The 139190-nt window shown below is 30.8% G+C and overlaps 12 protein-coding genes across 16 annotated transcripts; 8 read left to right on the forward strand and 4 right to left on the reverse strand.

Annotated features, from left to right (window-relative positions):
- Positions 1–7189: 7189 nt before the first annotated feature.
- Positions 7190–11033, reverse strand: LOC106756706 (F-box/kelch-repeat protein OR23). 2 transcript variants are annotated; one of them, XM_014639242.2, is made up of 2 exons: positions 9952–11033; positions 7190–7478 (listed from the first exon to the last, which is right to left on the reverse strand). In XM_014639242.2, the coding sequence occupies exons 1-2, from the start codon at positions 10839–10841 to the stop codon at positions 7409–7411; spliced, it is 960 nt and encodes a 319-aa protein (XP_014494728.1). In that variant the 5' UTR covers positions 10842–11033; the 3' UTR covers positions 7190–7408. The 2 variants fall into 2 exon arrangements, with proteins under 2 accessions (XP_014494728.1, XP_014494727.1); XM_014639241.2 differs by having other exon boundaries at positions 7191–7615.
- A 7033-nt stretch (positions 11034–18066) lies between these two features.
- Positions 18067–19148, forward strand: LOC106756872 (transcriptional regulator SUPERMAN-like). The gene is made up of 2 exons (XM_014639473.2): positions 18067–18328; positions 18403–19148. The coding sequence occupies exon 2, from the start codon at positions 18438–18440 to the stop codon at positions 19068–19070; it is 633 nt and encodes a 210-aa protein (XP_014494959.1). The 5' UTR covers positions 18067–18328; positions 18403–18437; the 3' UTR covers positions 19071–19148.
- Positions 19149–25635: 6487 nt separating this feature from the next.
- Positions 25636–26142, forward strand: LOC106756873 (transcriptional regulator SUPERMAN). Its single transcript, XM_014639474.1, has one exon. The coding sequence runs from the start codon at positions 25636–25638 to the stop codon at positions 26140–26142; it is 507 nt and encodes a 168-aa protein (XP_014494960.1).
- Positions 26143–34947: 8805 nt separating this feature from the next.
- LOC106757610 (deoxyhypusine hydroxylase) lies at positions 34948–39419 on the forward strand. 2 transcript variants are annotated; one of them, XM_014640316.2, is made up of 9 exons: positions 34948–35070; positions 35178–35287; positions 35463–35807; positions 36012–36145; positions 36251–36486; positions 36573–36711; positions 36972–37098; positions 38855–38973; positions 39046–39419. In XM_014640316.2, exons 3-9 carry the CDS (start codon positions 35648–35650, stop codon positions 39076–39078), a joined length of 948 nt encoding a protein of 315 aa, XP_014495802.1. In that variant the 5' UTR covers positions 34948–35070; positions 35178–35287; positions 35463–35647; the 3' UTR covers positions 39079–39419. The 2 variants fall into 2 exon arrangements, with proteins under 2 accessions (XP_014495802.1, XP_014495803.1); XM_014640317.2 differs by having other exon boundaries at positions 34994–35050.
- A 1840-nt stretch (positions 39420–41259) lies between these two features.
- LOC106757612 (poly [ADP-ribose] polymerase 1) lies at positions 41260–50884 on the forward strand. Its single transcript, XM_014640318.2, has 20 exons — positions 41260–41428; positions 41714–41763; positions 41858–42071; positions 43385–43571; positions 43668–44010; positions 44351–44546; positions 44623–44790; positions 44935–44995; positions 45098–45158; positions 45249–45500; positions 46620–46857; positions 46958–47070; positions 47142–47218; positions 47351–47511; positions 47875–48066; positions 48182–48290; positions 48687–48769; positions 48877–49014; positions 49244–49426; positions 50262–50884. Exons 1-20 carry the CDS (start codon positions 41279–41281, stop codon positions 50307–50309), a joined length of 3024 nt encoding a protein of 1007 aa, XP_014495804.1. The 5' UTR covers positions 41260–41278; the 3' UTR covers positions 50310–50884.
- Positions 50885–54148: 3264 nt separating this feature from the next.
- LOC106757503 (LOB domain-containing protein 16) lies at positions 54149–55980 on the forward strand. Its single transcript, XM_014640175.2, has 2 exons — positions 54149–54640; positions 55361–55980. Exons 1-2 carry the CDS (start codon positions 54335–54337, stop codon positions 55673–55675), a joined length of 621 nt encoding a protein of 206 aa, XP_014495661.1. The 5' UTR covers positions 54149–54334; the 3' UTR covers positions 55676–55980.
- Positions 55981–65852: 9872 nt separating this feature from the next.
- On the reverse strand, positions 65853–66960 carry LOC106757478 (LOB domain-containing protein 29). Its single transcript, XM_014640151.2, has 2 exons — positions 66624–66960; positions 65853–66510 (listed from the first exon to the last, which is right to left on the reverse strand). The coding sequence occupies exons 1-2, from the start codon at positions 66894–66896 to the stop codon at positions 66133–66135; spliced, it is 651 nt and encodes a 216-aa protein (XP_014495637.1). The 5' UTR covers positions 66897–66960; the 3' UTR covers positions 65853–66132.
- Positions 66961–82601: 15641 nt separating this feature from the next.
- Positions 82602–85848, forward strand: LOC106757168. The gene is made up of 5 exons (XM_014639780.2): positions 82602–82791; positions 84298–84412; positions 85033–85122; positions 85209–85307; positions 85409–85848. Exons 1-5 carry the CDS (start codon positions 82724–82726, stop codon positions 85508–85510), a joined length of 474 nt encoding a protein of 157 aa, XP_014495266.1. The 5' UTR covers positions 82602–82723; the 3' UTR covers positions 85511–85848.
- Positions 85849–89365: 3517 nt separating this feature from the next.
- LOC106757707 (transcription factor EMB1444) lies at positions 89366–96996 on the reverse strand. Of its 2 annotated transcripts, none has more exons than XM_022779107.1 (12): positions 95442–96996; positions 94705–94763; positions 94398–94568; positions 94230–94314; positions 94075–94116; positions 93626–93685; positions 92247–92357; positions 90866–92047; positions 90658–90765; positions 90378–90518; positions 90051–90176; positions 89366–89612 (listed from the first exon to the last, which is right to left on the reverse strand). In XM_022779107.1, the coding sequence occupies exons 3-12, from the start codon at positions 94427–94429 to the stop codon at positions 89523–89525; spliced, it is 1977 nt and encodes a 658-aa protein (XP_022634828.1). In that variant the 5' UTR covers positions 94430–94568; positions 94705–94763; positions 95442–96996; the 3' UTR covers positions 89366–89522. The 2 variants fall into 2 exon arrangements, with proteins under 2 accessions (XP_022634828.1, XP_014495950.1); XM_014640464.2 differs by lacking the exon at positions 94705–94763 and having other exon boundaries at positions 95442–95908; positions 96094–96995.
- Positions 96997–118144: 21148 nt separating this feature from the next.
- Positions 118145–125286, forward strand: LOC106757759 (autophagy-related protein 9). 2 transcript variants are annotated; one of them, XM_014640543.2, is made up of 10 exons: positions 118145–118343; positions 119998–120651; positions 120736–121056; positions 121251–121473; positions 122252–122431; positions 122515–122721; positions 122853–122930; positions 123005–123075; positions 123241–123351; positions 124182–125286. In XM_014640543.2, exons 2-10 carry the CDS (start codon positions 120077–120079, stop codon positions 124990–124992), a joined length of 2577 nt encoding a protein of 858 aa, XP_014496029.1. In that variant the 5' UTR covers positions 118145–118343; positions 119998–120076; the 3' UTR covers positions 124993–125286. The 2 variants fall into 2 exon arrangements, with proteins under 2 accessions (XP_014496029.1, XP_022634829.1); XM_022779108.1 differs by lacking the exon at positions 118145–118343 and having other exon boundaries at positions 120139–120262; positions 120396–120651.
- Positions 125287–130131: 4845 nt separating this feature from the next.
- Positions 130132–131221, reverse strand: LOC106756874 (RING-H2 finger protein ATL16-like). Its single transcript, XM_014639475.2, has one exon. It carries the CDS (start codon positions 131038–131040, stop codon positions 130132–130134), a length of 909 nt encoding a protein of 302 aa, XP_014494961.1. The 5' UTR covers positions 131041–131221.
- Positions 131222–133984: 2763 nt separating this feature from the next.
- Positions 133985–135280, forward strand: LOC106756875 (ethylene-responsive transcription factor ERF095-like). Its single transcript, XM_022778958.1, has one exon. It carries the CDS (start codon positions 134377–134379, stop codon positions 134740–134742), a length of 366 nt encoding a protein of 121 aa, XP_022634679.1. The 5' UTR covers positions 133985–134376; the 3' UTR covers positions 134743–135280.
- The last annotated feature ends 3910 nt before the right edge of the window (positions 135281–139190 follow it).

Below are 139190 nucleotides of genomic sequence, written 5' to 3' on the forward strand. Positions count from 1 at the left end.
TATTTTTGTCTACTATAATCCGATACACATTGTTAAAACTTACCAACTGAAAAACAGGCGTACACGTGTTAACAAACCCCATATATATATATATATATATATATATATATATATATATATATATATATATATATATATATATATAATATACTGTAAATATTATTATTTTTAATTATTTATTCAGTTATTATTGTTGAATAAAGTTTAATTACCTTTTAGTTCTTATATTTATTTATTTTTTATTATTATTAAAAAAAATTAATTCTAATAACTAAGGACTATACAAAAATATTAAAAATAGTATACATATTAAAATGAATGTAAATTGTGTGAATAGAGACAAATATAAACGATTTTAAGTATAAAGGTAATGTTTGTACAACTATAAATTATTGAATAAACAACTATTAATAATATTTGTACAACTATAAAAGCAATGACTAAACTACTATTAATAATATTTATAATATTATATTTTTAAAAAAAATAAATTGTCAATATAATTTAATACTTCTAATAGAAATTTAGTTCATGTTGTTAGTACTTCCCATCTGTTTTGAAAATAAATTAATTTAAGATCACTCGTATAAAATTAATGCTCATTTATTTTTATAAATTTGATCCTATATTTATTTTATTGTTACTTTTTTATTAAAAATTAAAACTGTTTTAATAAATTATATCTATTTAAAAAAATTTGCAATACATATGTAAAATATAAATAAAAACAGATACTCTCGAATTTAAAAAAAAAACATTTAATAATCATTTTAATAATATTAGTGAAAAGACGTATTTACGCTTTTAGTCGATTAAATTATTTAATTTTATAATTTTTAAAATTTTATTATTTTTATGAATAATTAATTAAAAACAAAAATTAATACAATTTAAAATATAGATGTATATATAATTTTGTAAAAAAACTAATATTAAAAAATTATATTGGCGTTATTTTTAAAAAAGAAAAGTTACTTAATTATTTTTAAATAAATAAGCATTGTTTAATTATTTATATTATTAAATAAATAAATTAATTTTATTTACTAAAAGTTTTTCAATTAAAAATGATACTAAATGAAATTACTAAAAAATATGTCTTTATTTATATAATGATTTGTAAGACCTTATTTTCATAATCTCATGTTCACTTTTTCTTTTCTTATTCTTTTTTCTTAAGTTTTCTCTTTACCAAACTCATTAAAAAAAAGTGTCACTAAATTTAAAGTTTTCAACTGAATATAAAGTTTTCAACGAATTTTTTATTAACGCATTTTAAAATTTTAATTATTAACAAATTTTATCGACATATTTATTATAAGAGAAAAAAATTGCCAATAAATCTATTAATATTATATATTTTAATTACCCACAAATTTTTTATTAAAATTTTTCATTAAATGAAATATGTATTATTAATAAAATAATTTGTCAAAAATATCCTTATTTGGTTCACTTTCTTCTTTCTTTCTTTACTTTTTTCTTTCTTTATCTTTTTCTTTTTATTTTTTTTTTTTGTTCTCCATCATCTTTACAATTTATGTTCTTGATCAGATTAAGTTAATGGAATCTTTATTAAAAGAATATGAATCACTTCAACATGATACTCTAGTTAAGCTTTTAATAATAAAATATTAGAGTCTATCTTCAAAAGATGATCCAGTTGAGACCCTCACCACACAGTAGACGAACTCACGATATCTACAACCAAACAAAAAAGAAACTATGACTATATAATAAGAAGACTCAATAAGAAGAAAAAGAAATATGAAGACTCAATTACATAAATCAGAAAGAAATAATATTGCTTCGTTTTTTTTTTCTTTCATTCTCCTTCCTCATTCTTGTTTCCTTTTCTTCCATTTTACGTCTTTTTTTTTTCTAGCTTGAACTTCAACCCTAATGTTAATAATATGGTATCAAAATCATGAGTTTGAATTTATCCTAATAAGATTTTATTGTTTGTTGGACCTATTATATATCATCCATAATAAGAAATTTTTTTATTTGTTGTTTATTGTTCTACTCGCTATTGAATCCTCTATTATTTTAGTTTTATGTTTGAGGTGTATATATAACGACATAAGGGATGTGCTGGAAATCCCAAATACAAAAAAATCAATATTATATAAATGAGTACAAATCTTATCTTATAAACCTTTTTTTAAAATTGAGTTTAGATTTAAAGTTTATTTCTAAACCATATAACCTTACATTATATTTATTTTGTAAACCAAGAATACATATGTATATATATATTTGTTATTTTTTAACTTAGTGTGACCAATTTCAATTGTTAAAAGACTATTTGTTGAGTCATTGCCATGTTAGATTTTTATATTGCTACTACTTTAAATTAAAAATGAAAAATATGATTAAAATGTTAATATATTGAATTGTTAAATAATTTTTTTTTCTTATCATCTCCACATTTAAATGGTATGATCATGAAGGTTGTGTGAAAGGCAGGCCAGCAAGGTAGGCCACATTACTTGAATCAAACTCTAAATGATTTTACATATTTTTTGAAAATTAATTTGAATATAAATTATTAAGTGATTTCTTGAACAAATACATATGCATGTATATACGACTGATTTTGATATTTTGACATTAAAAAATATTTTACATTTCATTTGAAACTATCATTTAATTTATTTATTTATTTTACAAATACAAAAATTTAAAATTTCTCTTTTTTTTGTAGATAAAAAATTATTTTTTAAATGACTATTTCACCTTTAGGTTATAAAAAAGTGGGTTCCAAAAAATAATTTTTCGTACATGACCAGGCTGTGTCCAACCATGGCTGCTGATGGAAAAATGGGTGTAACTTCAATCAGAAACGTTGTATTAATAATTATGCAAAACTGAAACACAACATTAAACACTCCCAAGCTCTAGCTTGTAAAAGATCATTCACGAAGAAGTGATGAAGTCATCATGGTGGAAGGTTAAGATATGTTTTAAGGAGAAACTAAGAAATAAATAGCAGTGAGTTAAATGTGCATTTTACTACTCCAACACGAAAGAGAAAATTCATATTTGAATTCAAAGATAAATTTGTGGCTAAATTGAAACAATATATAGAAAATGACAAGATTGGGAGCTGGATTAGTGAACGGGAGATCCAGTTGATGGTGGCGCAGGGCCTCTAAGCGACTGCAAAACAAGCCCTTCTTCTTCTCTCCACCACTGAGGACGTAACAGTAACGGCCTACTGCAACCTACTCCAGAATCGGGAGAAGCAACGAAAATGGTGATCATGATAAACAGAATTTGCAGAACTCTGAAAAGGCATCTTCTGTCACAAAAACAAGCCATTTTTCGCACCTCGAAGGAGTTCAGTTCTTGGGTAGAACTAAAATGGTAATAATGAGTTTGTGCACCAAAAGATATATAAATGAAGTGTTGCGGTGGAACTTCCATGCAAAACATTTTTCAAATAGATCGTATTCACGTTGTTGTTTGTTTATGACATGGTTTGAAACTTGCTTCTCATGTTGACCGTCAACGGTTTCAGCGACCGGAAACTTCCACCCTTTTGCTTTCCACGCGGAGCCTGTGTTTTTAGAACAATCAACTTGGTCTATACATAAAAATTGGTTAAATATTATATAAATTTTACTATATTACTTCTATTTTCACTTAATTATCTTTATTTTTAATTTTCTAAATTTCATTATACCTGAAACAGTTCTCTAAATTCCAAATTTAAAGGACATATCTTGTCTTGTCTTGCCATTTATGTGCTATTTCATATATATATATACACGAGGTTTGCTAATTTATGTAAGGAAGTTTTTCAGTTGGTACATTTTAGCAAAGTGTACCAATTTTTAAATTACAAAAATGTTCATGTTAAAAAAGAAAACCAACTTTAACTCGAAGGGTATTTTAATAATTTTAAAATTTAATTTAAAATAAAACAAATAAAAGGTAGTTATTAAAAATCCTGATTGGTGTAGGAGAGAAGTTATTAGCTTTTATTATATATTGTTTAAAAGGTAGTTGTTTTTTAAAATAAAAAATAAAATAAAAGTTAGTTGTTTTTTTAATCCTATAAACGTTCTATAAACCCGGATTCTATAAAGTCATGAAAATAAAAATTACAAAAGATATTGCCTATATGTGATCCACCCATTTTTAAAAAACAATGTAACTATAAAAATTATATCTATTTAAAAATATTATAATTAAAAATATTCCTTAAGTAGTGGAAAATAACTACCTTTCTTCTTATTTTTAATTTTAAAAAACAATAACTACCTTTTTTTATTTTTTATTTAAATTAAATTTTAAAATTATTAAAATATCCTTATATTTAAAGTATGTTTTTTTAAATAGGAATATTTTCGTAACCTAAAATTTGATACACTTTACTAAAATATATCAACTGAAAAATCATTTTATACAAATTAACAAACTCATATATATATATATATATATATATATATTTCTGAAGAGATAACGCGGAATCCAATGTAGACTTACATGATTTTTAATTCAAAGTTGTAAAATAATATTTTTATATTTTATATTGGATCATAATATTTTTATAACTTTTTTTAATAATATTTTAACAATAAAATAAATATTATTATTCTATTAATTTATTTAAATTTATATTTAAAAAATATTTAAAACGAATGAATCACAATTTATCAATTACCTTATAAAGTGAAAAAATAAATGTTATCCAAATTTTTATCATAAGTTATCATGTTTGGTGTGTGTTTTCACTGTTAGGCGTCAATTTTCCTTGGTGGCACGAGGGTCACAATGAAAGAATACGGTCAAAGAGTTCATACTAGAACTGTAGCATATTTGTACACAATAAATAAACTTGCATATTACTTATAAATGTTTCACATGATTGTATTTTTGTTCGATAACTCAATAAATTTTCACATACATTTTATTTTTATTATTTTATTTTTTAATCTCTCAGCTGTCGTAAATAATGTTAAAATAAAGATATTTTTCTTTTTCTTTTCCTTTTTTGCGTTGCTCAAAACAGGAACATGACCAGTTGAATTTCTATGCAGCAGTTGAACTTATACATCTTCTTCGTTTCTCTCAGATTAAAATTCTTTTGCTCATAATTGAATGTAAGGAGAAAAGGAAAAAAAAAAGATGTAGAAGACAAAAGTGAGAAAATAAAAATATTCAAAGAAATTTGATCATGTGAAATTTCGAACTAATTAACTTATTGCAACTAAAAAAATTATGTGAGTATAAGGATCTAATGAGATGGTTTGATGTGTGTCCACTAAATTCAGAGGAACATTTGAAGTATATTTCATTACAAAATATAATATTAGTTGCATATTAATATATTTAGAAAATAATTAATAAAATAAATGTTAAAAACAATTTAGTTTGAAAAGATAAATTTTTCAAAATATAAATTTAGTTATATTTTGTTAAGTTGAAATAAAAACTTACTACAAAATTCTAATAGACAAGAAAATATATTTCAAAAATTAAAAAAATATATTAAAACAAATAATCAAAACTTAAATTAACTAACTTTATTTATTGTTTTAATTATTTTTAGTAATATAAAATATATATCAAGAAAATGTTCATTTTATTAATTATTTTAAATTTTATTTTAATTATTCATTTTATTATATCATAGTGCAATATAATTTTAAATATTTAATTACGATTTGTGTTTACGTGATAAACAAATATATAATGTATAAGTGAGTATGATTCATTTTCTTCATTAATCTTTGCATCATATAAAATGTATAACAAAGAAAGTGTAATGAAATACTTTTGTCTGATTTTCTACTAAACTTACAAATCAAAATACAGTGAGTAGACAGATGGTCTAATAAAAAAATTTATTTAAATTTTAAATATGATATTCACTTCCAATAATTCAACAGGTTTTTTAATTGTTGCTGAAATGTTCTGTTTCCCTGTAGCAACAAAAGAGGTATTTTCAGAGCAATCTACCATTAAAGTCAATAATAGAGTAACAGGATTAAGAAAAGGTCGTAATCAAATTTTCTGCATAGATAAAAGATTTTATCTTTTAATTCTATTGAGATATTCCATATTTATTTTGTTTTCATAATTACAAATTAAATGTTCTCTCCACAAAATTATTTTCCCTTACACAGATTTTGTATTATAACTCATAATTAATCTTCTTAAATGTGAAGATGCTAAATAAGTATCATGAATGAACTTTTCTTGAGAAGTGGGAAGAACTTATTACAAGTTATTTCTATGTGAACAAATTTAATTATGCTTTGATATTATTCTTTTTGGTTTAGACTATTTATTTTCAAATTTAATCTTAGGAAAAAGAGTTTAACCAACGCGATTTATGTTCCCATATCTTTCATTTATGTTCGAAGTAGACTTTAGAGATAAAGTAATTAAAATTTTGACTTTCTTTTTACAGATTAAATATTTGAGGTCTGAACTCAACTTTTTTAACAACATCAATAATTATAGCTGTCGTGATCAACATTTTTAATAATATTAATAAAAAGTAAAACCATCTTTTAAAATTTAAATCATTACTTCACATCGCTTTTAATAGTAATATGATAATTAGATGATAATAATGCAAACAATAATAAATTTTGATCAATAATTTGAGAAGTCAAAATAATATATTCAGATTAAATGTAGTTTTAAAGTTTAACTTATATACAAAGTTATTAAAATTCATTTTTCACATGTCTTTAAGATAACATGGGTGATTTTTTCTTCTTCCTGTATCCACATTGTACCATCCTTATATTGCACATTAACAAATATATGAAATAAGTATATCAACCATTATAGCTCTAAATTTAAAAAAAAAAACGTAAAAAACGATAGACATCAAGTTTTATGCAGTTATTTGTTAATTTTTATAATAATCATCTTAATAACCACATATAATTTCTTCTTTACGGAGAATATAATGACTTACATTAACACGATGTATGTATTAAACTCATTGAATGTTATTGTTAAAATAAATAGTACAATGAAATATGGTGAAATTGTTATTATGTTAATATTGTAGCTTCATTTATTGAATCATTTTAATGTAATTTTTCTGGGTTAACCCAAATTTGGGTGCTTGTAATAGCTTATCTAATGCTTGAATTAAGTTATTTTGTGTAACTTAGGTGAGTTATATGAGAATAGCAATTTAAATAAAACTTAGATGATATAAACTAAATATAAAATCAATAATAGCCTTGATGAAGATGTGATAAATACAGACATATACAAGTAAGGTGGATGAAATGATGTGATGAGTGATCCTTATACTATACTATACAAATAGGATGGATGCATGATAATTCATAGAGAAATTGAGCTGAATACAGCACTATTAATATCTATTGGATAATTGAAAGGTGATTTGGAAACTAGCGATCTCCACGTCTTATTTTTTGGGTGATAGATTTGAATGAACATTGTTCCTGCCCTCTTTTGCTGTCTGGACCTTCGAGTTTCTGAAAAATCAACAACACATAAGTGTGTCACTACATACAGCTCCCCCGCTAATACTACAAAACCAAATGACGAATTGTAAGGAGCTTTTCTTGGCACACGACACTCGTATACCCAACGATTGCAACACATGTCATATCTGCAAGGTGTATTCATCATCAGAAACGGTCAATAACACTTTTACATGTAAACAACCTCAGCCATCAACAATCTTTCATCACCCACAAATTTCTATTATCCTATATACCATTCCCATTTCTTCATAATTATCATTTCACAGGCATTCCCTGTCTAGTATATTTTACTCCTCCAACTCCTTCCCCAGCTTTTGAAGAATGCAGACCATACTATAATCACATCACCAACATTACATTATTCAAATCATAAACTTACAATGTTCAAATCATCAATGTACAAAATTTAGAATATTAACATACAATATTCAGATCATTAACATACACTTATATAAGAAAAATATCATAATTAATAATCATGCTAGTACACCCCTGTCATGACCATTCAAACACTTCAACTGTTAAAGGGACAAATGTATCTTTTAACAAATCACAATTATAAAATATTCATACAAAATCACTAGTTATGCATGAATTTATTTAAACCCAAATTTGCATCTGCCCAATCACAGTATTAAACACACACTATTAGTGAAAAAATTGTTTTACACAAACATCTAATAGGAAGGAATTTACCCTACCGCCACATCATCCTATTCTTTAATATCATGACTCAAAAAGGTGAATTCTTATTGGATGTCTATGTAAAAAGTTTTAAAGTAAATTATACTTATAAAATAACACAAATAAGGAATCAGCGCCATTAAACTAGACCCAATTATTGAATCAGTGGAGGAATTAGTCTCTAGTAAGTCACAAGTTGAACCAGACACAAGCAGAGACCCACATTCTGATTTAAAAGACAATAAGGCAACTATCTAAACATATTTTTTAGCATGTTCGAAATGCAAAAAACAGCCTGAATGTACAATTATAGATAACAAGTGCAACTAAAAAGTTATAGTACAGTGTACAATTGTACCCAAGTAGTTGGATTTGGGCTCTTCGTCAAATCAAATAAATCTGAAACTTGACTTTTCCTAAGGGTCATTAAATTATTTTGCTTGCAGATATCTTAAGATCATGCGATGTGTGAGCATTATAATAGGGCAAAAAAGGCCTCTAAGAGTATAACCTACCAGAGACAAGCCTTAAATCAAAAAAATGCCACTAGGTTCTAACTAGTAAAGACAAACCAAAATGGCAACAAGAAATGACATAAGGCCAAATCTACAACCAGGAAAACCAACACTCAGTTAAGTCCAAGCCACGCAAACGAGGAAACCCAACAAAGAATATGTGTACAACAAAACACACAAATCAGAATCAGGAGAAGCAAAAAACCAAAAAATTCAGCCTAGTAGAAGTCCCACATCCCAAAAAGTCTGAATCAAAGTTGTATCATCACTTGTCTCAATAACAGTACATTGCCTAGCAGTTGCCTAGCAGATGCCTAGCAGAAGTAACATGGCAACATAGTCTAGTCAAGCACAGAGATATGATATTTTGAAAGGAAAAAGTGATATCTGGTTTAAGTACACTGAACGGAATGGTTAAAGTCTAGGTGCGTAAGTTTTAGAGGGCTGAAAATGGTATATTTTGTTGTGACCAACCCAGAAAATGCTTTTCGTTGAAAATAGAGGATACCAAGAAATGAAGATTCGGTAAGCTATTACATTACAAGTAAAAACATGATTCATCTCCAATTCCAGAAAATTGTGTCCTCACCAGGGAACAGAATCACCGAATATGACACATCATGTAAACGTACGATTCTACAACCTGGAGGGTAATTTTGACGACCAGACACCAAACAAGGGCCTCATAACAATTTCTCAAAGGAAAATCAACAAGTACCGTATTATTGACAGATCAAGCTTAACAATAAAGAGAAAAGACTCCAATTCCAAGCACAAAGAACAAACTTGTCCGGAAAAAAGTAAAATCATTAGTCTTAAATAAAACTTGAAATATGAATAAGTAACTAGTTTAACTCACAAGCCAAGATGATTACGCCCCTCGTCAAACCTTTTTTGTCTTAGAAAAAAAGTTTATTCCAACGCCATCATAAAAGGTACAGCCTAAACAGTTAACATACTTGTTCCAATTCCACTGAGCAAAACCAAAATGCAAAATAGCAGAAAGAATGATCAGCCAATAGTATCTCAACCAGCCTTTCTTTACACCAGACCAACATCCAACAATAGTAACAAACAGAACAATCTATTCACAAACATTCCATCACTGATCCCGAAAGTTAAAAAAAAAAAAAAACATGCATAATCCCATTTCCCAACACCACATCACTACCAAGTCAGTTCACATTCAATGAAACACGAAACCAAAAACAACCAAAACCACGGAATTCAAATGTAATCCATGAGTACAAGCTGAAAAGTACCTCAAAATCTCGTTCCCATCAAGCATGAAAAGCGTGGGACATCCATCATCATCCACCACCACAATCTTCCCAATCCTCACTCTCTCCCCATCCCCCCACACATCCCCAACCTCCCGCCACGCTCCACCCTCAACAGCCATCACCACTGCATCCCTGTAATACTCATCCACCGGAAAAACCCCGGATATGGTCCGCGACGCGCCGTACCCTCCCACCACCCAGAACTCCCTCCCCTCCCCGCCAACAAATCCCACACACCCGGCCCGAAACCCGGGCAGCGGATCCATCGCCACCCACCGGTCCCTCCCCACCTCGTACCGCTCAACCGACCGAATCCTAGTCCCAGCAGCCCCAAACATCGTATGCCGCGACCCCCCGCCGGCGACAAGAATACGCCCCTGGACAACGGCGCAGGCGAAACTGCCCCGCGGGGTGAGCATGGGGGCGCGTGGCTCCCAGGAGAAGTCGTGGAAGTTGAAGCGGAAGGTGGCCGAGGAGGGCGAGGGACGATCGATTGGGAAGGAGCGCGTGTCGAAGAGGGAGCCCCCGAGGACGTAAAGGTGGGGCCCAAGAGGCACCGCGGCGAAGTTGCAGAGGCCGTACACGTGGGGGTTGCAGGGCATGGGAGGGAGAGGGCACCAGGCGAGCGCGTTTGGGTCGAAGAGGAACGGCGACGCGATCGATGGGTCCTGCGGGAAGATGCAGAGAAGATGGTTTCTCTTATTCAAAGAGTTTAGGAACGATCTCGAAGACAAAAGCAGTTTCCATGATTTGCAAGTGCTTTTCAGTCTGGCGTGGTGCGAGTATGGCACCTTGGAGAGGATCCACGCCGCGACGTCGTTTGGGAGACCCGGGATTACGGTGGCGCCACCATCACAGACGGAATTCATCGGGATTCGATCTTTGGGTGTGTGTCAACGCTCCGTTGCTGCGTTTGCATTGCCGTGCTAGTTTCTCTGTTTCTACTATTTCCTCACTTGCCTATGTTGAGGGGCAAAAAGATAATACACTTTTTTTTTCTTTCTTTCTTTTTGAGCAAGGACACAACACTCTCTCTCTCTCTCTCTGGGACTCCTAATCTAAGGATGACTTTCCCAAAATTTAATCCATAACTATTTATTATGTGTAAATATATTAATTATGTTTACAATAATAAATTACACGTGTATCAAATTTCTTATTAGACTTATAGTTATGGGTACATTAATACATTTTTTAATTAATTAATTTATTGTAATATTTTATTTCATATTTTATCTATGTATTTAATTAAATCATTGTGATTTTGTTCAGTAGTACGTGTTAGATTGTCTGAGAGAATCAAGGTAATAAAAAATCAGTTTTATTGTGTTTGTTTTTTAGTAGTAGTAGTGATTCGTTAATAAGTTTCTGTTTTCATAAGTTATTATGGATATTTCAAATTTATTTATGTTCCAAGTCCTATTGTTCACAATTGACAACTTTCTTATTATCTCTTCCAATGTGACAATTGTTAAATTATATTAATTTAATATTTGGTTGATATAATTTAAAGAATAATTATGACGTAAAAATTACAATGTAATAATTATTATAATATAAATATATTAAATTTATAAATTTAGGGTTATTAAAATTAATTTTTCTCTTCTAACTTTAAAACTTTAAAAGAGTATTTTAGTATTTTAATAAAATTTGTAAAATATTATAAATAAGGATAGATTTTACTTTTATTAATACGTTATGTTTAAGAAAAAAATATAAACAAAACAAGTTTCGTTCTATAAAATAGGAAAGAAATAATGATATGAAAGAAGAAGACTTCTTATTATAATTTCTATGTCATCAAGAAATTATCTAAAAAAAATTAAGATGAGAGAAAATAATTGATTGAGAAAACTTTACACAAGATAAGTTTTTTTCTTCATAATTATATATATATATATATATATATATATATATATATATATATATATATATGGGTTTGCTAACTTGCGTACGCCGGTTTTTCAGTTGGTAAATTTTAGTAATGTGTACCGAGTTTCAGTAGACAAAAATACCCTTATATATCATCAATTCTAAGTTTTAAGGTTAAGGGTATTTTAATAATTTTCATTCTCAAAATTAAAAAAATAAAAAAAGAAACCTCCAAGTCCTTACCCACCTCTCTCATTCCTCTCAACCTTTTCTCTTTCATCTCTTTCACTTCAACCTTTACTCTGTCATTCCTACTCTAGTCCCAATTGAAGAAAATCAGAAACATTTGCCTTATTTTAATAATTTTCATTCTCAAAACTAAAAAAAGAAACCTCAAACCCTTACTCACCTCCTTCATTCCTCTCAACCATTTCTCCTTCATCTCTCTCACTCAAACATTTGCTCTGTCATCTCTGCACTAGCCCCAACTAAAAAACACTCATTATAAAACGATTTAATTTTGTAAAGAGTTGAGTCATTGACATATTCACCTTCCGACAAAAAGTTCATTAAAAATATCTTTAATTTCATTATCTTCACTATATATATTAGAGCAGACGGGTACAACTTGCACCAAGACTTATGAGCATCTTTCATTTACATGCTGAGACTACTATGTAACATTGCTTTGTGGCCATTTAATTTTTTTTTGGTAGAAATTCGTTAACTTGTTTTCATTTACTAAAGAAAAAACAAATCAAAATACAATAATAAAATTTTCAACAATAAAATCAAACAATAAAAATTCTAAATCTTGAAATTTTATTTAAAATTATATAAAGAAAAAATTAGGTGCTTTAATTTTTTTATTTATGTAAGTATTTTTTTTTCTCTAACCATTTTATTTAATAATGAGTGTTTTTTTAGTTGGGGCTGGTGCAGAGGTGACAGAGAAAATGTTTGAGTGAGAGAGATGAAGGAAAAAGGATTGAGAGGGATGAAGGAAGTGAATAAGGGTTTGGGAATTCTTTTTTTAGTTTTGAGAATGAAAATTATTAAAATAAGGCAAGTGTTTTTGATTTTTTTTCAATTGGAACTAGAGTAGGGATGACAGAGAAAATGCTGGAGTGAAAGAGATGAAAGAGAAAGGTTGAGAGGAATGAGAGAAGTGGATAAGGGATTGGGGGTTTCTTTTTTTATTTTTTTAATTTTGAGAATGAATATTATTAAAATACCCTTAACCTTAAAACTTAGAATTCATGGTATTTTTGTCTACTGAAATCCGGTACACATTACTAAAATGTACCAACTGAAGAACAGGCGTACGCAAGTTAGCAAACCTCATATATATATATATATATATATATATATATATATATATATATATATATATATGAGAATTGTAAGAATCATGAAATTCAAGATATCTTCTATCTTTTCATTCAATTGAAATTATAAAAATTGCTTTTGTAAGTGATATCAGAACTACATTTGTGAATTTTTATGATTCTTCATTAATGATATTTTTTTTAATTATAGAAACTTTAATTTTGTAATTATAAAATTTAAGGATGTTTAGATTTCTAATGCTTACGATAAAGATTAATTTTTATTTTGTTACATTATGCTATTAATTTGCATTTGACATTGATTGAAACAGCAAAAACCCCTTTTTTGCATCATAGTCTTGAATTGGGATAAACAGTTTACTTATTGAATTATAATTTGAAAGACAATTTTACTGTTACAGTATGAAACGGCAATGGGAAAACATTGTCATTGTTATGGTAATTTAATTGCTTGAATTATTGTCTTTGAATTGCATATTTTATTTTTTTATTTCTTTTTTTAAGAATGTAATTGCAAACTAAAGGGGTTTGAAAAGTTAGAGACCCTGGCTCTGAAAAGTCACAAACCTTCTTTAAGTGAATTAAAATTATTTAAACTCTCTTAATGGTAAAATTTGCAAGCCAATGTTTTGGACTGAAAATTTTTGCATCGTGATTACAAACTGTTATATGAATTTAATAGCAATTAAAATGTACTTATTTATTTATTTGAAATAAAGGATGATAAATTATGAATAATTGATTTATGTTAATTAAAGTTCATTATTATAAGGTATTTATGGATTATTAAAAGGTGAATAATTTCTTATAATTAATGACATTAAAGTGAGATATTTCACATGTTCAATAAATATATTTATATATCACACATGTAGATTTAAGTATGATTCTAGATTGTATGATAAACATCATCCAAAAGATGAACTTAAATGAATGATTTATATGATCAAGTGTCATTCCAATGTGAACTTAAATACATAACTAGTGTAGTTATTTTGTTTGAATCCATTAATTTTACAAAGCATTAATGTATGAGCTTTTATATTGTTTCCAACTTCCATAAATTTATTAGGTTTGAGAAATAATGTGGTCAAGTTTAATGGGCTAAATTATGTTGATTGGTCAGAACAAATTTAGTTCTAACTGGGTGTGTTAGTGATGACGTCCTCCATGGACGATTGGAGGTTGATCCTTGCTCGTTGGAGTTGCATAAAGATGAGAAGAGTGGATGGTAGCGAAATAAACGAGTGCACATAAGGTGTTCGATGAAATGCACGGTGAATGATTGATGTGATTTGGTGCAGTTTGAAGCCCAGAAAGGAATATCTAGGGAAGGTGGCTAGAGGAGACTTAAAAGCTCTCTCTGGTCGTGACTATGAAGAAGATTGAAGGCCTGGAGTATTCTCAACAAGGGTTCAATACCAATATCATCAAAGTACCAATTACAAGTGATGGGTGCTGAATTTATAATCATCCCAACACCTGGATTTGATCTCCTAAGCTATCAGTTGTGATATGTGGATCATATTCAACGTGTCTAAAGTGTGACTCATGTGTTGGATTTACAGGAGCATAAGAAACACATGATTTGTCAAAGGGACATCTTCCGTGGGTGTTGGGCACATTAGAGCTTCCACTGGGTGTAGTCGAATTAGCTTTGGCATTCCTTGCTAACTCCCTCCATGGGCTGGAACATACTCTGCTGCCTTCATGGGCTTGGCTAATTTGTATCCATTAGCTAATAATTGAGAAATAGCCCCTTCTAGCTCCTTTTGAAGCTTTCTTGTCATTCTTCTAGTAATTAGGCCTTGATTAATTGATGGGCTTGAGCCCAAATCATCAATTAGACTTGGATATGGCTATTATTATGGATGAAATGCTCGTAGCCATTACAAAGATTAGTACAAGTGATAAGAAGTCTCTTTACGAGGCTTGACATGGGTCTAATAGGTTGTCTCTAAACTTGATGTGTATGTCCATGGCAAAGAATGTAAAGTTTTTTATGCCTAAAACGGAAAACGCAAAGAAATTCATGAAAATGATCAAGGAGTACTCACAATCAGACATAACTGACAAATTTATTGTGAGAACTCTTATGACTGAACAGATACCAAAAAGTTTGACTGGTCATAGCCCATTCATGATCATGTAAATGGAATGACTAATATAGCAGCAAGGTTGAATTCAATGGGAATGAAGATGAATGAGTCTTTTCTAGTATAGTTTATCATGAACTTTCTTCCTCCTGAATTTTGTTAGTTCTAGGTGAACTATAACACTCTAAAGGTAGTTAGGAAAATGAAAAATATATGAGTACTTCTTAATAATAATTATAGGGTTCGTTAAATTGTACTTTGGTAGCAGTTAAATAAGTGTGTTTTAAGACTAGAAATTAGTTAATTTTGCTTTGGTAATAATTATATCTATTTTATGTGATGAAGAACATGACTAAATACTTATAAATAGTTCATCTTTTACTCAAAAGTTTTTTTCAACAAATCCTAATACTAAAATGTGTTTATATAAAAAGACTTATTGTGGACATCAACAAATAATAATGTAATAAATTGACAAAATTTCAATTTATGAATATTTATTGTGTTAAAAGTGTTAATTTCCTACTTGGTCGTGTTTATAAGAGCAACACCAAATAACACATATTCGCTATGATCCATGCTTTTGAACTATAGTTGTTACTTCAATATTGCATTTGATGGTAGTGTTGGAAAATGTATTTACTGTAACTTCTACATATTTAACTTGCACAATCCACGATTTTTGGACCAAACATTGTACTTCTTTTAGTAATACCAAAGATTTAAAATATTGGACGCGAGCATATAAAATTAAGATTGTCCATATTTCATGTGTTTATGAATTATGTACTAGATACAAACCTCACAACAACATTACATCACTTGAATTTATATGTTAAATACTTAAATTAACATACAATATTTCAAAATATAGAATAGTCATCCAACATGATTTGTTCCTATTCTAGCATTTTTTATATTTGAATAACTGACAATAGGACATTAATTGGAAAACATGATCACCAATCAAGCTTCACAGATTTTTTTAAACAAAAAATTAAAAGAAAATAAATGTTTTTAGTCCATTTTCCAATTATTCAACTAATATAGTGTGCACCAGAAACATTTCTTTTTTCCAATAATATTGTGTGCACTTGTTTTTGTTTCTCACTCGTTTTATTAGTTATATATCTATTTCGTATATACTCTTGAAAGTTGTAACCTATAATTAAAGGATTACTATAATCTGTTTTTCACATTTTATTATTCAATACACTTTTCCATTACTGATTCGGGATAGCTGGGATTTTACAAGAAAAGAAAGGTTATCAATATTGATAGATAAGAGTTCTGAAACGTCAAGGTTATTTAATATGTATATCAATGATCTATATTGACTTAATGCTCAGTTAATATAATCTATGATACTGTTATTTAAAAGTTATATAAATAAAGATTGATTCAATATTAAACTGTATTATATAGGTTAAGGTGATTAGAAATGATTGATGATACTTAGAATGTCAATATAATTTAAATGTCTAATTTCATAATGTCTTTCATAACTTTATTTAAATTATATTATCTTAAACTTTGATTGACTTTTATAGTTGAACAAACTTGTTCTTTTAATTTTATAATATCTTATACTGTTTAATCTTCATAAACGAAGAAATTAAAAAATGTATAGAATTAAAATGATATATATGAATTAAAATAGGCAATTTTCAACAATAAAGAAAAAAATATTTGAAACTATATGTATACTTAATCCTAATATTTTATGTTATGGCTAGTAATCGAGGGAAGGATCTTTGCCCCATTGTTTGAAGTATGTATTGTTAAATCAACTTTCATGTGAGTGTGATTAGAAATATAGTGATTTGACACTTTAATTAAGTAATCAAATAAATGTAAGTTGAGAAAGTAAGGGTGTTCATATTAAATTAATATGATTACTATATATCCTGTTTTATACATTATTAATTTTGGGTTAACTATGGGTCAACTATAAACAAAACTATACACATATTAGTCATTATCTTTATATGTGATGATTACTATTTTTTTTACTATTCAACAATTTTATTTTCACAGTTTTGTAGGTAAAGTTAAGGGTAATATATTTTTTTTCTTCAATATTTTGAAAGATATTTCAAAAATAAAATCGTAAAGAAATTTCAAAGGTCTTAGCCCTATAGACCAAATCTCTCTCCAAAGCTTCTATGCGGTGACCTACGAATAAAATAAAAAAGACTCTTAATTAAATATTTAACCTAGAAATTAATGTTTGTAAAGCAAACGCACCCTCTTAATTTGCCATTATCATGTGTTTGTTAAAACCAATTTTAATTGATGATCTATTTGTGATACATATCTTTGACAAAATGTGGCTTTAGTATATCATAGAATAACTCCATTTCATTTTGTATTACTAATATGTGTTTGACACATACTTTATTGATACTTCCCATCTAACTATCTAATCTATAAAAACGTAATATATTTTTTATGACATTAATTTATATTTTTTTAAAAGTGTAATACATTTGATTTTGAATTTGTATTCATATAATAGTAATTATATGTTTATTATGTTTTTAAAAATTGTAATTTTTTAATATAGATGAATTTTATTATTTTTAAAATAATCGTATGTGGGCATAGCCATTGGTAGTAACCAGAAAAAGATTCTTGAATAGTCATTTCCCCCTTTTATTAGGAATTAAAAAATTTGTTAAGAGATGAAGGGGAAAGAATAAAGTAGTAAAGTAGGTAGATGGTGTAGGATCATTGAGTAGTATATGTTTTTTAGAAGTCAAATTCTGGTGAAAGGCACTAGATAGAGTGTAATATAGTATAAGCATTATTTGCGAGAGCTTTCCAGGTTAAGGCAAAAGGGAATACCAGTTTCACACAGCTTCTCCATTATACTTAGCAGAGAAATATCCAAATACAGTACCTGCAGACGGTGCCAGATGAAGTACGCCTGCTGAGAGAGATCGTCACTTTCTGCCTCAGAGTATATATGAACCTCAGCTTCAACATCAACATATTTATGGATCACTCTACTCACCACCTTTGAAGTCCTAACAAGTAAGAACTAGCTAGATCCATATAACAAAGTCCATTTTTTTAATACTATGTTTCATTTTTCTTTCTTTCTACAGGTGATATTTTTGACAGAACAATTACAAAGAATTCCATGGAAGGAAACTATCTGACCAGAAACACGGATAAAGGGGATAGGTTTGGCTTTGAGGAGCATTCATGGGGAAGTTCATGGCCTGCTAGAAATTATGCTTGTAGCTTTTGCAAGAGAGAGTTCAAGTCTGCTCAAGCCTTGGGTGGCCACATGAATGTTCACAGAAGGGATAGGGCAAGGTTGAGATCTTCCTTACCCTCATCATCATGGGTTTCTGAGTGTCCTAAACCTAACCCTAGCATTATGCCAAACCCCACTCATCTTTCACCCTCCTCTCCATCCTCCTCTCTATCTAACACTAACCTTTTCAATTGTGCTCATTGTTCTCCACTTTATAGCCCTTCTTTGACTGTGTCGTTTTCACTGACCCCGCCAGTTTCTCTCAATGGAGACAAGAAACCAACACTCGCATCTTCCCAGTTTCTTACTCTTTCGGTTCCTCAGGAAAGTGAGGAAATTAAGATTTGTAAGAACAAAGAGATTGGTTTGGGAGTTGAAAAAGTACAGGGTTGTGCAATAGGAGAGGAATGCAAGGTTTGTAAGAGTAGTGAGCATAGCATCAAGCTGGAGTTGGGAATAGGGTTTCTTAAACAACCAGAGAAGTTAGATTTGGAACTACGATTGGGACACTGATTGCTAGCTATGTAGCTCGATGCAATTTTTCAAATATTGGCAGATCTGCTAGTTTGTAACTTCGAATTTGTTTAACTTCCTGCACTAGTTATATTTTTAACCCATATAAGCTGCTTTTTTTCTTCTATTGTGCATCTCAAGGATATTATATTTCTTAATTGAGATCTTCTAATTTGGGTTGCAATGGTTTTATTTTGTTTGTTTTCTTTTGTGGGGGAGCGGAGAACAGGAGTGTTTCTTTCTAATTTGTACCCATTTGAGTGATCGATCCAAGGTTGGGAAAAAATCAGTTGATACAAGCCAAGTGATAAAAATTGAAGGCCACAAGTGCATATTAGAAAGAAGATCAAACATGGAGAGATTCTTAATTTTCACACTGTTGTATATGTCTCAAGTGGAAGACATTGCTCTTTTAAAAAAAAAAATCTTCACCTTGATCGTCTGATCTGACAGTCAATGAGTAGGGTTTGTTTAGTTTGACTGAATATAACTATTTAGTATGAATTCCTACGAACTATAATTATATTTCCTCAGTCTCTCAAGATAGATGACGAACACGTGATCATTCAGATAGATATTATTTAAATTATACATTCATTCTTTTAGATACACGCACCTATAGTCTCGATGTATCTTTAGGGTGGTTTCTGTCGAGTTCTTTCTTGGAAACACCTAATATAACCATGGTCAAACAGCATTCAATAACATCATGTTTTTATTATAGCGTTCGCAATAATATTGATATAAAATAAACAAAGAAAGTAACTGAACATCTTAGTTAGACATACATACATATATATGTAATGCAGTTCTTCAACCGCACCTTTTTTTCTTGGACACCGTAGCGAATGATTTGTTTAAAAGCAGTCAATAATCTTGTCTTAAAATATAATTTTTAATAGGGTATATTTTAGTGTATAGTTGTGTCTAGATATACGAACATATATATAACTAATTACTTTCCTATGCTCTGACCTTTACGAGTAAAAGGAGAAAAAGAGCTTATATAAAGAAAGATGTGGTATAAAAAAAAGATTAGTCTTTAATATGATAAGCAGGTATTTAATGGTGTGGGTGGTTTTGAAAGCGTTGTGAATGGTATGCGATGATTGAGAAGAGAAAAAAATAGAAAGTAGAAAGATGTATGAGATTACGTAAGCGTAATAATAGAGGAGTAGAATGAAAAGGGAGAAGCAGAAAATATGTCAGGAGACTGAGGAGGGACATTCAACCTGTTATGAAATTGATGTCCTTTTCAGATAAACTGTCAAACTGAAGGTGGGAGATAGAGCGCAGAGAGATGAATTTTGGAGCATAATGTTGTGTAGGTTTGGTAACTCAATTGGTGTAATTTATTCAAAGTGGTAGATTTGGTGTGTGTGTGTGTTTTCCAACATGAGATATGTTGCATGTTCCCTATGTGATGTGTGGCTTAGAAACCATGATGAGGTTTCCCTAAAAACAAACGCAGAGTTTTTGTCAGTAGCATCCGAAAAAGGGAATGGTATGCTTTCTCTTTCTCTGTATATATGTTGGGGTGTGAAAATGAGTAGGAAAGAGTGATTATGGTTGTTTGGGGAAGTTTGAAAAAAGAAAAGGAATGAAGGAGGGGTGGGTTTGAAGAAATGATCCAAGTGTACGTAGTGCAATGCAATGATGTCACATAAGTATGAATGAGGAATAATGAAAGTGGACATTTGGGTGTACAATTGGAGCTGCCAAAAGTGCAGTTCTAGTGAAAGATGAGGAATGGGTTAAAGTAAGCTAGTCGGCGCACGTCACTTTCTTCTTTCATTCATTCATTCACCTCATTTACTTTTCCTCTCCCTTTGCCATCAACCTCTTTCCAAACCTTTCTTTTCTCCGAGCTACAATAATTCTCAATGTCAAAGGTAATTCTAAGGATAATACGGTGACTATATAACATCACAGGAATGGCTACATCTGATGTCTCATACTAATCAGCACCTAAGCCTCTAAATAGACATAACATATTTGCTTAAGTGTGCTCTTTCATTTTGTTATAGTGAGCTCTTTCAAACTCCTTACTACTCAAAGCTTTCAAATGTTTCCATCAAGAACTACTTCTTCCATTTCAAGAATCATAGTCCATATTTTTCATAGTCTATCACAGTTATTATAATTTATCACAGCGAAATTTATTTTTTATTAGTTCCATCTATTATTAGAATATTATCAAATCATTGTTAGGATAGATTTTTAATAACAAACTTTTAATAATGACTCTGATATTTTTTAGAAGTGAATTTTAAACATAATTCAATCTACAAAATCAATTTTAAAAGTAAAATCTGCATTCACTTATATAATATGAATTGATTTTGTCTCTAATTGAAGTGAAACTTCCAATATAATTCTTAATAAAATATTTTAAAATTAATCAAAATACACATATTATGAAATTGAGTGCGACTCTCTCTTGTTGTTAACTCTCAATTTATAACCTTTGTCACAAATAATAAGGAAATAAATTGTATATGGTGATATCAGTTTAAAATATAACGAGAGGCTCTAAAATTAAATGAACAAGAACAAATGCTTTTGTTAATTAGGAGATTCTGCATACTAATTTAGCCTTCTAAGCTTTGTTAGTTGTCGCTAGAGAAAACAAAAACAAAAACTAAATACACACAGTAAACATCCATTATAAACATTATTATCTCATCTTCCTCTAATGTTATTCCCAACATCATTTTTTAAAAGAACTCATGTTTTACTAGTTACATATTTAAAACGTGTGCGTGAAATACTTGTCGATGAGTTTCAATCTGTTTAATTTCTTTTTTTCATTTTACTATTTAGTTAACTGAAAGAAATTAAATTGATTCAATCTAAAAGAATTTGAATTGATTAAAGTTAAAAATTATTAATAACTACTTAAAATAACAACTATTTTTTCTTTTAATGTTGGCCATTATATACCTTTTCTCCTCTCAATAAGAAAGTGTTTTTATTTGATATACATTTTTGACGAGTCTGTGTGAAAGCACGATAACAAGGTTACATTTTAAATTAATCTAAACCTATTAACTTTATGAAGAGTTTAATACATAACATCTTGGAGCAAACAAAATAGCATTATAATTTTATAAGCCGTACTAATTAAAGCATGGGTGATATGTAGATTATTAAAAGTATATTAAGTTGTGCGATTTACATTAATTAAATTGAGTGGATTCGACAGCATTCATGATTAATGAAACTTCATCACTTGTCATTGGTAAAGAAGAGACACGAAAACAAGTCTGTTAGATAGTATTTGTTTGCTTGAATGACATTAAAATGTAGATTATTAAGGTCAAAAGTACAGTACAAATACACGTATATATAATAAAGAACAAAATAGAGAAGTTTATCGTCGCAATTCTTAATTAATGAATTAATCATACATTACAAAACAAGTAACAGGGAGAAGCAAAGTAAACTGTATTGACAAACATCCAAGAAGAAAATGTTAATACGACGGGGCAATTTGGTAGAAAAACCCACCACACCAAAATTTGGTAGGAAAATACTAAAATATTTGATAAATTTCATGACAACGTTACCCAACAAAATACAGGACATTTCCACAAACATAGATATGAAGAAATTTAAAAAAAAAATGAAAGAGAACTTTTTTTTTATATGCAGTAATTTGGAGGTTTTTGGAGTTTATGACAGAGAGTGATTATTGTTGAAGACGAAGTTAGGACATCTTCATGACAGGAACCATACCTGGGGATTATAAGTTTATACTTGGGTCTGCAAAAAGTAGTATGTGATATGCGTTTAGATAAATGTTTGAACATAACCATTACGTTTAATAATGCGTGAACCTAATCATTTAGGTACAAAATTATCTTTGATTTCAAAATCCATAATTGTTATTTTATTTTGAACAAATATTTTATTGATTATGCGTAAATTACGCTTTTTTATTATTATTGTTGGAACACTATACATTATGTTTGTTAATTCAAAATAACAAAATTAAAAAAATAAGTCATCCTTATGTAGTTGACCTGCAAGCCAGCGAACCAGATGTTATAAAAGGTGAGTTAGAAAATTTTTTATGAAAACTTATACATTATCTAGATACATTTATGTAAATTAATAATATCTTATTTTTTTAATTGGATATGAGAAAGAAGATGTATATATCTATCTCAATCTTGTCCCAATACCCGTACCGATCTTCTTTTCTATCTCAATTCTCTTCTCTTTTAATTATTTGGTTTGTTCTTATCACTCACAAAATTCACTTAGACATATTTTATTCTTTGTGTAGTTATGTTTAAAAAATGTATTATCAATTTTAGTGATTTCAAATAGTTTTTAGGTCTTATATTTGATTATTTATAATTTTTTTATTTTTTTTATTTATTTAGTTTGTTCACATGAGAATGTTCTATTCTCGATTTCTTTCAAGTGTTCAATAACGTAAATGTTTCATTTGTTAGGTAATATAAAAAATATACCTTCTTTATTATCTTCAATATTTGATTTTTGTTTAATTTAAAATTTTTATTTTATTTTTATTAAACAATTTTATTATTTTTTAATGGTTTGATTAGTTTCATATCTGAAAATTTGTCTTTAGGTGCTTACTATCTCAATGTTACAAGAAATATTGATATTATCCATAATCAAAATTCATTAGTAATACTAAAATCTATTGATAAATCAAAATTTTTAATGACTTACTAACTGTCAAAAATTCATGAAAAAGATGTTTATCGATACATTTTATCAATATATCAAAAAGTTTATCAATAATTAGCGATGTTTAAAAATTTGTTTGTAATTTTTATTGATAATTATCAACAAAAAAAAGTTGATCATTAATTATCAATGAATTTTTTTCATGGATAAATGTCCTTCTTTCTATTTTTTTTCTTCTTCTTCTTTTCCTTTTTCTCCTTCTATTTCTTTTTTTTTGTCATACATTTTCAATTAATTTATAAACATATTTTATTTGGAGAGAAATTTGATGCCCTAATTATCCAAAAATTTATCAATAAGTTTTTATCGATCATCAATTTTTTTTAAAGACGAATTTACCTGTTGATTTTTTCACAAAAATATCAAACCTCAAAGTGAAAATGAGACAATTTTACTAATAAAAAATTTGATAAAAATAATAATTTAAGATTATTTACGAATTTTAACAACAAATTCATTTTTATTTATAAAATCTGTCAATAAATTATATTTTACTGACATACTTATTTTCATCAATAAATAATTTCTTGTTGTAATATTCTTTAATTATACAATTTGGTTTTGTAATTTGGTGTGTATAAAAAGAAAATTAATAAACAAACCATATTGGTGGATTTTATCTGGACAGCAAAAAGGCCAAGCAAACGTGTCTCTCTTAATTAAAGGAGCATTATCTAGGTGTGATTGACAGATTAGTGTCTTGTAATTGAAACGAGAGAAGAAAATCCGAAAGAATGAATTTGAGGTGAAGGCAAAAAGATGGTAGGGCAGTGTATATTGAGAGTGATATGACGAAGTGTCACTTCCAATTTTTGGTGCGGAGTTTGAACTGAAGGACAAGTACAAGCTACAAATAGCATACCACCATCACCATCTAATGTTCTCTTCTACTCCTTCCTCCACCACGAAGCTTCCACCATCTTTCCTTCCCAATACTATATATATTCAATGCATTCTTCCATCAAACATTTACATACCATATTTTCTGTTTCTAAATAATATATTCGAATGTCTGTCATCACATAGAGATCAAAGTAAGTCAACCTCTGTCATATATATATATATATATATATATATATATATATATATATATATATATATATATATATATATGTAGGGTTAGGGTTAAGGAAACTATCTCCTTTTTCATGGTTAATTGGTGTTTGAGGAAACATCAAGAAATAAATCAATATTTGATTTCGCTGTACAGACAGGTAAATTTATTTGACATCTTGAACTTTATCCATGCATGGACTTTGCATGCAATCCTTTTAGTTTATAAGGCTGTTTTTATTTTAAATATTTTGACATGGGATAAATTAATGTATAGGAAAAAAATGTAAAAATGTTATATGAATTATATACAAAGTTAATTTCATATCAGGCCTTCATTGATGAAGAAATTCATGAACATAATCCGGTAAAAGGTAGTATAAGATAATGTCTTTTTAATTTGAAAAGATAAAAGCTTTTAAGATATTAAACCTATAATTAAGAAGCAGAAAAACACAAACAGATTGACAAATTAATAAGTCAGCATCATAATAAAGAATACTAATGAAAGATAAAATATGTAAGAAAAATAGAAAGATTTAAAGGCCGGCTAGAATAGTTTGTCTTAGGAAAGATGAAAGACTTTTCCACAGATATGAGATAGCAGAGTGAGATGAGTATTAATTATAGGTAGGTAATGTCTATGTCCTCATTTTGTCTCTTCCTGAAGCCAGCTCCACCTTTCCTTTCTATAATAATACCCTCTCTTAGGACTCTTTCCATGTCTCACATATACAATTATTAACTTGTATATCAAATTAGTTAAGTCCATTTCTCCCTCTTCACCATGGACTTAAACTACCCAGAAGACTTCTACTCCAACATTGGAACTTCCAGATCCTACGAGTGCATCTTTTGCAAGAGAGGCTTCACCACAGCACAAGCCTTAGGTGGACACATGAACATACACAGAAAACAAAGGGCCAACAACAACACCAAATCCACTTTCTCTCCTCCTCCTACTCCTCCTACTCCTCCTTCAACTTCTAACAAAGTTGATGCAACCAACAACCATGCAGATCTCGTTCAAATTCCAACCCAATCTACTCCTTCTAATGCTAATACCTTCCCTCATCTTTCTTTTCCACCCACTTCACTCACTGTTACACCTTCCCATGCTGAGCTTTCCTGTGCAGAAAAAGACCAACTGGGTCACGTCTTTCTGCAGGATTGGAGTACCACCAATTTCAACTTCTACTCTAATCCATTGTGTTTTCATGAAATCAAGAATAAGTTTGAAGACACTGATGAGAATGGCCTGGATTTGGAGCTCAGGTTGGGTCATCATCCATAGCATGCATATACATATCATGCTATACATCCATCAAGCATGTATAGATATATAAAGATATATGTATCGGATGAGAGCACGTAGTAATCACTATGAGGAAGAGAGCAAGTAATTTATATATATATATGTATATGCTTTTCGGTCCCTATATTATGGACATTAAGAAGAGATGGCTTGAAGCAGCATGGAGTAAAAGCTTGGAGAATCTTCTTTGTGAGAAATTGAGGAGGTACCCAGAATTCTTATGAGGAAGGTACTGCAATAAATTTTCTCTTGAAATAATGTCTTGCACTTACAGGGTTCTACACCAGAAGTAGTACTCATGAAGTTCCTAATTATGTGAATGTTCCTTTTGTGATCATTTTGAATTTCTTTTAGCTTTGGTACACGACATTCCTTGCTGTTTACAATAAAAATGAATTAGGTGAGTTCTATTATGGTATTGTACTTTATTAAGAAACTCTGAACATATAATCCAAAAACTGTGTTCATAAAAAATACAAATCATTTTTCTTTGCATTGTTAGAAGACAGGTGATCGATAACGTAACTGCTCCGGCAGGATGAGTATTAGGTCACTAAATCCATACAGAAGAAAACATAATGGTTATGTTATGTTATTATAAATTCCTAGATACTAAAATTTCAAATATAAACATACATCATTGAAATTAAATTTCTTTCTTTTACTTCGTATTGAAGCAACAACAAAAATTATTACAAAATTATGATTCATTTTGATTCCTCTACCTGTAGTGTGAATTATAGCATGAAAAAAAGTGTCGGTGATTTGTAAATAAGAAAACAAAATTAAACTTTGCTGCAATTCTGTAATATTTTTTATGTTACTGTCTAATCGGAAGTAAAAATTCATTTCTGCAATTTATATTGACATTTAATGTATGCTTTTATTACTGAATATTATCCACATAAAATATATAGTTCTGACCCAAAAGTATATAAAAAATTGAGTCTAATTATTTGTTGAATAAAAAATCACAATAATATAACATACGGAACAATTTTTTACATCGAGAAAAATAATTTGATTTTTTTTCTCTCTTGGGGTTAGGAGAACTGCTTGTCTGGTCTATAAAATAAATGTTGGCATATGTTAAATAAATGTAATCATTCCAGTATATGTAACATAAAAATTCTTTGTTGATTTCATTAAACTTTTCTCATTCTTATCTAATTGTGTGTCTGAGTTCTTTCCATTGTTTTAGATTTGCATATTCTGTTTGACATAGCTTTATTTCTTTGTTTATCAACTACAGAATTGTATCAGCATGACTCTCGTCAAGTATTAATGATAATGAAGTAGAGTTTAATATATAGTAAAAAGACTTTCTCACCAACATATATATGTGGCTCGATCCATTTTCTTATCTCTGTATCTTTTGATTTGTAATATGTAGAGTGTTTGATGTTGTCTGTGTCAAAACTTTTTATTTTTCGTATTCTGATTATACATGTCGATTAGAGCACCCCACATTCTATTTATCCATTTTTTTAACTGATAAAAAAAATTATAGAGAGCATACATGAACCTCAGATAAAATAGAAAACATAAACATTTACGTGATTAGTATATTCTTTTAATCTAAAATAATATATATGAAAACATAAGTGTTTTTTTTCCTATGTTTGATAGTTCATCCAAAATAATTGTCTATCCTAAGTACTTTTACTACATGTGATCACACGTAATTAATCTGGTCACTTGGAGATAGATGTCTCTATTAGTGTTTTTTCAACTTTTCACAAACTCTCTTGAGACAATGAAAATTTTCGCTCTCATTTCAAAGGTGAAATGTACACTTTTCATGAGTTAAATTTCCTTTAATCGGAAAATAATCTTTATATTTATATTAGAGTACTTGGGGTCTAACCTATTTACACAATTACGGACAAAAAAATAGAGAAATATACAAAAAAATAATGTGAAACTGATAAAAGAAAAACTATGCAGTAGGAAAAAGTAAGTTATTAATTTGATATTCCTATTTAAGTGCATGTAAAGGAATGTAAATTGTACATAAATAATGTCAATCATACTTTACTCAGATGCCAATTTTGCACACATTTACATAATGATGTAACTTATTTATTTTCAACCAAGTGTGAATTATACGTCACTACACATAATGTGGACTTTATTCAACTGCAAACAAATAATAATAATAATAATAATAATGTCTTTATTTCTGTTTGTAAATAATATGTTTAAGAAATATATTTGTCATCATGAACGAATTATAACTCCAAGAAAAGGTAAATTTCAATTCTCTAGTAATGAGATGAAGATATATCTCTTTTCATATTTATTTATAATGAAATTTAAACTGCCTCTTGTATGACTTTTTTAGGTTAGACATATGAACCATCGAACTTCAAACATTCATGACCTTCAGATAGCCAATAAGAACTTATTAGCAGTAATCGAAGTTATATCCAAGACGTGTTATTTTCATATAGCCATTTTTTTTTCACTTTTAGATACGTTTATTCCAAAACTCAACAGTATATATACACTTTTGCTGTATGTAATGTATTCTTTGATATAAATTTCAATGTGAATATGCAGCTTACTGCACAATCTTTATTCTCTGAATTGCATGTGGTTAGAAAAAGTTTAAAAGAGATGCGTGATATCTGGGAAATGCATGCAACAATACTAATTGGAACAACATGCAAACAGTTGAAAATGATGTGTAAAGTAACCTGTCTGTACGTTCATTACTACATTCAGTGTTCCAGATTCCTGATCGATAGGATTAGTTTGTGTGTTCATTAATTAAAATCTAGAACAACACGAAAAATGCCAGACAACAAAACAGAAAAGAAAATTAGAAGAGAAAAAAAAAATAGAAAAAACATGTATGAGTTATGATGATTGAGGACGATGTTTGCATATATTCGAACATTTGAGCATGCCATGGACGGAGCTTCTGCATGACTTGGCCTTCAATGCACTATGCTACTTTTTCTCTTAATATCATGTTTTTGTCACTGAGATACGGGTTGTGCCCCGCAATTGATTTTGGTTTATCGTTTATCTTTTGACTTCTTTTCTTTTATGATTCCAAGGAAAAAACATTTCCTCCCATTTTGGTATAAGGTTTCTTAGAAGATGGTGACTGAAAAAATCCCTAGAATCGGCAAGAAAATATCTGTATGACCAAGTCCAAACTCAACGGAACCTACACACATGAACAAGAGCTGTCACTTCCACTTTCTACTTTGCTGCTCAAATCTGTGTATGTCTCTGCCGTCCATGCAAAAAAACATGAAAAACATATCAAATTGAAGTCAATTTAATTAAATATTTTTAAAAATAAAATTATAATAAAGTTTTAGGTTCCAAACAGACAATATAAAAATATACATTATTTTGAAATTGTAATGAAATATAAATTTATATATTTGAAAATTGTATAGGTTAAAATGAAGACTACAGTGTTGTGAAGTGTTGGAATATCATCTGCTTCTAAAACATGTACACCTGGCGCTACGTGACACTTTGAAAAGGCAAAGACAACGGACAAAGTGAAGTGTCAGTGTACAAAAAGGAGTGATAAAACAAAGATAGGGTCACTGCTCACTCACCAGTGGAGTCACGACAAACCAATGAAAATTTATAGCATTTCTTTATAATTACTTTTTTAACAGTATTTGTTAGGAAAATTTTCTATATTCTTGTAATTGTTTTGTTTTTTCAAGTTACCAAAATGGGTGAATATTTAAAAAATTATTCGTATGAGTAACATTTATTTATAAGCATAATTATTGTTAATACAATCCCGTGTTGCGGGAATGTTTACTTTACTTCAAGAACGGCGTAGAATTAACTGAATTTAGATTTGATTAGTTAACATGTGTTTGGATCAATGCGCGAATTGTCGAATACATCAATATTGTACAGAAAAGTTTGAAACAATTATAAATAAAACATTAATAAAATACAAAAAAAATGCGATGATTCATCTTCTTATTTCAAACAAAGTCAAAAGCTATATTTAAGTATGGGTTTTTATTTTAATCCTACCATGATGTATTCATTTTTCTTTTAAATTATATCTTTCATGAGTCTACTACTTGTTGGAGTAAAAGGGAGAGTCACACACACACTAACAGAAAAAAGAGGCAATGATACATAAAACATTGTACTCAGTAATGAGTATAGAATATATGCATTATAATGAATCAAACAGAGGTATTTAAGGTACATGAAGTAAAAGACAGTAGTTTTGTTAACTAACTAACTGTACATGATTTTTAATTAATTACTTCCCAACACTCCTTCTTGATTAAAAATATTTCCCCATCTCTTAAACCAAGCTTCAGATTAGTTTTTGCACGAGTCTTGATTGAATTACACTCCTCCATGTTGAATTTATTCAGAACTTCAGATATATACTTCCTTTAGTGCATAATGATCCCCTTTTCAGTGCACAAAAGTTCCAATCCCAAATTCCCAATCCAGTCATCTCAAACTCCATCTTCAAATTTTGTTTAATGTCCCCAGCAGTATTGCTTCTAATAATGAGCAGGTCATCTACATAGAGACATATGATAAGATTCTCATCTGCTTTCACATTTTTTACATACCATGTTCAACGGGGCATTTTAGAAAACTAATACTACTGATAAATGCATATCTTCTCTTATTCCAAGCTCTAAGATTTTGTTATAATCTTTAAGTATGAATCTAAATCGAATAGAAATAGAAATAAAAAAAAGTAGAACATTATATAAAAGATGAAGATTTTTTAATCTATTGTCTCTAAGTTTTAGATAAAGAATAATATCAATTTCTTATGTAATTAAATTTAGGTCTCGTTGATGTTGTATTTCCTTTATAAATCTAACCGTTTGGAGACATATAAAGCCTTTCTTATCTTTAAGACTTTATGTTTACTCTCTTTCTGCAAGCATCCAAGAGGTCATGCAACATATATTTCTTCATCTAACCATCCATTAAGAAATGCAGATTTCACATCAAGTTGCTACATTTTCCAACACTTCAAACTGGCCAAAGCTATTATTAGCTTTATTATTTTTTAATTTGACCATAGGTGCAAAATAGTCTAGGCATTCCTTTTGCATAAAGCCTTTTGCTACTAAAAGTGCCTTGTGCTTGGCCACTGTACCGTCTAGTTTGAGATTTGTCTTGAAAATCCATATAAGACTAATAGGCACCCTGTGTTGTGGCAAATCAACCATTTCCAAAGTCTGGTTCTTTTCAATACTTCTAATTTCTTCTTCCATTGATGTCTTTCATACTTTGTTTGAAATAGTTTCTTCAAACTTGATGGGTTCTATGTTAGCCATAAATGTCAGATGTTGAACCAGATTTCCCTCATCGATGATAACACCATCAGAGTATGTTTCCTAATCTGAGAGTTGTAGAGCGGCAACTCTATTTCTCACTGATCTGTCTTGTGTTACCTATGATACAACACCCTTTCTATTTTGTGATGAATTATCTCCTTCCCAATGAATCTGAAAACCTAGGACTGTTGAGTCTTGAACTTCCTTCCAAGAACTGGATTCATCAAAATACACATCCTTGTTGGAACTCGCCTGTGATATGGGTTGCACAACTTATAAGAGCTTGTGCAATTATAGCCAAGAAAAATCATAGGCTCACTCCTACCATCCAATTTCTTCCTTTATTGGTCTGAACATGTTTATAACATACAAAACCAAAAAACTTTACATGTTTAATAGAGGGTTTTGTCCCTTTCCACACCTCTTCTAGATCTTTGAAATCAAGCCTATTGGTAGGACACTTATTGAGCAGTTAGGCAACAGTCATAGCAGCTGCTCCCTAAAACTTGTGTGGCAAACTTTTTTGTTTCAGCATACTTCTTATCAGGTTTACACTGATTCAATTTCTCCTTTCTACAATGCCATTATGTTGAAGAGTGTAGGGAGCAATCACTTAATGCACAATATCGTTCTCCTTGTAAAATCCTTCACAATCATTTGACTTATACTCTCCCTCATAGTTAGTTCTCAACACTTTCGTATACATTTCTGGTTGTTTTTCTACAAGTGTCTTAAATTCTTTGAAAACAACAAACACGTCACTCTTGGCTTTGGTCAAATATAGCCACACCTTTCTATCGAAATCATCCACAAATAGAACAAAATATTTATTTCCTCTAAGTAAATTGCACTAAAATAAATTACCAAGGATAAAATAAGAATTGATAAAGAAAATCTACAAAAGTGGTGATTCAAATTGTAACAATCATCACTGGATTTGTCATTGTAATAATAGCAAATTCATATTCTAAGATCTGATAGTGGCAAGGAATACACAACAAAAAACTTTAATAATTTTTGTGAGAAAGCTGTCATTGAGCATCAATTAACCTTACCCTATACTCCACAACAAAATGGAGTGAGTGAAAGAAGAAATAAATACATCTTAGAGATGACAAGACACATGTGGCATGAAAAAATTCTACCCAAAATGTTATGGGCAGAAGCAACTCGTACAATTATTTTCTTGCAAAACAAACTCTTTGCAAAAAGCAGACAAGGATCAAACACCATATGAGGCTTGGCATGGTTATAAACCATCTTTACATGTTCTCAAAATATTTGGATGTTTGTGGTTCACTCATGTTCCATAGAGTCAGTGTGACAAGCTCACTAAAAGAATATCATCAAGCATTTTTATAGGTTATAGAACTGTCAGCAAAGCATATAAAATCTTTCAGCCACAAATAGAAAACATTATTGTTAGCAGAGATGTCCACTTCCTAAAAGATGAAAAGTGGAACTGGGATAAAAGAAAAAAAGGAGTATCGAACTGTGGCAAACCTACAATTTAGGTCTCATTTCAAGAATAGAAAAGGAAGGAGAGGATTGACAAAATGAATTGGTAGATGATTCTCTTGTGAGAGGTATAAGATTAATCCCTGATATTTATGAGAGGTGCAATATTTTTGTTTGTGAATCTATAGATTTTGGAGCATCAAAAAATAATCAAAATTGGTTGACTGCAATGAAGGAGGAAATGTCTATGATTGAAAAAAATAGAACATGAGAGTTGGTTGATCGAACCCACAATAGAAAAGTGATTGGAGAACCAAGTTAAAGTCTAATGGTTCTATCAACAAATACAAGGCAATACTTATTGTGAAAGGTTATGCTCAAATCTTTGGTGCAGATTACTCAGCAACCTTCGCACCATTTGCTTGTTTGGACACCATAAGGATTTTGCTTGTTGTAGCTGCCTAAATGAATTGAAAAGTGTATCAACTTGATGTAAAATTAGCATTTTTAAATGGTGTTTTACATGAAGAAATTTACGTTGAACAACCTGAAGGTTTTGTGAAGAAAGAAGAAAAGGACAAGGTGTATCTTCTTAAAAAGGCTCTTTATGGGTTGAAATAAGCTCCACGAGCTTGGTATATCATAATAGATGACCATTTGTTGAGCATTGGTTTAAAAAAAACTTGTATGAAGCCACACTTTATGTTAAACACCAAACCAACAATGCTTTGATGGTTTCACTTTATGTTGATGATCTTTTGGTGACAGGAAATAATGTAGAGATGATTAAGGAATTCAAACAAGAAATGGTGAAGGTTTTTGAGATTACAAATCTTAGGTTAATGACTTTCTTTCTTGGAATGGAATTTAAGCAAGCTAAGTATGAAGTCTTTATCTGTTAAAGAAATATGCCAAAGAGATTTTGAAAATGTTTAGGTTTGAAGGATGCAAAGAAGCAAGAACTCCTATGAAACAAAAGGGAAAGCTAAGTAAGGAAGATGAAGTTGAAAAAGTAGAGGAGGGATACTTTAGGATTTTGATTGGTTGCTTTGAGTATCTTACTGCAACATGTCCTACTATTTCAAATGCAATAAGTATTTTATCCATATTTATGCATTGTGCAAACCAATTACATCTCAAAGTTGCCAAGAAAATAATTCGATATGTCAAAGACACAAGTGATTTTGGTGTTAAGTTCACACGGAACAAAGAATTTAAACCGACTGGTTTCTCTAATAGTAACAAGAGAGGTTCTATCAATGATATGAAAAATACTTCTGGCTATTGTTTTACTCTTAGATCAAGTGTTTTCTCTTGGAACTCAAAGAAACAAGAAATTGTGGCTCAATCCATCACTATAGAAGTGGAAGTTATTGCAACAACAATTATTGTCAAAAATTAAAAATACAAATATTTAAAAGGAAATTTATAATTGGTTCATTAACCCATTTTTTTAACGAAATACATGGTGTTTTTTAATTCTTTTTACACCAACTTACGCCAATTCTTTTTTATGAAGCAATGATAAGCTAACACTTCAAGAACCAAAAAATAGTTACCACGAGAACATAAGATATAGGGAAGCAGAAAAACGAGAAAACAAGAATAAAAGAGTGAGAGACGGTTAAATTCACTCTATAATGAAAGAAAATTATTAAATTTAAAATTAAAAATAAGTAAAAAATGTTGGTTAATAATAGAAAAAAATAGTAAATACAAAGCTAATTTTTTATTAAAAAATTACTAAATAACATGGATCAAACCGATATCACAATTTAATTAAATTTTAAAAATAAAAGTAGGCAAGTAGAGTCTGTTATCAAATACTAAAGTGAATACCAAAATTTATTTGATTTAAAAAATAGACATTTAGACGCTTAAATTTATAATAAAGAAAATGATTAAAATAAATAATAATAAATATTACTATCGGTTTGGCTGGCCCAATTAAAATATTTTTTTTAATATAAAACTGATTGCGTGTAGTATATTAAATAAAAGTAAAGTAAAATACATTTATTTGTTGTTTAAAGGGTAAAGTAAAAGAATTACGTTTTCCCTCCTGGAGAGAAGAAATCCCGCTTCCAGAGAGCTGCTCTGATTCGTCCACGTCCTGTGAGGTTAGAATATCACAAGTTTGGTAAGCCATCTCCTAAAACCCTCGGTGATTTCGTAGATTAGTTCAAAATCGGAAGTGTTTGAGAAACCCTTATGAACACTGCCCTAAGCTGCGTTGCTGCGTTGAAGGTCTTCGAAATCGGTGTCGAGTTCCTTGTTCTGAAGAGTTGGAGAAGGATTCGTGTGGTGGTCGAGTTGAAGGTTCGTTGGTGGAGGTGAAACCCTTTGCGAACAGTGTGGTAAGAACAAATAGATAGACGACGAGTGTAAATCTCTTATGCATGGCTGCACTTGATGTTCATCTTTTTTGTTTTTATTTTCCTAATTCTCACCCTATGGTTCTATGTTTATAGGCAGGTGTTAAGACTCTAAATTTTAAACTAAAGGAAATGGTTTAAATGTATTTATTCGCAGAGACGAAAGATTCCCAACAAAAAAGATATATAAACTAAAGCAGATTATTCTATAGTATTGGTTTTGAAGAGCCGAAACAGCTAAAAGAAGCAAAGCTACTGAAAACTAGGGGCGGCTCTTTTGTAAGCACAGTCGTATCTGATTCGCTGGTGTGCTTCGGAAGGTAGAGAAGCTGTCTCACGAGAATGGATTCGTCAAACGACGTCGCTTTGGTTTCCTCTGAGATGGAGAAGTTCCTGTGCGAGTTGTTGCTGGATTCATCCCAGCCAATTTCTGAGCGCTTCAGGGCATTATTCTCTCTCCGCAACCTCAAAGGCCCCGCCCCTCGCGATGCCCTTATTCTCGGTTTGTCCCTCCCACATTCACAGCCCTAAGGAGATTCTTCCTCTTTTTCTTAACAAAAAAATTCTATTGTTCAATTCGTTTTAGGTCACATGATTTTATTTCTGCTGCTTTGTTTGCTGCATTAGTATGTCCAAGTGTAATAAACTTCACACACTTTTTTTTTTTTTTTGTCATTTAATTTTATCGTTCTCTTTACCATGGCAGCCACAAGGGATACATCGAATTTGTTGGCGCACGAAGCTGCATTTGCGTTGGGTCAAATGCAGGAATTAGAAGCCATTCCTGCTTTGGCTTCAGTTCTGAATGATCTTTCTTTGCATCCCATTGTTCGCCATGAGGTACCCTTTTATGTTTTTTTATTTTTTTTTCTTCTTTTGCTGGCCTGCTCTTGCTTCTTGTTTTTATCACTTTTGAGAGGATTGACGTTTGTTATAATTGCTCAGGCAGCTGAGGCATTGGGTGCTATAGGTTCAGAAGGTAATGTTCCTCTCCTGAAGAATAGTTTGGATTCGGATCCGGCCGAGGAAGTTCGAGAAACATGTGAGTTGGCTCTTCAACGAATTCAGCATTTGAAAGATGCTGGCAATACCGATGAATTGGCTACAACTGAAATATCACCTTTCAAGTCTGTGGATCCAGCCGTGCCAGCGACCTCTTGTACTTCTGTTCAACAACTTAGGTTTGTTGGGTTCATTCATACTGTTATTAGAAAGAAACTTATTTTTACGAAGTAGCAGGTTGCTAACTTGTATGGACCAATACCAGGGAAATACTTCTTGATGAAGATAAAGGGATGCATGAACGCTATGCAGCTCTTTTTGCACTTCGCAATGATGGTGGAAATGAAGCTGTTGCTGCTATTATTGATTCCTTGAGCTCAAAAAGTGCTCTACTGCGCCATGAGGTTTGATAAACTCAGACTTCTTATTGTAAGATTTATCTATTTTACCTGTTTTGTATGAATAGCTTAGAATGTGGAACTATTCTTTGGAATGGAATAAACATTAAATTGTCATGGTGAAAGTAGCCAGTTGTCCTTGAGTATAATAATGTTATTTAAACTTTTTATTCAATAATATTAGGTGGATATTGTATGTATGTGATTTTTATTTTCCTACGCCTGTTTGAATCACCCATATTTTTTGTACTTTCTGTAATCGTTAGGTTGCATATGTTTTGGGTCAATTGCAAGACAAAGTTGCTTCTGCTGCTCTATCCAATATACTTAAAGATGTGAAGGAGCACCCAATGGTTAGACATGAGGCTGCTGAAGCTCTTGGTTCAATCGCAGGTATTTCCGCAAAAAATTTAATGGCAAGATCCCTTTTACTCTGAAAGTAATGCAGTTAAAGGAATGTTGTGCTTTGTGATGCGATCCATGTGTAAAAGAAGAACTGCAATAATATCATAGATTAAATAGAATTTATAACATAATATTAAAATCTATTTAGAAGAACTTCTCCCCTAACACTAGTAGAAAAAGAAAATGAGAAAGAAAAATTGAAGAAAATGTCTCTATAAGTTAAAATTAGCTTATGCATAAATTAATTTATATAGCCTATCTCATAATTTCTCCCAAAGATGATTTTTGACTTGTAACTAAGTCCATCAATCATATGTCATCACATGAAAAACTACATATAAAAAGAAAAACAAATACAAAAACATTGGACGACCAAACCAAACCCACACTAGGAAGCATACAAATGCAAACTCCCTCCAAAAGGATTGAATAAAATGGTAATTAGAGAGTTGATGCCTATTTTGAAAAAAATCTAGCTAATGTCAAGAGGTAAAACATTAAATCATTTAAAATAAAGTTGATTGTCAATCCCGAAGGTAGTTTGCCTGTCCAGTTGTCTTCACGAAAAATGTCAAGTATCATAAACTTCATATCCTCAACTTTTAATGCATTTCCTCCATCTACCTCTAAGAGCCCAAGGAGTATATTGAGGAGAACAAAAAACTTTCATTTTAACTTGTGGAAAAGTTACTTTTATTTTTCCTTATTATTATCTTCTATAAATATTGTGAAAGAATTTATCCAAACAAATCCATAAAATGAAAAACTAGATGCTAATTGTCAAATCTCAACTAGTTTTCCTTTATTGGTAATTAGCTGTCCAAGCCAACTTGGGTTGTGGCATCTAGTTTTTCTAGTCACTATTTGTAGGTTTGATTGGTTGTGACTGATCCGGCTCAAAAGTAGCTCATTAACACCTGATTCACATAATAAATAAAGAAAATGGTGTAAAGATGTTGGTAGTTAACATATCGCTACGAGTCTGGGAAATTGTTTTCTCATTATTAACTAAAATATTATGCAAAATGCTTGTTGGAGGAGTTATTTTTGAAGGAGTGTAATAATTTTAGTACATAAGTAACATCACTCTTTCTGTTTGAGAGGTAAAAATATTTCTCACCATAACCCTTCTATCATTTCTCACCATATCCCATCTATCTGTCCTTCAGATTGAGGTGTCAAATATTTTCGGACCATAATCCTACTATTTGTCTTTCAGATTGAGAATTAAATTCTTTTCACGCGCAACCATCCTGATCATCTTTGAAGATTAGTATATGATAGGCTATTTTTCTTTTGTCAATTGTGATTTTAATTTCTGAGTTTGTGGTGGCAACCTGCTGAAAGTATGAATATACAATTTATCATCAGCATAAACTATAAAACATAACAAGGTAAACAAGTGAAAGATTATTTAATAATTTTAAATAAAATACAAATGCGAAGAAACCTCTTGTAATATCAGCTATGCCTCCTCTGTCTCTCACTCCCATGATTCAGTTCAGGTAGTATATTATCTACAAATCTTATGTCTATAACATATGAGAAGTTTAAGTTCATTTACAAAGTTCTTTTGAGAACTTTTTCTCTGTCTCAGTCTTTAATATTTGGCTGTGATTGTTGAGTCACGTAACAGATTGTGGGCACTTAACCATTTAGTGCCACATTGTTCTTGTGCGAACTTCAGAAATATATTTATTTACATTGTGAATTGTTTAAATATTTGTTTTGTTGTGTGCCTTAGATGATCGAAGTGTAGCACTTCTTGAAGAATTTACGGCAGATCCAGAGCCTCTTGTCTCACAAAGTTGCGAAGTTGCTCTAAGCATGCTAGAATTTGAACGATCAGGGAAATCATTCGAGGTATGCACTATTGAGTATATGCATATTTTGCTTCAATATTTGTTGACACAACCTTTTTTCTATTGGTTGCAGTTCCTGTTCATGCCAACTCCAACTGTGCATTAAATGTTTTCTCGCGGTAATGCGAAGACATATATAGAAGTAGCGGATGGATGGGAATAGACTAAGAGACGCTGACAAAAACAGTTACATACAAAGAAATTGTAGAATTTCTTACTTACAATTGTTGAGATTAGAAACCTTAGTTTTACATAAACACGAGTTTAACTATGTTTCTGTTAATTTATGATTTTTTTTTTATTGAAGTGGAAGCTTTAACGGTTGTTCTATATATCTTTTTACTATGGCTCTACGATCTCAGGATAATTCCTGTCGACATTATTTACTGTCTAATAGTTATATGGCAACTACATTTGGAAAATAATGTTATCAAGCAAATTATTAAATTATCATTAGTGCACCCTTCATCTTATCAAGCAAATTATTAAATTATCATTAGTGCACCCTTCATCTTATCAAGCAACCCTTTTCAATACCTTTAATGCCCTTTTCTCTTGCACCAAGTTTCTCTCTTTGGCTCAGCAATTTAACGCTCATATCATCATCAACGGGCTCTACAGGGAGGTTTTTTATGGTTCCAACATCACCAATGCTTATGTCCAATCGGGTTCTCTTCCACTTGCCACAGAAGCCTTTGGTCAGATCACTGCAAAGAATCTTCACTCTTGGAACACCATCATCGCCGGTTACTCAAAAGGCTGTTTCTATGATTATGTTTTGAAGCTTTTTCGAGACTTGCGAAGTGACGGCAATGCAGTTGATAGCTTCAACTTGGTGTTTGCCATTAAAGCGAGTCAGAGGTTGATGTTTTTTCATAATGGGAGATTGCTTCATTGTTTGCCATCAAATCTGGGTTGGAAGGAGACCTGTCTATTGTGCCAGCTCTTTTGGACATGTACGCTGAGTTGGGTTCTCTAAATGATGCTCACAAGTTGTTTGACGACATTCTTACATAAGCTCCGTAATGTGGGGTTTTATAATAAAGGTGTATTTAAAATCTTCGCAAGAACCCCGTGTTTTTTAACTACTCTCTAATATGACTAACTATTTTGATTTCCGATGGGATGATTTCACAATGGACGGCTTAGTTCGAGCCTGTGCATGTCTGCTTGCTGACATCTGTCATAGATATGTATATGAAATGTGGCTTTACTCGTTATGCATTTAGGTTGTTTGAAAAAGCTCATGATCACATGGATGTGGTTCTATGCAGTGCTTTAATCAATGGGTGTGCCAAAAAAGGGAATTTTTTTTAAGCTTTGTCCGCGTTCAATTGAGGTCAGGAATAAGTTATGTGTATTTTTCCAATGATACACTAGCATTCATTCACAAGCCCCAGATATCAGTCATACTCGGAATTATCAGTAGAGAAATGAGAGAAAAAGTCTTTTTATGATTAGTCATTGCAGATAAATACACCAAATTTCATATTCTTTTACATGTGCATTGTAAAACAGGAGAGACTTTGGGATTCTTCTGACTTTGTCGGGACTCAACATCCTGAAATTGTGTAATGCAACAGAAGTTTCTGTTTAATCTACCTCTCTTAGTATGACTAGATAATTGTTCTTAATAGTATGCCAATGGGAAGTACCAAGGGCTAATACTGTAATAAGTTCTTATGGAAGCTTCTGCACCTGATGGTTTTGAGAGTGCAGGTGACTTTCCTTTTATTTTTATGCATGCTTCTTGTCGACAAAACAAGATGAGTAGCCCATCAGCGATAGTTTTTTTCTTCTTATATATAGAGTTCAAAATATAGAATCACCTTGAAAGAGATTATGGATTTTTTTTTTTCATAATAAATATTTTTTTAATTATATACACGATATATTTTTATTATAAATTTGATGTTATCCTTTATGTTGACCTGAATCTAACTTTGTTCATTACTACATTTGAGACAAACACCACGTGGGATCCCAAAAGGAGAAAAAAGACACTCATCATCAACAACATTTTTCTCTTAGAAAGGAAAGGTATCAATGTTACTTTGTAGGTTTCCTTTTAATTATCACTGTAGACAATATATTATCGAGTATCTCATAAATTAAGAATTATATTTAGAAATAAAATCATATTTATAATAATAAATAGAAAGGATAAAAGAAAATGCCGCTTGTGCACGCGCCGCAGTGTGCACGTGCCGCATGGTGCACGCGCCTGGTGGACATACTTTTCACTAGTATAAATAAGAAAAAAAAAAAAAAGGAGGGAAGAGTGGGAAGGGTGAGTGAGAGTGAGAATGTCGAACCCTCAAAATCAGAAACCATGGAAGGCGGAATACGCGAAGTCGGGGCGATCGTCATGCCGGATGTGCAAGAGCCCCATTGCCAGTGAAACGCTGCGTCTCGGCAAGATGGTCCAATCCACCAAGTTCGATGGCCTCATGCCTGTAATTTCTTCTTCCTTTTTTTTCTCCTTCACTATACCTCACTTCCGTCAATGTTAATGTACCTGTTTTTAGGCATGCTTTTGTATTTCATTTCACGCATTTCTTGTGTTTCTTGCATGTAACGATGAACCGTAGGGTTTTATTCTTTAAGCTTTCTCTACAGGCCATGTACTCTATTTTAATGTTGTTAACACTTCGACCTTATTGTACTTTCACGAGGGTTTTTCAAGAAAAAGTTGTAATGCATGAGTGTGTTGTTTTAATCTGCATTTTATTTTCAATCAGATGTGGAATCATGCTGCTTGCATATTGAAGAAAGCTAATCAGATAAAACTGTATGGAAATTTCTACTCTTTTCGTTAAATGTGTGTTCTTTTATGGTTTTACATTTGCAAGAGTATATTGTTGTGTGCTACTGTTTACCTGTAGAGTTGACGACGTTGAAAACTTAGAGTCGCTTCGTTGGGAAGATCAGCAGAAGATCCGAAAATACATAGAGAGTGGCAGTGGTAGTGGCGGCAGCAGCAGTGCTGCCACAAAATCAGGCTCAAAAGCTGTCAAAGATACTGAGTGTGGTATTGAAGTTTCACAGACTTCTCGCGCTACTTGCAGGAGTTGCAGTCAAAAGATTATCAAAGGAGAGGTTGGGTTTTATTGTTTCATTCTGTGTCATGTTCCAAAGGCTAACTAACTTATTAGAACTTATTGGAGTGTGTGTTAATTGGACCTGATTGATTTTGTGATCTGGAAGGTAGATTATAGGCAAAACTATGTTGATAATCTAAAGATGGAAAATATAATGATTTTTTATATTAATTTATCATGTTTACCATAAACTAGCTTTTGGGAAACAACATATCTGGTTTTAGTAATAGCTAGACTATGTTTCTAATTTAAGGGATGAAACTACGAGGATGTATAGTTTTTACTTTTACTTCCGACGTCTAGCATGTTGTGTTTGAATTTGGTTCCCAACGTTATTCCATTGGTAGCTAAACTTATAACTTTTAGTATTGGTTTACTAGGTGGCATGTCACTATTCCATAATGTGTTGAATCTTGGAACAAAGCCTGGTGCATGATACTAGAATTTTTTTGCTTTATCATTGGATTCTCCATCTTGATTCTTGAGAATATTGTTGTATGATAAAAATGATTTTGAGGTTGTTGGTTCATGACAAGGTACGATAGCCTTTATGGCCAAGTATTCTCTAGTTTAGTCCTTGTTGTCATCACTCTTCCAATAAAAAGTTGAACTTTCAGCATGAGGTTGATTAACCTGTCCATAGAGAGTTGAATTGTAAAACCATTCACGAGTCTTTAACAGCTAAGCTTTTGGGATAGCTTGTTCATGGCATGAGGAACAACAACAGAGTTCTTAAATTTTGGGTAATTATTTTTATATTGAAGTTTTGGTAGAATGAGTAGCATAATGGCTACCTGACTTGTTTGCTGCATTTTGTGGTTGGTGATGTGGTGTCATGGATTGGAGTGCATATAGGCTCACTCTCTGGTTCTAGGCACATGCACTTTCAAGAAGTATATTCCTATCGTACTAGGTACCTGGCCTCTTGTATGTATGGATTTGCCTTACTATCTAAGTATGTCCAGAATTCTAGCCACTGCTTTGTGGGTTGAACGAATAATTATGTATCTATCCAATTTTCCTGCATTTCCTTTAATTCTGAAGTCCTTAAAAGGTTAAAAAGTACAAAAGTTGTGCTGGGAGTGTTCAAATTAAACCACTGTCATAAATCATATTTTCATTTAGGATTGCATGAATTCTGCACAAGTCATATTAGCAACACAATTATTCATGCTAGCTAGACTTCATCTCAGCCTTTTTAAGATCATTTTTATCCTGATGTATAATAGAATTCAGAATTTTCTCTAATCTTTTTCAAACCACAATCGTAATGGAATTTGCTCCTTGCTGACTGTTTCTTCTTTGATTCAGGTTCGTATATCCACTAAGCCTGATGGTCCAGGTGCAAAAGGTTTGGCTTGGCACCATGCCAAATGTCTTGTGGAATTATCCCCATCAATTGAAGTAGATAAGTTATCTGGATGGGATAGTCTCTCATCTTCTGATCAATCAGCTGTCAGTGACTTCGCCAAGAAGTGTCATCCAATGGACAAGGCGGGTATGATGATTGATATGTTTAACAAAGTCTGGTTTTTATTGCCATAACGGTTGATTCTCTTTATTTTCATTTGCTTTCTGACTGGATTCCGTTCAGGTGTTAGTAGTACAAACATTGAAACTGAAAAGGGTAAAGAATCCACGCAACTACGCACTTCCAAAGGTGGTACAAAACGAGGGAAAGATGCTGATAATGAGCGAAAGTCAAAAGTTGCTAAGGTCAAGGGAGATTTATCTGCGAGCAGTGAAGCATCTGTTAAGAATTATAATGAAACAGGGGAAGCATGTGATCTGGAGAAGAAAATGGAAATCCAGAGCAAAGAAATATGGGCTCTGAAAGATGATCTCAAAAAGAATGTGACAACACCAGAGTTACGTGAAATGCTGGAAGCCAATGGTCAAGACTCAACAGGATCAGAACTTGATTTACGTGACCGCTGGTAATTTAATATCATGCAGATTGTTACCCTCAAAGTTTAAAGAAGTGTTTACCTTGTTCTATATATCTTTCTTTTAAGTTATAATTGTCCATGATTTTACTGATAAAAGATTAGGTTTGTTTGTTTGGTGTCCCCTAATATGCATGCTCGCTGGTATTGAGCTCTTATATAATTTGTGATGGTTAAATCATAATTTATTCATCAAAAGGAGAAAAAGATAAATGAATGCAAGTCTAGCAGATATATTATTGTTTGGATGAGAGATAACTCATTGTTTTTTCTTATCCTTTAAAATATGTTTAACTTTCCTAACTATTTATTATTATTTTTATAATTTAAGTGCTGATGGAATGATGTTTGGAGCACTTGGTCTTTGCCCAATATGTTCTGGCTTTCTGCGTTACTCTGGAGGAATGTACCGTTGTACTGGATACGTTTCAGAGTGGAGTAAATGTTCTTACTCTACATGCGAACCAAAACGTGTTGAAGGGAAGTGGAAAATCCCTGAAGAAACAAATAATAAATACCTTGAAAAGGTTTGTAAAGAAAAAAAGTTTTCATAAAAACAAAAACCAATAAAGTACGACTAAAGTTTTTGCTTACTCTTTACAGTGGTTCAAATCTCAAAAAGGGAAGAAACCAGTTAGGATATTGCCTCTTCCATCACCAAGAAAATCTGCTGAAAGTCAAATTGCAACGGCTAATCAGCATCAATCATTGAAGGCTGAAAATTTCCAAGATATCAAAGTTGCTATCTGTGGATTAGCTAATGACGCCATTGTATTTCTTCCTTCTATTTTCCCTTTAACATCTACTTTTAGCATCCACAAATAAAGTCTCCCCGTTGAACATTCTGAGAAACAATCCTATTTGATTTGGTTTTTCCAGTATATATTACTCATCTTTTATGACGTGATTTTACAGGAGGAATGGAAACGCAAAATTAATGCCATGGGTGGAATCTTTCATGCAAAAGTAAAGAAAGGTATCTGCCGCAGAGACAATTGCCAAAATAAAAAATTCCTAAAAATATTTTCTGCCTCGTGTACAAACTTTGTAATGTTTCATGCAACTTGTCTACTTGCAGATACTAACTGCTTGGTGGTTGGTGGAGTGCTCAATGATGAAGCTGAGATGCGGAAGGCAAGGTGCTGACAGTGAACTCGAGTTGTCAATATCAACCATTTTTTATTTAACTAATTATAATATCACTGACTTGGAAGAGTTTTGATATATAGGAGGATGAAAATTCCAATAGTCAGAGAGGACTACTTGATTGACTGCATACAGAAAAAAAAGAGACTTCCATTTGATATGTACAAGGTTGAAATGATTGGTGAGGCTTCTAGCATGGTCACCATTAAAGTGAAGGGACAAAGTGCTGTTCATGAGGCTTCTGGCCTACAAGAGTCTGGCCACATACTTGTGGAAGGAAAAAGCATATATAACACAACTTTGAATATGTCTGATTTGTCTACTGGTATTAACAGGTGGTTTCAGTATGTTTTAGCTTTCTTGTTCAGCTTCAGCATGTTTAGTTGGCAAGCCAGGAAATAGTAGTTTGTTTTCTATGCATTGATGAATAAAATTGAACCTAAGAGTATGCTTATAGATTTTATTTTGCTACACTATATATGTACAAAACATCAATCATCAAGCTGTGTCTCTATTGTTGAGCTGATGTGTCATTTTGTTCTTCCTCAGAAGGTAACTGACATTCCCAGCTAGGACATTGATTGAGAATATAATTTTATTTCAAAACTGTCTGGAATCTGCTGATCACAATCTTATTCTTAAGCTTACTATGGTGGAAGTATAAACCTAGTTTTATTTGACTGAGAGTACCTAATACATTAACATGGTATAAAATGAATTTTAATGTTTTCTATGAAAATCGGGTTTGTTTGTCATCAATTGTCTTATATAGGCTCAGTCTGGTAATATTTGACGCCTTTGAACAGGAACAATTGGAAGTGTGTTTGATGGAAAGTATTTTGGTAGTGATTGCTCCAGTGCTTTTGAAAGGCCAAGCTTTCTAGTTAGAAACAACTTATTGGAAGTTTTTCAAATTTTATGGTCTCTATTTTACAATTTTGAACACCTAACTTTTGTCACCCACTGTTCCAACTCAGTTTCAACAGCAGCTTTTCACAGCACCTCCATCACGGAAGCTTTTTAAAAGGCACAACTCAATATAGTTCAACTGTACTTTCATTCGTGTAGAATACTATGTAGTCTGTCTGGAAATATGTATTGTGCACAGTTGTTATCCGTTGGCTGATAAATTTGTGTTTTGCAAATATTTATAGTTTAAATACTTCAGCACTGGTTTTGTCCTAAATAAAAAACTGCCTAGTATTTATGTTCCAATGCCAGCTTTTATTCTTTTGGATTAGCCTGGAAAATAATTTTTTGTTTGACTTGGAGCCTTCTTTTTGGTATATACTAAGACTCTTTGATATTGAGTTGTTTGTATTGACTTCGTGAATTCTCTGCCTTATTTCCTTTCTTAAGATTCTTGTTTTGCTTATATTTCGTCTCCCAACTATGCATCTCCCTATACCCGTCTTCACAATCACTGTCTTAACTTTTTTTCTTCCCGTGTAAAGTTACTACATTCTCCAGATAATCCAAGAAGATAAGGGGTCAGATTGCTTTTTGTTTCGTAAATGGGGTCGAGTAGGAAATGACAAGATTGGAGATAATAAACTGGAGGGTGAAATGTCAAAATCTGATGCAATCTGTTATTTCAAACGATTATTCTTTGAGAAGACTGGAAACCCTTGGGAGGCATGGGAACAAAAGACCATTCAGAAGCAACCTGGAAGATTTTTCCCATTGGATATTGTACATGTTTTATCATTTAAATTATTTGTTTGATGTTATATAATCATCTTTCTCTGGTCAGGTGGATATTCAACTCAATCTTGTTATGTTGAACTTGCAGGATTATGGTGTTAACAAACAGGTATCAAACAAGAAAAGAAATGATAATGACAGCAAACTACCCCCGTCATTAATAGAATTGATTAAGATGCTCTTCAACGTGGAAACTTATAGGTTATAGTCAAATATACCTCTTCATTTTATTCGAATATGTATGATGCAATACTGAGTCTATAGTTTTGTAGATCTGCCATGATGGAGTTTGAGATTAATATGTCTGAAATGCCACTTGGGAAACTAAGCAAAAGCAATATCCAAAACGGTATGTTGTCACTTTACTTTTTCTGAGCTATGGTAGTTCCCTATTTCCTTTGTCGGATTGCATCAAGCAATCCCATAGTCTTTATCAGAGTAATAAATGTTTGATTTTATGTTGGTTACGTTCTCTTCCTAGGGTTTGAAGCATTGACGGAGATACAAAATCTGTTAAAACTTACTGATCCTGATCCATCAATCAAGGAAAGCTTACTTATTAATGCCAGCAACCGGTTCTTCACCATGATCCCTTCTATTCATCCACATATTATTAGGGATGAAGATGATTTTAAGTCCAAGGTGGTACTTTTTTTCAGTTTGGGGTTTGGTAATGAAGCATGAAATTAGATTGATATATCTTATTTTGTTAGTTATCTACTTGAAGTCAGCACTCATGAAAGTTAATATATATATATATATAATTTTGGCCCTGTTTTAAAATCAAATGAAATCATTTTATGTTTGAATTTTGAATACAGTAATGGGAACTTTATACTATATAGTTACTGATTTTAAAGTTTTGTTGTCTTGAAATTTGACCTACAATAATGCTGGACACGTGAAATTTAGTCTGTTCTTTGTTGCAATAATGTTCAAGGAATATCAAATATATGATTGATAGAAAAGTTATCTAATTCTATCTGGTCCTTCTTTTTGTTGTAGGTGAAAATGTTAGAAGCCCTTCAAGACATTGAAATAGCCTCTAGATTAGTTGGATTTGATGCCAACAATGAGGACTCAATTGATGATAGTTATAAGAAGCTCCACTGCGATATATCTCCACTTCCTCATGACAGTGAAGATTTTTGTTTAATTGAAAAGTTTCTCCATAATACTCATGCCCCTACACATACGGTACGATTATATTTGGTATACAAGTTGGTGCTTGGTGTATTAATGTCTCTGCTGTGATCTCTTTCATTTCTCACAATGTAAATGTTTCCACTATATTTGTAATCCATTTATACAGGACTGGAGTCTTGAGCTGGAAGAAGTTTTTTCACTTGAAAGGGAAGGTGAATTTGATAAGTTTGCTCCTTACAGGGATAAACTTGGAAACAGAATGCTCCTANGGCATGGTAGGCTTTGGATATGTGACGTTAATTTCTTGTATGTTTGTTGTGAAATATTCTCCTGTGGCAATGAAAATGCAAAATTTGAAAGGAATGTAAACAGATTTCTTAAGGTGATAATCTGTGAGGCTTCCAATCTCGAAATGTCTCTAGGAATTNTTCTCATAATGACTACTCTAGAAATGCCGAGATAATACAAAACCAGTGACCAAAGGAGTTCTAACTTAGATAAGCTGAAACTTTTATGCTAAAATTTCTTTCATCACTGTCAGATTGGATCATTTTTAGTTGTNAACTATAATCACATCGAAGACTATTTCTTTTTAATGTGCATACTTTCAGCCAGAGATGACATGTACAAATTTTAGATTGGCACCTCTAACAAAATTGTTCTCTATATAGGTTCTAGGTTNACAAACTTTGTGGGCATTCTTAGCCAAGGACTCAGAATAGCCCCTCCTGAAGCCCCCGCGACTGGCTATATGGTCCTATATATTCCTCCCTTATTAACTCTTGTTTATATTTTGTTGGATACCAATACCTAATTTAATTTTGCAAAGCAGTACTAAACTCTGAATATTTTGTATTGCAGTTTGGGAAAGGGGTGTACTTTGCGGACCTGGTCAGCAAAAGTGCCCAGTATTGCTTCACTGATAAGAAAAACCCTGTTGGTCTAATGCTATTGAGTGAAGTTGCACTTGGAAACATCTATGAGCTCAAGAAAGCTAAGGCTAGTCTGCTTTAATCCAATTTGTGAATTTAGCTTTTTCTTCAAATAAAGTAATAATTTTAAAAACAAAATCAGGAAAGTTAAAAAATTAATATTTCCTCCAAATAAGTTAATCCAAACAATCAAATATGGTTGAATATNTGTTAGTGCATACGCATACAAAATGAGCCACAATGTTGCTTTCAATAACTTTTGGTTTCATACTGATTGTCTGTCTTCTGAGAAACAGTATATGGATAAACCTCCCGAAGGAAAGCACTCTACCAAAGGACTGGGCAAGAAAATGCCTCAAGAATCGGAATATGCAAAGTGGAGAGGTGATGTGACTGTTCCTTGTGGCAAACCAGTGCCATCAAATGTCAAGGCTTCTGAGCTCATGTACAATGAGTATATTGTTTATAATACTGCCCAAGTAAGTTTCAAATTTGGTTTATTTCTGTCATATAATGCCAACGAGGCAAGCACTACTTGCTTAAATTGTAAGTTTCAATTTTGTGCAGAGAAATTGGGATTTTTTATATTGAAGTTTCTTGTAGATGATTTTTAGTTATGTATGTTTAATGGCTAACTTTAATTGGGATAGAAAGTGTGCAAGAGGTAAAGAAAGAAGAATGAATAGCCAGATTTAATGTGGAAATGTCTTGATGAGGAAAAACCACTAGCAGAGGAGAAACAAATCACTAATAAAAATTGATATGATAGAGATATAAAGAGAGCGGTTGCTATAACATTATAATGTAAGTAGATATTGAACTTTAGCCCAAAAACATAAGGTTTCTTTCCCCCAAAAAAAGGGATCAGTGGTGTGACCCTTGGTCTCGGTGTATCAACTCGAGGCCTCCACCTCTACCACAGACCCCAAAGAATATCAAAATTATTTCTTCAGCAAATTGATGGCAGCACGAGCTTTTGAGGCCAGACCCAAGAATTTGGTGTCATTAACTCAACAGATTATGTATAAAAATTTTATTATTTGAAACTCCAGTTTCTGAGATAAACAACAAGCTAAAGATTCTTATATCCCTATGGTATATAGGACACAACTGTCAGCAAGGATCTATAGCTGATTAGCTTGAGTTGTAAGCTTGTGTTTTTCTATTGTCTGTGGTTAAACTTGGTTCATGACCCACTTGCATTATACTCTGTATGAGCATTTTTGGATTTGGCATAGATAAAGCCTGATGTTATATTTCCTTTTCTTCTTTTGGTAATAACATGTGTATGACTGGATGCGTTCTTTTGTACAGGTTAAGATGCAATTCTTGTTGAAGGTGAGGTTTCATCACAAGAGATGAGCACTGTGAGAAGTTTACTGTTTTGGGGCTAAGCAGTTTTTTGACCTGACTTGTACTTAGTAGTCCATCTGGGATTCCCTAGAATTGTCTTAGTGAGGTCTCATTTTGAGTTGACTGGAGATCTTTCTAACTTTTTTGGCGCATGCATGTAAGTGCGGGGATTATCTAGTTGAAACCCGTCACTTGTAGCTGAATTATCCCATGCAATTTGTGATCCGGTTATCTGTATAGAATCGCCATTTTAATCTTATTTAGTATGTGTTGCATTTTAAACACCATCTTACCCAGCCTAGTAATTAGTCGATGGTCGTTGGTCTGAGGTTACTTTTTGTTTTCTCTAACCTTAGAAATTAGAACCGGGTGCCAGATAAACGACTAGACTGGCGGTAATGAAAATAGGCAATGGGCACAAGATTCCCTGTTTTGGCTGTGGGGATTTTTGTTACGCAAGACATTACGTGGTCTGCATGTGTCATGTAAAGGTGATGCTATTAATCAATGCACCAACAAAATGTTGATTATGACATCATGCCATTGGTATATATAAATTTTTTGCAGTTACTTGCAAATGGCTATCAATGGAGTTTGCAAAGCTCTATGGTGGTGACTGACTGTGAGTACTTAAAACTTAGGCGGCTCTTAGTAAGACCCATGCGTGACATTGACTCTTCTTTATACAAACAGCCATTTCTTATTGTCAAGTATATGACGAATTGTTGTCTCCTCATATCTATCTTTTTTGGTTGTGTTTGCTATCTCGTATGTTCCTCTGTATATGTTGTGTTTACTGATTTTTGGCAAATTTTGATTCACTGACCAGTTCCTCCAACAAAATACAGCTGGTTCTTAGTTTGGTAATTAACGTAAGCAGCGTTTTTTCATTGTTAGTTATTTAGCTGAATTATCGTGTTTTGGTGTTTTCTTATGGCTTTTCATCTGAATCTCGTCCAAGTATTTGGACTAGGCAGATACATAGTGCAATTTTTGAAAATTGCAACTTATGTATAATATTAAACCGTTGGAGTCCCGTCTTTTGAGCGTGACTTAACCAAGAAAGTGATGCAAGTGATGATGTACAATAGTTGACTTTGTATACTGATTGCTGAAGAATGTAGATTTGATTTAAGATTTTGATAACGACTTTGAGATATCTAATGTTTATATGAATCTATCAGTATATCCTATGTCTAATAGACAAGATTTGAATTTCATGATACTGCCAAAGAACAACTAATTAACAGTCTCTTCTCTGCAGTTTTAAACACAGACTATATTGTAGATTTTTTAAGACTTATTTTTTATGATTGCTTAGAAAAATCAAACACTAATAGTGAGATCAAATATTACTATAGTATAGATGTTTTAAAAGTTCGAGTAAAAAATAGTATAATAATTGTATATTTTTATTTAACGTATAATTTGTTTTTCAATAAATGTTTATTGTTTTTTTTCCTTAATAGACTAAATATAATGTCACTGAAAGTAATTATTTGATTATTTGCATTGCTTTTCTACCCACACAAATTGATTGTTGAATGAATAGATTATTTCATAAAAAGTTGAATGAATTTCCAGATGACCCTTTCTATTTTAGTTTGGTTATTTACCCACTATGTGGTAATATGCCAGGCTTCTTAATGAAATTCAAGTTTCTTAAAAAACAGTAATAAATGAATAAATTAATAATTAAAAAACAGCAAATTTGTTGACATTAACTCGGACTCCTTAATTTCTACAGCTGTAACCATTTATTTTTTTCTCACTGAAATTTACTCTTTCTTTCCTCTCTGCATCGTGGTCCACCAAAATTATCTCCTCTTTGAATACTCGTATCATTTTTCTTACGTATAAAATACATATAAATTCTTTTCTAAAATCTTTTGAACTTTTGTATGTATTTCACGTATAAAATACATATCAAAATTTGGGACATCATATTTTAATTTCCCTTGAATGTTTTTTAACAAAAATTCAAACTTTATTTATAGAATATAAGAATGACAAAATATGTTTGATTTAAACTAGTCCATGAGTCAATTTATATATAATGGACAAATTGGAGAAGGTTGACCTGCCAACCACTATTTATTTATTTATTTTTAAAAGTTTGTAAATGTTATTAGATATATAAATTTAAGTTTTCATTTTGTATCGGTTTCAGTTTTTGGTGTATTTCAAAAATAAAAAATAATTTCTTTTATAACTCAAGTTCTTCAATAGTAATGGAAAACTTATCCTCGAATCAACTTTAAATTAAATTATAAATATATTTTAAGATATTCATTTAGATTTATCAATTTAAGTTATTTTATTAAATAAGAACTCAAATTTTCTTCTTCTCTTTCTCATTGATAGGTCGATTCACTGATCCATTTCCAAATGGAATGTGCTAATTCAATCTACCCTTAATCATTGAGTCAACTTCTTCTCACCTGTTTCTGATAAATTGAAGAATAAACATATAAAAGAAATAAAACAAATTGATATGTTTTACTAATTCTTTCTTATATCAAATTTATCCAAAAAAAAAATCTTTAAGAATTATATTTTTCTAATTAAAAGAAAAAAGAAAATAAAAATGTGATAATAGTTCTGGTCGCAGATATCATAGTATTAGTGTTTGTTGTTGTTGTAACTAACACATTATTTTTCAATTTGATTTCTTACAATTTATCCACTTATTAGCAACACGTGGTTAATAATATAATAATATGAAAAAAAAATAACACTAGTAATTAATGAAGGAATGTGCTAATAAGTATATACAAAATGCTGGTTAAGAAACAAATCATACATTTAATTAAATGCTTCCTTTGTTCTTTTACGATATTATTTTAAAGTTTTTCTACTAAAATCAAGAATGTAATTTAATTTTTCATATTTTTAATATAATTTTGAATAAGTTATCTATTTTACTTTTTTCAATTTATTTTAACGTAGATTTATATTTATCGTTATACTTTTCCCCTCTTATGCTATCTATTTTTGTTTTCTCTCCATATAATTAAATTAAAGGTATAACAAAAAAAAAATCACATTATTTAAAATTTAAAACATTAAATAAAAAATATCTACTTAAATAATATAATTAAATTCTAGATCCCTTCTAATTGTAATCCATCCAGTGTAATGGTCTCCTTTAAGAATTATAAGAACCGAAATAGATGCAGAAAACATTTTTCTATGTTGAAACGAGAAATTTGAGATGATAAGTGGAAATATGAAATGTTATTAATGAACTCATACTTATCTCTTGGGTGGACTTTTATTTGTTTATACATTTTCTAATAAGGCTTACCCCTTAATCTTTGTTTAATCTACATAATTACACTTTCACTGTACACATTTGATAAAAATTTCTGTAAAACGAGGTGGTAATAATCTTAAGCTTGATTTAAAACTAATATTATGATAGGTTTGATTGGTAAGAAGTAGGAAGTTGTCGGTAGAGATAACCGGCAGGTGCCAGTCTACTAACTTGAGTTAGGAAGCGACAAACTGCAGCAGTTCCAAGGTGCGGCGTTCGGCGCTAAATTATAAAACTACCAATTTATTTATTAAACTAAACCACAACCATACCAACCCCATACAAAAAAAAGAAATACCTATTATCACATAAATCAGAGCTTTTAACTTCTTAATTAAAATTTTTCAGTTTCAGATAAAATAATACATAATTATTTTTAATAATAATATTTTAATAATGTAAGAAAGAAAAGATTGATAAAATAGGAGTGTGGAAGCAATAGAAAAAGCAGCATTAAGAAATGTTCCCTCTGAACCCTACATAAGAGGGTCACATGTCCCCATTAACATTTCTTATAAGACTCTTTATGCCTCTTATTCCCACTGTCCCACTTCTCCTGACCTCTTCCCTCTCCCATACCATACTCTTCACTAACATTTTAGTTTGCACCATTTCCTAGTGTGTTCGTGTGCCTACAAATTTTATTCACATAAAATACACCAACACCTCTTTCTCTTTCTTTTTCTCTTCTGCTCATCATCACTATTATACTCATTCCATGGCTTCTGCAAGTGGAAATGCTGCCTCTAATGCCTCTGGCTCTCCTTGCGGGGCATGCAAATTCCTCAGGCGAAAGTGTGCAGCTGACTGCATCTTTGCACCTTACTTTTGCTCAGAACAAGGCCCTGCTAGATTCGCTGCCATACATAAAGTCTTTGGTGCCAGCAATGTTTCCAAGCTGCTTTTGCATATACCAGCTCATGATCGTTGTGAAGCTGTTGTCACAATTGCTTATGAGGCTCAGGCTCGTATCAGAGACCCCGTCTATGGCTGTGTCTCTCACATTTTTGCCTTACAACAACAGGTACTATTATATATATATATATATATTCTCTCCAACCTCATCAAAAGTTTCATACTTTCTGGGAAAAAAAAATACCTAGATCTTCTCATTAATCATGCTCAGTTTTTGTGTTTATATCTCCTCGTAAACATCGAATAAGTAACACATTAGCTCCTATTTGGTGTTAGACAAGACTTGAATACAGTTTTAGAGACGTTTTCGTCTGATCAAAATCAAAAGTTTATGTCAATAGCTTACATGTAAACATCTGTTATTTGAATTATTAAGCTTCGAATTTAATGGAAAATAAGACGGATAGTGAAAATAATACCGAAAACACTTTAAAAAGTATGTTTAAGTTTTATTCTTAAATGGGTTTTTTTATCAAGAAGTAGACATAAAAATAAACCCAACTAGTCTCTCGTCAATCAAATTCTGTTTATCATGTTAATTTTCTTTCTGAAACCCCTCTTGTTTATTTAGTTTATGTTGGATATTTGGAAAAAATGGGGTCATTGAAGAAAAGCAGCTACTCCTGTCGTTTTCTCTTGCTTGAAGTCTAGGTACCTAAGTCTGGCTTCTATGACGCCTCAAGGGCCAGTGCTCAAAGAATAATATTTATTACCATTGGCTTGTATATAAAATACACACCAGTCAATTTATTCAGAAAGAAACAGTTCTGTAATAAAAATTCGGAGTCTTGTAATTTTGTTACATTTTGCTGTTTTTGTTGAAATGCAGGTGGCATGCTTGCAAGCACAGCTGATGCAGGTGAAGGCTCAGCTGGCTCAGAATCTGATGGAGTCGAGGAGCATGGAGAATAATAATAATCAGTGGGCAGGGAATCAAAGTGTTGCAGGAGAAGCAATGAACCATCCGTTTTGTCCCACTTACATGAACCCTATATCTCCTCAAAGCTCTCTTGAGTCAATTGATCACAGCAGCATGAACGATGGAATGAGCATGCAAGATATACAAAGCAGAGAGGAAAGAGCATACAAGAACAATGAGTTGGGTGAGCTGCAAGAACTGGCGCTCAGAATGATGAGGAACTGATTATGACTAGGTTTAGCCTTTTCATTTTCATAGAAGGATGTTCCTTGATGTTGAGGGGACATGGTCTTTTGCAAGTGTTGTATATATAATGAGAGTCTCATCAAGAAAACTGGCCATAACTGATAAGCCTAAAGTTTAAACTATGCATTAGGCTTTTTCTGTTTGTGGATTCAATCCAAAAGAAATTAATTTTTTACAGCCTAGCTAGCTCAGTCTCTCTCACTCACTCACTCTCCATCTATACATATATGCTTTTGCTCAAATATGCAGTGTTGATTAACATTGAGTCTAGAAAATAAGTTGGCTTTGTTATGTGAACTACTACAGTGAAGCATATAGACAGTCTTAAGCAAAAATGGCAAAAGGGAAGTCTATAAAATAGGGGTTGTCATAAATTATTATGCATTCTTTGCCTGTCAAACTTCAATAATTATGGTGTGTACCTTTGAATTATGAGTTGTCCTTGGTTTCTCCCTCTCCCTCCTCGCTTAATGGGGATCTTTTTTCCAACAAAACCACACGCTTAATTGAACTTTCTAGATCACAATGCTTGACACGTTCAACTCTTTTGTTTTATTTATGGTGGGAATCCCCATCTAGGTTAATTTCGATTTGTTAAAAGACAAACACATACTGGCCTCACCTGTCTACTTTAGTGAATAATCTCTTTCACGTTTCTGAGGTGTTTCGCGACAGAAAGTAACATGAAATACAATACTTTACACACTATAACCTCTCCCATAAATTATAAACACCCTTCTTTTTATTTCTTATTTTTCCAGGAGGAAGCAACAAAGGGACCAAAAAGAGCTCATACATGAGTCTTAATCATTGCATATTAATAACATAAAGCTTTTTCACCCCCTACTTTTTATGTGTTGCATAAAAACCAGTGTGATGCCCCATCTTATTGAACACGTTTAGATCCAAATGCAATGTTCCCTTGGGTGCATTGATGAGACATTTTTCTATGATTTCTTTTTGCAAGGCAGGGAGCTATAGAGGGCACTTGGATGCTACCATCATAGTTAAAGCCAAGCACAACCCTAGGGTTAGTATATCCAATGGACCCTACTAGGTTAACAGGTAGTTTTACCTAACATTACTATGCTAATCTTATTGCAATATCAATATATATATATATACACCAATGATTTTGTATTCGTACAAGTAGACACAGTGTCTCCCCGATTCAATACATGGCTGCATATATCACTATTTTTATTTAACCAATTAACCTCATTCTTCATATAATAACATCAAACGAAGAGCCTCGCACTGCTTTGACTTGGTAAGAGGCATCAAGATGAATAAAATTTAGTGGGGTGTTGACAGTTTTACGTACGGTGATGATCAAACAATGAAAAGAGTTGTAGTGATAAACCGACAGAAATAGAGAACCGTACTATGTATCGAATCGACTTGATCTTATAAAGTGCTGTTCTTTCCTTTTGTTTTTTGATCCCATCAAAGTGCTGTTGTTCATAAGTGTAGTTTTAAGTTGATAATCGTGAAAGTATTTTATGATTTCCTTGCATGCGACTCGATTATTATTGGTGAGTTCGTACTAATTTGATGGGTAAAATAAAAAGCAAGCATGCAATGTGTGCCTTATAAATAATTTATAAATAGAAGGAAAATATAATTTGGTCTGAGAGTTGTGCACACACAATAATAGGTGATACCTTGAGTAGGGGAGACAAGAGTAGTGGACAGGGATCTTGTTCAACACTTTCATTACACAATTCAACTATGGGGACCATACGCAGAAACTCCAAGTGAAGCACAAGTAACCCAGTTGCAGTAATAATAATCACTCCTATCACCAAACTTAATCTGCATGTGTCTGTCTCTCAGTCTCAAATTTCAAATCATTGACGTGCCTTTGCAAACCAGTTTTATAGTAATTAATTTAAGTATTCCTTAAAATAAACGCTTCTATCAAGCACGTACGTTGAAAATTATGATATGTATAGATCCTGGAAACAGAACAAGAAGTAGCTGAAAGATCTGCTAGGGTTATAGGCTTATAGGACTGAGAAAATGAATCAAGTGTGCAGGCCATCGAAAATTGTTGTTTAAGTATTAATGGACCACCTTTAGAACCTTGGATCAACACGAACTTGCATATATACCAACAATAAAATAAACATCCTCGGTCTTTGTCAGGCTTGATTTCATAAAAAAAATATATGTTTATGCGTAATCAGTCCTATTAAACGGCCGTTAATTCCACAATTTTTGTCTAAAGCAGGGTTAAGAAGGATTTAAATAAAAAAGAAAAAACTTTATGCCGGACCATTATTTGCATCTGGAAAAGTAATTATTAATTGGGAAGACAAGAGCCATTAGTTTTGTTGAAGCCGAGTGATTATGATTAGCTAGCTGAACATGAGAGCAAAAGTTTCTCCAAGAATAAAGTAGAATGGAACCTGAGCTCAGAGAAGATAAGATCGGTATTGGTCTTTACTTAATTTCATGAGTTGCTCTGTCATAAAATAAAGAAATAAATTGCAGAAGAATATATATTATAGTTTATTACAAGCATAATATTATTAATTAGATTAATATATAGAATTAAATTTAGTGTTTTCTGAAAGAAGGAATATTTTAAAGATGTAGAGTGAATGATGAATTATAATGTATGCATATATTTGATCTCCGGGATTGGCGAAAGGACTGGGTTTGTATTAATATATGATATTAGGTCAAAAGTGGGACACACGTGCAACTTAAATGTTTGATTTAACATGGATGTCACTTTGTCTTCACAACAACACAAGTAACTGCCTTTCTTGTTTCTTATTACGAGATTACAAATTTTCAACACACAAGAATAATAAAAGAAATGAAAGTTTCTGCNTTTAAATACTATTTGTTTTGAGAATGGCAGATCTTCAAGGATTCAAATAGGTTGCACTTGTACTTGTTTATTTTCAAGATTCAAAATTCATTAAATCTTATGATTAGAAATTCGTATTATTGCAAACATTATTTTCTTGAACGTGTTTGTTAATTGAAGTTATTCATTTTTAGAATTAACATTTTCTGTCATCAACTTAATGGAAATTAAACTAAGGAACTGATTTGTCCTTTGATCTTAATTATTCACAATTTGCAGAATGCTTGATCAGCATTTGGAATATTTAAATGACCTTATCATACATGGGGTCCCACAATTCTGGAATCTACCAAAAAATAATGCTTATTTTCACATATTTCTTTTTTTTTTCTTATTTGTTATTGATTTGACAAGTTTATTTATATACCATCCAAAAGTTTTCTTTAGTGGACACAAAGAAATATTATAATATTAAGTTAGATGACTGTTTAGTTCTTCTTTAGTATATATCAAAATATTAAGTTTCTGTAAATTATAAAGTTTTTTATTATTAACACCATAAAAAATNCCTCAGTGTGCAAATAACCAAACAATCATCTAACTTTTTGTTTTTCATATTATTGTGCACTTCATTTTCATATAATTCACTATTGAAAGCTTCTTTCAACTGCTGCTGGATAAAATCAAGTTAACGTTATAAGTACATATATCATAAGATTAATCAATAATAGAAACTTCAAACTGATTATCAAGCTCTGTAATACACGAGTTGATAAAATTTAGTCAACCGNACCAACTTCTTTTTATCAAATACGAGAAAAAAAGAATCTATTCAATTTTAAGTTTGCTACACAAATAAGCATCCTGATTTAATTTAAACTTTTTTTTCTAATTTGTTTAAAAAATTAAATTTAAACCGTAATTTTTATTTAGTGTAATTNGTTTTTTTATTTTTTGAAAATAATTCAATTATATCTTCTTTTATATTGACATTATGTCACATGTTACTTCATAATATTTTTATTTTTACTATTTTCTTTAATTTTTTGTTGTATTATTTTTACTGTATTTTAATGTTTGTAATTTCTATATTTAAAATTTTGGTTTAATTAAATTGTAATTTTTTTTAAATAGGACAATGTTGTCCTTTTTCAAGATGAATTTACATTAGAAATTAAATCAAATTACAACTTATATCTTATATGTATATGATAAAATAATTTTTTTAAATTAACATATCAAATTTAATTATGTTATTTCTTTCATAAATAATCTAGTATCTTATCTTTTTATAATGGTCTTTCAACTAAATTAAATATAAAAATCATAATAAGTTTTATATATGAGACGATAAATTATGTAAAAGAGAATTAATAATGTTAAGAAAATGTAAGCTTTCTAGATATTCTCTTTTCAAAATTTAATTAATTACATTTTTTATTTATTTTTAATATAAAATTATTGCCATTTTCATAGTTATGAACTTCTTCTTTGGAAATTTTACGAGGCTGGATAAAATATCATTTTCATATAATAAACTATTAAAAGCTTTTTTTATTTGATAAATATCATTTTTAAAATTCATATCTATTTAAAATATGACTGGTTTTATTTATGTAATGTATAACTTAAAGCTAAAAAAATAAATAAATTAGAAAAAATGTTACGTTTTTATTGATATTAAGTTTGATGAAGAACTTATAATTGAAGAAAATAAGATTGAGTTTGAGCAAGTTAAAGGTAAAGGTGAAGGTTTTAGTTGGAATATTGAATAACAAATAAATTGAATTTTTTAAAACTTGTAGGTAATCTAAATCTAATAGGACCGACTAGATCTCTAATTCAAATTCATTTTAATTAAATTTAGATTTTTTTAAAACTAATTTAAATTAAATTAAATTTAAATTGAATAAACTTTGCTAAGTAAAATAAATACATTGAGATCGACCATATATATTTGACTATTTAGTTTATTAAATATGGGCTGGGCTAATTTGTCATATTACAAACATCGAGAAATACGTACATAAGTTCATTAGGGTTTGAAGCAACTTCACTTAATTTAGGTCCATGTTGATTATGCTTCACTTGGGTTTTGGTTCGACTTGAGCATTAAATGATTTGTCTTGACCTTGAGTTCGAGAAGACTTAACTGGATCTTTGGCCTAGGATAACTTAACTTGTTTCAACCTTCAACCCGAGCCTACGTATCTCTTCGACTAGAGTCGATTTCTCATGACTTGTAATCAGGACTAACTCGTCTTAAACCTCTGTTGGCACCGACTTGTCTCGACCTTTGATTGGAGTTAACTTATTTCGACTTCCGACTTAGGATAACTTCACTCAACTTCTATCCTAGTGACTCAACTCAAACTTTAGCCTAGGCCAACTCACTTCAATTCTTTAGCCTAGGTTGACTCATCAAAACTTTTATACCAGGTTGACTCGACTCAATTCTTTTGCCAATTTGGTTTAATTTTTTGGGTTGGGTAAACTCAGCTTCTCCTTTTAGTCTAGGCCAACTCAGTTTAACTTGCAACCCAGACCTTCATCCCAAATTGATTTGTGTCGACATTCAGCATGAGGCGTAAGTCTAGACCTTCGATCTTGGTTGACTCAACTGAATTCTTAAACTTAGGTTGAGTCAACTTGATTCTTTAATTTGGATCGAGTCTGTTTAATTCTTAGATTTGGACTAACTCGACACAACCTTGGATGAATGATGACTTGGCTATACCCTCTTATTTAAACCGACTTGCATTATGTTTTGAGTCGGACTGACTTACCTTGACCTACGGTTCAGATAGTCTCAACTCGATCTTCAACCTAAACTGACTTTCCTAAACTTTTGGCTTGACCAACTCAACATAACTTTCATTCCAAGTCGACTTGACTTGATTCTTCATCTCATATTGACTCGATTTGATCCTTCAGCTAAAGTCAACTTAGCTCAACTTTCATCATAAGTTAACTCAACTTAGGATTTGATTAAGCCAATTTAATTCAACAGATTTAAACTAGCTTGTTAACATGGTCTTTAATCACTTCATTTGACTTAAACAACTTTGATTTTAATTTTTTTTTAAAAATATACCTATTTTAGAATCAAGCCAAATTTAACTAAATAGATTGCAATGAAAATCCAAAAATTTAGAATAAATCCATTTAAATATACTTGAAAATATACTTCAAGTAACGTGTAGTTTAATTATTATAAATTAGATTGCACAAATATAATTTTTGTCCACTTTATTGTCTTATCATCTAAAACAAGTTCAAAGCGATTCATCTATAAATGACTTAATAATATAATTTTTCTCTGTCAATATTAAACGTGTAAATTATTGATAAAAATAATTATAAAGATGATAGTATTAAAGATTATGTCATTAAAAGATTGAAGACGAAAACTTAAACATATTCTTTTACTTTTAATTATTTGGTTATGCATACAATAAAAACTTAATTTAGAATTATAAAATTATTAATTACTATCTTCTCTCAAAATGAATTGATCTGATAGAAAAATGGCACAAATATCCAATTCATCTTTGTCCAAACTATTTTAATCAAATTGGATAATGATTTGATGAAAACATAACCTTAGTTAGAATATATAGATTTTTATTTATATAAGAAAATAACTTTTGTTGTGTTTCATTGGTGTCTTGGAGAGAGAGGAAGATGTATGTGTATAGTAGAGTAAGCTTGTACACTGAATGACACGAGTCTCTTATCCATCCAGATTATTTATTTTGGTCGTCCATCTAAACCGTCTATGTCTATTTTTATTATGATTATATATTTATAATTTTATAATAAAAAATAATCAACGGAAAACATATTAATATTAATATATATTATGATTGGATAAATTTATTTTCTTTTAGTATACATTTTTAAATAATAATATGAATTTTTTATATTTTTTATTTAGTCATTTTAACATTAATATAAAACATAATTTATGATTTTTGTATTTAAAAATAAAATCTCTACTTATATTCATAAGAAAATAAATAAATTATTATGCAATCATTTAAAATTATAATATCAAATTTAACAAATAAAAAATCAATTATAAATGGATAAGTTAATTATAGTTATTTTTAATAAAGATACAAGATATAAAAGTAAAGTATTTTGAACTAGAATATAATTATAAGTATAATATTCATATTAAATAATAAATATAAGTATCTTATTTTTTTAAAAAAAATGGTTAGAAAAAATCTTAACTTTAAAATTAATTATTATTCTTTATATATTAAAAACAGACGGAATTATATTTAACTAAAACCAAATTTAAATTATAAATATATATTAAGTTGGTGGTAGTTGATAAAGTGAAGTTTTTTTTTTTACTTATTATATAGGAAATGTGTTCTTTTTTTTTTTGTTTTTGTTTTTTTTATCGATTTGAATTGAAGTTTGAAAAATTCAAACTGCTTCTACTTTTAAATTAATTGTTATCGTTATTGAAATTGGAAAAAATCCTTTCAAACTATATTCTAATAAACACAGCCTTTATAATAAAAGCAATCCAAAAAAAATTATTTTCTTCTTTTATCTGTATTTAATTTAGTCACATTATTAATTACACATATTAGTCATCTCTTTAATTTTCTCCATAATAGGCCATGATTGCATCCGTATTGTTGTTCTCAAATAGTTAATAGGTTGTTGTTAGTTTTTCACCTTTAAACTTTCAACTAATTAATAACGTATTTATTACAACACGTTCTCAGTTATAAAATGCCAATTTGTCTTATTGCTTCGGCCTCTCTTGATATGGATCATGATTTGAATTCGAGTCCATTTAAGTTTCAATTCTTTAATATTGAAATTGGGTCATAGGAGATTGAGATTGTTATGTGTGTAGGAAGTGGCTGCCCAACTATGTTTTTGTCTATTAGGTTGTTCTAAACTTAGTCCATTTTTTTTCCTTTTTGTTTTCTTTTAATTATGTTTAGATTATAAATAAAAAGTATTATAGTTCCAATAATTGTGTATTAGGCTTGATTCAAAATATCAAGTGCACAAGAAAATAATAATGTGATAAAATAGGTAATTAGTTTATTACATGTTGTAGGCACTTGATTTATTGATACGATTACAACAACATGTTTATTTAAAACCACTAATTAAACTAATTAAATTAGAATTTAAGTCAACTATATCCACAATATGCCCCTCTTGACAACAATTTGATTAAGAATTTTCTTTAAGTGACTAAAATTTCTAATATTATCCTTTCCATCAATTTAAAAGTTTTTTCAAAAATAAATATTTTCTAACAATGACTTGTAGGTAATAGATTGTTTTATATTTACTTTTTTTTTTCAAACCACGTGTGTTTAAAATAAAGAGTGCATACATGACAATTTTATAAATCTCAAATTTTATTTTTTTCTCAATCTATTTTAATATTGGATTATCTTTCTTTGGTAATTACATTAAGCTTGTATTAATTCAAGCTCCTCACATGTGAAGACTTGATAATTTTCAAATTTCCTAACAATATTTTCTTAAAGTAAATAAAAAGAATTATTCTCACTTACTTTTTATGCTAAAGAGCCCCTGTTTTATAATCCTTCTCTCTCCCAATTCTAAAACAAAAGCCCACACTAAATTTGTTTTTGTAAAATTTATTATTTTAAATAACATATAAAATATCCATATACACGGATAACACAAATCTAATTAAAAATACAGTTACTAATTATAATTGTTAGCTAAGTTATTAACAAAATCCCAAAATAAAATTAGAATTTTTTTATCTCTTGAAAAAATCTATATAAATCTGCTTATATTTTCTTTTTTTTTTTTAAAAAAAAAAGAGAGAGAAAAATCCTTTTACGGGTTTTTGTATATCACCCATCCTGAAAATGGAGTTGAAATAAAAATTAAAGCATGTAGATAAGTGCAGTAGGAGAGAAACTTCAAAAATATACAACATGTGTTCAGAAAGCATGGACCACCATTATGATTAAGTAAGCTACAAATCCAACTGAAAAAGACATGGCTGAACATGGAGCACAATGATAACGAAGAAAACAGTATTATTTGTTAAACATGCATTGCACCACCCTTTATCACACCAGAAAGTGAAATTCAATGAGTACAAGCCTCATAGATTGCATGGTATAGCCAAATATATAGGAGCAAGTGCATGAACTTAACTGATTATCAGACATACTACCTCCCAAAACAAGATCCTTTCGCAACACACATAAATTTCATCATATCATCACTAATATATAACCATTTTAACATTCCAAATGCAGTTATTGGATCCTTTGTTTTTCTTTTTTCTTTCTTGAATATCGATCTTTGTTTGCAGTCTGAGGTAAAAATATATCTTGTGGCGTGGGAGACAAGAAATTTCAGATTTAACAGCCACTACAGCCACTACATGATGGGGGTTCTGAATTTGCAGTCCTCATGTTCATCTTTCAAATTGAGGAACATTGAGACTTAAGATGTACCTATATGCCGTTTCTATTGATATATTTCTTCACACATTCCAGTGTTTACCCTAATGAATGCTTGATTTGATCCATTGAAGGGTAACTATCACAAATGCTACTTTGATTTGCTTCTCTTTTATCTTAGGTTTTAAGTTCCATAGAACACAGATTAAGAAATGTGATTAAAACTATTTGTAATCTTTAATATGTTATTTATATATCTCATTTATTATCCGTCATTTCATATTATTTCTCTGTTTTTATAGGATATAATGGTAGAAAGTTCAAATATTTGTCATTTATAGTGTTTTTGGAATTAAAGAGTCTGCACAAACAACCACGTTCATAGGCAAACATGTTCGAGAGGCATTGGAAAAAAAAAAATATCAAACAAATGACATGTTTCTGGTTCTTGCTAAGCATTTATCTGTATTTCTTCAACATCTTATCTCCAAAAACCAAGGTAAGAACAATATAATATATAGTTTCATAACGTACTTCAATATTACATAAGCCTATTGATCTGGTTTAATTTTCTGAAACAAAGGTAACTGGGGAATTGAAAGAAATTCCACAAGTTTCATCTTTTATCAACCAAAAGTGCTTTTCCATCAAAAAATCATTGAGAGGAATATATTGTGAGTGGGTGAAGCATGTTCTTTAATGACATTAATTACTCTGAGTAATATGCTCTATCTACATGTATGTTCCTTTCCCCCAAACCTAGAGGTTACTTGTTTAATATATCAGTTACTTTGGGATTACCATTCCCTAGCCTATTCCATACATATTCCAAATATTTTTCAATGTACAAACATATCTATCCTTTAGGTCAAATTTAGGATCTTCATCAAGTCCATAAACAAACATAATTTAGTTCATATACAAAAACCAAAGTTTATCATTAAGATTTTATTATTATTCTAATAAATACCAATATTTCACTAAGCTAAACAAAACAATACTATAATGTGGATTCCCATACAATTATATATCACATTCTAGGCTTCCTCAGGTAATAAAGTGCATGCTTCGTCACACATGTGCAACAAATTCAAAATTGATAAAGTTGACTTCACCAATTCTTTCATGCAGACGACTCTGATCTTTCATGAAGTAAATTTCATAATCACCAAAACTCACTCTTACTGAAGGTTATCCACTTGATAAAAGGTCCACTGCCTTTGCATGTCACAGGCCATGGAGTTACAACTCTCTTCAAAGCTAGAAAAGGAGATGCTTTCCTCTACTGTTACGGAATTGTCATCATTTCCTATAGGGTTTGGGTCAATGAAGGTATTAGTATTTCCATAGTACTGTGTTGAAGTATCAGTGGACAATTTAGGAAGAAATTGTGAAGCCGAGTTGGAATTGTCCGTCTGGAACCAACTCTGAAGATACTGGGGAAAATTGGTAGATTTTCCAAAGTATTTCTCATTAGGGTTTTCAGTGGCAGAGGCATTGAGATAGATCTGACCTGCCTGTTCCCTGAGATGAGCTACTTGTGCTTGTAAATTCACCACCTGCAAAGATCAAACCAAAAAGTGGACAATTTAGTTAACTGGTATAACCACAAATCAGCTAGGGTTTTCAACACAGTAAGCCTGATTATAGTTATGAAAGGGAAAAAGAAAACCTGTTGTTGGAGTGCAAAAATATGAGCAACACAGCCATAAATTGGATCTTGAAGTCTAGCTTGAGCTTCATAAGAGATGGTGACAGCAGCTTCACAACGGTCACTGACAGGAAGGTGAGCAAGGAGCTTTGAGACATTGCTTGCGCCAAAGACCTTATGAATGGCTGCAAAATGGGTGGCACCCTGTTCATGGCAAAAGTAAGGAGCAAAAACACAGCCTCTCACACACTTCCTTCTCAAGAATTTGCAGGCTCCACAAGGAGAACCAGTCATGTTGGCCTTTTGGTTGAGGTGTTTGTGGTCTTTTAGGATTTTTGGTTGCTTTCTGGGTCTCTTCAACCTTGTGCAAATCATAATCATTTATCACCATCTTTATATACACCACAACAAGAGGAAATGGTGGATTAGGGGAAGGAATATTTAATTACACTAGGTCCCCTTAATGGCCTACAGTGTTCAATATTTTTTTCCCATATAAAACACTTTCATCCCCCTCTACCGAAATTTTTATTTGTCAGAAAATGAGATTCCATTTCAACATCCTTATACGACAAAAGAGGTAGCAGTAACCAAACCCATTTTGTTTGATGATTTGATGTATGTGTGCTCTTGTCCCTTCTTTTCTGAATCAAATGTATGGTACCTTGTGTATATGCGATAATAATAGCCGCAAGTACATTATTTATTGGACTACTTATTTATATACATTAACTTGACAATGGTAATATCAAAATGGACCAATCCACGAATTATTTAATAGTTCTTTACTCACAAAGAAAGCAATTTTTACAACCTTGGAAATGGTTGCTGCTAAATTATTAGTCAATTCATGAAGAGGCTGGTATGATTTCTCTTGACCAAACACATTTGATTTAAACTCGGAAACAAGAATCATCCTCCATCTGCGACAAAAGAAAAGAATGCCCAACTGTTACCCACACATCTATCGTTTCTTTGCCACGTTTATTAATCAATTTTTTGTATGTCACATATATGCATGATTAGAGTAATGAACAAAAGGATGCCACTGTGAGGACTGCTATATCTACATTGTGATACGAGCCAATGCCTCTGATCCTTTTGAACGCGTATTTGAACTCCCATAGTGACTATTTAAAGGAATCTTCAGCGAGAATGAACGAATATTGTTAGTCCATGGAAAATAATGAAATCACCATCATCTAAAATCACTTAACTTTATAATGTTCACCGCAACACACACAGTGAAGTTCAATAATTTGTAAGGGCGGCACAAATTACCACGGTACTTACATTGACAAGTTTAACATAAAGAAGAAAATGAATTGGGATTAACTAGAACCTATGATTAGAGTTTAAACAAATAATTTTCCTCTCACACACTGTCAAAGTTGAGTATTAAACATGTTAAAAGAATAATGCTGGGTGGATTTTTATTATTGGAATATGATCAAAATGTAAAAATGGGTTCAGAAAATAAATAATAAAAATGAGATTCTAAAAATGAATGAAACAAAAGGGTTGTGACATACATAGAAGCTAATAAAGACAAAGGGAGGGCCGAGAAGATGTGATTTGTTTGGCCTTTCCAGACTTGAATTTGTTTAAGTGTTGGAAGTCATGGTTTGTCGAACAATACCGTATGAATGAATATTTAGTTATTATATATGAAATTAGTACGTGTACTCTCTCCAAACACTGAAATGAAACACTCTCTTCTGTCTAGTATAGGCACCAACATGTAGGACCATCCCAAATGTGCAATGGGTCCCTCCTTCTACACTACCTAATAATGACATCCTAACAAAAAGTTGCAAAATTAAATAAATTAATCAAATAACTGTTAAGAAATATACCACTTGTGCTTATACATTATTTCGTCATAACAAAATTATTATTGCTTACTCTCAGCTTTATTACTTATGCTTTCACTCAACCAAGTATATATTCACTAAGAAAATTCAAAATCTTCTCAAACATTATTGGATTATACTTATCTTTAATTTTGAAAAAACAAATTATGTTGATTTCATCACTCACTTTAGACATTCTTCTCACCCTTCAAGTTGATTCAATGAAGTGTCCACTTTCTCGTGCTTAGTTTTCACTTCCTCTTTTTAGCTTTTATTGTAATTGATTAAGATGTTTAGCCTCTTGATCAACATCAAAATATTTTCTCAAACTCCAATCTTTGGGGTCGATTACGACACAAACAAATAAATTGTATTCTTCCAAATTATTAACGTTGTTTCGTAGTCTTCCCTCAATAATTTAAACTTCTAAAAGAATGTGAGTATGTTTCAATGATCAAGTTGGATTTCCATATGAAATGAAGATAACCCAAATGCCAAGGAAATATGTATTAGTTATAAAATGTCAAACTTGCAATATCACTATTGCAATCAAATATAACCATTACACCAATATTTATCAAATAAGTATTATGAAAAAAATTAGACAACATCAACTTGCTCCAACTCTTGTTAAAAATAAGAAATAAAAGATCAATTTATAATATATAAGTTGATATAAATTTTATTTTAAAAATCGATTTTATAAGATTGAATTAAATTTAAAATTTACTTTTCAATATAATATTAAAATCATAAGTTAGAATCTATCTTAACGAAAAACATTATTTATTAAATCTATTGTTCTAACTATCATGAAATTGTTAATCACTCTTTAATATATAATTTTATGTTCGATAAATATAACCAATTTTCAATATATAAATAGTTACAAATCAATTTTATAAAATTTAGCTAAATTTAAAATTCACTTTTTAGCATTTTTTAAAACTTTCTTGAATTCTTTTTTATAGGTTTAATGACTTTTAAGTATGCTAAAGTCCACATCATTCTCATTACTTTTACTTTACTTTAATGTATATCTTATAAGATATTAATCTACACCCTTTCCTACAACATGCTTAGTTGAAACGAAATAAACATGTCACTTGGATTTATTCTTGATGTTTACTTTTATAAAACTTCACTCTTATCTCCTTGTTACTTTAATTCTTCTTCATTTTTATCACCTTACTTCTTATTATATAAATTTAAAACTACTATACATAATAATAACTATTTTACTTTTATATATATATATATATATATATATATATATATATATATATATATATATATATATAAACTTAGTTTTATCTTTAGTAGACATAATATTTCTAATAAATGTAAAATAGAATTATTTTTTTTAACAACTTAAAAAGGAAAAAGCAATTGAAATAAATCTATCGTATATGTGGAAAAGGTTTTTTTCTGGTGGAAAAAAAATCTATATAAATGACAAATTATTTCTAACACTTAAACATTTAAAAGGATTTATTATGCATAATGAACAAGAAGACTATGTAAATTCAATGCAAGAGCTATCCTGAAAAGAAGTTAGAAAACACAGGTATATAAAGTTTAACACTCATGGATCTCATATTGCATTAGGTATGTAGTATCGTCACCAAAACTTTTTAGTATCAAATGAAAGACAGTATCACTCTCAAACAAAGAGGAATATATATATATATATATATATATATATATATATATATATATATATATATATATATATATATATATATATATATATATATATATAGCTGTATTGTTTTCCATTCCTACATAACAGCGTAAAAACGAATAATATTGTTGGAGACAGCATGCTTTTGTAAACACAAACCCTGTTTTATCGTTAAATTAAAATATCCACCCCTAAGAGTCATCAACGAAGACGAAAGGGTTTAATTTTATTTAAATACTTAATTAGTATTAAAATATATATAAATACATCATTTGCCTAAACATTGGACATCTGTATGGAGTTTTAACATTCAATATTTTTAAATTAGTGGTTATATATATTGCTTTTCATTTTATGTATTTTAATTATACCTAAACTTTTTTATCTTTGCTCTGGATTTTATGGTCTTCCCATTTGAAGACACACAAATTCTAAATGATTTATTCAACATAAAACTTTCCAACTGATTTTTTTTTTCCGAAAGTGGATCACTACAAAACTCATTTATTAGAGCATTTAGCGACAGTGGAGACAATTATTAAGAGATAATTTATTCATAAACAAAAACCGAATAGATGGAAAAAGAGAAAAAACCAGCGTGCTGCTGATAAACTTTTCTGAGATTTACAATTCTGAGATTTAGGAGGTAGTGACATCTTTTCTTGTTTTTGTTTTTTTGTTATTACTTCAATGTCTCAGTGCCTTAGAACCCTACCTTATTTAACCACTTGTGTTTACAAATTCGCATATTTCTGCTTGTCCCTGTAACTTTGTTTTCCTTTTTCCTTAACAAGATAAGGTACCCAGAGAGTCGTATTCAAATTTCCCTTAAAGAACAAATTGCTTCTGAACCATGTCAAGTCAAATACAGACATGAGTTCAAAAGTGACACATCTCGAGAAGTGTAACAATGTATCAAATTCTCTACAATCAACTCATGCACAAAACAATGTATCAGTATATGATTTTCTATAATTTATTAAAAAATCTACGGATATACGAATAACCTCATTTTAGAGATCCTGTAGATCCACAGAAAAAAAAAATACCAAACTAAATAGAGTATCTGGTTTTTAAACCGAAATTGGCTGAATTAATATAGCTCGATAAAAATGGTTCAACTTTAACCAAAGCATTTTCATAAAATAGTTAAATTTATCGAACACCGGTTCTTTAAAAAGACAAGTTTAGTTAATTTATATTTACATTTTGCTTAATTTGATTTTTATATTTATTTTTTATTTAATTGAGTCAATCTTTTTGTTAATTGTAGATTAATGTAACTGTTTTTGTTGAACTGACTTTAATGTTATTTGAAAGAAAGATGATTGTGATTACGTGTCAATCTAATAAAAAGTTTAATTATTAATTTGGTTTTTATATTTTGTTTTTAACATTTTTATATTATTTAAATAGAGACAATGTTATCACTTTTTTGATTTTTTCTGATGACACAATTCCTTTTGTTTTTGTTTATTGTATTGTTTAAGATGGATACATGAATCCAACTGTAACTTCTTGATTTGTTTTCAAGATCCGTGAAAGATAAAGTTGATGACAAATAAACCAAGTTATCTTCATGTAAATATTTAATTAAGTCAGAAAAAAATTATATTGATCAAATTATTAATTAAGTATTTTATGAATTCAAATTGTCACATTACAAACCGTTTTAAGCCTATTTAATGAAAGAAATTAGATTGACTTTAATTAAGAAAAATTGGATACCCATTTATCTTTAAATTGGAATTGTCTGGAACTAAAGTTTTTGAGATCATCCTACTATGTAAATTTTTTGTAAATAGATCAAAATATCCCAAATGCTCTATTATAAATTTAAATATTCTTTGTTAATAAAATAAATTAATAAAAATTGGTTCAATTAAGTAAAAAATAAATATAATATCAACTCATATAAGGAAGAAAGAAAAACTAAACAAATAATCAAAACTAAACAAGAAAAAAAAATCAAACCATGTTTAGAGTTTTTTTTATTTAAATCTAAATTAGTTCAAATAAAAACATTAGTTGAGATGATTTATAGGGTTATAAGATGACTCGCTTAAGCTAAAAAATTAATTTTATTAAAAGAAATTCAGTTAAATGTAAAAATAAAAAAGAAAAAAGCATGACTGAATCGAGAAGTTGCCATAGAGATGCAGTTGCATACGTAAATATATCTCTTTAGCTGAATACATAATGCCCCAGCAGGACCACATATTTTTCATCAGACAAAACCTAGTGCATGTTCTACAAAATGGTACGGCTGCTGTCATCTTTTCATAGTTTGTATATATAAAAATGTGGAAGCTGTATTAGGTTTTAGTTTTCGTGGCAGTAACTGGAAAGGAAGAGAATGGAAACACTTTACAGAAGAAGATGTTCTCCAACCATTCTTTCGCACTCCATTAGCTGATGTAATTGTTTATACGCAATCGCTAATATTCCTCTTACAATCTTCTCTATTCTTTACTTTTGTCTATCACGGTTTCTTTTTTTCTTTCTTGTCACAGATCAGCAAAACCGAAGAGTGCATGCACAAAGGGTATACAAATGCCAATTATATTCACCTTTTATGTATATTGTTTATTGTTTTCTTCTGTGCACTGTCAGTGTTCTTCATTCTCTCATCTATTTAACAATTTCCTATTTTGTTTGCTGTAAGTTTGGTTATCTGATATTCGCTGCATACGTACAACTACAGCTGGACCAATTTCAGTGTTTTTAATTATTCTTCTTTTTTCATTAACTGTAATATAATATTGAATAACGACTAGCTTTAAATGGAACAATAAATCGGTAAATACATCTATATATATTATTAAAACATTTTTAAAATTTAATGTTTGCTGCAATCACTAATTAATCCATATAAAGTTCTAAATTTTTAAATACTTTAAACATTATATAATATTAGTGGAGACACATTTTTTATTATGTTAACTATATATTTACGTCAGTTTTATATATTTATATAGTTACTTATATTATTTTGTATACTTTCAATAATGTAAACGGAAACGATATTAAAGAAGAAATATAGATTATAAATGAAGGAGAGAAAACGAACATATTGTAAAGTAATAGAAATGTGTGCAATTCCTTTAGTGGATAGAGAGAGATTATTTTATTTTTTTTGTCTTAATAGTTGCAAACTAATAATATTATTATGATATTCAAAATGTTATAATTTAAAATATAATTAAAAGTAAAATTAAATAAAGAAATATTTTCTTTTATCATCAACAAAAAATTAAATAAATATAACACAATATTCAATGTTACAAAAATACTACATAATTGGATACTATTATGTTATACCTCCATAATAGTTCAAAAGACTAAAATCTTTAACGAGTACCAAATTACATTAACATGAGCATGATATCATAATACCATCATTCAGATATTCAATTACAATTTAATAAATCATTCCACATCTAAATTTAAAGAGCTCATACATGTAATGACCTAAAATAATAGTCTTCAACCTTCATGTTATGAACATAATTGTACCAACTTTTATATCTGCAAAGGCCTTGTTGCAAAGAATCTTTGTAAGCATTTTCATATAAGCGTCCTCAATCTCGCTTGGCTTTATGTTTAATTTTGATCTTCTTGGCTTTTACTCCTTTCTCATATGTTCCACTTGCATGTTAGTTCTCAATATTTTATCGTTATAGGAATAAGAAAAAATCTGTTTTTTTTAATCTCTTCTTTTAGCAGTCCAGAAAATTCTATACTATGCCACATTTTCATTACTCCCACATTTCTCTTTGAGCTTGTATTGACTCATCTACCGAGGAAACTATCCAATTCGTATCTTCAGTGACAATAAAATGTTCTTAGCACTTAGATTTGAGGCAAGTGATCAGGCTAAAACACTAATCAAAATATGAAAATGATGCTTTTGTGTACTTGTGATCCATGCCCAAGATTTGATTGTACTAATATGAACACTTTCTCACCATTTAATTTAGAGTTCCTAAAGATGAAATTATTTCTATAAGACCATATATTCCATAATATAGCTATACACATTGCCCTCTAAATAAATTTTCCTTTATAACCAAGCCTTATCAAATCCTAGAGATTGCTCATGTACTAATAATACTCCAATCCAAGAATAACACAACTTTCAAATTTGGCTAGCCACCTGTTGGTTGTAAAACCAAAGATAAATGCATCGATCGCAGCGTAACAAGTGATAAATACTCTTATACATTCACAAACATTTCAATTTCATATTCATGTCAAAATAAACTAACAAGCATACTCAAATCATATCCCTAGTGACTTTGAGCCTATGATAACTTATCAAATTTCAATCCCTTGAATTCTCAACAAGTAACCATGCATTAAGTTAAAGAGTCTAAGATTACTAATTAATCAAGTTCTATTCATAGATACAAGCATTCATTAGACATTCAATTTCAAATATAGATTTTAAATATATTTCCCAACACCTCAAGAATCACAAATCAAACATGGGAATAATCTGCATCAAGCATTAAGCATAAAAATTGAATACTAACATGAATTGGAAAAAACATATCACTAATAGCATAAAATTACACCAGAATTCCATGTTTTACAACTAACTCAACAAATAAGAATAGTCCTCCATGGTGAAGAACTTAAGGTTCTACAAATTAAAGAGTTAGGAAATAAATGGAAACCAAAAAGAAGATGCAAGCCCACTCTCTTCTAAGGTTCTTGGCAGTTGCTCCATGCTCCAATTGTGCCTCCCCTTCGCCTTAACACCTCAAATTTGAAACTCATTTTCCTGTTCAACCCCAAAAAGGGGAAAAAACACCATGGATGAAGGAGGAAACCCAAGGAGGAGAAGGAGAGCTTCCCAACACTCCAAACAACCTCCGATAGCCTTTAAAGCACCCTAGGTGATTTATTCGTGTAGGAATGATGAATTATGAAAACCCTTGCAAAAACATGATTAAATACTCACTTTTGCATATCAGAGCTGACAGACTCGCCCAACTACTTCATTCTCACCCAGCGAGACCTAAAAACTGATGCCCCTTAACTTGTAACTCTTGGGCGAGCTATTTTTGCACCCGAACACTATAGATTTATGTTGTCAAACTCGCCTAACATGCATTTAGCTTGCCCAACGAGTCAGCATGGTGCCCAATGGTGATTTTCTAGTTGTCTGAGGTGGTCCATGGAAATATAACCTTACAGGTGAGTTTTTTCTTCATGTTTCTAGCTTTGGGTGTGATTCTAGAGCCCTTGAAGTGAGTATTTGTCTAAAAATCATTCTTCCTTGTCTAATCATGCTTCCTTAAGTTCTAGTTTTTTTTTTCTCTACCAGAACTTCTACCTATTTCCTTATCTCACTCACTCAAAGAGAGATTAGAGATAGAACAAGCATATAATTAACTAAAACACAAGAAAACGTAAAAAAAAAAAACACTAAACTTGGGATATAAGGTAAAAGTTATGTAGGATTTAATTTACTTATGAAAGAAACACACAAAAACACATGAAATCAACGGTTATCACCACCCTATAGGTGAAAAACAAATGACATATTGATTCATTATAAGTTTCACTTATAACACATCTTTTACTACCTAGTAAGATTCCATTATTAACTAAACTATCATATGTTGCTACTCTAAGAAAAAGGTGAATTGTGGGTAAAGCTTTAACACTCCAGAATGTTTCGTACAAAGTCCTTTTACCCCTTATAGTCCCATTTTGTATTTTCATATGTACATATTTATAACTGTGTATTCTCTAAATTCATTCATCCTCGTTTTCCTTATGTAATGTGCACCCTTGACTATGTTAGAATATTTCTTTTACCATTGGTTTCTCCCATTCAAACCACTATCTTCTACATCATACGTTCCATTTCCAATGATTTTCATACAAATTTTTAACCTCAATTAGTCTTGCTTCCTTTTGGTTTGAATTTGCAAAAATTCTAGGATATTTATACCTCAGGGTAAATCTCCTATCCATGTATTGTCCCAAAACAAAATTTTATTTCCTTCTCCATTATTCCAAGTAATATTATTATCAAACCAATCTCCCCACTCTTCATTTTCACATACTTTCCTAAATTCCTCCGCCACCATGAGTCCAAATGACAATTCCTTTTATCATTTAAGGCTCCATATGACCCATTTTTTGAAAATAAGAGATATCACCACATAGACCTCATTCTTCCTTTCTTAGCCTCCATTTTCACTTTTCTAGAAGGACAATATTGAATTTTCTCAAGTCTTTTGTTCATAAACCTCCCTCTTCCTTGGACTTACATATGGTTTCCCATTTTACCCATGCAATTTTTCTTAGTAATAATAAACTAAGAGAAACTCTAATTTCGATATCAATGTGTTTTTTGCGTGTATCTCATCCCTCTTTTGAAGCCGAGGATAAAAAATCTAAATAATCGATCACTAATTGACTGAAGATATACGATCAAGAAAAAGAGCTTAAAAAAAGAAAAAAAAGAATGAAATTCAATAATATTCTAAAATTGTCTTAGTCATATAAAAATAATATTGATTAATATAACTTAAGAATGTTATTTTACTTTCCAATAATAGATTATAATTTGTCTACCTTTGGAGTTTTTTTAGAAATTCTCTAAAAAAAATTAGGATAAAAAAAGTTAAAATTGTTATTTAAAAAAGAAGAATTCTACCTTTGAGATATAATACAATTTCTTGTTTGATTGAATGTAAGTTAGGTATTTAATATTGAACTTGTGTTTTTGATTTATTTTGATTGATATGCATATAGTTTACTTTTCTCTTTATATATTTTCATTATACCATACATATCATGAATTTTCAACCATTTCTGTTTGGAACAAAACGACAAGAAGGAGCATGGACGAAACAAAAGGTAAGCTAAAGCCGTTAGCATTCCTATAGGATGCGGTGCACGTGCACAACAGGACACACTCCACCCAATTTCTTACTAATAATTGAATCCGTGTAACAATAATTCCACGATATTGATGAATGTACTGTTTTAATAAAATACTCACATTTTATTATTGTGAGAAGAAATGTAGGAGGATGGTGAATCTCGTAAACATAAATTCTTTAAAATAAAAAACATAAATTTTTATAAAATAAATTTAATTTTAAAAATTATATTCGTAATATATATTAAAATAACATTTTTTTTCTAAAAAAATTACAAGAAATTCTCATTAAAAATACTTTAATATTGTTACATTAATAATCTAAAATGGTACACCAACTATTTTCCTTTGATCTCTTTAGTGGGATCCACACCAGCCAGTGTCCACGTCACCTCCAATCTTATATAATAGTGTTTCTTGCACCTTTAAACAAAAGAGAGAAAATACATGCTTGGGAATAGTTTTTCTATGATAAAGAAACTGAAGTGCACGCATGTGGATAAATAAAACAAATCCTATCAAATTAGAATAATCGCAAAACGTTAAAACAAAACTCAGGCTGGGATTCTTCAACACAAATCAACGAATAATAGAAGATGAATTCAGAAACCGAAGGTTCAGAAAAAGAAACATCCAACCTTTATATCATGCATTTATAAATCAAATGCAAGTTTAGTAAAATAAAACTGAGCTTTGTAATCTCTAATTTAGGTGTTTTCAAATAATGAATGTTTAACTTCCACTACGTTCAAGGGTTATGCTCATGGCATGATTCTGTGATCAAAAGATAAGATGAGTATTAATTACATAAGTACTGTTGTGCAATCTTCACTTGATATCATAAAAGAACTGTGTTGTTAGATAACAACTGAGAGCAATAATATCTGTTACTAAAAACAAAGTTTATGTATATGCAAAGTGACAATTAGAATTTTGAATTTCTAAAAAATATATCAGATCTGAAACTATAAGTCAAGGTCCATCTAGAAAGTCTGGTCAGAGATTAGATATACATTAATTCAATCATAGAAGCATTCTTAGAAAAGTTATGGAAATTGTTGTCTGCTATGCACTCTGCAGAAAATTACCAGCCAAGGTGTATGAACAAAATGACAAGTTTAGCAAGACCAGTCAAATATGTAGGTATAAGGAATTAGCGTGATCCTCTTATTCTGCACAAATCTAGAAAAATAATACTAGAAAATTTCCACGTGAATTATATATGCTCTTTTTCTTTTCTTTTAATGTGACGCATTATTTGCTGAATGGCACTATAATCAATTAAATGCAATTTCATAAATATAAATTCATACAATAATATGCAACATGTTGAGTGCAAATTTTAAATTATGTTATCAACTATCTAGTCAGTAGCTAAAAACAATCCATAATGATGCAACCCAAAAGCAAACTCTTTCTGAATACTACCAACTACAAAAGAACACAATGTTGCTTAATGATTGAGACACATCTGCAGAAAGCTTGATTTTGAAAAGAATATATAAATGTAGGATATACAATGTAGCTAGTTTTCAGTACAGTGAAAGACTAGTTTATTGAGGAGTGACTTTATCATTTGAAAATGTAGTTTGAACAGGGGGCAGTTGTTCAAAACCAAGCCATGATATAGGGACTGGTTTAGTGTACTGATCACATAAATTGCGAGAGCAAATAGCTTCATTTGAATTTGAAAAGGTTTTAGAATGAAAGAGATGGGATTTGTCTTTGTTGGGATTGTTGTTTTGTGCTAATTGTTAAGTTGTGAGAAATTTCTATGACTGGAACTCATTAAACACCTAGTGGAGAGTGGAGACAACCTGGAATTCTTAAAAATGTAGTTTCAAGGCTCAAGTTCACCTAATTTGGTTGGAAAAGTGACTGAAATGATTGACAGTATATAATATGCACTGCCTACGTGAATGAATAAGGATTTGGTCCTACAAATTTGTCCTTCCTAGTTTCTACCTTACACAAACACAAAAAAGTCTAATTACAATAAAACTACACTTCAAATAAGTTATGACTATATGTACAAACTTCTGTGCATTAACTTTAGACAAGAAAATTATATATATATATATATATATATATATATATATATATATATATCATATAATGAGGAACCTCTTTGAATGAGGAACCTTGAACCACAGTCCACATCGAGAACAGTACCGATCATGAGTTTACAATCATATAAAAGTTGATGTTTTGTAAAATTATAAGAACTGTTCGTATATATAAAAACAATTCATATACACTAATTTACAAAATGTTTTTATTTAATTTTTAAAATGTTATTTTAATGCATATATACCATTTAAACTCAATATAAAAAAAAAAAAAATTTCTACAAGTGCTTAGTAACAGAACTTCTTCATATTTCCTTTACCGAAATGGTGAACACACAGTTTCATATGTAATATAACAAATAACTTGATGATTTTAACAGATACACTTAATTAAAAGCTTTATTTGAAATGCATGAAAAATAATATTTACAAAGAAACAAGTTTCTTCATCTGTTTTCATCATATTAATGATAGAGTGAAAGCAAACTAGTATGAAACTACTAGATTTGAGAATAAAATGCAGGACAATGATATTTTAACAACTTTTTGACAATACGTATCACCATTTTATTGGTTTGTTTGAATTTATTTTAAAAAAATATTTGAAATACACCAATCACAAACTGACACATATGCGTTATCAAAAAATTGTTAAAAAAAAAGTTGTTAAAGAGACTTTTTCCTAAAATGTATAAAACTTGTGTTTAAGTTTAGGGTGTTACTCCCTACACCTCCCCATTTTCTCCCTACACCTCCTCATTCCTCTTTTACCCTTTAATTTATTCCTATTTTATCCTTTCAGTAACAAGTGAAACCTGTCTTAAGGATTCGTCGACGGATCTGAAAATCCGTTTAAGGTAAAATACATCGACTCCGACGAGGGATTCACCACAACATTCGCGAGAGAGGCAGCGACGGTGGAGTCGTCAGAGTTGGATAAGATTCTGCAGATTGCTTGGGAGTTGGATGTGGACCTAGGTTAGGCTGTGTGGGAGGTTAATGTGATGTGTCTTGGAGACCCATAGGAAAATGGGATTGTGGGTTTGGGATAATGGTGGTAAAAATTTGAACTTGACGAAGGATTAAGGGCTGTTGAAGAAGATTCCAAGAGGAGGGGAAGGAGGAGATTGGAGATGACGAACCTTTTGGATAATCGAAAAAGTGTCATGGAACCCAAACCTGATTGGGATGCGCCACGTTTTATGCTACCTAACATTAACATCTATGCGGTGCACCACTGAGGAAAAGGTCTCTTCGAACCAACATGTTTTGTTCGGCAAGAGAAAGACTCTCGCTAGTACTTCTTTTCTCCTATTGTTTGCTAACTTTTTTTATTACATTGATTGAATACATCAATTTTTTTTTTTTGCATTCTCAGTATAAAAAAATGTCTTTAACTTGAACTGAAAATTAGGTTAACTTATTGTTTGTGTCAGAGATTTTGAGGGAGAAGAAAAGCTCAACGGAAACCCAAATGGGATGAGATCCGTGAGAGATGTGATTGTGGGGTGCAGATTAGAGTTTTGAAATATATTAAAAAAATTTAAATGGTAAAAATAAAAAAAGTTTTAATAGAAGAATAGTTTTGAAAATAAAATAAACTGGAAGAGGGGGTGGAAGAAGGGTTGGTGGTGTAGAGAGAACCCCTAAAACTAAAAGAGTAAAAAAATTAAAAAGGATAAAAAAGGTAAAAGAAAGGTTAGTTTTGTAATAAAAGAAAAATTGAAGAAAGTTGGGGAAGTGGAGGAAGAAAATGGGGAGGTGGAGGGAGCAACACTCTTAAGTTTAGGCTCGATCCACAGAAACCTACCCTAATATTAAGTTCAAGTCCTCAACAAACAAATCTATTGGAAGTCCTGCTATAATCAGGGTCATAATTTTGGCAATTGCTTCCTTCATCCAACAATTACTAACTGCACCTCCACGATATTTGAAAATGGCTTCAACGTTCTTCATCCACCACATCACTAATATCACGGCTTTCATCACCACAGCCATTGTACCATTGGTGCGGAGGAAGAAAAAGGAAGAGGGAATACTGCAAAAGAAGAGAAAAAAAAACACTTGTTCTAATTTTTTAAATATTTTCTGAAAATCCCATTCTGAAAAGTCTTTGCTAGAACGCATTTCATACATTCCGAAAATCATCTTCTGAAAATTTCATTTCAGAAATACTATTTCGAATATTTCGGAAAATATGTTCTGAAAAGTTTTTGGAATATGTAATCCAGAAATCATTTTTCTGAAAGGTAAAACGGACATTTTGAAAGTTTGAGGGGGTGTATGAAAACGTTGTGGTATGCAAGAAGTACAAGCCCGTAACATTATAGTTGTTGCTTTATTTCTCAAGTGTGATTCTGAAATGCTGCTGATTGGGTCCTGTTTTTCGACTTCTGTACAAAGTTTTCTTCAAACAGAAACTAAAAGAATAATGTTTTTTTTTTCAGTAAATAAATAAACTAAGTGCCTAATGTTAAGAACAAGCTGGAATAATCTGTTATGGTTTAAGAATAACATGTGATCTTTGTAAGAAAACATGGTTTCTGAACACAATATCAATTATTTACTAATTATTGATCGATTACACGTTTTAATCTATTAAGAAAACACGTTACTCTTATTATAATAATCGATTAAGACAAACCTGTTTTCAGAAATAATTCATCGCATTTAAAACAATAAATTAAATGCTTATCATTTGAGCCCATACTTTAAAGAACAAAATCAATTACACCCATAAAATAATTTATTGTGTTCAAATATAAAGTATTTTGATAATGAAATAATATTAGTGTAAAGATCAATAAATTATCATTTAATTATATGGATTATTATATATGATAAAAATATTAACGTTTTTTTTTTAAAAAAAAAACTTTAAGAGCCACATTTGAAACAGTTCCAATTGATTAATAATAACAGTTTCAAGTGGGAATATTTATTTTTTTTGGAAGAATTGGACTACGTGGGAAGTTATATATTATAGAAAGATAGTCCACTTCAGGAATTTGAAAGACAATTAGCTGTGACAGATAAATCATTTCATAAAACAATTTTTTTTTTCAATTATGCATACACATTTAATTAGTAAAATATTTCCATATAAAATGCACTGCGACATTTAATTTATAATAATAAAAATTAGTTCAAGGATAGGATATGATAAAAAGTAAAAACCAATTCAAATATGAAACTATAATCTCGCACACGTTATCAATAAAATTAATGATGATATTCAAAGCAATTACAGCTAAATGTAAACGTGTAATTTTAAAGTCATATGTTAGATCATTGACTATACAGCTTGTGCTAATATGTTATTAGATCGGCCTAAACCATCTTTGAACGTGGATTATAAAGTGAATAAATGCGGCCCATTGGGCCACGTGTGTCATTAATTGAGCCCATGGCGGCCGAAAGAGTTGCCTAACTAAACGTTTCACTCTCTTTCCCGAAAAGACTATATCACCCCTCATCGACCTTATTTTCAATTTTCGCTTCGCACGCTCTTTTCTCTATCGTTCTCGCTCTGACCGGGAAAAGGAAAAGAAAGAGCAGTTTTCTTCGCCCACCCTAGATTTTCTCTTTCTCCGTCTCTCTCTAAATTCTCAATGGCGTTCTCTTCGTTTCTCGGCAGAGTCCTCTTTGCGTCCGTTTTCATCCTCTCTGCTTACCAAGAGTTAGTTCATATTCCTCACTCATCTTTTACTCGCACTTCGAATCATGCATGTCGGTTAATTTTTGCTGTTGCAGTAATTTATTGGTCTAACTTCTTTTTTTCTACTTCTGCTGTGTTTCTTGTTGTGGTAATTTCTCTGTTTGGATCCGTTGGGTTCAATTGACTAGTCAAAACGATTCTGCAGATCTGTGTTTCACTCAGTTGAAGTGCATAAAACCGATATTTTTTCGCTTTTAGATTTTTTTTTTTTTTGCTTTTTTTGGATTTCACTTGTTCGTTGCAGTGTCAGATTTCTTATATGCGTTAGTCCATTTTCTTGGTATGGTAGTTGGATCTTCTCGCATCTATTGCTTTTGTTGATCTGTAATTGCTACCACTGTAGTGTATTTGCCAGCTTTGATGATTGCTGGTGTGGTTTTGGAATCGTTTTATTACATTAGCGGTTTTGGGTTTTGTCAATCTAACTTTGGTTGGGTAGTTTACGAATGAGTTTTGACCGTGAGCTGTTCTTATCAGTTAGCAATTAAGAAGTAGTGTGGGCAGGGTAATTTTTGCTGGTTATTAAATAATTAGTGTGGTGGTTTCTCTCTCTCTCTCTCTCTTCGTTTGTAATGTGTTATTTTGAAACTAGGATATTATTCCGAAAAAAATGGATAGTCTTACATTATTAAAGTTATGCGAAGGTTAATCAATTTTCAGTTTTCGTTGAAGGAACTCATCCCTGATTTTTATTAGTGTGTATTTAAATTAAATTCTCATTAAGCACTCAGAAAATTAATATAAGATGAAACTTTTCTCTTAAGTAAAAAATGTTTATACATAATTTTGGCACTCCCTTTTAGCTTCTTCAAAAAGCTAATTTTAACATTGCATAAGATTATTTCAACTGATGAGATAAACTTAATTTATTTCACCATCTTATTTTCGATGCCTACATGTACTTGTTAAATTTAATCGAAACATGACCTATGTCGTTGAGCTAAAAATGACTATTTCTCGGGGATGGGGGTATATTAAAAATGGTCGTATCCTGTTCCTTGCTTGTTGAGGGCAAGGTGATGATGACATTTATCTTGTATCAAGTTAGGTTCCAACAGGGTTAAGGATTTAGGGTGGCATTGGCAAATCTGTAATCTTTATAACACAATATTACACTAACTGAATTTCTGATTGTCGTTGCTAGTGGACTGTTACCTTCTAATTTAAGTGGAATAATGTGAATTATGTTCCTCTTTTCTTTTCTATACTTTCCCATGTTTAATTCTTATTTAGATTTGCTTGTTTGCATTCATATAAGAATCTGATTTTATAGGCTCATTTGATATATTCTTGGGCTAGTTGATAGAGTTTCTTTTTAGTGTTCACTGTTTACATTTAATCAGACATTAGAAACTAATAAATCTTTCCATTTGTCATTTTTTATTCTGGAAGCACATAGCAATCAATCTTTACTTGTTTTTATTTATTTTTGTTTTCTTATTTATCCTCACTTTCTATTTTGTACAGATTTAATGCTTATGGGATTGATGGCGGACCCGCAGCAAAAGCACTGAGACCGAAGTTTGATGCATTTGCCCATCAAGTACATTCTAGAGTTGGATTTCAACTTCCGGATATCGATGTTAGTTTCTGTCTCTTTTATTGTATATCATTTAAGGAAAGCATTAAAATTCAACTAAACAGATGAACAAGTTATTGGGTAGGAACACAAAAAGGACAAGGTGATTAAATTTCAAGTGTGACATGGAGTTGAACACTGCTTGTGTTTGCGTTCATTTATCTATTATTAATTATAGGTTTAATGTCTATTTAGTGGTTGATGAAACATATACATTGGTATTTAATGGTGTTGATTTTGTAAATACATGTGTTTAAATAAAAGCACCATTTATAGTGAACAAAGAATTAACATGTCTAGGGCTTCTCACTCTGGCTTTGCACATACGATTACTGCTTACAGCACATATCCAAAATTGGGTTCTCAGCAGGCAACAGGATTAAACAGAAAAATAGTTTGAAAACTTGGATAAATGTTCTAAAAAAATGGTAGTCACGGGGAAGTTATGAAATATTGTAGTGGAAAATAATTGAACTTTCTTGCATTGTTATGGCTGTCATGCATCTAGTGCATCCTTGTATGAACATGTTCCCCACTTCATCCAATCAAGTCCTCATTTTAGCATACATATAATGTTATTTTGTATGTAGCAGATGTATTTATATGATTGGTGTCATTAACAGATGAAGTTTTTAGTTGCTGGGGCTATTGCTCTCAAGGGCATCGGAGGGATTCTTTTCATACTTGGCAGCTCTTTTGGAGCTTTCCTTTTGGTTTGTAGCTTGACTTTAACCCATGACATTGAAGTTGCCTTTTCAAGTGCTCAGTTTTTGAAGCCTTGGTTATTTTCTCCTTGTAGCTTTTGCATCAATTGATTACTACTCCTATACTGTATGATTTCTACAATTATGACAGCGAGGACAAAGAATTTATTCAACTTTTCATCAAATTTACTCAGGTAAGAGCTTCTTTTAAAAAGAAATTCATACGGAATGCTCAAACTAGAGATGTAATGTTTCATGTATTGTTGCAATTTATCAAATATTGTACTCCTTGCAGAATATGGCCCTCTTCGGGGCTTTGTTGTTTTTCGTTGGGATGAAAAACTCCATTCCTAGAAGGCAACCCAAGAAGAAGGCTCCCAAAACAAAAACTTATTAGTTGCAATGAGTTCTTGGATTGTTCCTGGTTTCTCGTTACACCCCTTTTCCAATTCTCCCGGATTCAATTTAGGTGTCTGTTTCAGAACAAATGCCCCCTAATGAGTATTCAATGTACCACCCATAGGGATTATATTTAATTTATAATCATTTATATATGTATGTTATTTTTTGGTTTGCTTGACATTAGGAACTATCTTTCGATAACTTGTATACGAAAAGGGAAAAAATTATCAGAGCCTGTTCATTCAGACTTTGAGTGCCAATTTCGTTATCTAGCGGATTTGATCGAAGGTAAAGTCTGACGGTTGCTATTTTAAATTAAGCTTGATTTCTTCACCTTGGCCCGTGGATTTGTGTTTCTTGTTTTTTATTTTTTGGTTCTCTTGGTTTGGCAAAGGAAATGAAAGCTCATTTGAATTTTAACCCTATGTGATTAAACAGTTAGCAAATCAAGCTTTTGTGAAAAAACTTATTCACTTAACTTCTTTGTAAATGTTGTACTCAAAACAGACAAAAATGTTTATAAACTGTTAATGCACTATCTACTTGTAAGACTGTAATGGTTAATAAAACTCCTCTGGTTAAATCATTTAAGTTTATCCAAAACTCAACAAAACACTTTTGTAAACTTAAATGGTTTTTTATTCTTCATTTAAGTTCTTCTATTCTTTATCTTGATTTTTCACGTGTAGTAATTTTTTTTTATATTGTGCTTACTCTTTTCATGAATAGTTGAAATCTTTATTATCTTGATGGTTGTTTTATTCCTTACTTTCACTATGGTTGACTAGTTTCATGATTAATAGTCAACGTGGTCTTAGTTGAATTCTTGTTAATAGGTTATCTCCTTTTGAAATATCGAACTATATATTGATGTATTGTGCTTACTTGTATTGATTTTTTTCATCCATTTCTAGTTTTCACTTTTTATCTTGCACTTTCAGTACAATTTTTAAATTTTTGGCTTGTAATTGTTTTTGTAATTTTGAAACATCTTTTTCAAGTTTCAAATATTGCTTATGCAAAATTTGTTTTTTTCTCTTTAAGCTTACTTGTAGAATTGTATTGTCTTTAACATCTTTTTCAATTCTTTGCTACAAATCACATTTTGCATGTTCTACCTAAGCAACAAGTTTGTCTCTACACATGTTTGAGGTATTTGAATTATATAGATGCATCACTAAGCTTTTCACATAACTCGAGCTCTCTAGTTGTTTACCAACTTATCTAAGTTATTTACATGTTTCATTGAGCTATCAAGGCTTCTTATCGAGCTTTTTGAGAAGTTCATTTGCTTCATTGAGTTATATGGGCTATTCGGATTTCCTATTGAACTATTCTAACTTTCCATCGAGCTATTTGAGTTATTCACTTGCTCTATCGAGCTACTTGAGCTTTTCATATGCTTTATCATGTTATTTGGGTTATCAACATATCTATTGATCTCTCCAATCTACTTGATTGTCTAGTCAATCTCCTCTCTTTACTTGGTTGCCTTATTGACCTCTTTACATTACTTGGTTGTCTTGCCAATTTCTCTAATCTACTAAGTTGTCTTGTCATGTTCTCCACTCGCTTGTGTTAAGCCTATGAGTTACATGCCACCATCAACAATATTGCTTCTTCTTTAACTTGTTCTGTAAGGTTGATGTTTGATTGTCTCTTCTTTTCCATTACATGGGCAATTTTTAACAAAATGATTGACATTACCATAATTCAAGCACTTATCCGAGTAATACTCTTTTGCACAATTGTTATCTGTCTAAAAATAATTCTTTCTTGTCAAACCATGTTTCCTTGAATTCCAACTTGTTTTCTTTCACCAAAATTGTTTTCCTATTTCTTTATTTCATCCACTCAAATATATATTAGAGGTAAAACAAGTATATACTAACTAAAACACAAGAAAACATAAAAACACATTAAACTTGAGGATATTACAAGGTAAAAGTTATGAAGGAGTTGATTTATTCATGAAAGTATACATACACAAAACACATAAAATCAACCATTGTCAATCCTCACTCTCTCTAACTCTTCCCTGAGTGTTTGAAGTTGCACTTGATTCACTCGGCCATCCCCCTTATATACTTTTTTCTAGAATGTCTCATGCTTTTTTTTTGAATATTTTGCACTTGTAATCTTTTCAAAGTCAGACTTGTTCACAACTTGATACAAATTGTGCAAAGGTGCCATGTCCTTCATACATGTTGCTTCAATGCATTCATTTGGGCATTTGACTAATTTGGGGTGTTTTCTAATTATACCTTACCATTTTTTTACCATTTTCAATTTTTTTGGTGCCAAGAGCTTTCATCTTAAGACTCCAATTGTCATACTTGACACCTTTGTCAACCTAGGCATGAGCACGCAATTTGTAAGACTTGTCATCTTACTCTCTTGTTAGCAAATCAAGCTTTTGTGAAAAATCTTATTCATTTCTTGTGTTGTTCCATTCATGCAATCAACAATACAATTTATAGATTCACATATGTATAACCTTAAAAAAACAACGACATAACACATTGATTATTCATAAGGCAGACTTCAACTACTAATACATTAACTATCTGATTATCTATAAGGCAAACTCCAACTACTAATATATTAACTATCTGCAATGACTAATATATTAACTATCCATTAAAACTTTAATAACTAAATTATTTAAGTTTTTCGAAACTCAACAAAGATGACCTTGAACAAGGTATTATTTAGAGAAGTTTATTTAAACAAAATTAAGTATTGTTTTGGTTCGTTATATCTATTTGATTATGCAAATAAGATATATTCTCACTGGGATTCTTATAGGAAATCAAATATAGTAAGTGCCAAACATCTCCGTTTGGAAGAGAATATTATTGACAGCTCACAAGACAAATCTTCAATTTTTCTTTCTACAGTCTCTATTAGTTTATGAAATTCCAACTTGTTTGTGTCGCATTCTTATGCACGTCAAACTATCACACCTTCTTCAATAGTTGGACTTTCACATTAGGGATGAAAGATATGGGAAGCCATAAATAAAGTGAAAATAGGCGTCGGCTGAAGAATAATATAAAAGAAATAGTGGGAACATAACTTTTTAAGATAGCTTAGAAAAAAACATGAAGAAATACGATAATCTTCTTGATTCTGCATGATAAAAATAACTAAACATGCAAAAAACAGTGAAGAGAAAAGGAGAAAGCAACAATGTGCGTAAACCAGTTTTTGAAGAGAGTGCAAGAAATGCAGTATAAAAGTGCATGTACAGTGAAATATTTCCCTCTCTTTCCACACACGTCATTGATGAAATTTTCCGAATTGAAGCTCACCATAATATTAACAATTTATTCACTATTTTTTGTTGTTTCAGACAATGGGTTTTCGATTGTCAATGAGTTTGAAATCTATAATTTTTCGTATTTCGTCGAAAATAACAATTTAGAGAACAGTCTCTTCAAAAAAATTTTGGTTATGTCTTTTTTATAAAGTATTTATATGAAAGAGGTGAAAATTTAATGATTCCGTCATGAAAAAGTCTTACTGCACTAAAAATATAAGTTATCAAATTATCAAATGTAGAATTAATATAATTTTGTCATTTGATATAATCACATGAATTCTATATAAGCTTTTAATATTAAGTTTATAAACTTTTTATTAATTTATGTTAACAGCTTAAGGTGAATCTTGAACTTGTTTATTAATATAATTGTCATTTGATATAATTACATTACTTTCACTTCCATTAATATTTCTGACCAAATTGTCACTGATCATTAACAACACAGAAACTTGAGCCTTGCTGGTAGCAATTTAATGTACTTAGTGAGTGATATATATTGAATTTATTGTGCTATTTTCAGGGTGAAACATAAAGAAAGACAATCACGCATTTCAATCATGAAAAAAGACCACACCACCACAAGCTATGTCTTATAACACACTAGGTGAGAATCATTTGATTCAGAGATTAAGAATGTGTTACACAGTGAGGGGTAACAAAGTTTCCAAGAACCGATCAGTTATTGTGAATACACCGTGCTCTTCGATTGCAGTATTTGAACAAGCGGCCACAAGATATCCAATCTGTGTACATTTCTGTTGTTTTGACCCTGTCAACACAACAATCAATGGAGTAATGTATTTGCTTTTTGAACTATGCATCAATGCACATTGGTCTCATAAACACTAAGTTGTCACTTTATATCCCTCTAAGAATGATTAATTAGGATACATAGAGATTTAGTTATGTTATGACTTAAAAACAATACAAATTTCTACTCAATTCTCTTATTCAAGGAATGTAAATGACTTACATAAAGTTGCCATGAAATTTGAGTTATTTATCAGACATACTATTCTACTGAAGCCTAAAGCAATGAATTATGTTATTACAACAGCTTCAGTTGGCATAGTTTCCTGTAAAAACTAAAATTATGAACTAGGTGGATTTATTGAGTAAGCTTAGATGATATTGTGATATATACACAGGAAAATATATGAAAATAAGTGCAGAAAAAGTAAAGCAAACTTCTGAGTTTTAAAATTACCTCGACAACAAAGCATATCCATATCTTTTCACCATGAACTTTAGTTCCACCTTTCAAAATGGTAAGACCCAAACTTCTTATGGCTTCTGCTATTTCAAGAAAATGGCTGCACTCCTCGCAGAGCATCTACAGCAAAAGGTATAATTAGAATAGAGAACATACTCGATAGCTTATTATATCAACAACAGTTTAGTATCTTACACCCTTAAATTAAGTGTCACTAACCACCCTTTCTCATCAGGAAGAGTTTCTCATGTATTATAGTTATCAATTAACCAGTAACATAATAAAAAAAAAATCAAATTGTGACTTTCAACTCATATGTACCTCAACAAGCATCTGTCCATTCTTGCTAAGATTCTCCACTAATATTGAATGAACTTTCAGATGACCCCCTACCTCCATTGCCCAGCTTGAGCCCTGCTCATAACTAGAGGATCCAATAATGTCTGCTTCCATGTGATGCAGCTGCAATGTTCAGATGCAGAAGATGTTGGAACTAAATTAAGAAAAGCAAGAAAATCCTAATGTATGCACATCTTCATGTTCAATCAACTTGACCATCAACATATATAGGCATAATTTCTAAACCCCAGTTAAACCTTACCTTTGACTTTGTATCACCAAAGTCAGTTAGCTTGTCAGCATGTTTAGTTATGCTTTGGAGAAAGAGCATGTGCTTTATGGCTCGCTCCAGCAGGGAATCAATACTGCACTGTTGAGGTCACAATGAAAATTTTAGCCACATGAACCAGATCTGTGATCATTACTCAAAACCCAACAAAAGAAAGAGGAAACACATTCCAGAACTATACCTTTGCTCCATTTGGCACCAACTCTCTCAACTCCTTAATACGATCTTGGATTAATTGCCTGTCCCTTGGCCGAGGCCTACAACTTTCCCCAGGCCTGGCCCTCTTTTTGCTATTCTTAGATGGTTCAGACGACCTTTCAAGTTGTCCACTACTTGAACTAGGGAATGTAGATGAAACACCTTTGGAGGACATCACACCACATATCCCTGATGATGAACTCAAAGAATGGTGTTTGTCCTCTTTGACAAGAGAGAACTGATCTATTGAATAACCTTCTGAATTAATAGCATACACATTGTGAGTGGAAGCTTCATGATTTTTTCCCGAGGCCATTGCAGATTGCATTGATGTACAAAACGATAATTCACTATTAACATCATTATTACTATGGCAAATGTTGGCCACCAGTGCTTCCAAAAGATGCTCTGGACGAGATTCAGAAGTCAATTGGCTAGTGCTAATCTCATCTGACATTTCAACAGTTTTCATATCTTGATTAAACTGTGCTGCCCAATCAAAACTTTTACTCCCTTTCAGAAAAGATGGTCCAAGTGCTTCATGTAGCTCACAGCCAGCAGGGAAATTCAACACATTTGACATATCATTGTAAGAAGGCTCAGTATGAAACTTCGACTTTTCAACATATTGGGAGTTTGCATCTGAAGGTTGGGTGAAATTCAACACCCCCTTTTGGTTATTATCCACACAATGCAACTTATCAGTTTCACAAACAACTGTATCAAGAAAAGCTGAGGGAAAACATGCAGAATCAACTCTGAATTTTTCTGATGGACATATTAAATCATTATCTGTAATAAAGTCACTTAAAAATGACGAGACATTGTTTTCTGATTCCAACCTCAAATCTTTGCAACCACTACTTCCTTCTTCACACTTCCTCCCATACAGAGCTTTCATCTCTTCAAAATCATGATGCTCCACATTCATCATATTGGATATTGACTGAAGCAAAATGGAACTTTCATCACTGTACAATTCAGGCCCCTCCTGCTTGGCCACGTTATCAGTCATTTTCTGACAAGCAGAATGAAGTGCATAGTTCCTCCCAGAACATTGAAGGGACATTAAAACATCTGCTGTTTCACTCTTCATAGATTTCTGTGGATTGTAAAAGCCAGTCGGCATTACATCTGAAGACAAATTTTCCTTCGATATATCCAACTGAAAAAAATAAAAATATAAACCTCATGATAATTCTCAACACATCAAGGGTAAAAGATAAATTATGACACAGTTTCACTTCTCTATATTAATAGTGTGTTTAAAAATGCCATGTTAACGGTTACATAAACCCCAAAATTGCACATTCATGCACCATGACGGCATGTGAACTTAGAGAGAAGTGAAGACAAAAGCTTACCTGAGATAAAGAACTCTTCAAACTGCCCTGTATTTGACTAGGACATTGGGCCATTGAGCAATTTTGAAAGAGATTTCTGATATGAGCTACAAACCCCGTATCTTCAATCACCTGCAACCAGGGGTGTCAAAAGAGAAGGAAATTATAAAAAATAAATCAATAATAAATTTATTTCCATATAAAATCATTTCCAGGAAATCTTCCACAAGTCATCAAAATCATACATTAGCCCAGGACAAGGCAATAAAATTCTAATATTATCGACAGGAAACTATATTGTACAACACACCCCTAATAAAAAACTACTCAGAATTTTCCCAACCCCTCATAGCATGGATTTTCCCATGTGCTCAGTGCATAAATTATAAATCATTGCTATCATAAATACTTTCTATTATTTACACAAAAAGAATAATACTATCAATCTCATTACTTTTTAAAAAGAATTTATGAAGAGAACAATTTCCCTCTTTGGTTTATGAAGAATTTAAAAAGAATTATACATTACACATTTATATGTTTCTTGTAGTTTTATTGGATATAAATGTTTTAAAAGCATAGACACTTCATAACATGCACAGTTGAAGTATCCAAAAGAATCAGTATCATATATGTTAAATAAATAAAAGTATACTTCATAGGTTTGAATATTTAATTGATATGTGTCGATGAAGTATCCTAGTGTATCAGTATTGGATATGACTCAGATACATATATACCTGGAACAAATTCAAGTGTAGGTGCTTCATAGCTTGCACCATTAGAGTATATAACTGCTTCTCCTCATTAACCAAGGTCAGGGTAGTCATACATGACATAATTGTCCATGGTACTAGAACATGCCTCAATATGGTTTTCATGCCAAATTATCTAGTATTGGTAGGTAGTTTAGCTAATTGTAAATTAGTATACCTACGGCCTAACATAATTACATCATGCCTGAAGCCTATTATGACAAAACAAGGGGTGAGTTGTTAACTTTTCCTCCATTTCTCTTTATTTTTCTCTATCTGTGAATGTACCTAGCACATACAACTAGAATTGTAAAAGTATTTAACCAATATCTCAGTCAACAACCAGAAATTACCAAAAATTAGTTGGAAAAAATTAAAGAAGTATAAGCGAGCTGACAACATTTAAACAAATTGGTCCAAATCTATCTTTTTGGTACATCAGTGGCAGTGAGTTTTGAACCTATGATCGCAACAAACTATCCAAGCCCCTTGTCACTAGTCTAATCTTTTAGACTCGACTGCAAAAAATATCTGAAATACTGAATAGAAAGGATGCCTTCTTGAACCATATAACCATATTATCCCCTATTATGGTACAGAATCAAATAAAATCAAATCAAGATTAAAAAGAAAAAATTGTCTTACTTTATTGAGAGAACCTAGCTGAACAACACCAAGTGGGGCTACAGCAACAACAGCAATAGTCTACAAGACAAAATAAAAGCTTAATCAACGAAATTCTTCATGTAACCTAAAAGTATAGTGGTGCAGATTAGGAAATTAATTTCAAAATGATAATCTAACATAAAGTACACTAGACCAGAATGCAACATAGTCGGCTTCAGATTAGTTCAGTTGTATGTAGCGAATAAAAATAATGAACCAGAGTCACATAGTGGCCCAAATTGTGTCTATTACCGTATCAACCACAGTTTTCCAAATCTACTATTAAAATTAAATTATCCATCTCCTGAGCATTTGTAAAGTATGGAAGGTCTAATTTCTGGGTGAAAATAGAAAGTTCACTTTTCAAGATTTTAGTAAAACACGTGTGTTGCAAAGCTGTGAAAAAATTAATAAAGCAGCTAGCATACCCTGATTCCAGCAGAAAACTGAGACTGCCACCCATCAGCAAACTGAAAATTAAACAAAAAAGTGGGAAATGAATAAGAATTATTGGAACATATTGACATGATAATCCGAGGTTGAAAGATCCTTAATGATGATACTAAATAACAAGAATCTTCACCTCAAAAGACAAGCCAGAACCTGCAACCTGATTATCTGCACAGATCCACCTATGCTTTCCTGTAACAGCAACCTGTCCAACAATACTGTGAAGAAAGAATCTTAGGACGAGGTAAACAAAGAAAATCAAATTCAGTAGAGTATCCACTATACATTTAACTAATCATACCCTTCTCCTAATGAATATGCATGATATGACATCTTAGCCACTGCTAACCCTAATGCGTTGTGCGAAAATTTCCCATAACTAATCTGTTCCAAGATATTCTGGCAGTGCTTATTTTCTGAAGAGTCATAATCATCAGGATTGTTATAGTATGCGTCCTCCCATGTCAAGATCCTGCAAGCAAGTACCACATCAAGAAACTTTAGGGGACAACATTATGGTATTCAAGTTCAACACTGATGTGTAGCCAAAAGAAAACGAATCACCAGAACTGGAGCAACATTACACCATTCAACAGTAAAGAACTTACTACCAGTACACTTTATATAAAACAACAACAAAGGCCACACTTATCCCACTTCCATCGCACTACAATGAAAACAACATAAAACATTTCAAATAACAGAAGGATCACAATCCTAAAACAAAATGACAAAAATAGAAACCATCAAAGAGCAAAAACACTCGCAAAGCAGTTCAATGATATGGATTCGAGAGAGTAGATGCACAGCACATGCCATGCCCTTCTAAGTACAAAAATTCTAAGTTCTAACCAAGCATGGAAACCACCAAACTTGGAAAAAGGACAAAACAGAGGGATAAATATCTACAAAAATCCTTCACACTAAAAGTTGATATTAGAATATTGGTTAACTCAATCCCACAAAAACCAATCAGTGAGATGAAAATTGTCTCCCACTTACATGCACTATTTTGATCATATCATTGATCTATGAGGGATCTCTAACAGTTGATAAAACCATTGGCCATTATAACATCAGTTAAACAGGCAAAAGCTCGAAAATGTATACAACCGATAAAATTAACCCGGTAAGTCAATGGCCAAGTCAAATTTCAGACCAAACTATTCAAATATGAAGAACCCCAACTTCACCCAATTTAGCATATTAGGAGTTGCTAACATCTAAAACGAGGGTAAGTTTAAAGACACATCAAAGGAAAGACGCAACACACAAGGAACACTAACAAAAAATAAATAACACCACAGTACAACCAACAATAACAAGGTAAATAGTAGAATCGTACATTCGAGCACGATGTTTGAGCTTCCAAAAGATAGCGTAGTTCCAGTGAGTATTAAAACAGAGGCTTCTGAGTACTTGGTGCAAGTTGTTACCCATGTTGTCCCCTCCTTTAACAAGTCAGAAACTTTAACTCCCCGAAGGCTCCCCCGAGAAAAAGGGTCGTGAATTCCAATCCTCCAAAAAAGAATAAAACCCCTCCAACACCACACACTCACCCTCCTTCCCCTAGCTCCCCCTGTAGGAACCTCTTCCAGCCTGCTTCCTCCGCAACCCCGCTCGCCGTTTTAATGGCGGTCCAACTGTTGGCAGTATCAGACGATCCGCACCCATCACTCACCCCGCCAATTCCCACCACCCCACCAACCAAAGCTTCCAACCGTCCCTCACTACAGTCAAAACACAACCAAACCCACCAACACACTTAACGCTAAAACTGAAACACCAGACTCAACGCAGAAAATCTCGCAACTAGCCATTGAATAACAAACAACCTTGTTAGAGTCCAAAAGGGGTGTGAAGAAGATTGAGTTAAAAGAAAGAAAGAAAAAGGGTGGCTAATAATCTAGCTTATATCCGACGACATGTGAGGCTTTTGCTTGTGGAGGAAGAAGGTTCAGTTTCTCTGGGAATGCAATTGTGAACAGAGTCTTTACCCTTTGCAGAGTGAGCGAGAGAGGTTTTGGAGAAGTTTCAAATTGCTGAGTAAAGAGTGGAGAAGGTAGAGTGAAAGAATGTCAATGGTGGAAAAGAAGTCAGGCTCTTGTTCTATATTGGGGTCACGTTGGCACGCTGTTCCTTCTAGCTTTTTCACTCGGGGAATCTCCACCGTTGATTCAAGCAATCATGGTAACCATTGCGTAATCCAATCCACCATCCCCTCCTATCATATCACTAACCACACCATGCATTTTTGTAAAGAAAAAGGTTGTTTATTTGTGCATGCTAATGTGCAAAATGGAAAAGTTATAAAAACAGTGAAGATAAAAACTTGAGCTAACTTGAACAAACAAACTGCAATGCAAACACACTACAACGTTTAAGAATATGACAGAACATGACAGAATTAGTCTTTGATAGTATTTTGAACATAATTATGCATATATATACTTAAGAAAGTAGTAAAAATGAGTATTATGATATCATTGTTGTGAAGATAAAATGAAAAAAAATGGCGTGTGTTGACAGAGGGCAAAGGCCCCAAGGGAAGTAACTCTATGAAGGGGTTAGGGGCTAATTAGAGGTTTATATTTAACGATAAGAAGCACGAAAGGGCAAAGGAAAAGGAGGAAAAAGAATGATGGGGAACAATCCAATTGGGGTATGAGTACACTTTATGGTGGTGTCAATTGATGGCCAACAGCATGATGCCAAATTGAGGACATGCTTCCTTATTTTCCCCTCAAGTTTTCAATCCTTTCTTTGAAACCCTACAGAAGGTACCCTGCTACCCCTCTTAAGGTCCTTTTCAACAATGATCTTATTGCCCTAAAGTTGTGACACCTTCAACCTCCCATTTCTTCAAACAATTCCTACTTTGTCACGTTATAATTCAATCTTTTAGAGTGCCAACCTTTGTTTCACACACTGCTGACCATGCTGCCCTTTATGATCATAGCTTTCCACCGATTTACAGCTTCTTTCTGTTTTACCCTTTTCAAAGCCATGGAAATGGAATTTGGACAAAGTCAAAGTTCTTTTTTTGTTTTTGCCTCTCACACAATTACCTAGGAACATGTTCTATTGGATAACTAAAACATGTTTGTGATCATTCATCATGTTGATTTCGTTCTAGATATTCTATCATAAAATTTGGTTTTGGACTTAAAAAAAAACAAGTATATTTTTCTATTAATTTAGTCGATCTAATATAAAATTTATTCGAACCTGACCAACAAATGCAATAAAGATTAGTTAAGAAAATATTTAATATATCTTGTTAAATGTTTTAATTTAGTTTTAGAATAGAAACTAATAATTTTTGTAGAAAATATTTCCTTTTTAGTAGTTTAGTTCATTGATTTAACTAGTTTAGAAATTATTACTTGTATGTTTTTATAAAAAGAAAAATACTTAATAAAGATTTCCTATCAAACAAACAATAAATTAGTATTAAATATTTAAGTTTCATTTTTTTAAGATTGAGTTTTAATGTTATTAAATTCTAAAAACTTTTATGTATTCTTGCAATACAATTCTTCAAAAGGTCTCGTTTTAACACATTCTTTAAGTAATACTAAGTGATGGTTTAGGTTTTTAACATGTTTTATTTTAATTTTATCTCGAATAAATAATTAATACGACGAAATGAACCTTATGAGGCCAGAACAGAAAATAAATAATATGAACAATTTAGAAAAAAAAATTGTTTGACTCATTAGTTGCTTCTTTTTGTGAAAAACACTTAATAATGTCAACTTAGATTGAAATGGATAAAGTACCACAATTATAAATTACCTAAATCAATTATGTTAAAAATCTGATTTTTCAAAAATACAATTATTTCACTGTATTCACTAAGTTGGACATATTTTATCACTTTTTGAACGATAAACAGATGAAAATAAATAATGAAACTACATTGATAAAATCTATCATTCAGAATTAAGAAAAGTAATATAATTATTATAAAAGTTAACAAAACATAGAAACAAAATCACATACTATAAAAATGAACTAATTACAGATTAAATAAACAGTAAAAAGAAGACGATATAGTATTAATGATTAACGTTGTTTTTGATGATGTAGAGATTCAATTTGTCGGAAGTAGTTAACAGCAATTTACCTGGTTTGGTGCAGTATGGAGGCATAATCATTCATATTTGTTTCTGTTGCTAATTGGTTGAGTTTACATCTACGAAATCAATTATATCTCTCTAAGTTTCCTCAATTATCGATCATCCATCATAATTATACACTATGACCCATCATCTATCATCCAAATTTGGACCACAACAATCTCTACCTATAGCTACCTATACTAGTCAAATGCTTTCTTTATAGCTCACCCTCTTCAACCATATTTATCCACTTTTCATTTTTAATCGTCTGTCTATGGAAAATATTGAAAAATACTTTCTTATATATTAAAAAGAGTCATGAATGCAGGAATAAATGCAAACAAGAAAAGATGTTCAGTGATGGAAGAAATGAGAACTCATTCAACATTATTGTTTATGGGAATAAATTTAATTATAGAGTTATCAAAAGCTTGCACAAGTGATGGTCATCAGACAAAGTCAACTGGGCTATGCTATGTATGAATATGCTAAATCAGTGATTGATTTTAATGATACAGTGCAGGGAGGACCGAAATATTATCATCAATGTAGACACAGACCAAACATCATTTATATCTCTCCCTTTTGTTTTTCTTAAGGTGTTTGTTGTATTTAAGTTCGTTTTTTATTACAAAGGGTGAAGTTGGTGTTAATGACCAGCTCAAATAAATATATGTTAAAGTCATTTTGATAAAGGTTTGAAATTCAGTTTGAAGAGAAATACCAACTTAAAAGGATTTCGACTTGAGGGCTTCATATTAAAATTAGAAGTTACTGATAGTAACCATCGATGGATGCTTTGTTTTTTTTTTTTTTTCCTATAATAAGACTGATCTGATAGACACAATTAACTGATCACTCGGATGAGAAGTTCTTAGTTCCATATAGAAATGTTTATTTTATATATAAACATTTAATTGAGGGTTCATTTTACTAGTCAAAAATCTAGAAGCCAAGATCAAAATACAAATTAAAAAAAGAAAAGAAAAGCTAATGTACTTAAGATAACCATGATAGGTATACGCAACAGTAAAAGATAAGTATGATTGAAGGTATGTGCAAGTGTGGTGTTGCATATCAAGTATGAGATAGCGAGTCAAAGTTGGCTGTTGCCGACATCAATTCTGCTGGTTCCTGCAAGTAGGTTATCTTTGAGTTGATGCAGAACAGTCCTATTGCTATTGGAGCTAAATATGCAATTGGTATTTGTATAATATTACTAAAGGAATTTGGAGTTAGGTATGGCAGGGAACAATACGTAAGAATTAATATATGGTGATTTTCTCATATTTGTTATTTAAGACAAAAATATCGGATTGATTAACTTTGTTGCTTTTTTTGAGTTTTTTTTTTATGTTTTTTTTTTCTCGTTCTACAGGTTGAACATTCTTGTATAATTTTTAACACGTTTTTTCTTCACTAGCTAATAAAAATAAAAATAAAAATAAACTATAAAATAGAGGGGTGCATATTAAAAATTAGACTTTAATCTTAATTCAACTTTACAAAATCGATTTATAAAATAAAGTTTACATCCATTTATATTCTAGACTTTTCAACGCATCACCTCACGTCAAGACGTATACATCTTAATTGTAAGACTAGATATTAATAGATTGTCCGATAGAAAATTGAACAATATACTCAACAAACAACAAATTTCATTGAGATAAGATCTAACTCATAGCTCTAAAACCATGTTAAGATAAGTTTAACTCAACTTTACAAAATTGGTTTATAAGGCAAGGTTTACATCACTTATATATTATAAACTCATCTTATATCTAGTTGATATGAGATCTCTAACATACACTCTCACACTTAACTTAACCATGTTAAAAAGTAGACTTTAAACCTACTTATACATTGTAAACTCATATTATCTCTAGTTGATGTGGAACCTCCAATACACACTCTCATGTAGAAGCATATACATCTTAAGCATGAGACTAGATATTAGAGGGTGGTCCAATAGCAACTCGATAGCATGAAACCACTTTCTATTTCTTTGAACACCAAGAAACAAGATTGAAGCAAAGATATATGTAAAACATGGTTATTGACTTGCATAATTTGGACTTAATCCCCAATCAACATCTTTGAAGGCTTGAATGGAGGGATGTTTGTTGGGAGAGAAGCAAATGTCATGGGTAGGAGTTCCAACAACATATTTGAGAATGTGTTTTATGATGCACCAATGAGGAAGTTGTGGTTGGTGCATGAATTGACAGACTTTGTTAACGACATAGGTGATGCCAAAGTGAGTGAACGTGAGATATTTGAGGACTCCTACTACTTGATGATAGAAAGTTGGATCTTGAAAAGCAATTGAAGCACAGTTTTAAAGAAGAGACCATTGGCAAGGGTTGAGGATTGAAAGTCATATACGCTTGGTTTGTGTGAGATGAAGATCATTGCTTAATGTCCAATGAGTTTCGATGTTGAGAAAGTAGTGTAACAAGCCAAGGTCTTTGAGAGAGAAATGTTGATTGAGAGAGGAGATGACATTATGAATGGCAGCATTGTTGTTTCCTGTAACCAAAATACCCAAGCCCTCAATTTCTGTTTAATGTTGTAGATAGCTTTGTAAAGATGACAAATGTGATTTGTGTTTGAATCAATTAGAGATAAAGCAAGTTTATGATATATAAGTAGACGTAAAATTTATATTATTAAGTAAATTTATGAGATTGAATTAAATTTAAAATTTATTTTTTAACATAATGTCATTATAAATTTACTTTCTTATTTAATTATCATGAGAATCTATTAAAGTTGATTTCTCTACAATATTATTTCGATAGTGCATATATAAGAAGGACAAAGGAATAATTTTGTCAAATTAAATTCGAAAAGCATTTTCATGAGTTTTCTTATTTTAAAAACAAAAATATTTTAATTATGAAATAAATTTTGATAAATAAATAATAGTTTTAAACTAGTGTATGAAGTTATTTCTATAAAAATAATGTTTGGTACACATAAACATATGCAGAAGAAATCCACTATATATTGCAAAAATGTTTAATTTTAAGTATTCTACTTTATTTTAGATTAATCATTAATAAGTATGAGTATTATTTATTTTTGTGTCAATTTTTTATATTTAAGCTAATAAATTAAATAATATTAATTATTTTAAAATGAATAAATTATGTTTGACAAAGTTTCTTGTAATATATATTATAGGAGTGATAAAGTAAGATAAGAATGAGTTTCAATATTCTATACGCATCTCTAAAATGAAAATTCATCCTTATGCTTATCTTTATACCTAACGGATATAAGATTTTTGTTTCATCTTCATCACATGAAGTAATGAATATATCTTCATACTCATGTCTATCTGGTTTTCTTAATTATTGTTTCAATATCAATTAATTATTTTTTAAAGAAATTAAAAATTATATACAAAAATTTAATATTATTAAATATCTAATATAAAAAATCACATTAAAAGGAATTATTATGTCTTAAATATATATATATATATAAAATATACTATTGTTAAACATAATTTACTTTATATAAAAGTAATACTTTTTTTTCTTTAAAAAAAATATTTATCCAAAAAAAAATTATTATCCAGGGTATATTCTTGGATACTAATCGCACTATATAATGACTTTAACTATTAAATTATAATTCAAATTCAAATGAGATCATAAAAATTGTATAATCATATGTTTTTATTATTTACTATACAGTTATATATGAAAAACTAATTAATATTTTAAATTATTAAATATTAATTGGAGTATAAATAAATATTAGACATTAATAATTTTAGTAAACTTATAACGTTATTTAAAACTTTTATTATTCTTGCTTAACTAAATATAATTAAAATGTATATATTTTTTAAAATAAAGTAATATTTCTTGGAAAAAATAAACTTTTTTTAACGAATGGATATCTCAATAGAGATATTTTTAGTCTTTTCCTATGTTGAAATATTTATTAAATATTTATCAATGAGAGAGAATTGTATTAATGAGATTCATATTTTAACAGATGTTTATGATTCTAACTCACTCATTAATCTAAACTATTAATATAAAATAAAATAGTTTAAAATTGAAAATAAGTTATTTCGAAAGTAAGTGAACTTGTATTTTTATATTTATAATTAAATTTTAGTCATTTATCAAAATAAACATACCTAAAATTTATGATTATCAAAAAATTATTATTCTCGATGATAGAAATTCTATTAATGCATGAGTTGAGGTTTTTTTTTTTTTTTTTTTGTCTTGTAAAGTTTCCATTACTTCCTCTCTTATTTTTTTAAATAAACATATCATGTGAATTTTGCAGCAATAACAATGATGTGTGATTTGTTTTTCAACTGTCTTCTATTTTAAGTAAATGTAGACATTTTACTCAATAATTTTAAGAAAATCTCTCAAATTTATCAAGTAATCTAATTTATTTTTAATTCAAATTAAAGTGTTCATCAATAAGTTACTCAACTCACAAATATTTTCTCTTTCCAACAACATTACATATTATTTTTCTTGTATTCAATACAAATTTAATCTAAGCCACTCTTAAATAATAATTTCATATTTAAATAACTGTACCTAATTTTAAATATTCTAAATTCAATAGTGACAAAAAAAGTATTTTACTGATTAACAAGTAATATGATATTACTAAATATATGAACATAAATATTTCTGGAAACACTTAGTGCATGCCATCATAAGGATTTGACTCTTTAAAGTAAGAAACTAAACTTTAACATAATCAACAATTACAAAAGTATATGATTGTGAAAATTGTATAAAATAGACATATATTTAATAAAATCTATAACTAATTAAAATTCTAAAACGTTAATATTTGAAGTAATAATTATTGAAATTTTTAGAGTAACCAAATCTAATTCACAAACATGACATGTGAATTTATCCATGACATTATGATTTCGTTTCAATATAATATTTTCACTCTCCTAGTTAGTGATGAAATGGGTAAAGTTAAACACAAAGGTAGAATGTAATCATCGTTAATTTTAAATAAGTTAAATTTGTAAGTTAGAGAGGACAACTTGTTAATTAGTTGCAAAATATATTCCCATGAGGAAAATTATTCATTAGACTTAGATATTTACTACTATACTCTCACACATTATTTCACATATACTAAATTTAAAATAAAATTAACATTACACTTATTTTAATTTTAAGCAGTGAGAAACATGAATATATTTTTGACTGTGAATAGTTGATCTTAAAATATTATGAAAATATATGGTTTTCAATCTGTGTATAGATTCCAAATGCCACTTTTTATAATGTTAGATGGTCGAGTTCCTTTTGGTTGCTTTCCCTTTTTCTCTTAACATGGTTGGGAGCCAAAATCATCTCATATAGATCTTGTAGCTCAGCTTTTTGTTAACACGTAATCTAATTCCTTCATCACTACATTATTCCATCTTTATTCATATATCTCTCTCTATCTCTATCTCTTAGTCAATATCCATGGCCCCCACATCAAACCCTAAGAAAAAAAAATCAAATATATCTTCAATAATTGCTCTAGTGGAGGCCACTACCTGAATAAATTATCTTTTAACCTACAACTTAACCAACTATAGATATGTGTGGAATTTCAAGTATTTTTTGGATTGCAAAATCTACCAAGATACACATCTCAAAGTGGCATTTGGTTAGAGATTTTGTTTCCACTACCCTCCTTCAATTAATGATCACCCAAAGCCAACCATAACTTAAGGAATCCAATGATAATCACACCTAAAAACTCTTTTAAACTCTTGTGTATTTTTTTTTTTTTTACCGAAGCAATAATGTTTGGGTCCTTGAGTGTAATAAAAGATAGAGAAAAGAAAAAGAAAATCTTGTCAGCTTGTGGATGATAATGAGTATATAGAATATTAAATTTCTTACTTTGTTAGGGAATATCATAATTATATTTGTAAAAATGTTGTCCAATCTTCAATCACTAATAATGTTACATGATAACTACAACGGTTAATATGGTCGAAGAAGGCCATGTTGTCACTTTCTGTAAAGACCGATTTGAGACATTGATTTATTTTTCTCTTGGGATCTGCACAAAGCAAAAACGTTGGCCATATCCAGCAGTGTGTAATCTTGAAATGGTACTGTTGCAAGTAAAGTGAAGCATTATGTGTTTTAAAATTGATAAACTTTGTGCTAAAGAAACTCACTCCTACCACCATGAAAGCTACAAATAATACTTTTTGTAACCAGCAGGAAGTTTACCATGATAAAAGTGCTTAATCCAATATGTAGTGGGGTTTGTCATCTAATACAGCTCAGACTTCTCACGAATATTGTCTTATATATATATTGATTTTTTTTTTTTTTGTAATCTTCTCGTACATATGTATCCATATCCTTCTCTCGTTTAATCTCCACTGATATTAAATATGCCAATGATTATTGAAAGGAAGATGTTGTCGTGAAAATGTTATGTTAGGAGTGATGAGTTTGTAAATTTTCCACGCGATAGAATGATGAAGCTTTGGCCACCTTGAACGATTTTGATTGAATGCAATCTATCTTTCAAACCACTATGAGAATTCAAAGGCCATCTTCTGGCTGTAGCCATTAAGAGATTGTGAATATTCGTTAGAGCTTCTGATTAAGGTTCAATACTTGCTAAAATAAGGCAGGCTTTCATTTGTGCACAATATAGCACTATTTTTTCTTCAACGAAACAAGGAAAAATAGATCAGATTTGAAGACACCAAGAAGCACCTTTCAATCTCTTAGCACAGAAAAACTAATTCACAAAATATATATCTATCTCTCTCTATATATACACACACATTCATATCTATCTATCTATCTATCTATATCTATATATATATATATATATATATATATATATATATTAGCAAAAGATAAATTATTCTGAAGATAAATTATTCTGAAGTGGATTATAAGTCTAATTCAATCCAAAAATCGACTTCTACGATGAAATTTTTGCACTCACTTATATATCCTAAATTAGTCTTATATTAACAAGTAAAACAATATGTTCAACAAATAACAAATTTCTCTATAATAAACTCTCTAAATGGACTCATGTCAAGAAGTGAATGAAATTTGTAGTTACATATATTCTAAATTGGTCTTATATCTAATAAACATGGTACTTTTAACAATTTTATATAAGTTAGAGGAAAAGGTTATCTACTATTCTATATATAACCTAAACAATTATGATATCAATTTCAAAAATAAAATGGAGATTTAGATCACTAATATTAATAAAGACTACTAAAATAAAATTCAATAGAACAAAGTTTTTCAACGGAAAACCACTTGCACAAACAAAAGAAGAAATGCAGGTTAGCAATGCAAGGAGAAACAAACTTGTCATAGCCACTACAGTAGATAAAAGAAAAATGACACAATTACAATGAAGAAGGTGAGAAGAAAAAAGTGACACATAGAAATTATAAAATAGAGCCTAAATGAAATTTTCAAAATTTAAGTCAGACTAAAACATAATCTGATAAAGATTTTAAAATTTACGTTGATTCTAAAATAGTGTGTAAAAACTTATTTTTATTTAAAAATTGTCACTGTATTTTTGTATATGTCAACTCTTTTTTTCACTATTGATTTCACTCTGTGCCAAACATATTTCAACATTAAAAAACTTACAAAATATAACTTTTAAACTTATAATCAACAATTGCTTCATTAATTGTAACTCTTTGATATCCTAAAATGATAACTTTTTTTCATGATTAGGGCTTTCACTAAACAAACGCATATTGATAGCAGAAGATGTAGATTTTGTGCGAAAGTGATTTAATAAACCCACTTAGGATTTGAATCAGTAAGAATGAGAGGTCTTTACATTCTTACCCTCTTGTTGTGTGTGAGAATTGAATGTGGGGACAGAGTTTTTGATTTTGACAAGACAAGCAGAGGTTGAAATTAAAGTGATTGGTGTTATAGGTTGGCAGCGTTTTTCTTCCCTTATTTGGGTGGTGGATTAATCATCCTTGCGTAGGACCAAACTCAGAAAACATATTATCATCTTAGTTTTCTGAATCACAATGTTTGTCAGTTGTCACTTTGTTACTTCAGTGGATCTGAACTGCTCATAGTGAGGATTAATTCAGCTATTCTTCTGTCTCAGACTGTTCAACATTCTCTGTATGCAATCATGTAAATGGGAAAATGCTCATCACAATACAGCTGCCAAGCACTAGCCGCCAAGCTAGGATATATATGGAGATTCACCAGTAATTATTTTATTATTTTTTAATAGATTAATCATGGTAAAATTGAAATACATTTGACCTAATTACCAACCCAAAGAGAACAATGGAGGGTTCAATGCAAAAACCAGTTCTCTACTGTCCTACACAACTCATTATTTTAAGATATCTACTCTTTAACTTTGTATCACAATATAAACATCGGGAGGAACCCTAAACAAGTGGTATACACTATAAAGACATGGATACGAAAACCTAAATTGAAGAGTTACCATCAATGCAAGTTTGGTTTTGCATTAAGTAAACAGGTGTTAAAATTTCATTATGTCTTTTAACCAAATGTAGGGAACTTTAACACGTACAAAGTTCGTTCCAATGCTAAAATATTATTTGTTCTGAGTTATGCTTTTATCGATTTGTTTTTTATATATCTCATCAAGAGATATCTTATAAGTCTGACAAGTTGAAACAAAAATACGTTGTAATTTGATGAGAAGAGAAACGAAAATGAATTGGCTGTGTGATAATGATGAAGCAGAAGTTGCAGAGATAAGAAAACTTGTTAAAGACATAACAAGACATTGAGGAACATTATCATATTTTTAAAAAAGTGGGAAGCAAAAAAGAAAAGAGAAAAATGAAAGGTGATTAATTGTCTGGATAAACTCTGTCTAGGCAAATAAAAAGCATTCTTTCTTAAATTGGATCTATCCAACCACCACCACTACTACTTTGGTGGTGTGCATGCATTGGTTTTTAGCACATTCTGGTTTTTTCCTTTGTCTTTTACCCCCTAAAACTACCACATATCTACAACTCTATACATTCTTATAGATAAATAATTTACTTTAAACATGAGTTATAATTTATTATTTTAAATAGCAACAAATTTATCATTAAAAAATATGATAACGTTTTAAAATAAATGTATTGTGATGATCGATATAAAATATTGACATAATTTACATACGTTACAATGCAAAATAATATATTACAATCTAATGATAAGTGGTATTAAAACTATCATTGCATCATATATATAAAATAATTGTATTATTTATGTATTGTTACATTAAAAATTTCATTTTTATGTATAAATATTAATAAATATATAAATGAATGTAAATTATGTCAATATTTTATATCGATGATATTTTATGAATTATTACAATGCAAATATATATAAATGTGAACATTATTTTATTGACCTAATTCATATTCCGACTTCATCGCTTTTCTTCATTTTGGACTGGTGTGAAGTAATAGTGTAATTAAACTCCTAAGGTTTTGAAGAGAACGCGAGAACGGAAGCGTGAGCAGTGGATATTAAATATAAATGAGTTATTATTAATAAATCTAGGAAATTATAAAATAAATATATCAAGTTATAACAATTTCTTCAAGAAATAAATGCTTATATCTTTTATTTATAAAAAACTAATAAAGTCTTCATGACATATTTATCTTCACATTTGTTCTTATATATTAATTTTAAGTTTTTATTTTTTTTCTTACTGATATTGATTTGAGGATTAGAGTGACATTTACATATTTTATCACTATTAATTATATTCTAGAAGAATTCTTTCTAGACAAAATTTGGAGCTCCTCCTAAAACGTTCCAATGCTCCAATTTATTAGTGTTTAAATTTTAATGAGAATATACTTGACTCCTACCCTGAGGCTTTTGATAAAATATTTCATAATTATGTGAAAAAAAAAAGTTTTTATTTCTATAAATATTTTATTATAAAGTATAAAGATCTCATTTATAGTAGAAAAATATGAGTATTTTTTATATTCATACTAAATTATGTCTCTACCGTCAAATTTCGACATCTTTTTTTATAGAAAAACATCTCATATACAATGTGAATGCAAGTTTTAAGGTTAAACTTTTAGTGCAATTTTTTATATCAACACACATTATACATTGTGAATCTAATTACATCCTTAGCGTTAAAACTAAATTTTCTATTTGAAGACATATTTCACACCTTAACTTGTAGTTACCCTCTTATAGACAAACTTTTAATGCAACTTTTTGAGTTCTTGTTTTACATTTGTGGAATGCAACCATAACCATGTGATCAAAACTCTAATGCAATTTCTCTGAGTGTCTCCAACACATATAAAAGAAGTTACATTCGTAGTTGAAACTTTGGTTCAATTTTCTCTATAAGTGTCTTTCATATACGAATGGATACAATCACACTCATATATATATATATATATGTTTGCATCGGTGGTCTTTACCTTTACAACCTTCCTTTGTTGCCTTCATGTTGCACTGGTAAGGGTAGGTATTCATGGAAGATGAAGTTTAAGGATTAGGTATGGTTTCTTTGCTAACCTTTTTAGCCTTAGAGCTATTAGGTCTCAAAGTGCACTAGTTTTTTGTGTTATGTTAAACATGTACTAATGTGGATCCTAAGAAAGACTTTTTATGTCGGTTAAAAAAGTCTTTTATACTGGTTTCATAATCGGTATATAGATACAGGAAGTATAAAAAGTTTTTACTTTTTATATTGGTTAAAGTTTTTCAACAAGTACAGAATCAAGCCATCACCGTCAATGGTCGCCACCGACGTTGGTTATTGTTGTTTGCACACATGCTCTCATGTTTCAATAGGCTCAAAGAATTTATGTACCAAAATAATGTATAGAGGAGGAAAGAATTAGAACTTTTATCTCACAACCCCTTTTTAGTGTTCAGGAGAAAAGAATCGAAGTCTCTATCTCGTAAACCCCTTTACAACATTCAAGAGAAAAGAATCAAACAGGAGAGAGAAGGTAGCAATGTCTCTAATTGAGGTGGTGTCAATGAGAGAAAATAATGTGTGGCCACAATTGGAGGTGCTTCGAACGTGAACATAGAAGATCCAAGGGAAGTTATCCCTTGCGATGATAGTTTGATCTGGAATGGTATTGGGAAAGTGAGATGAGATAAGCTTCCAAAACCCTAAAAAAATCATTCTCTATATGCTTACAAATAAATAAAAAAATTGGAAATTACTTTATAAATTGGTTATAACTAAAATTAATATAGAAAGTTTTCTTCTTTATTACAAAAATGTCATTGTGCTCATTTTCTATACTAGTTATAACTAAACCAATGTAGAAAGTTTTCTTCTTTATTATAAAAATATCATCACACTCACTTTCTACAAATTATAACTCTAACTAGTATAGAAAATGTTATCTTAATTATAATTCTACCACTATGTCACTTATTATAGCTAATGGATTATAATAGGTATAAAATATCATTATAAAAAGTGATTTTTAATGATGATATATCATATAATTAATTTATATTATTATAAAAGAATAATAATTTTAGGAAAATATAAAAAAGTTTAAAAATACATAATATGATAAACTAATTATGAATAATAATAATAAAATAATAATAATTCAATATAAAATATAAGAAATTATTTATAACATCATATAATAATAAATTTTTATATTATTTATAAATATTTTAATTTTTTTTATTCAAAGTAAACTTTTATGAGTTTATAATTCAAATTTACAATCTAAGTTTACAAGGCTTCAGGAGTTTAGGTAACTCTTAAGTTTAACAACCTTATTTGTGATTGAATCTCTAGTGTAAATTTCTTTTTTAAGAACACCTCTCGTACTTATGAGTGTGGTCCACAGTCAAGTTGTTTAAAAAACACTGTAAGTTAGACAAAGTTGATAAAAATTTTATTGTGATTTGCTTTAATTGTAACAAAATCCTTTAATAATTTTTAAAAAATACAATCCAAGATTTAGAAATAAAAAAATATGAACATATTATATATAGATTTTTGTTATATAGATTGTCTACTCTTAAGTGTATCGTAGTTTTCAATTATATTTATATAAAAGAAAGTTGAGCAATTGTTAATAAATCTTAGTCAGAAAGATCTGCCAGTTGAACAAGTCAAAACGGTGGTTGTAAATTGAAATTTGGTATGTGGTTTTGAACAAACACTTTCCGGACTTTTAGTAATGTGTTAAAGGAAGGATTGGAACTAACCATGACATCCAAATCACACAAAAATAATAAACCAGCCTCAACAATACCATATAGCTATTGGTGCCACCACCTATCATTTTATTTATTTATTTATTTATTTTTCAACTTTATTAACTATGAATACCTTAGGCCGTTCTTGCAATAAATAGAATAAAAAAAGAGATATAAAGAAGAAAATAATGTTATGAAGACTAAAAAATTCAAAGAAATAGCCATTAATTGGTATCAATTTTTAGGATTAAATTTAACCAACGTTGCCATTAGAGTGCTACCCAATCATACGCATCAACGCATGGGCTGGCCTTTTATATTGTGGCCCATTAAGAGCACAAGCTGATATGTACCAATTTTCAATTGGGTGTTACTCCCTGTACCTCCCTAATTCCATCCTCCACCCCTCAATTTTTTTTAAATACAAAAATAACCTTTTTATTTTTTGTTTTTAGCTTTTTAACCCTATTTACTAAAGTTAACATAACCTACCTTTTTTACTCTATGCTTATTTCAGTCAAACACTCAGAGACTCATAGATTCCCACTCCCCACGAAAGTTTCATTTTCAAAAACTCTACAACTCTCGCAGTCCTCTTCGTAGTCGTCTCTTGCTTTGTGCGGCGTGGTGCTTTTGGTGTGCGGCGAGTGTGTGGCGGTACGGAGCGGTGGTTGTTCGTTGGTTTCGTTTCTGCCTGCGGGTGTGTTGGGTGGTGCAGCGGTGTTTGCTGCTTTGCAACCAGTGTGTGCGGCGGTGCGGAGAATGGTAGTGCGGCGGTGCGGCGCGGTGGTTCTTGCTTCGTTCATTTCGAAAGGTTAGTTTCTTTTTGTTTCTTCCTTTTTTAAAAAAAAAATGTATGTAATGTTTAGGATTGGGTTGCTTTGTTTGTTGTTGATTTCTGGTTGGTCTGTTGCTTGAGGTTTCTGTGTCGTTTGTTGCTCTGTTGAGGTTTCTGTGTTGTGTGCTCTGTGTTGTGTTGTGTGCTCTGTGTTATGTGTGTGCTCTGTGTTGTGTGTGCTGAGGAAGAAGACGTCCAGGCTTTGAAACCGATGTCGATTTTTGTCGACGGATACCCATATCCGTTTAAGCGGTTTCACGAAGGAGTTACGTACCTCACCTCGACGCTTTTTAACAGGCTGGTTAAAGGTATGATAAACCACCACCACACCAATGGAGAGATATAATAATTGAACGACAAATTCTTTCAGGAATCTCGATATTTCAATCACCACAAGAAAAATGGGAAAAAGAATTTTTAGAAAAATAGGAGAAAGAATTTCTGGGAAGAAAGAGTAAAGATGAAAGCATGAAGATAAAAAGAGAATAAATAGGTTATGTGGAGGAATAAAATCATAAAATTTTATTCCTAAATATAAATTTTTGCTATAGGATAAAATAGGAATAAAAAAAATAGAACAAAGGGTAAAAATGAAATAGAGAGGTGTAGGGAAAGTGGAGAGGTCCCTTTTCAATTTCTCTCACAATGGCCGACAAAAACAATTTCCATCTGTATATGGATAGCTACAGCACATAAGCAACGAAAATTGCTTAAAACGTCTAAGATATATTTTTTCTTCCTCACGCAAAATATATTTCAATAATAAATTTATAAATAAATGTTAATTTATTGATAAAAATATAAAATTAATTAAAAATGATAGAAAAATTTTCTAAGATATGAGAACTTGTAAACTTTGAAGCTTTACGTTTTCTTCAAGGAAAGGATTTGTCTAAGATATTTTAAATAATTGAGAGTTTAAACCGTGTTATGTTGAGCTTCGTATATTATATATGCATCATTTGATTATGCATGTATGATTTTATCAAAATTAATTTTTATAATTACTTGTATATTGTGCCTTTTTGAGATATTAATATGTATGCAATCCGTAGTTCGTAAATTCTTATTGTTATTTTTCTCTTTCAACTACTCTTAGCATGACCATTAATTAATAAGTTGGTTCTTTATGTTGATAATTGACTTTTGGAACTTAAAATGAAATAGCGAAATTCTAAAGTTAATAATACATGTATTTAAAATATCGTCTTATAAACCTCTAAATTTCTTAGTTATTACAATACAAGTTGTTAGAGAAAAAAAATAAAAAGCAACTTTAAATAACTATAGCTTATCTAATTACAATAGCTTTAAATATTTTACATTAATATCAACATTTGAAGGGAGAATTTTTCTTTAACTAAAAAACAAGAAAAATTGCCCGTACATGCGCAATATATATAGTTAGAATGTTGTGATGGGATAAAACGAAAAATAAAGAATAAAAATAAAGAATTTCAAGTTTTAAAATGGTGACGAAGTATTCTCTATTAAACTTTTGATGTTATTTATTTAGGTTTATTTTTTCTTTCTTATATTTATAGTAATAGAATGATTTAATATTTTTTCTTTACTTATCTTTTATTCAATGTAGTACTCATAATTTTTGTAAAAATTTAATGTGATTTTCTGCTCGATCAATGTTAATGTCATTTCTTTGATTTTTATCCTCATGAACGTACATATAAAAAAAAGTAAGTGATTGCAATATAATGTTAATTCATCATCTTTTATACGACATTAACGTTATTAGGGATAAAAACTGTATAAAATATTTTAAAAAAAATATATAAGAATCAAATTAAGATTAAGATAAAAATAAATGAAAAAAAATTAAATTATTGTTACAAAATAAATATATTAAACCATTTTTTTTTATCATATTTTCAAAATATTTTTTAGTATATCAAAATGTAAGTAAATTAAAATAATAATAATAATTTGACACACTTTTTTTATTTTATCATATTATACTAGTTTATAAAGGATAATGATACTTAGAGAACATTTTTTTGACATCATTTGAACATCATCTACGTGTTATTTTATGATATTTTATGATTGGTCTATGGTGATATTTATGGTTATTATTATTGATTGTGAAATAATTTTGGATCAATCACATAATGACACCATATTTAAATTGTAAAAAAAAAAAATGTTATCTAATTATCGTTATCAATTTATAAATTTCAAAGGAATGGAATTATCTTTCACCATGACGTGCCCAAATTATCCTTTCTCAAATTAAAAACAAAATGGAGAACATAAAGTTGAAAAGACAAGTGAGTTTGATGGAAACTATCAACACCAACCTTGAGGCCACCTAGTTTTAGGATCAACTCTAGGAATCCTTATTCTCTTCTTCAAACGTGAACCCAACCTAATGCTGTTCTTGTCTTTCCTGACAAATATCATCCGAAACAGAACTTTTATGCGTTTGTTCCTTCTCTTCCAACTTAGCTCATTCTCATCGATCGACTTCTCAATCACATAATCAGCTGGAAATATCTCATCTCGAGTTCGAACAGTGTTGAGTCTTGAATACTTTTGTTCAAGAGATTCTTTTGGCAGCTCTCTTGCAAGCAAAGGAGATGCACCACCCCAGTTATTTCTTCCCAAAGATGGATGTTGTGGTGTTCTGAATTCATCAAGCTTCATCCTTTTTCACTTACCACTACTGTGCTGCTATCTTCTTATTTATACACATGCTGAAAACTTCAAGGAACTTTTATTCTTCTCAAAGTTGTTCGTAAATTCCGATAACATCATTCTTATCAGTAACAAATCCACCGTATATAAGACAACACTAAGCATTATCGATAAAAGATTACAGGACAAGAGTTGTTCTTAGCCAATGCACAGATATACAATCTCTAACGCAACTTCCTTCAATCTTAAATTAAAATCAATTTTATATAATCAGTTTGTAGATGTATTTTTTCAGTTATTTTTAATTAATCTCTAGGGTTAGTCTTTTTTGCTACCTTTAATGTTTTAAATTACGATATATAAGAGCTCAAGTGTGGAAAGTCCTAAAGTTTTAATATTGCGTGGATTGTACGCAAATGAAAATGTTATTAACTATGTATAGTGACAAAAGGGCGACTTTAACAATTGCATTATGTAAATGCGTATTTGTTTTACAGAAATACAATGAAATGACCAACAAATTTCTTACCTACTGAAAAAAAAAATTATTATATTTTGTTTTTTCTTCTTAGGAGGATTCCAAACAATATATTTTCTACCACGCTTAAAAGCAAAAACAATTTGTCTGCAAAATCTTCGGTCATTTAGGGAAAAACGAAGAAATGTAAAAATATTGTGCGGATGGCAATGAAAGAGAGAATCTATTTGGTCTTTCTGGCTTAATAAATCTTATTCTACTAACAAATAAATATCTTGGCAGATCCAAGTATGTAAATATAGTAATTACTATTTCAATATTATTTGCGCTATTTACTAGGAATAACATGATGCTCTATACTGATTTACGCTATTTCTTTTTCAAAACAGAACAAATCAGATAATATCTACATATTTATTATTTATTATTCCTACTTTAACTATTATTTTAGATATTTAAAACTTAAATTAAGTTTACTTAAGCAAATTTTTGATAATTATTTTGAAAAGAATAAAGCATGTAATTTTTTATGTATATTAAAAAATAAAATGTTTATAACTTTTTGAAAATGTTAAATATGTTTTTAGTCTTTTAAAATTAATGTGAAATTAAATTTTGTCCTTATCCTAAATTTTGAATTATTTTCATTCCTAAATTTTATTGATGAGTAGATATAGTTGGAACTGTCAAAACGGATATCCTAACTCGTCTCGACAACAACTCTATTATTTTTATAGCACTAGTCTATTGCTCTCCCTCCTTTAATCTCTGTTTTTTTGAGAGTAATTTACTGTATATGATGAAATGCGAAGACGGATTTCATATTATCTGTGCGTTCGCTTCTAAAGATTTATGCGTATTTGAAAGCGCGGATTTGCAGGATTCTTCAATTTTTCAATCTCTCATTTATGCGCAGATTTTCGAGGATTTTATGAGCATTTACAATTTCACCCTCTTAAATAGAGGGTATTTGATTGAAATAATTTATAGGATGAAATAATAATAATAATAATAATAATAAATAATAATAATAATAATTAACATTAATTTTTTATTCTTTATAAATATTTTTACAATTAAATATAACATTAACAATTATCATTTTATATTACTTTAATAAGTAGGGACATTTTGGTAATCTTTAATTTTTATCTATTAAACAATTTTTTTTATCTATCACATCAATCAAATCCTACAATAATTCTCACATACTTTACTTCCAAATCCACTCTCAATTACCCACAAATCCACTCAAAAAAACAACAAAAAGATTACCCTCAAATCCACTCAAATTCATTCAAATCATTTCCCCCAAATCATCTCCCTTAAATCACTACAAAAGAACACAGCCTTAAGAACCAACCTATCATCTTTTTCACTAAAATTCTCACATGCTTTTAAATGTATATATTTGGAACACTATCAACTGTTTGAATCAGTTTTGTTGCACATGAGATTTGTTGTCGACAAATTTCACGTTATTGTCACTTACACCAATCCTGATACTTAAAGTGAAATTTATCACTAACACCAATTCAATCAAGACAGACCCAACCACATACACATTAACGAAGTCGTTATATACAAAAAGGTTATCAAGACTAACCTTTTCTCAAAGGTGCAACATACAATCTTAATTATGATTAACATACCAACTTGTTCATTTTTCTCCCTTATTAAAACCTAAGCACAGGAGTCATGCAATAGAAAAATAATATCTTTTAACTTAAGCATGTCCACAAAAAAAAAAAAAATTACAACATAAATTTAACATGTATTATTATTCAGTATGCAATTTTTTTTTGACAAAAAACTATAAATCTTCATACAATTTTTCTAGTAAAAACATTTTTTTTTTCTGTTAAAAGCTACAACCTTCTTATATATTTTTTATGAACAAAATTTCAAATTCTTATCATAATTTTTTTTTAAACAAAATTACAAATTTTTTGAACAAAATTATAAATCATCTAATTACACACAACTACTCAAAACTCCGTAATAAATGAAATTTAAATGAAACTTTTTAATTTGAACTTCAAAAAAACACAAGTACTAAAAATAGTTTCATAAAATTAGAATGGGGTAAAATATTTAAAATAATAAATAAATGTATTACAATGTAAAAAAAAGTTATAAATTAAAGAAAAAAACAAACTAAAGCGACTTGAATTTTATAAAGTAGCTATTAAAATAAATTATTTTAAATACTTATAATAGACTTTGATAAAATTAAACTATAAATTAGTTAAACAAATTAATAATTAGTTTAGAATTTAAGTAAATGAATGATGGAAAAAAGCTTTTATTAGTGTTAGAAGTGATATGACTTATACCTCTATTTTGACTTAATATTCATATTTTGTTAAATAAATAAATAAACCATGAATGAAGACAAAGAAATGTAGTGTACCCGAAGGATATATAAGTTTAAGAAAGTAAACTTAGTGTCTTATTATTGCTACAAAATCCTATCACTTAACTACATTCCAATGCTTGTGAAGACTCATGAAATTTCCTTCCAGTCTCACGGATACACAACACATATAAAATAACATGTCAAAATTTACATATTTATATAAATTAAAAGTCTTATAAAAATAAATAATATATAAATTTATAAGTTTATTATCTTAGTCATTTTAATTGAATATAATATATTATTGTTATTATTTTTTATAAAAAAAAATCAAATAACGGAAAAGAAATAAAGGGAGAGAAATGAGATGCTCTTCTGACCTACTACAAACAAACCCAGAAATTCAGTTGGAAAAACCACACCAAGAACTTATTAAAATATGTTCTGAAAAGATAAATGTAACGATGCAGCAAACAGGATGCAGCTTCGTGGCATGGTAGGGGCCACACCTAATCCAAAATAATTGGAAACTAATGAATTCATTTAGGGTAAACAATCATTTTACCATTCATAATAAAATAAAAACCACACTCTACACTAACTTTACTTATCCCATTAATTAGTTATATATATGTATAATCTTTAGTTATTGTTATGTGAATACTAAAGAAAAAGTAATATTAATATAAAATTAACTATAAAAACTACTAATAATTTGAGATAAATAATATATTAATTTTATTTTTTTAATAAACAAAGATAATAAGTGCTAAAAATAAAATTGTGTTTAATTATTTTAACAAAAAAAAAATAAACAGAGTTAAATTATTTTATTAAAATTATAATTTTTATCATATTAAAAATCAAATATATAAATACTATTTTTAAGTTATATAACAAATTATTTATTTAAGTGCATCTTCTATTTTGATAACAATGTCAAGTCACTAATGGAAGATTGGAAACTTTTCCGAAATAAATTTTTTGTTAAGAAGATTTTCCATTAGTTTTTTAATAGAACAAAGTTGAAAGAAATAAGTCTATGATAAATAACAAATACATTTTTAGATTGAAAAGTTTTATTTTATAAAAAGTTAATTTTATTTAAACAGTTTTAAATTAATTTTGAAATCAGTGGTGATTTTGAATTCCATCAACGTTGAAGATTTGTTGAATATCTAACTTACGGGAGAAGGAATCAAAACTGATTCAAAGAGAAGAGCCAAACACGGCGTTACTATTAGAAAATCTTTTCTGGAGAGAGAAAAGAAAACAGAAGGACACGAATATAAACTTGATAAAAGAAAATTATTAATATTAATATATATAATTATTTTCTTTATCATCACTGTAATTTCATCTTCTTCCACGCAACTACAACGACGAAAGAAAAAAAAAAGGAAAAACCCTCTTTCCTTCTCCCAAGTTCTGTCTCCTTCAAATTCTTCACCTCTCACTTTATTTTCGCCAAATTCCATTGCTTCACTCGATTCCTACCTTAGCGTTTCGTTATCAACTCGTTCCACCTTTTCTGCTCACTTCAAGGTACGTCCCTTTGCCGGTTTCTTTTCAATTTTTATTTTTTGTTCTGTGGTTTACCGCTTTGTTCAATAGTCATGCTTTATTCTATCATTTAATCGGTGTATATGGTATGGATGGTTTCGGTGTTTGTTAGGACCAACCAACGACGAGTTTCTGCGGCTCCAAATTGTATTAATTTATATAGTTTCCGTTTCCTGGATTTTTTATGCTGCAAAGGTTGGTTTTTGACATGTTTGGTTACAAGTGTCGATTAAACAATCATACTATGGTGATCGGTCTTGTTTTCCGCACAGAGTGTCTTGCAATGCTGTTGTATTTTAATGCTAATTGGTCAGTTGAAGTTTTGTAGGGTCTGTTGCTACCTGTTTTTGATTTTTGCTTTATTTACAAACAGGAAAGGTCGTTCCTTTTTTAGCGTCTTTCAGAATGTAACAAAGGGAACCCCCCCTCCTCGTTTTTTTTGAATGTTATATGGATATCGAGCTTGTTGCTCATGGTCACTGTGGTGGGGTTGGCATGGGCATGGTCACGAGTGAGTGCTGTCATTGGTGTGAGTTTTGTTTTGCTGTATATATACAGTTTGGTGGTTAATGAAGAGTATACAATCGAAGTTAATTTCATGTTTGGATGTAGTAGGTAAAAGGGGAGGTAAAACTAATTTTTTTTGGGGGATGGGGTGAGTAGACTAAAATGAAATAGGTGGCGGTTGGGATACTAAGTACAATGGTGATTTTATGAATTTCATTTTGCAGCCTAAAGTGAAAATAGTTTGCAGATGGTTATTGTAAATGGAAATCAGTTTGTATATCAGTTTATTAACTGCAATTGGGAATTCTCATACAGCTAGAGGTACTTTTAGTGAAAGGAAATGTTTTTTGCTGCAAATAATTGCTGTTTGTACTGTTGCAAGTTGCAGCCAACAAATAATCTTCCATTAGTGTTTGGCTAGTGCTTTTAGGTAGATAAATACAAGGTTCTAGTAGTTGTAGTTGTAGCTGATATGAAATCTAGGAAAGAAAACTTTAGAAGAAAACATTGTTGAGAGTATGGCATGCCGTTCAATTGACTCATTAATCTTGCCTAAGTTGTGATTGCTGGCCTTTTGGATTGTTCTGAACCGACACCAACATTTGTGCAGTTAAATTTGATTCTTATCAAACGCTGAGGTGTGAGGATCACCTCTTGCTTTCTCTCATAAGCACTTTTTACATGATTTTGGAAAGTTCTGTGATGCTGATTTCATAGGATAATGATTTGGGCGCTTCTCCCTCTTCAAATCATTTTGGAAATATTGATGCTCAGATTGATCATGAATGAACAGCTATGCTGTTTTTGTTCATTGGTAGGAGTCTTTGACTGGATACCATTGACAATTTTTTCTGTGTTGCCATCTCTGTCTGACATATGATGTAAGGCCTTGTTGTGTTGACTGTATTTGACTGGAGTTTCATACTTCTTCTCTTTTATTTTTCTGTTGAGGTGGTTGGTTGACCTTTTTGAGTTGACCATATTTAACTGGTGCTTCATGCTTTTTCTTCTTCTATTTTTCTGTTGTTGAGGCAGGTGGGCTATAGGATGGAAAGTGAATGGCTTATCCTAAGATCTCTTTTATGCTAACCTTTGAAATATTCTTATATTTATTCTGTTGCACATGTAGGACATTGTCGATGTCATAACCATTTTGGTAATTTGGGCATGGACTGGCTGTTTATGCTCACTATTAGTGTCAGTAAACAATGTTCAGCAGGCCAAGAGGTGCCAGTGCATTTAGTATATTCAAATGGAAACAACCAGGTGCATCATCTCTGACAGCAGGTTTACTTCAGGAAGATCAGCTAGAGATTGAATTGTCTGATTATGGAAAGATTCCTAGTCCAGGCAGCGAGAGCCCTTCAGGGCTTCTTAATGGTGACAGCCTAAATGTAGAACCAATTTCTGATTTGGATCTCTTCTTTGAAAGGCTTTACAGCTATTACTGTGAGAAAGGGCTATGGTGCATCATTATAAAATGGATTGTTGAGCTTCTAAGTCTAGGGTTCACCATATGTTTTTCAGGATTTTTTTTATTATATGTTGACTGGAATGGACTCCGTAATGCAAAGTGTGGGATGGATGCTGTTGAATCTGGGATTAAGCCCTGTGATCTTGCTAAAGAAGCTCTTCGTGAACACCCCTTAACTCCACTAACAATTACCAAAGCTATTATTGTTGGATACTTGGGATTATTTTCTATCTATTGGATTTTTTGCTTCTTGAGATTCTTTGCACAACTAAAGGATACTCTTGAAATCCGGCGTTTTTACTACAATAGGTAAGTGTGAATGATAAACAGTTAAAATGCATTGAAGCAAATGGTTGTTAGTTTTTTCCGTATCTTACCATGAGTTTCTTGCAGTCTCCATGTCACTGACAATGAAATTCAAACCATGCCATGGGCTACAATTCTTGAAAAAGTTGTTCTGCTACAAAGGTCTCAGCAACTTTGTGTGGTAAAAGATCTTTCTGCCCATGACATTGTCATGCGGTTGATGCGGAAGGAAAACTACTTAATTGGAATGCTCAACAAGGGTGTGCTAGCTTTCCCTATTTCGCAGTGGTTTCCAGGTGCTGGTCCTATAGTGACATCTGGTTCTGGTGGAACACAGAATCGATTAATACTAACCAAGACCCTTGAGTGGACTTTGAATTGGTGCATCCTGCAGAGCATGTTTGATCGGTATGTCAACTAATATACACATGCCTTAATAAAAGTTCTACTATTTGATCCTCTAATCTGTTCATAATGTGTATACTTTCTTTCTACTGTGTAATCATCAAATTTTCTTTGTATTAGGCAGTTCATGTGACAATGTGATTATACTATACGCATTCTAATATTTATGTTCTCCTTTGAACTCAAACTTGCTGTAGAAACTTTTGTGTCAGAAGGGATTTTGTGTCAAATCCAAAGACGTTACAAAGAAGGCTCATGGTTGTTGGGCTTGCAATGCTTTTACTCTCTCCATTTCTTGTCATATTCATGCTGGTGTATCTCTTTCTGAGACATGCTGAGCAATTTTATAATCACCCTAGCACTGCATCATCTCGAAGATGGTCAAATCTGTCTAGGTGGATCTTTAGGGAATTCAATGAGGTATTTTTATTCTTGATCTCCATTTCATTTTCTGCACTTTTGCTATTTTCATGGTGTTGGAAAGGACCTCAAACACTTCTGCTATATGAAGGAGAACAATTCTCCTAAATGCTTAAGCTATTTCATGGAAACCTTTGAAAGACGCTGGGGCATGTATTTCCATTCAGTAACTGAATGATTTCATCATGGAAGAAAGCAATTAACTTAATAAGGGGAAATTACAAGAAAAAGAATTCTTGATAAAGGTAGTTCTAGTTAAGGAGTAATCAATTTTATTTAACTGGTTAATCATATGATTAATGGTTGAGTAGCCACACCAATGATTTATTATTCCTATTTCTCAAATTGTAAATACTTTTCACTGTAATCCTCTTTTTAACATTCATGGAACGATGATAGATATTATTCTAGTCAATAGTCATTAGCTTTCCTGTCTTCGTATATTTTTTGAATCAGGTCTAATTCTCTATTAATTGTGGACTAGCAAAAAAGTTTTTTCTGTTTCTTTAACTGAATTATATTGACTTTTTAACGTGTGTTTAAAGATAACCTATTATGTAGAAGTAATCTAAGTTTTGAAAGTTGCCTGTTTTTGAATTTTGATGTTGGATGTGTTTTCTTGTTCTCTTTGTAATAAATGAATTTATTGTTTTGAAGTGGTTTGAAGATAATCTCTTGATAGGCTGAAAGTGATGCCTACCTAGTTATCATTTTATAACATAAGCACTTGAATCTTTTTACTTTTATGCGAGACCTCATTGATAAACATTTGGTGTAGGTGGACCATCTCTTCAAGCACCGGATTAATAGCAGTGTATTGCACGCATCTGATTATCTCAAGCAATTTCCTGCACCAATCATATCTATCATTGCAAAATTCATCTCTTTTGTATCGGGTGGCTTTGCTGCAGTTCTGATCATCATTGCTTTTCTTGAGGAGTCTCTACTAGAGGGCCATGTAATAAATTCTGTTCATTTTTCATAATTTATGCATCATTTCATGACAGTCATTAAAGATCTTTTTAATGGAAAATATTGCAGATACTTGGTCGGAACTTGCTTTGGTATGCTGCTGTTTTTGGAACCATAACTGCCATTAGCCGGGCTGCAATCACGAATGAGCTTCTGGTTTTAGATGCTGAAGGAGCTATGTCTATGGTGGTTCAACATACTCATTATCTGCCAAAGAGATGGCGTGGCAAAGAAAGTACTGAATCCGTCCGTGCTGAGTTTGCAACTTTATTCCAGGTACAAGGTCTTGGTTTAAAGCTTTCTCATTGCGATAATAGATCAACACTTATCTGTTCTTTATTTGCATGATAACATAGGTTTGAATATTACTTTGCATGCTCTTGTATATTTTTTTTTTGGTGGTGCAGTATACTGGAATGATGTTACTTGAGGAGATGGCCTCAATTTTCCTCACACCATACTTGCTTCTGTTTATTGTCCCAAAGGTAATTTTTGCTTGGAGTATCCTTCTTTATATAATAGTATAATGAATTAAGTATTTGCTGTTTTGTTTTTGCAGCGGGTTGATGATATCTTGCAATTCATTGCTGATTTCACTGTAAATGTTGAAGGTGTTGGCCATGTTTGCAGGTTAGCATGTTTTCATATTTATACTTTAAGTGTATGTATGTCCCATATATCTGGCCATTCTTTTGGATTTATATGATTTTATTTATTTATTCATTTATCAGTGTTGTGGTTTCCGTGTGTGACTGTCAGAGCATATTAATTATATTATGTCCCTGCTGTTTTCAGTTTTAGCACCTTTGATTTTCAAGAACATGGAAACAGTCGTTATGGTTCCCCTTGCAATGCACCTCGTAGCCGGAGGAGTTCTCAAGGGAAGATGGAGAAATCATTGCTGAGGTACGTTCTTCTGGCTGAGCTGTCATAATCACAGGACACTGGTCTAATAGAGTTCGGTTACATTGTCTATTTATTGATTTTGTTTCAAAAAATCACTCGGGTTCTACTACTCTTTTACTTGTTGTCTTTTATCCTGCTTTCAAGCTTTGGTGGAAGTTCGAAGGAGTAATATTGAATGTTTTTTCTTGCTCGGGGAGGGGGAGGGGGAAAGGAATGAATTCATTGGAAAACTGTTAAGTGTTATCCAAGTTCCTTAACTATTGGAAGACAATTTCTATCCATGTATCGAATTTTTCCTTTAAAAGTCGTTTCCATGTAACGACAGGAACCCTGTGTTTTTCCTTTTTCCCGTAAAAGTGATGCATGGAGTGTCTTAATCCTGCTTTAAAAAAAAAAATCAGAGATTGTCCTACTAGTCAACACCTAACTTTCTCAGCGTTCCAATCTTAATTATGAAGCTTTTTATCGACATAACCTTGAAATAGCTTCATTATTCCTAATCATCAATTCTCCATGTTGTAATTCGCCTTCTTATGTTGTCAATGATTCGTCCAGGTCGTGAAATATATAAAAAGATGATAATTTTAACTAGCAGAAAAAGGAGAAAGAAAGGAAAATTTATGCTCTTTTTGGAACAGGGCTAAGATTATGTTTCTAGTTTGATTTCAGTCCATAGTAAATAATGCCTTTCAGACAACTTAGCGTAGAAAACCTTCACTACTTTCGAAATCGTTTACCTTAGGGCAAACAATTTTATTGTTTTGGATTACTGATGTGAACTGTGGCAGTATTATTATTTTTGTTGTGTTGAACTTCTCTTGCTATTACAGCTTTCAGAGTAGTTATCCATCATGGGAACCTAGCGCACAGGGTAAACAGTTTTTGATAAATCTTAGAAAATTCAGAGAGGAAAAGTTACCAGTACAAGGAATCATACATGCAGCTTCCCCTCCTAGAATGTGGAGGGGTATTTCCAACACGGGAAGCAATATTGGAGACAGAAACAGGTTTATGTCCAGGGAAATGCCATACAGTACTTTTTTAACTGGCAATCACTTGGGTTCTCTGTGGTTGATTGAAGCCAATCAACACAATCATCCCTATCTCCTTGATTGGTACTATACATCTCGATCTTCTGACGTAAATCAAGGAGACGATCCTTCGGAAGCGTTTGGAGTAATAGAGCATCATTCTGGAGAGCATTGGATTCCCTCCAATATGACACACAATGAAAGTGAATATGAGGAATGCTCAAATGAGAATCGTCGAGGTTGGGCTCAATCTCATCTTGTGACTTCCACATCCGTACCCATTTTCAGGGAAAGCTTTATTCAGGATCAAAGTTATAATGGACTGACCCATACTACCAGGAGTCATTGGTGGGCTAGACACGCGCAGCAGGGTGGACAGAATCAGACAAGCTTTTTTGAGCCTCCAGATTTCAATCAGGAAAGATATAATTATTATGATAAGTTTTCTGATAGAGGGTCAGAGGAAGAAGATCGTGAACACCGCTTGTACTCTAGAGATAGTCACAGATTATCTAGAACATACACAGATGACTTGGGGGCTGGGGAATTAAATCTTCATTTTGATGATATTTATAGCAAACCTCCAGAAACCCCACCTGCAAGCTTTTGAGTGACAGCTCTGTTCCTCGTTATTTGTTTAGGAGGTTCTTGCCGTTGTCGAGCATTTGCATGCATGGATTTCCAAGTCTATTCTTTGCTGTAAATAGATTCATTGCAATGAGGTTGGACTGTTAAAAGAGCCTCAGTTGATGTTTTGGAAGGTCTCTAGATTACCTAAAAGGGTTCTGGGATCCTTCCTTCTTAGGTGTAGGGTTCAAAAAATCAAAAAATCATTAATTATGTCCATGTCCTAATAATTCTTTGACCCAATTCTCGTTTTTCAAAAATACTTTGGTTTTCTTTTTCTTATTGTTTGGTTAGATTGACACGGAGAGGAGGGAGGGAAAATTTCTCAACCTCCATTGTTCTTCTTCAAAATTTAGCCTCCCTCTCTCCAAATGTGAGGGACTTGAATGGGAAGACAATTTTTACATTAATTCACTTTAGTTTAATAACTAGATCCTCCTGCGGCAAAAAAACACCTAAGGTGATTTTACTGTAAAAAAGTTATATCAAATTTACAAATTTAAAGTATTTTTATACAAGTTATGTAAGTTGAGAACTTTAGTTCGAAATATTTTAAACTGAAATTATATCAAATTAAAAATGTGTTATCTTTTCACACTTTTGTTTAAAATGCATGATTTTGATTAAAATATTTTAACTTAAAAATATGTTTTGCAATTTATCCATCTGTAATGTTTTCAAATTTATCACTTTGGTAATTTTTAAAAAAATTAAGCATTGCACTTTATCCATATTTGTAATTATTTTTATATCTACTGATAATTTTTTTAGAATATTGCTTATAAATGTGTCTTTTTCCTATGTCTCCTTATTTTAATTAAATGTGATGTGAAGCGTGAAAACTTAAAAAATAGAGAATTAGATAAGTATTTTAAAATAATAAAATTGATTATTTTAAAGTTACAATAATTTTTAATATAAATGAAATCTTTTAAATTGGTTTTATTATTTAAAACATAAATAATTTTTTTAAAATTATTTTTTTTAGTTTTCCCTTTATATTATGTTACTCGACAGGAAGATTCTAGGAAATTAAATTGAGTAATCTTTAATCTCTATTGATCAAATTTTATTTCAGAGTAAATAAATTTTGACTTCGTTTTTTCTTTTTTAATTTGAAATCATGTGAAGTGATTTTTCATTGCATGCGTTTTATTGTTTCTTCCTTTAGTTCTTTAGTAATATGAGATCTTAAGGACTCATTTCATTTCTAATTCAGTGTTTCGTAGGTGGTTTTAGAGTTCCTTGAGTTCTAAGCAATGATTCAATGTTTATAGAGTTATGTTGTTTCAGTGTAAGATAAGAGAAACTAGTTGTTTAACTTTGAATTGAGTTGGTTGTGTATGTTTGTTAGTTGTATGTATGTTAATTTGATTTAGTTATGATTTCAATAATTATGTTAGTGTAAATTCATTTGATTTAGTGTATTTGACTATTGGATGATTAATTTCTAGTGTGATACAAACTTTGATGCTATTGCTGTTATGAATTGTATGTTATGAACTTGTATTGATGTTTGGAATTGGTTGCAAAGTTTATAGAGTAATGAGTTGAAAATCTATGGGTTTTGTAGTTAAAATGGAGGTTTTGATATGCAAGTTTGTGAGATAGTGTTTGGATTGAGAAATCTAGTTTTTCAAGGTTGGTATAATGTTATTTGAGACTTGTTAGAGTGGTGAGATAACTAGAATTTGATATAGGAATAAATGGTAGTCTTTTGTTCATGTTTTGAGTGATTTTAAGTGCAAACTTGAGGTTTGAATAGTGAATTTTTTATGTAAGGGGTTGGAATTGAATTAGAGAGTTTGAGTCTGTGTTTGAGTCATTTAAAACTTGTTTAGTCTCTTAGATTTCTGAAATTGGTATTAGAAATGGTAGAATTGAGTTTAGGTAAGTTTAAAGTAGTCAAGTTGGGTTTGAGGGAGTTAGAAACACATTTTCTGTGCCTAGAAGGTCTTAGGAGTCAGTTAAACTTATATAGAGGGTAGGAAAGGTTAGGCTAGAGGTATTTTATGTTCTGGTGCAACGCTGAGCACCCTTGGCACCCCCACTAAGTGCGCTTTTTGCTCAAGCTTTGGGCTTGAGTGCCTCCTGGATGCCTTTTTCTAAGAAGTTTTCGCCTGGGCACTCCCGAGCGCCTCACAGGTGCCCCCTTCCAGTGAGTTTGGTGCTTGGGTGCCCTTTTCAGGTATTGGATGTCCCTGTGCCAATTTTGGTTTTTTTTTTTTTCCAGTTTTGGATTGCGCTATGTTTTCTGATGCACTATTTTGGATCCTTTAATGTATGAGTAATGATTTTATGAGTTCTATGGTGATACATGAAATGGTATGTATATATATATATATATATATATATATATATATATATATATATATATATATATATATATATATATATTGAATGGAAAGTTATGGAAATGAGTTGGAGCTTCTTGTTGGTGGTTTCAAGTATTGTTTAATATGAATGCAGAAAGCTTAGTTTTGGAGGTCATCCTGAAACTTTAATGACCATTCATTCTCAATCAGAGAGGAGTGATACATGTGGTGAGAGTAGCAGGAGGTCTTAGCCTAGGTGTTTCCAATATGGTCAAAGATGCGGTACAGACTAACCTTGTGAATATGGTAGGATGAAACTTATTGGCAATGACTCTACAGAGCAGTAGAGGGCACCACAAGTGCACGACCCACCATAACTCGACATTCATACTAAATCCGGATAGTCCAATCTAGGTCTTGACATGTTTAGGATGTTTGAATTGTAATATGTGATTTATGTTTCATGTGTATAATGTTAATGTATTATATGAAGTGTTTTTGTATTACTAGCTTACCTTCACTTTTGTTTTTGTCTGTCTTCTTTTGCAATTATCACCTTAGGAATGAGACATCTTTCCAGTTGATTTAGCGTAAGATTGAGAGAGAAGCAAAAACATAAATATGTTTTGTTCTTCAAGAGTATGATCTCCTTTTTTAGAAGTCTCATTCCTTATAAGTTATAATATATGTAATGTTTTATTTTAATAGTTTTATACTGTTAAAATAAAATATGAAAAAAAGTCGACAACCAAAAATTGCATAAATTGCATAAATTGCCTAAGTTCATCGAAGATAGATTTCCGCTTTATCGAGAGAAGGTATATTTCTTATTAAAACATACTCAGCATACAAAACAGTTTACATAGTTTTTACTTAAACATGTATATTTTAAGCATACAGTCCTTTCCACGTTTAAATTCAATTTATTGCATTTGTTATAAATTTCAGTCTTATACTATTGCATTATGAAGCCTTTATTTTTTGTTTTTGTTTGCACGTATATTTATTTTTAAAACATGTTACAAAAATTTGCTAATATATAAAACATACAGTTGCCATCATTGATTATTTGTGTTTTATGGTTAACCATTACAAATATTTGCGTCATGCCAGCGGATACGAATGATATTTGTAACATTGTAGATTGATCTTAATTTAAGTGGTCCACAAAGCCGGGGTGGAGCTAGTAATTTGATGGGCCCAAAGCAAAAAGCTTTTGAATGAGTCAATCACAATATAAAACTAAAAAATTATAAAGAAAAATATTGTAAATGAAATCAATATTACATTAAAGATTAAAGTTATAATCTTTATATATACAAAATATTTATTTTCGAAGAGACCACATTTGCCATAAGTGTGAAAACTTTTCGTCCACGTCTCACTCAATTTAAAATTTAGTGTTTGCAATTTTTATCCACACATACTGACTACTGACGTAAGAAACCTATCAAGCCATTATAAACTTTAATTTTTGTAACGTCCTTTTTTTTTTTGGGTTAAATATGTTTTTAGTCCCTCAACTATTGACGGTTTTTCTGTTTAGTCCCTCTTTCAAAGTATAGTACAATTTAGTCCTTCAACTTTAGAAAACTATGATTTTAGTCTTTTTTACCAAATTTTTTAAATTTTATTTGCTGTTTCAAGCACGTTACATTATAGCATTTGGATTGTTTATACATTTTGACACATTTTTGTTTCAATGCTAACTGAGAAACGCGTTTGAAACAACAAATAAAGTTAAAAAAATTTGGTAAAAAGAACTAATACCAGAGTTTTCTAAAAAGTTGAAGGACTAAATTGTACTATACTTTGAAAGATGGACTAAACACAAAAACAGCCAATAGTTGAAGGACGAAAAACATATTTAATCCTTTTTTTTATGAGTAATCAAGAGAATTAAAAAAAAAATATGAAATTAGCCTAGTTAGATATTAGTTTCGCAATATTCTACAAAATTCAATTATTTATTAAATATCTTCCGATTATAAACCAAATCAGTAGTAATTATTTGGTCAATAAGATAAAAACAAGCGTTTAAACTAATTTTGGATGCCTAAAAAGCACAATAAGGAAGATAATTATATATTAAATACGTATGGATTTTGATACGAGCATTTATTCGAAAAAAAAATAAACCCAAAAGAATGAGTATGTTTATTCGTACTCATTGAGGATATTTAATGCAGTAAGTTGAAATAAAATTTATATTTATACACTAATACGAAAGTGTTGATGTAAGATTTTGGGGGTGAATACAATCATAGGACTTGTAGGTTGTTCAGAATTTATTTCTCATTAATTCAATGCCAAATATTACATTTTAATATATAGTTATTTTCTTATTTGTATTTTGTTAAATTAGTTCATTTTATAATTTGGATATTGAGATTCACAAATATCTGTAATCAAGTTAAATATGGTACTTTAATTGTGTTGCTTTATTGTAGTTTTGTCTTGTTTGCAGTTTTTTATCCTGTTTTTTGTTAGTTAATTTTAGTATTTTAAAAATTGGCTTTATTAAATCATTTTTTCTTAATGTAGAATTTAGATTACCAATGACATTGACATACCTCTTTCTTTCTACATTATTTTTGTCAATATTAAAATAATGATATTTAAACAACATTTTTTTATAACATTTTAACATCATTTATATGTTATTATGTAATTGGTTCAAATTTATTCCATAATTAATAATAATAATCATAAACACTATCGGAGACCAATAATAAAATGACACCTAAATAATATTCAAATGTTACTAAGTATCGTTGTCCATAAGTTAAAATAACGAATCACTGGCACTAGCCTGATTTTAGATGCCTATTATTCTGTTGCATGATGGTTTGAAAATCGAAGTAAACTTGCCTATCGTTTGCTGAATCCATTGAGAAAGATCTTCGAATAGGCAGAATAGAAAACTGCTCATCTTTCTTCCTAACATCAATGCACTCATCTCCCATGATGGAAACGTGGTGACACTTCCTTATAATAGAGTGACTTCTACTCTCTACAACTCTTTCCCTTGGGTCACTTCTTTCTTGTTGCGTCATCTGTGGCAGTGCTTCTTCATGTTCTCTCTCAAGTTCAATGACAACAAAATCTTCATCACTGTCCACGTAAGAATCCTGAGGAGAAGAGCTTGGAGCTATGATATGATCCGTTGGACAGTGTGCGTTGCCTGATACAATGCTTGATCTACAAAGAGGGCAATTGGAACTGGTTTGAAGCCAAATGTCAATGCAGTGAAAGTGAAAGGCATGTTTGCAAATGGGAAGAACTTTCAGCATATCATGATCTTGAAACTCAGTCAAACAAATCACGCAGCCATACACACTTTGATGATTCTTTTCAACATCTCCTTTTGTGAATTGAAGTGTTGGGATTTCTCCGATTGCAGTTTCATCAAGTCCTTGGCTCCACATCCTGGGAGAGAGTGGTATGAAGGGGTCTTGATCTTCATGTTGAGGGGTAAGGAGGGAGAAAAACCATCTCAAGGGGTGAAATAGGTACAAGTTTGAGAAGCATTTGGTGACAAGAGTTAAGTAGGTGATGAGTATAAAAACAGTGACAAAGATAGTGGGAACTATGATGGCAAGTATGGGTAAAGCAGAAGCAGAATTTGAAGGAGGTTTTGATTTGTGAAGGATTGTGCTAGCATGAATTTTGATGGGTGGAAGCAGCTTGTAAGAGGGGTTGGGGTTGAGTGCCATTAGAAAGCTTTGAATTGAAGACAATTGAAATTTTTTGATGCAAGGATCTTGTTTTGGAAAGAAAGGTGTGATGTATGATATTTAATTTAGAGAAAGCGTGATGAAAGTGAAATGGGCATAAAATTAATGCGTTTGGATTAGTTCTAAGTTATGCGAAGAGGCAGATGTCATGGTTTGACTGAAATAGTGAGGTTTATTTCTCCCCCCAATGAAAAGATAGCTTTTGGATTTGCGTGGGATGAATATCTCACCCAAGATTATTAGGTGATATAAAAATTGTGTTTAATCTTTCATGCTTAATAAATAAATAAGATGTATCAATTTATAATAAACCACGAAGCGTAACCCTTCAACGTCACTGACTTATTTTTCACCATCATTAAACTTAATTAGCTGTCAAAATTTAACCTTATATAAGTAAAATAGATATTATTGGACCGTATGCCCGTATAAGTTGGAGTGGATAGAAAATGGACAACAATGGTAAATAGTTTGACGCTAAGGTTAGTGTTTTGTGTTGAGGTTTGTGATAGTAATGTTGAGAGGACATGGATATTTAACTACGTCCATTGACTGGAGCAACATTTTGAATTTTCAATAATGTTGGAACAATCGGAAGAGAGATAAAATAATTTTTGAAAAAATATACTTTTGAAAGTACTTTTTGTAACATCATGAGAAAATATACACAACTACTAATTCACTATAGAATAAACTACCATAAAAATACAATTCAAATAAAAAATCTAGCATTTGTCATCAAATAAAAATGAAATTCTTAAAACATTAAGTGTTACATACCAGTAATAGTTTCTAGTTTCTCCTCTTGTAAGAAGGTAAATTTTTTATGCTTAAAAGAAAAAAGGTCTTCAACCTCATAATCACGTATATAAATCTCTTTTACTCTTCATCACCTAAATTTCATCTTTTACATGAGTCTGTGAGTCTAATAGAATATAAAAATGATTTCACAAAGGGTGTTCTTAGTCTGTGAGTATATTGTCTGTGAGTATAATAGAATATGAAAATGATTTCAGAAATGATGTTCCTAATTAATGCATACCACTAACTAACTTACCATACATTTCCTTCTTAGAAAAGATACGACCATGCAACCAAAACGTAACATAACTAGATTCACTTACTCAAAAAAATATGTATGAACATAATTTGTCTACAAGCAACTCAGTTATACAAAAAAAAGACACGTATTGAATCACTAGAAACATAAACATAAAAGAAAGAAAGCTTACTTTATTCACTATTTTAATCAGCTAGAATTGTAGAACTCTTTGTGTGATTTCAAAAATAGACTAATTATAAGAAATGTTTCTTAAGAAATAACTAATATTGCATCAAAAGTTTTATTTTTTTTAAGAGCCTTACGTTTTCTAACCTAAAACTATTATTATCGAATTAATTAAGAATTGAACTATTTTTAAGTCTCTTTTATAAGTTAATTGAGAATATTTTTTTATCGAAAAATAATTGTTAGTGGAAAGAGTTGGACCTACAATTTCTATTAATTTCTTTTAAACTCTTCAAATCAACCTTCTATATCCTAAATGTTAGGAAGAGAAGTTGAATCAGAACCTCTTCCACTTTTTTTTCTACCACTAAACCAATTTTATAATTCTTAGGTTGTGGTACTTAAGCTAAGTGTTAAACAATGACATCTTTCTAAAATAAAATTCTAAATTAAACGTTTATTTGAGTTCAAATAATAAATAAAGTGTACAAATTTATTGGATGATGTTTGGAAGTTGTTTACCTCTTATGATGGCACCACCCTTATGTCGGTTCTTTTGTTTTCCTTTTCTGTTTTCTATGTTAGATTTTGTTTCTCTTTCTTTTGATTTCTAACATTTGTTGATTGCCACAACCCTTGTAAAATCTGTCCGTGTCCATTGAACTTTATCCAAAAATGCCACCAAACGAGAGCAACTCGTTTCAAACGGTCCAATCTCCGTCCTATCCAACAATCCATCCTATCAGATTCAGAAACAATCTGCAAACTCAAAATCATTTTCATCAACAGCGTTCCTGTGATCAAATCTCATCTCAGTGATGCACATGAACTATTATGCTCTTAATTACTCTTCAGAATAATTAACTTTTGTTACAGAGTTCATGAAACGGCTGCTTAATTTTTTAACAGGATTTTTCCACTTGCCAGATTAGTAATGAGTAGAAGGAGAAGTTGTATAAATTCGTTCTTATTAATTACAGCAGACCAACTTTATGTTCCCGAAAAGGTTCATTTATGATGGGACAGTTTGGAATACCTATGACATCATCAGTGACAGTAATCTTGTCCCAAAAACTCAGCTGCTTAATATAGGCAAGTGATGCTATGCCAACATAAATCCTTGCTTGTGCAATGGTGGTCTACTTCTCTGTTCTCAGATTTTCCGTTGTACTAATTACCAATTAGGAAGTTAACTTCAAGATTAAGATTATATTACCATGTAAATTTAATATCAATGAAGTATGAATAAAAAGAAACCAAGTAATCCATGCATAACTGCTGTCCCTTTTATTCTTCTTTCACACGAACCCAGTTGCACGATTATGCAGGCATAAAATGTCTATTACAACTGCAGAATCAGCATGCAATTAACAATAGCCACAAGATTGACTCGATGATTAAGAAAATAATTACTTTAGTTTTATGCAGAAAAAAAGTGCTGAGAGAAAATGTTTGAGTTGATATCCACATCAAATAATGAAAATCCAGAAGGCACGTAGGTTGAGTTCCAAAAATTCAACCTAAAACCATGATGTAAGATGATGGCTGTTTGATATTGTAATGAAGTTCAATGTTTCTCTTAAATTACAATACTTTTAACCACGTGATGAAATTAATCCAATATTTTTACGTCTCAATCCCACCCTTTAAATTAATACACTGAGAGAATTTCCACTTTGATGTTGGGGCCAGAGGGATCATTAGTTTAGGGAAACAAGTGGACAGGGTAGTGCAAATGGTTATTTTTCTACAACAAGATTTCTATTATGTATTGCTAATAAAGATTGGATTAGAACTTGGAAACCAAAAGGGTGACTTTCTTTATGAATAATCCAAACAAAAATTTGCATAGGTTACAGACTTTGGCAGTGACTATGATCACTATGTGATCCACATACGTTGAACACTAAAACCAATCTCTATCATGGGGTGTCATAAACTTTGATAATTTTCCATTTTTATTTTCTGATCCATTGAATGTAATCAGTCCATGGTAAATTTCCAAATAGTGAAGACTACATACATTGTTTGGTGAATATAAAAAGGCGAAGGGAAGTTAAAGATTGATGCAGAAGTGAAGTGAGAGAATGGAGGAGTTAAAGGAAAAGGTGAGTGAAAAGGAAACAGAGAAAATAAAGTACAGAGGAGTAAGAAGGAGGCCATGGGGAAAATATGCAGCAGAGATTAGAGATTCAGCTAGAAATGGAGCTCGGGTGTGGCTTGGGACCTTTAACACTGCTGAGGAAGCAGCAAGAGCTTATGATCGAGCTGCCTTTGAAATGAGAGGTGCTATGGCCATTCTGAACTTCCCACATGAACATCCTCCTTTTACTTCATCATCTAAAACTGAACATGCTAAACAAGTTGTGGTATTTGAGTGTCTCGATGACAAATTGTTGGAGGAACTCCTTGATTGTGATCACAAAAACATGAATCACAACTTCGCCAACTAGGAACATATATGTTCCAACATTTTTAATCCTAGATTGGTGTCTGTGCAGTGCTCCTGTTCAGTTAAATCGACCAATCGCGCCAAGTGCTTTTGTGGGGACTATAAAATTTGAGTCATTTCACATCACGTTAATGTGAAGTGGATAAAGTAGAGTTCGGTTAAGTTGGAAGGGAATTCAAACTTTTTTTTTTGTACAAGTGACATCGGTTTCAATTATTTATCAGTTTTATCGATAATTAATAATAAATCAGAAAAATTATTAAGGGTTTCTGGTGACATTTTTTCTCTAATTATGTTTTATTGATTTATTTATTTACCAAAATTAAATTCGAAACTTAGTCAAATGTTAGTAACCATAATGGAGGCACAATGAGTATGCTTTCATAAAAAAAAAAAAAAACACACACACACGACCATATTAGTGACCTCACGACCTATCTTTTAGAATATTTTTCTAATAAATTGTTTGACCTACCCATTGAGAAGGAAATTTGAATATGAAATGTTAATTTAATTTCGATCCAAAATAAATGGGTTTTCTCTCCTTATAACATAATAACACGGTTCAATAATTTTCTTTTTAAAGTTTTTCTACTCTGAAATAGTTGAAATCTACAACTATTGAAATAATATACACACATATTATAATTAATCTCAACAATTTATTATAATTATGTATCATTGTGTTATTTATATACTTAAAATAAATATTATTTCAATGATAATATAAATATAAGATCCATATAGATTTTGTAATTCTTATTAATATTTTTTAATAAATAATCACAAAATTATCACCCAATATCTCATGCTTGTTCATATATCTTAAATTAGATTCTTTTACTAAATGGTCACAAAAAGATTTCTTCTTCGAATAATAAGAAATCTATAATTCTAACTTTCAAAAACATTGGAATGACTCCTACGACTTCATCACCTATTTACAAATCAATACTCAATATCTCAATAAAACTACAAAACAAGATAAGTGTTGTGCGTAAATTGAGAGTTCCATCGTTGTCTTTTTAAACAAGGCACAACAAATAATAAAAAAATGGCTACACTCGTGGCCAACAATATAGTATGTCCTATCTATAAAATGCGCTAGATTCGCTTAACTATGACAATAATTAAAAATAAAAAAGTTGGTGGTATTACGTTAAACTATGAACCAATTATGGCTACTGTGTGCGTAAATATTTTTTTAAATCTAATTTAATTTATTTTTTCTTAGTGGTGTTGGTATAATCTGCTACATTTTAAATAAAGTATATGGATAACTTAAAAAAAATGTGGCGGCGACCATCTAGATCCTAGATTCTACTGTTTAATGGTGTGTATAAATATCATGGTTACGTACTTTTTTATGTATAGTTGAATAAAATAGGCTTTTCACTTTTTTTGCCTTCTTATTTATTTTATACTATTTGTTCATAATGCCTAAAGCGTCAATACTAGCGGCTTTAGTAAAATAAAAGGAAACTCATATTTTATTTGATGGCATTTATTTGCTATATTTATGCCCTTAAGATTGTTTTAGGACAAGAGGGAGGAAGTTACTTCATAATAACAGTGCAAGAGGAAGAAAGAAAAATAGGTTTAAGGATGGAATTTTTCAAACAGAAAATACTGAAAATTTATTATATATATATATATATATATATATGTAGTAACAACCAAAAATTGTTTAAGAAGAAGTAATTGTTTTGTATTTATAATTAATAAGTATAAAATATTCTAAAATTGCATACGTAACAGCCAATGAATAACAGAGCAAAACTTAAGACCTTTCAAAAGTTTCAATTTAATTTTGCCTACCCTGTAATTGCTAGAAACACCAACTTGCGGTTCCATTTAATAAACATGCACCCATTCTAAGTTATTAAGCTTACATTAATACAAAATTATAATTTCTTTCATTCAACGTTAATCCAGAAAAAAAGTCAACATAAAATGGCTTTTGATTTTTTTTTTTTTTAAATAAAATGAAAAGTTTGATGTTATATGCACGATGGTAGATGTAATATTATCAATAGACGTTTGTTTATTGGGATATCGACCTCAAATGGTATTTAAAACATTAAAATATCTAATTGGAAAGTCATGTTTCTACACTTTTTAAATGTTGGATTCAAGAGGACTGCTATCGTATCTCTTTAGATGTCTATTCTTTAAGGGGTCAAAAACAAACGGTATCTAAAACATTAAAAAGTCCAACTAGAAAGCCATTTTCGTACACTCTTGAGATGTTGGATTCAAGAGGAGTCCAACATCATATCCCATTAGACGTTTGTTTATTTAAGGGACCAACGTCAAAGGGTGTTTAAACATTAAAAACCCTAGTGCAAATGTCATTTTCCCACACTCTTTAAACGTTGGCCTACCCTATATGCATCGTTAATTAACGTCGGTCACATTACATATCCAACGTCAATTAGGCCTTTGACGTTGGCCCCCATAAGCTTTGACGTCATTTGATGTTTAAAAAAAAAAAATGTAAGAGAGCATTTCCCTTGCAGTGTTTCTTCATGTTTTCTCTTCGTAAGCTTCCATTAGTTGTAGTGACTTGTACGACCACCACAAAAGGTAAGTTTTCTTTCATTTGACGCAAATACTTGTTCCTTGGATGCCTGATGAATGATTTTATTTCATTTCACATATTGTTTTCATACATGAACTGTGATTTGAACCCACTTAAGTGGCAACATGAGTTTTTTTTTTCTCTATCATTGGCGACAACTCCTCCATCACCTCCAACTTTGTGTTATAATATACTGTTATTGCAAAAGTTAATGCTTTGAACGTTTGGTTTAAAAACGTTAACTATGTTTCAATTTTGGAACGTTGCCACCCAACGTTCATTTTTCTTTCAGCATTCAATTTCTTTAATGCTCCAACGTTAAAAAAGTAATGGGTTTTAATTTCTTTTATTTCTTTTGTTCTTTTCTGATTCTATAAATAGGGAGCTCCTCCTCCATTCCAAGACACACCAAAAATCATTCTTCTCATTCTTCTCTTTTCTGAGTTTTATTCTCTAGCTCTTTTCTCTCTTCTAAAATATTTTGGGTTGTTCTTATACTCTTTTAAGAGTTCCTTGTTAGTTCTGAGATCCTCAGAAATATTCTGAGAAATTCCTGTTGTATCCTGGGGGACTTGCGCACATCGCGGATAAGTCCTTAAGGACAGTGACTCTACACGCCTCAGGAAAATTTGTTCGTGATTCTGTTAGCCTTTTACAACAATCTTAAGGACTTATGGCTGACGTCAACAACATGCCTTCGGAGAGCCAAACCTTTGTTCTCGAAACCCAGACGGTCTTCGCAAAATCACTTCCAGACGTGTCAAAAGTCGAGGTTTTCTCTGGACAGAATTTCCGGCGCTGGCAAGAACGTGTGTCCACCATTTTAGACATGAATGTAGTTGCTGCTGCTCCCAAAAGGTACGCACATAAACTTGATCACAAAAAGAAAAATAATTTTCTTTAATCTCATCCCAATGTATCTAATCCCACCTGGCATAGAGTGAGAAACGATAATCCTCCAAAGGCAAATATAGCCGAAGGAGATGACATTATTGTGGCGGTCGTTTCTCAAGTAAATCTGATGACCAATGTGAGCAAATGGGTGGTAGACTCTAGTGCTACCAGGCATATCTGTGCAAACAGAAGTGCCTTTACCTCTTACACTAGTGTAGGGGATGGAGAAGAACATGTCTACCTCGGTGATTCCAGGACCACTCCTGTTCTAGGAAAAGGGAAAGTTCTTCTCAAACTCACATCTGGAAAGACTCTGGCCTTGAGTGATGTGCTACATGTGCCATCAATCAGAGTTAATTTAATCTCTGTTGCACTGTTGGGAAAGGTGGGGGTTAAAGTGTCATTTGAGTCTGACAAAATCATCATGACAAAAAATAATGTTTTTGTGGGGAAGGGATATTGTGATCAAGGTCTCTTTGTACTTAACATTTTTGAAATTATGAATGAATCTAGTTGTTCTACTTATATTGTTGACTCGTATGATATATGGCATGCTAGATTAGGTCATGTGAATTCCTCGTATGTTTTGAAATTACAACGACTAGGATTGATTAATATGCATGATAAACAGAGTAGTAAATGTGATATATGTGTAGAATCTAAATTAACAAAGAAATCATGTTTTTCTATAGAACGTCAAACCGAATTGTTAGGGTTAATTCATACTGATCTAGCTGATATGAAACAAACTATGTCTAGAGGAGGTAAAAATTATTTTGTGACCTTTATAGATGATTATTCTAGGTACACCAAAGTTTACTTAATCAAACATAAAGATGAAGCCTTTGATGTGTTTTTAACCTATAAAGCANAAGTAGAAAATCAATTGAATAAGAAAATTAAGAGGATTAGATCAGATAGAGGTGGTGAGTATGTTTTGTTTAATGACTATTGTGTTAAAGAAGGGATTATCC

This window comes from Vigna radiata, chromosome 3, assembly GCF_000741045.1.
Source record: "Vigna radiata var. radiata cultivar VC1973A chromosome 3, Vradiata_ver6, whole genome shotgun sequence".
Taxonomy (NCBI): domain Eukaryota; kingdom Viridiplantae; phylum Streptophyta; class Magnoliopsida; order Fabales; family Fabaceae; genus Vigna; species Vigna radiata.

Bases quoted from the DNA above. Each gene is read 5' to 3' on its own strand.
- LOC106756874 (XM_014639475.2), bottom strand. From the start codon at position 131,040: ATGGCACTCAACCCCAACCCCTCTTACAAGCTGCTTCCACCCATCAAA.
- LOC106757168 (XM_014639780.2), top strand. From the start codon at position 82,724: ATGGCGTTCTCTTCGTTTCTCGGCAGAGTCCTCTTTGCGTCCGTTTTC. The intron at 84,413-85,032 runs GTTAGTTTCTGT...TGTCATTAACAG, and splicing joins TTCAACTTCCGGATATCGAT to ATGAAGTTTTTAGTTGCTGG. The intron at 85,123-85,208 runs GTTTGTAGCTTG...TTCTCCTTGTAG, and splicing joins CTTTTGGAGCTTTCCTTTTG to CTTTTGCATCAATTGATTAC.
- LOC106756873 (XM_014639474.1), top strand. From the start codon at position 25,636: ATGGACTTAAACTACCCAGAAGACTTCTACTCCAACATTGGAACTTCC.
- LOC106757478 (XM_014640151.2), bottom strand. From the start codon at position 66,896: ATGACTGGTTCTCCTTGTGGAGCCTGCAAATTCTTGAGAAGGAAGTGT. The intron at 66,511-66,623 runs GTTTTCTTTTTC...TGATCTTTGCAG, and splicing joins TTTTTGCACTCCAACAACAG to GTGGTGAATTTACAAGCACA.
- LOC106756872 (XM_014639473.2), top strand. From the start codon at position 18,438: ATGGAAGGAAACTATCTGACCAGAAACACGGATAAAGGGGATAGGTTT.
- LOC106757503 (XM_014640175.2), top strand. From the start codon at position 54,335: ATGGCTTCTGCAAGTGGAAATGCTGCCTCTAATGCCTCTGGCTCTCCT. The intron at 54,641-55,360 runs GTACTATTATAT...GTTGAAATGCAG, and splicing joins TTTTTGCCTTACAACAACAG to GTGGCATGCTTGCAAGCACA.
- LOC106756706 (XM_014639241.2), bottom strand. From the start codon at position 10,841: ATGAATTCCGTCTGTGATGGTGGCGCCACCGTAATCCCGGGTCTCCCA. The intron at 7,616-9,951 runs GTACTTTTCAGC...TACACCTTGCAG, and splicing joins GATGGGAACGAGATTTTGAG to ATATGACATGTGTTGCAATC.
- LOC106756875 (XM_022778958.1), top strand. From the start codon at position 134,377: ATGGAGGAGTTAAAGGAAAAGGTGAGTGAAAAGGAAACAGAGAAAATA.
- LOC106757759 (XM_014640543.2), top strand. From the start codon at position 120,077: ATGTTCAGCAGGCCAAGAGGTGCCAGTGCATTTAGTATATTCAAATGG. The intron at 121,057-121,250 runs GTATGTCAACTA...AACTTGCTGTAG, and splicing joins CTGCAGAGCATGTTTGATCG to AAACTTTTGTGTCAGAAGGG. The intron at 121,474-122,251 runs GTATTTTTATTC...CATTTGGTGTAG, and splicing joins TCTTTAGGGAATTCAATGAG to GTGGACCATCTCTTCAAGCA.
- LOC106757707 (XM_014640464.2), bottom strand. From the start codon at position 95,536: ATGGGTAACAACTTGCACCAAGTACTCAGAAGCCTCTGTTTTAATACT. The intron at 92,048-92,246 runs GTAAGCTTTTGT...TATTTTTTTCAG, and splicing joins TGAAGAGTTCTTTATCTCAG to TTGGATATATCGAAGGAAAA. The intron at 90,177-90,377 runs GTACATATGAGT...CTTTTGCTGTAG, and splicing joins ATGGACAGATGCTTGTTGAG to ATGCTCTGCGAGGAGTGCAG.
- LOC106757610 (XM_014640316.2), top strand. From the start codon at position 35,648: ATGGATTCGTCAAACGACGTCGCTTTGGTTTCCTCTGAGATGGAGAAG. The intron at 35,808-36,011 runs GTTTGTCCCTCC...TTACCATGGCAG, and splicing joins TCGCGATGCCCTTATTCTCG to CCACAAGGGATACATCGAAT. The intron at 36,487-36,572 runs GTTTGTTGGGTT...GACCAATACCAG, and splicing joins ACTTCTGTTCAACAACTTAG to GGAAATACTTCTTGATGAAG.